General features: G+C 40.1%; 2 protein-coding genes and 1 long non-coding RNA gene across 6 annotated transcripts; 2 read left to right on the top strand and 1 right to left on the bottom strand.

Annotated features, from left to right (window-relative positions):
* Window positions 1-6,181: 6,181 nt before the first annotated feature.
* CCKAR (cholecystokinin A receptor) lies at window positions 6,182-12,437 on the top strand. The gene is made up of 5 exons (XM_063158059.1): window positions 6,182-6,322; window positions 7,067-7,318; window positions 9,316-9,577; window positions 11,172-11,299; window positions 11,911-12,437. Exons 1-5 carry the CDS (start codon window positions 6,199-6,201, stop codon window positions 12,435-12,437), a joined length of 1,293 nt encoding a protein of 430 aa, XP_063014129.1. The 5' UTR covers window positions 6,182-6,198.
* A 13,650-nt stretch (window positions 12,438-26,087) lies between these two features.
* On the bottom strand, window positions 26,088-85,800 carry RBPJ (recombination signal binding protein for immunoglobulin kappa J region). Of its 4 annotated transcripts, none has more exons than XM_063157750.1 (11): window positions 85,764-85,800; window positions 51,604-51,642; window positions 48,193-48,288; window positions 42,481-42,646; window positions 41,185-41,359; window positions 39,524-39,661; window positions 39,195-39,307; window positions 36,947-37,087; window positions 32,482-32,637; window positions 31,578-31,681; window positions 26,088-30,776 (listed from the first exon to the last, which is right to left on the bottom strand). In XM_063157750.1, the coding sequence occupies exons 1-11, from the start codon at window positions 85,781-85,783 to the stop codon at window positions 30,461-30,463; spliced, it is 1,464 nt and encodes a 487-aa protein (XP_063013820.1). In that variant the 5' UTR covers window positions 85,784-85,800; the 3' UTR covers window positions 26,088-30,460. The 4 variants fall into 4 exon arrangements, with proteins under 4 accessions (XP_063013820.1, XP_063013818.1, XP_063013819.1 ...); XM_063157748.1 differs by lacking the exon at window positions 85,764-85,800 and adding an exon at window positions 75,246-75,336; XM_063157749.1 differs by lacking the exon at window positions 85,764-85,800 and adding an exon at window positions 61,873-62,069.
* A 2,762-nt stretch (window positions 85,801-88,562) lies between these two features.
* On the top strand, window positions 88,563-91,895 carry LOC134419159 (uncharacterized). Its single transcript, XR_010027986.1, has 3 exons — window positions 88,563-88,585; window positions 90,201-90,235; window positions 91,831-91,895. It is a non-coding gene; the product is annotated as an uncharacterized LOC134419159 (long non-coding RNA).
* Window positions 91,896-120,025: the final 28,130 nt, after the last annotated feature.

Here is a 120,025-nt window from a genome sequence, read left to right as displayed (position 1 = left end):
TCCATTGAACTGAAAAAACTGGCCTGGAGATTATCACAGTAAGAGAACAAGAGTCAAACAATAAAATACTTAATTGTGTACAGCAGAACACAGGCCATGAGCCTAATTTAAAATCTTACTTTCATTATATGAGTCCATAAATTGAAGGGGACAACCTGTCATCTTGCTGTCCATCTACCCTTCCATGCAAAATCATGACAATGGGAAACCAGCAAAATTCCAGACATCCCACAGTCTTTTGCTTGTCTGTTTATTAGATCAAAATCCTACTTTTGTTAGATACTTTCAAGGAGTGTTGTTTCCCTGTGGGCTCTGCTGACAGGGTTTAATAGAGTACAGTTTCTGTCTATGTTGTACCAGTAGTAATGATAGATAGGTCTTCTAGTGGAGAGACATTTTGCAATATCTTCCAAAATTTTTGCTCTTTACCCTCATTTCATGGTTTGAATTTTTTCAAATGACTAAAATTCATACTCAGATATCAGTTGTTAAGAAGAGGTTTAGCCAGTTAGTTACTCTTTAAAATCTGAGGCTATGTGCCCCTCTTTGGTACTGAATAACAGAGAATTCATCGAAATATAATAAATTGTATGTTCTATTTCTTGTGCAGACTTGTACAAATTTATGTCAAATCACATGACTGCTCATAGGAAGTTTATGTTTCCTGTAAAAAAGTGAAACTTTAAAGAATTACTATTGCTGATTAAATTTCTTCATTTTATGTAAGTGTAATTTTCAGTATTTGTCTAATAAAGACAATACTTCTCTTGATTCCCATATCTTGGGTTCCCTTAAAACAAGGATTAGATTACTCTTGGGAACTCACATGTCAGTGAACAAAGCTCAGTAGTATTACCTTCAGGGAATTTATTATCAACAGACACTGATACTCCTCTAAAAATGTGATGTTGGACGAAATGCTATGGAACACAAAGTAATTTCTCTCTGTACATAGTAAGACACACAAACTGAAGCCCCGGCTTCAGACATGCTGGTACCAATTCACCCAATAATACATCAGCTGACCTTCTCCATTTCCTCCCTGCTAATTGCCCAGCCACTCTCTAAATTACTTACTTGGTGTTGTGAAACTAACATCTCTTTATCTAATTCTGTGGAAATGTGGAAATCCATTTGATCTTAACGTCATGAGGATAGAGTGGCTTCTTCTGAGGGCAAACTATCAGACAGCAGCAGTCTGAAAAGACTTCCTTGCTTTTTCCTTGCTTTTCCCAACTGTTCCACTCTCCAACTGAGTGGCCTGTGCCAAATCCTTGCTTTGTTTTTTCATCTTTAAATTGAAACTCATAGCAGCTGCAGTTAACATAACCAATTTCATTAATATACCTCTGTGAGATATGCTAATGAAAATCTCTTGTGGTAAAATAGTTGTGACTCTTTGTGATGTGCCTAACTGAAATATTAAAATTAAACACTACAGTTCTTAGTTGTGACAGGTGGGGTTTTATTTAGCAGCCTGTTGCTGTTTGGAGCTTTATTAGGGAGTTGAGTACTGTCAAGAGCAGTTGTACCATTTTGTTGCTGATGTTATAACCTATTGGGGTTGTTTCTGGTGGCAATCCCTGATCTTTTGTCTGTTTTTTACAAACCATGTCATGACTGTACCTCAGAGAAGTCTCAGATGACCAGTACCTTAGAACATGTGATGGATTTTGACTTTGACTGAGGTTGGCATAATATGCAAAGGTTTGCTCAAGGGAGAGCATTAATGGCACCAACATTTGATGGTGTTAATATAACCCAGAAAAAGTGGTCTCCTGGGCCATGGGTTGATGCAGTTTACTTGGTGTGGAGTTCTAGCACATAATATACCCACAGCATAAGGGTATGCAGGGCTATTCACTTGCATGCCTAGTTTAAATCCTGAACTGTGTTTTCCTAGCAAATTAACATTCACAGGGTGAAGGGACAAAAAGGTCTGTACAATATCATGTATAGCCTGCAAAAGAAACAAACACCTTTTAAAATATCTGTGTTCCTCTTTCATGGGTGTGCATTCATTCCTCAAAGCACTTATGAATCCATTGAGATAAGACACAAAAAGGAAAAGGATCAACTTCAGTTGTTCAGAGAGCACTTATGTAAGTTCTGCCCTCATTTTTAATAGTTAGAGGGCCAGATGTGAGGGGAGAGGAGATGCAGCTGAGCTGTGACAGTCTGAGAAGTGCCAACCTGAGTAGCAGCATGCAAGGTGAACGATTTGGGCAGAATGAGTGCACCATGACTCATCCCAGACATCAGTGATATCACAGGGAGTCAGAAGGATTGTTATGAGAACTTATGTTACACTGGACAAATGATTTACACATATTTCTTTGAAGCAGTTTCCCTAAATTGTATACAGAAATTGCATAGAAATTTCTGGAGCAGAAATCCGTTTCCAGAAACCCTGGAAGCCCATAGAAACTTTACCATGATTATGAAACTGGACCTGAGGATTTACAGAGACAGTGTGCTTTATTCATCCCGTTCCTCAGAGAGCTTTGGACACTGTACAGGACTCACAGCCATCACCTGGGAGGTCTCATTTCCTCTCTTCTGAGCAAGGTGGTAGCAGCTGGATGCCATGAATGCATCAGGACCAGCTGCAGTGCATCTCACAGGCAGGTCAGGTAGATGGTACTGCAAATATTCAGTAAGTTCAAACAGTATGACTTTGCACTTTCAAAACAATGAAAAGTGGTCACCCCCAAACAATTTAAAAGATACCTTGAGATGTGTCTTGATAATAACATGACCTAAATACAAGATTTTCATCATTGAAGACCTGTGGAGTCTTCCAGGATTAATTAAGCACCATGCCATGCAATTGTGACCTTTGCAGAAGCACTGCAGGGGCAGCAGGAGCACCTTGTTTGCCTTTGATCCCATCTATGGCTGGTGAATGGGGTTTCAGAAATCACTGATAGTGCAGCAAGGTGCTCAGAAGTAAATTTCATCCTTATATTATTTAGTTCAGATCAGTATGATCTGAACAGAACTAGACCATGACTTTCCATATATGTTTTTTCTAATTGATTTATTTAATTTCACTTGCTAGGACAAAAAAAGGCCTGGTAAGGTCTACCCTAAGATAAACCTAAACCTATTTGTAAATTTGACACCATGCTTTTCCAAAGTCATCATTTTACAAGTGGATTTTCTATTTAAGTTAAGTAAAAATCTTTGTCAAGTTAATGAAAGAATAGAACAGAATATTCTTCAGGAAAAAAGAATGAGGTAACTGTAAATTGATGTGGTTTAGTTTTGGATGTGAAAAGGTTCATATAGATAGCAGGAAATGGCAGAGCACACCAACTGTTTTGGCTGCAAGGGCAGTGTGTTCAGCATATGGCATTACAGGAGAGAAAAGAATTAAGACTAGAATTAGAAGAGGCAGATTCTTTTATTATCACAGCTTAGCAAGCCTCCTTCAAATACAGGGAAAAATATTTTGGTATACTTTTGTCCAAACTATCAACACAGTCACATTAAGATATCTAAATTATTTCTTAATTGAAAAACAATTTTATTAATAAATCAGTGTTTATTAATAAATCAGTGCTAATAAAACAACCAGCTCCAGAGAAGTTCTTGCCTAAAACTCTCAACATCCCAAATAATGCATGATTGAGTACAAGAGGACAAGCATTCGGGTTTTTGTTTCTCCTAAATGATGAAATTACATCTGCAATGAGCAAGCATTTTGTTAAAGCCTCCTTTTTTGTCTCTCCTGAAACGTGCAGGGAGACAATGAGATGATACTGATCTGCATGGAGAGTGATCTGTCAAGCAGTTAGCTAAATGTGGTGGAGAGAAATGATATTATAAAGGCAACTCAGAACTGTTCAAACATGAAGACTATTGGCTGTACATTCGAGTAAATCTATGCAAAATGAAAGCTTAGAAAAACAAAACTCTTTGATCTTGGTATGTTTCATACAGAAACCCACTCCAAAATGGGAGTCAAGAGTTCATAGCAAATTCTTCCTCATTTACTCTGGCAATTTAACTAGCAGATGCTGAATCGAGCTCAGCCCAGGACCAGATGGTATTCATCCAGAACTTCTAAAGGAAATAGTAAAATTATTAACTAGGATGTGCAATCTATTGTTTAGAACTACGTTGTTGCCAGGGAAAAAAAAATTGTGTAAATGTGGTGCCAATGTTTAAAAAGGACTCCAGGGGAACTAAACCCTTGGAATTGTGAGCCAGTCTGTAAGCCTGGTGTTCAAAGGAAAACTGATGAGGACTTTAATAACAGATAAAAATCTCTGGACAAATTTGTAGAGGAAAGCTGCACTTTATACATTCAAAGTCCTGAGCAAGTGAACAAGGGGATCCAGTTGGTTTTAAACACTAACTCCACAGCTGCTGGGATTTGCAGAGAATAGCATTCCCTCACACATTCTGCTCTTGCTTTTGTTGAAATCCATACCTTCTGGAGCTGGTCATGGCTCGGTGCTTACCCTCGGCCCTTCAAGCCTGTGCTGCCCCTGCTGTCTGCCAGCCTGGGACCCAGCCCTTGGCCGCCTGCCCTGCACACGGGGCGCGCTGTGCCCAGCGCAGCCGGGCTCCCTTTGCCTTTCTGCCGGCCCTGGGCAGCCTCCTGGCCTCATGGGCTTCACCGGCGCTTAGCAGGCACGTCTTGACCCTGAAGTGGGCCTGGGGCTCGGTGAGGGGCTCCTGCTGACCTGGGGGAGCTGCTCCTTCACCCTGTCCCACCCATCTTTGAGGCTGATAGGAGAGACCTGCAGTGGCTTTGCGGCGTTAATGCCAGCCCTGGCCAGGCTCTCCCAGCCTGACAGCAAGGGGGGCAGTGGGACCATGCTGTGCTGTGGGCCACTGATGGCCAGCTGCATCCAGGACTCCCAGAGGCACAAAGGATAATTGAGAAACCAGAACTTTCAATCTGACTTTTCAATCTAGTTTCCTACATACCTATTCCCATTACTTGTACTATAAAGCAAAGTTTTATGGCAAGACTGGAAGAGAAAGCCAGGCTTTCCAGTCCGTGTATATCAGCTTTGAGGGGTCAGGATTTATTGCAAAGAACCTATTATTGCTCTGCTTTTAAGTAAAAAGGATTTAAAATGTGAAATTAGTTTTTCATTCAGTTATAGTAGAGATTAATTTCTAATATTAATTTGCATTTCTATATAAACAAGCTATATACTGGAAAGTAAAAGCCCATGACTTTGTGAAAAAACCAGCGAGGATGATATTTATTAAAAAAGCAGAATTTCTAAGCCATAAAGATCTTTGTTTTCCACTGGTGTGTAACTAATGTGGCACAATTTATCAAGTTTATCAAGTTTGTCAAGTCATATACAAGTTCTTGCACAGAGGAAATGTATAGACTTCTGCTTATATTAACTAACAATTCTAATATACTTTCATAAGATTTGATCCACTAAGTGAAATTGGTGAGTTTTTCTATTGACTTGCTGGGGTTTGGATCAGGCACGTACAGCACTTTCACATGAAACTAGCACTTTGCCAATTGAGATAAATGCACCTGCTTTTATTTCTCTGAGTCTACCCTATCTTCAGTTTACTCTGAAAAATATGAAGACAAGAATCATTTCCATGTAAGGAATGCAAAATCTTCACTGTGTTTTTATCTTCTCTGCCCTTTTATTTAGCAACTCTTACCATTTTAAATGTTAGTTGAGAGACAGATTTATCACTCTCCTCACTCACTGGGTCTCATTTACAGGCTGTGACCTAAGAGGCTGCCTCTGAGAAATAACGCAGAGACATGAGTAGAAGCAATCTTGCAAGGGGTTAATGCTGTAATCTTTTTCTAGCCTGTTTATAATCCCAGCAATAGTGCAGTAACAGAAGAGGGTGGATCTAAGAAGTACCCAGGGGGATGTGTGTGTGTCTGTGTGTGTGTGTGTGTGTCTGTGTGTGTGTGAGTGTGTGCATACGTGTGAGTGTGTGCACACGTGTGTGTGTGCACACGCTTTGCTCTCCCGAGCGGCCGTGGTGCCTCTGGAATAAATCGTGTTCAGCCAGAGCAGGACTCTGTGTGCTGGGTGCTGCTGCTGGAGAGTCAGAACAGCTTCCTTGCACAGCTGCCTCCCTTGCATTTCTTCTGAAGACTTCATTCAGAAACCATTTGTTTACTGAAAGCATGGGCAAATAGTTACAAGCCCACCTTCTTCATCAGAGCTGACCTGTGGATACTGAAGAATGGAAATAGTTGATGCCAGTAGCTTCCTTGGGAATGGCACCAACATTACTGATTTCTTCTGCGATATCATCTTGGAAAATGACACTTTTTTCTGTGTGGATGATGCACCTTATCCTTCTAAAGGTATGTATGGAAAATTGATTTTTTCCAGGCAGTTTTAGTTCTAGCTGGATGCAGAGATACTATAGAAAGAAAGAGCTATGTAAGGCATTTTTTTTGAGAGTGCAAAATCAACTGCTTGCTTTTAAGTTAGTATGAGAAACAGGCAGCAAAAAATTTAGTATGGGCTGGTTTTCCGAGTTCAAAATTGAACTAGGAAAAAATTCGGATATAACCGAACACTAAAACAGTAACACTTTGGAGCACAAAATGCAAACATCTCTGCTAAGAACTTGGAGTAGTATGATTTTTATTCAATTCAATAACAATGGAGTGATCAGATCTGATACCATGTATGAAAGTGATTTAATATGAAATCATAGTACTCTGAAGCTGAAAAAAATCCATATATTAAAATGTCTTTTGATTGCTTGATCTTTTCTTACTTCTGCATAAAATAGGTTCTCCCATGGTGAGTAAATGGTGCACACTCAGCAGCATGAGAAGCACATGCTTTAAGAAGTTGTATTTGACTCTCCAAATGTACATTGTATTGCTTATATTGTAGATTAATGCTATGCAATTTAGGTAGATCAGAATGCATTTAAGAATTTCAGCAATTTCACTGATTTTGTGTTGGTATAATGACATAAGCCTTCATAAAACTGAATACAGAAAGGCTTTTACCTTGTGATTAAATGTTGAAATATATAATATTAATCTGAGTTGAATACTGTGTAACTGATCTTTTCTTGTGACAATTTTCAGATTTGCATCAGATAATAAGGATTCTGCTGTATTGCTTGATATTTCTGCTCAGCATTTTGGGGAACATTCTGGTGATTACAGTGCTGATAAGAAACAAGCGGATGCGAACAGTCACCAACACCTTCCTGCTGTCACTAGCAGTCAGTGACCTGATGCTCTGCCTTTTCTGCATGCCTTTCACCCTCATTCCCAACCTGCTAAAAGATTTTATTTTTGGAAGTGCTGTTTGCAAAACTGCCACTTATTTCATGGGTAAGTCTGGGAAGTTTATACTTATTTTGAAGACTGACTAATGAGACAGGTGAGAAGGTATTAAGATCTATGAGGGGCTGATTGCTTCCATCCACCATTGAAGTTACCAATATCATGAAGAAACAACTTTGTAGTGCAGATCTTCATGGTTCTGGTGTCCCTGGTCTGATCCAGCAAAACACAGAGGCACACACACACACTTAACTTTAATGACATACAGAAGTGTTTTGCTGGATGTGAAGATGTTGCACGATCAAACTTTAATGAGCAACCCAGCACTTGTTCAGCCATCACTGGCAAGATTCTTGCCAGTGTCCAGATCACCCACCAGCAATGATGGGCTTGTACACCCTCAGTAAGGGCAGATCCTACCCACAGATTTTTGGCAGCAGTGATACATAAACAAGAAAAGAGAAATAGGCCAAAGCAGGTGTAATTTGCAGAGCTGGAATTTGGAGCAAGTACTCTTTGCGCACAGACCAGGTGTGATCAGAGCTCCCCAGAAGACCATAAAACACAGATATAGATTTTAGAGGCTGACTTTAATAAACATCACTTTTGTGTGCCTTGCCATACTCTTCTTGGTTGTGGAGCCAGGATCTAGGAGTTTCAAAATGTCTGGGTTATGTATGTGTAAGTGATTTTTTGTCTCACTTTAATATTTCCTCTGCGTTTGCTTGTTTCTTAACCAAAAAAAACCCCAAATAAACAAAACAAAAGAAGAAAAAGAAGAAGAAAAAGAAAAAGGAAAAAGGAGAACATTATGTAAAGTTTTTGCTGCTTTGGGAGACTCTTAGTTGACTACTGAAACCTCAGGTCCCCTTTCAACCCATGCCCTTGAGAACTTTGATGTAATGTGAAAGTAAAGTGTACGAATGGGAAATCAACATCTTTTTGTAGATAAAACCAATAAAACTAAAGGCCATGTTTAAACAATTACAATGAATTGCTGGCAAAAATACCCTGAAACATTACTGAAGCATTGTCATCTTCCTCTTATTGCACACAGTGTAAATTACTTTATTTAAAAAATCCAGTGAAATAAACCAGCATAAAGTTTCTCATTATGAAGCTGTTTTAAGAGTCAGAAAGAGAAGATTTCCCACTAAATGTCCAGGTAACAGAGGCATCACCTGACAAACCATTGCATCAAATATGCTCAATTTTTCATTTTAAGATGCAGAAAGACAAATTTTCAATTACAGATGATTTCTTTAAAATAAACTGTAACGATACTGGCATTTATACTCTGACATATATTCATAAAGACAAATAAAAAATCATTCACTGAAAGAAAAATGTGTGGCCAAGTTAAGAAGAAATATTGATAATTTTACCATGGTGAACTTGGGCACCTCAATGACAGAAACACAGACAACAACAATATATTTTATAAAATATGAACAGAAGAAATTAAGGATACTCGAAGGACAAAGACTCTGCTTCATCACTTCATTTTTCCTTGTTTGTAAGTCCATTAGCATCTAATTAAAAAGTTGTAAAAGATTTAACTCTCTTGAATGAAAAAATCGGATCACAAGTCAAGCAGGACACTCATAAAAATTAAAACAATAAAAAAGGGACTGTGAACATCTGTGTTAAGAGAGTAATTAACTGATCTCAAATGCTTTGTTTGAATTTCAGTGCAACTAGTGAATAAACTGCAGTAGCAAAGAGAATAATTAAGAGTAAAATTGTCTTCATTCCCTGTTACCAGAATTTTATCATTTGACAGAGTGTGTATTTTTTCTTGCACTTTTGGAGTAAGAGAAGCACAGAGCAGGAATATCAGTCTGGAGCAGTCCTGAGACCCAGACCCACTGCCCACACATTCCTCACTGACTTCATCAGACTGCTGTTTAGAAATCCTTTTGCTTATAAATAGTTTGCTACATTTTTAATTTTTTGTATGCATACAGCAAGCTAGCAGGACCATTTGAACATAACATAACCTTTAAAATAAGAGGATAACCTTTTTCTTTATGTTACATGCATAGGTGTCTCTGTAAGTGTCTCTACCTTCAACCTGGTTGCCATATCTTTGGAGAGATACAGTGCCATTTGCAAACCACTGCAGTCCAGGGTCTGGCAGACAAAGTCTCATGCCCTGAGAGTGATTGCTGCGACCTGGTGTGTGTCCTTTGTGATCATGTCACCATACCCAATCTACAGCAAGCTGGTACCTTTCACCAAGTACAACAACACCACAGCCAATATGTGCCGGCTCCTCTGGCCAAGCGATGTCATTCAGCAGTCCTGGTAAGAACAGCTGGCTCTTAGCAAATGTGCAATTATCTGCTGGTAGCAATCAGCCTATGGAAAATCAAGTATTAACCTTCAGCAAATGTTTATGCTCTATCATTCTTATTTAAGATATAAGAAAACCCCAACATTTTTAAGCTGCTTACATTTTGACATTTGAATGACTCTTCCCTTGCCATGGGAAAGACTGCCCAACGTGGCAATGATTCTCACACCATGGTCTGCTAAGCCCCAGCTGTCACTGTCAGGAAATAGTCTGTCACTTGTAGCAAAAATACTGCTTTCACTCATTTACACATAAACTTCAACATTCTCAGAGAAACCCTTGATTAATTGTTGAGAAATGCAGACACACCCCTCTGTGTGCTGCCTGGCCTGTTAATTTGTTTGAAGGTTCTCCGTAGCAGAGAAGTAGAATATGAAGCTGCAAATGTCTTATTTGAGAATCCTTTTGGTTGCTTATGGAGAACAGGGGCAGAGAGAGATGGGGAGAGACAAGCTCCCAGTCCTACACATCCAGGCAGGGTAAACAGCAGCACTATCAAACAGCAGTAGTACTGAGACATGATGTTCTTGCACGTTGACTAAACACTGACTGGCACTGACAAAGTGTAAGATTTTTTTTTTACACTGAAGGTCAGCTGGAACTGGGGAAAAGATTAAAGTCTGCCCCATTTTGGTGTGGTATATCCACAAAGAGTAACTTTGTGTTAATACTTTCAGTAGTAATCTCAGGTATTCGGCAGCATGAGGAGGAAGGGTACAGAAAAAATTCTCTTCTCTGTGGTCTCCTTACAGATTCCCAGCTGTGTTACTGAGTTTGCACCAAGGCCACAGGGATCAGGAGGGGCATGGGCTCATGGATGCATTTAAACATCATTATTTCCCCAGCTTGTCACCACATCAGAGAGGCTGACTAGGAGAGTAGCCTATGTGAAACCACATAAAAGCTGCTTCCTTTATCAGAGAGATTGCCAGTCCTGGAATCCCTCCTCAGGAGCTCTTCATGGCTCCAGGGATGAGGACCCAGGTTGTGGCTGCTCTGGTTTTGCCCACATGCGCCAAGGCCCTCTGGAAGTCAGATCTCTCTGAAGCACAATAATAGAATAATTTGCATTGGAAAAGACCTCTAAGATCACTGAGTCCAACCATTAAAATATTTTTAATGTACCAAGAACCCCTTTAAGAATCAGCAGGTGCTCATTTAGCTTCTCCAAGGCAATTTTTGCATTGACCAAAACTACAGGGCATCCGATGCTCATCTGGTTACAGCAGGGAGTCCCACTCATGGGCAGAGAGAACTTCTGCCCCCTTTCACTACTGTGGGACTGCCCATCTCCTCTGGGCTGCATAGGTGGGATGAAAGATGATTTTTGGCCATTATAGTCTTTTTCCTTTCTGAGGGAAGCAGGAGAAGAAGTAGGAAGCTTCAAAATTCTGAGGTGTCAAAATGATACTTTGCATTGGCATGAAAAAAAATTCAAAAAATCTTGGAATCCTGTGTTCCCCAATTCTCAGTTGTATAAAAAGGACTTTTTCTGTTTTTTTGCCATTCCCTATTCTCTCTCCATATTATCTTTTGAATCCTTAGGTACACTTTCCTGCTCCTCACACTCTTTCTTATTCCTGGGATTATAATGATGATTGCGTATGGTCTAATTTCTCTGGAACTCTACAGAGGAATAAAATTTGATGCCAGCCAGAGAAAATCTTCACGAGGTAACAAAACAATGTGATTTGGGGTGGGGTTTTTAAAGTTACAGTTGAAGATACGAGCAGTCATTTTGAGGCTAGTAAAAGGAAAGCTTTCTACTTCCAAAAATGATCGTTATGGTCAGTTATGTCGTGAACTTGCCAGACACATTTCTTACAGTTAATCTGCAAATAAACCTTACCTATGGCTTGCTTGCAAAGATTCTGGGCAGAATACATTAAATTTCTAATTTGTTTGTTATAGAAATACCAAGCTTTTTTTCTGGCAATGGATGAGGACCATTTTTGCCAATAAATGTCACAATGAAAATTGTCAAATAAAGTAGAAACATATAACCTTGAAAACTATTTTCAGTCCATATAACAGACTAAGTAACATTCTTACAACTTTTGCATCAGTTTATATAGAGCTAAGATGTGAGAATATCGGGAGACAGTGGGTTCAGAGCAGCTGGTAGCATGACTGACTCAGAAGCAGGCCAGTGCTTTCTTTGCAACAGTTGCTCAGCTATGAGTTATGTTGTTTATTTAGATTTAGACTGCGTTCTTCATTTTTTATTTGGCTGACTGTTCAGAGGTATTTAGCCAACTATTTAAACAGCATTTTATATGTATAGAAAGAAGAATAAGTACCTGCAGCGCCAAATACGAGGATGGAGACGGATGTTACCTCAACAAAACCAAAAGGAAAAGGAAAATGCCATTGCAACAGCTCTCTGCTATGAGCCACAACAAAATCGAGAGAGTGAGAAGCAACAGCTCTTCTGCCAACTTAATGGCCAAGAAGCTTGTCATCCGTATGCTGATGGTGATAGTGGTTTTGTTTTTCATTTGCTGGACCCCCATCTTCAGCGTCAACGCCTGGCGCGCCTTCGACACGGCCTCCGCCGACCGGCGCCTCTCGGGGGCTCCCATCTCCTTCATCCACCTGCTGTCCTACACCTCTGCCTGCGTGAACCCCATCATCTACTGCTTCATGAACAAGCGCTTCCGCATGGCCTTCCTGGCCACCTTCGCCTGCTGCGCCCCGCAAGCGCCGCCCGCCGCGCGCGGAGAGGCTGCTGAGGAGGAGGAGGGCAAGACGACGAGGGCTTCCCTCTCCAAATGTTCCTACACACACATGGCTGCCTCTGCACCCCCCTGAGCTGCAGCGGGGAGGCGGCGAGTGGTGAAACGTCTGCTCTTGGAACGTGGCTGCGGCGTCAGCTGAACGCCGTTTAGTCCTGAGTTAATGAAACGCTTCAGCTGGCAGTAAACACAGCAAGAATTTTATGGGAAATTGATGCTATCACTGTATGAGTGTTAAATCACTTTCCCTTCAAAAGTACAAAGGAGGAAGAGAGCTCTGAAGATAAAGGACTTTATGAAAAGCCTTAGAAGTTGCTCTATTTGTAATAAATTCCACTGCAAAAATTGGTGTCCTCTACATCAACGGCTTTGCTCAGTTTTCAGATGCAGTCCTGAGTATCTCAAGATATTTCCAAGATGCAAATAGATTCTCTTCAAACGTAAATATATGTAATGCAGTCTTCACTTCACCAGCTATGTCTCATAAGCAAAAATCTTTCTGTTATATTTGTGGTACTTTTTCACATTATTTTAGCTGAGCTAATACATGTTGAGATAATTTTGGTGCCACTCTCATGGGAATTCTGGGGTGGTGAGAATGGGCTTGTCCATGTGAAATTAATGCTTTTAAATAAAGTAATTTCTTTTTAAAAAATAAAATGAAAGCAAATATCATCGGCTTTGTGAGTGGAATGCTTTCTTCACTCAGACAACAGCATAAATTAGCATAATTTAATGTATTTTTCACTTATATAAACTCCATAGAACAAGGACAAAGAAATGGCTTTCTTTGGTGCTGAAAGCACACACATATGCAAGTGGTGGGGTCTAAGATGAGCCACAAAGGCCCGTGTGGAAATTTCCACAGTGGGAAGCACAGGGATAAATGCTTGGAATAAAGTAAAGAGGTGTTTTACAGAAGAGGCAGGACTGGAGGCACAGGCTGGTGATCATGGCAGTCCCATTTCACAAATTCATTCACAGCCACTTCAGGGACGGCACTGCCAACTTGGAAATAAAGGCGTTGGTGCAGAATGGCAGAAAGGGCAGATACAACGAGCAAAGGCTGAAAGGCTTGGTCAGAAAACAGTTTTTCTAAACTTTGGAGCAGCTCTTTTCTCCAGCTACACACACTTATGTGTTTATTACATGTAAACAGATTCACCATGGAGTAGAGCAGCTTTGAATGAAGCAATTATTGGTGCTTTGTGGAGCAGGAATCCAGTCTCTTTCCTGTGCAGCACACAGGTGAGTGTGGGTGTTCAGGTCCTGTCCTTTGCTCTGTGGAACTCAGATGGAGAAGTTACATCCCTTATTTTGGTTTGTGAAAATATCCTGTTGGAGATGTTTCTATCTTCTCGCTGAATCAATATCATTATAAACCCTTGTTATTAGATAGAGATTAAATTTGAGCACAGTGTGGAATGTAGATGTGGATATTAAATATAAGCCCTCTCAAGGTTTTTAATCAGAAAAATCTGATCTCTTTACAGAATGATTTTAAATTAGAAATATACTGTGAGTTCCAGGACACAGATCCATGTCCTGCACTCAGTTATTGCCTGAAATGGTTTACCCTAAAAACTTAGGACACAACTTCGGCTATTATTTTTTTTTCCATCCAGGTTGTCCACACACAGGAAATTAAAAAAAAAATTCTAAACACTATTTATGCACAATCCATAGAAACAACGTTTTGCCTGCCTACTTAATAAAGCAGCACTGCTCCTGGAACAGTGCTGAGACCACTGACATCAATCTGAACTTTTCAAGTACCCAACAAATTAAATTATGGGATTTAATTCATAGCAATAAAATGAAAATTCTACCTCACTTACAGATACATGTTGAGACCCTCTACAAACCTGTCCTGTGCGCTGAAACTGAAGGAACAAACTTAGCTGCTTTGGAATTTATGTGGAGCAGTGACAGCAGCAAACATACTTTTGAAGTATTTTATACCATCTGAAAGCCTGGATCAATTATAGGCAATAGTTTAAAAATTGTTGTTTGAGCAAGAAAACCTTCCACATGTTAATAATATACTGGATGTGACTGTTGCTGCCTGTGTGATGTGTTGCAGGACAGCCCATAGCACAGCTCTGTGGGCTCTTTCAAGAGCAAATTCCTTTTTGTAAATGCAGCTTCTGCAGTAGCTGTGATGTTGTGATGTCACCTGAGTGACATAAGAGGACATGCACAGTTCACCTGCTCTCACTGATTGAGTCTGAGCATGGTGGTTTCAGATGAAAGCCAAAAGCTATTTTCAACAATGCCTTAATCAGATCTCAGCCCCCCACGGCCTCCAGTAGCTGCAGCTGAGGGGAGCAGAGGTTCTGATTGATTCCCTTCTCGAAGCTGTCAGGGAGCACAATTAGGAGGAGATGAAACGAGGAAGGCAGGGGAAGATCCTGATGGAGCGGTGGCCGGGAGACAATCAGGGAAGGGCTGAAATGTGCCATTTCTCCAAGGCCCATCTGTGTGTGCGTCACTCGTCCCCTCCATTGCCCCCTCTGCACCTATTTTCTTGTTATATCAACACAATATTTCTTTTGATCAAGCTCCCTAAGCCACAAGCCTTGTGCCAAATTCCGGCAAGAATTAGGAATTAAGCTTTTAAAATGCAATATAGCAACCCAGCCATTTTGTATTTTTCTGCCCTGGTCTCCTAGCACAGGAAATTTCAGCCCTTCTGCATCTCAATGCCATTTTTCCTGATCTGTGCATTGCAGAAGTCATTCCTGGGTCCAAATGTTTCCCTTTCATTGTTAACAGATCATTACATTCTCCCAGTACCTTTAATTCAGATGCTGATATCACTGAAAAGGTGTCTTCAGTAATGAATATGGCATACCAAAATAAAAACAGCCTATGAACTCTTCTCATTTTAGCAGTAGTTTACAGGGGTTGTGGAGAAAAATCCTATCCTACTACAAGCAGTATCCTGCTAAACGCAAACTGTTTTCCAGATGTAGCAGACAAATGGCAAAACCAATGAATTTCCAGGTGCATAACGTTCATAACTCTCGGAAGTTTTTATCTTCTTTTCCTTTCTCCCAACTCCCAGGGCTTTTCCCCCCTCTGTCTGTCTTTCTCTTATCTCTTTCAGCTGCATGACACCATCTGATTTTTCTCCTGCATGCTTCTCAGTCTCTAGGTTACTTTCCCAGCACCACCAATTGCTAGATGATTTTTTTCTCTTTGACAGGTTTATTTTCTATCCCAGATTTACTTTCCCAGAAAGCACTCTCATCTTCATTTCCCCTATCATCTCTGGCTGACAGACTCCTGGAGCACATTTCTCCAAGCAATACATCCTGCCCACAACAAAACAGCTCTGCAATCCCCCCTACACTCCTAAGGCTGGGCTCACACAGCAGCTCTTGAACACTGGCTCTCTGACCAGCAGGATGTGCTGGTTCAGAAAACAAAAGTGGAGCATTAATTACACCCAGACCCTCCTTTGATACTTTTGTCACTGTCACTTGAACCTCTGTTATTAGGGCATGCTTTAATACTGATGCCTCACAATACTGCTAAATACAGGACTTGGTGAGGGGCCAAAGGAAAGGTATTTCACTATTGCCAAGACAAAATACTTTAATGCTCTTAATGGAAAGCTGTGTGTGCATTTGGAACTCCAGCCACCAAAGGTTTACACCCCTTATACAAGTCATGGCCTCTTTTCCAATACCACCAATCCCTTCTTGGCAAATCTGTGATCCCACCTGCTCCTGCATCCCCTCCTGTTCCTCCTGCCTCTGAGCTCAAGGATGGAGCAACCCCAGCACAGCCACCATGGCTCATCAAAATGCAACCCCAGCACAGCCACCATGGCTCATCAAAATACAACCCAGCACAGCCACCATGGCTCATCAAAATACATCCCCAGCACAGCCACCATGGCTCATCACAGTGACCCCAGCACAGCCACCATGGCTCATCAAAATGCATCCCCAGCACAGCCACCATGGCTCATGGCAATGCAACCCCAGCACAACCACCATGGCTCATCAAAATACAACCCCAGCACAGCCACCATGGCTCATCAAAATGCATCCCCAGCACAGCCACCATGGCTCATGGCAATACAACCCCAGCACAGCCACCATGGCTCATCACAGTGACCCCAGCACAGCCACCACAGCCCATCACAACTCAACCCCAGCACAGCCACCATGGCTCATGACAGTGACCCCAGCACAGCCACCATGGCTCATCACAATGCTTTTCTGGCCTGGAATAGAGAACATCAGGATCAGTCAATACTGAAATGGATGTTGAGCTAAACTGAGGGTTTCTGGTGGTAAATGATGCCTATTACCAAAAGGAAAGTATAGAGAGATAAAACCTAATGGTTTTGAATTTGGGAAAGGATTATGTGAGAGCAGAGGCTGTAGCCTTTTTATTACAGCATCAGAGTGGTAGAGAGTATAAAATGAAGGTTTGGACTTTTGGTTGGGTTGTATTTGTCTGTAAAGTGTTTTGCTCTTCACTTCAAATATAACATAGACCAACCAAATACCACTTCACTCAGATGTGCATGTAGGTCAGCAGTTTGCTCACCCTCTGGTCACTGTTTTCCAGTCATTTTTTCTATATGCATTATTAACTTCAGTTAAACAGCATGAGCTTTTATGCACAATCCATCCAGCATGCACCCAGCTCATCTCCCAGTGCAGCACAGCCATGTGTGCCTTTAACATGCCAGAATTTCTCTCTCAAGTGTGTATAAAAACCTCAACGTCTAGAATTAGCCATTTTTATTTTTTCCTTCTGAAGTGGTTGTTAGGCTGCCTTGGGTACCTCCTAAAGAAAAAAATATAAAGGAAATATTCATGAATTTTAAAACTCCTGTTTTGCTGCCTAATAGCAATTCATCCCTGCTAGGAGCTATTTGTCTGCATCTTCACAGATAACTATTTCATGAAGAGTTTTCTTGGCTTCCACTCCAGTTGTGTCCAAAAAGCTGATTTTGAGGTAGCAAGATGTCAGTTGTTCCACTGTAAAGTGAGACAAGAACAAAGCATATTCATTAGCATCAGCTGGTAGTAAACATCAAGTAGGAATCATCCCCTATGGGGTAAACACGAGTTAATTGATGTCCTGCTATTTTGACAGTTATTAAAAATTTAAAAAATATTTCCTGATACAATGAAGAAATGCAACTTCTACACAAAGTCTGATTTAAAACAGTAGACAAAAATCACTGCATAGGTCCTGTGAAAGTCATACAAACACCAGAGTTACAAAACAGGCATGAGGAAAAGTCACGTGTACAGAACCTAAATTCTCAGGAAGGGAGATACTCATGCACTTTGCTTGCTGTCAGAGGCAATTCTTCAATTATTATTGAATGGACATTGACTCAGGGCCTTGTTCTGAGAATATTTAGCAACTGCTAAGAGGCCTCATCCCTGACCAAGTGAAGAATGACACACAGAGGTGAAACCAGAGGGGAAACTTTGCTAAACAGATAACAGTGCCCAAGAGAGAACTTTCCAGCCAGCTGGGAACTTTGCATTGACTCCTACAAACCTGCTATGGTCCTTCTAACACCTGAGATCCTCAGGATCCTCAGGAAGGTAGGTGTGGAGCAACCAGAGATGCTCCTTGCTCTGCAGCTGGCTCAAATCTCAGCCCATATCCCTGTGGGCACATCTGGCAGTGTTGCTGAGGCTGGCTTGCTGCTATTGGAAAGGAATATGGCAACATCATCCAAGACACTCTGTCTTGGGAGCTGCTTTTCCTGTAGGCATCCCAAAAGATGATCCTGCCACATGCAAAAAGGAAAAAGAACACTACAAGTATGGCACTGAAATTAATTCAGGAGTTGTTCCTCCACTCCTTGTCCAGCAGCCAACACAGAGCTCACCTCTGCTGCTGCTGCCATGGTGGGAGGCAGCTCCAGGAACATGACACTCCATCAGACAGAGCAGGAGGGACAAAGCCTTCACAAACCATAAAAACCAGTTGCAGTAAGTAGAGAAACAACTATCTAATGAAGCAAAGGATTAATAAAAAAAAAAACAAAACACAACCAAACCCCAAATGGTGGTGTTTGCATTTAACAGTTACCAGTAACTAACCAGCATTTCACTGGAAAGAAGCAGGTATTGCCTCTCCTGCCTCACCTGCAGCTCCCTTTTCTAAAGCTCTTTTTCACTACAGAGCTCCAGTGTCCTCATTTTGAGGACCGATAGCAGCAGTCTGTGGTGCATCTCGGTGCTACCACCTGGCTTTGCTAGATAATAATTGTCAAACCATGTGTCTGCTTAGGCTACAGTGCCTCGAGGGTTCAATTATTCTCCTAACTGTACCAAAAGTAACATTTCTAAATTAATATTAACTTACCAAAATGCAACTTTATAACTGATTCATGTTGTGTCTGTTCTTCCTCCAAATGTAGTTTGAATAATGTTTTCTAATCTACTAACACATAAAACAAACTGAAGACTTTGATATTATTTCCATGTGCTTGTGGGCTCAAACGTAGCCATCTGTGCAACTTCAGGCTCTCCTTGTGTGCCAGGAATTGTTATTTACTTACATTTGTCCTTGGTCCTCTCAGAGGAATGTTATTTGTGCAAGTGCTTTTGAGCACTTTGCTGTGTGTGTGAGAGTCTCCCCACCTGTGTGAGCAGCTATCGTGGGTATCAGGCGGGAGGCCTTTGAAGGAGGGACACTTGGGAACACCTGCTTTTTGCTTACAACATCGAGTACATTTACACCCACTTTTTTTTAATTTCCATTTTTAATACTGCAAATTTTCACATCTGGCTTGACGTCCTTCTACTTTGTTTCGCAGCTTTAAATGAATCTTCCCCTTTCACCTTCTACAACTGAGCTCCAATTCCAGCAATTCCCCTTTTCCTTGGGGAGTATCTCACACACAGGTCACCAACAAAACTACTGTTTTTTTGTATCCAGGAAATGAAAGCAATTTTTGATTGCTTCTCCTGATGCATTGTGTTCAGATTCATCAAATTTAAAAGGTTAATTTTATTAATATTCCAGGACTTCCATGTCTGCCCTGACAAATTACCGTTCACAATTGTTGGACCATCTTGCATTTTTGGTTTCTTGCATTTGGACCCTTCAGCTCTTTCTGTGGGGTGAAGTGAGATGTGATGACCAATAACCTGGTAGGAGCAGTCCACGGGAGACACTGAGAATAAGGGGAGACAGATACATTTTCCAGATTTCACTCTCTGCAATAAATTGCAAGGAAGGAGTGACAGCACATACTTACACATCATTAAGGAGGGTGAAGGTTTGGGCAGCAAGGCAAGAGGAGATTAAAATTTTTAAGACATGATGAAGCAGGAGGCCACTGAGTACATAGATTGCATCTGTGTTGGAGAGGAAATTAGCCTAAAATGCAGACATTTGAAGTCTTTGGTGTGGATGAGGTAGTTTATACCTGCAGCAGAAATGTTCAGAAAGGAACAGCTCTATCTTGCAAGAAATGGTGTAAATAAAGGTGCACATTACCTGAGGTGCTGATGATGATCTGGAAACCTTTTACACATTTATTAGCTACTTCTACTTCAAACTCAGACTAGGTCAGTGCCATGTAACCCTGCTTGTTCCCAAAGAGCAGCTCTGCAAACAATCTTGGGCTTACATTTGCAGATTCTATTGCAAGTGTAAACTACTACATCCATAAAGCACAACTCCCCTTTCCTCTGGGTGTCCAAGAAGAAATTGTGTATTTGTTTGCAAGTGTTTGTCCACACTAGTCACAAATACATCTGCCCAGAATCCTACTCTGGCTGTGTCCATCAGGATTTAATTCTGACCCCAAACACCCACCTGTGGTGAGGGTGGGACTGGAAGGCCACAGAGGCAGAGAGTCCATTGGATCAGTCAAAGTTTAGGCTTTTTCATTGTTATTTTTCACATCATTTTGAGGAGGCAGAATAGGTTTAGTGCTGTAGCAAGGCAGTGGAGCATTTATATCATTTACAAGGAAACAATTCTTTCACTTTTCTAATGAACTTTTAGCTCTGCCTCCAAGCTGAGATTCCTGCATGTCTCCATCCAAAAGCTCAGCTGATGACCAGACCTGATTTCGGTGCCTCACCACGCAGAAACCCAGCACAGCACTGGCATATTCCTCATCCAACAGTTCCCAGAGCAGGGCTTTTCCAGGCAGCAGCTACAGCTTGAAGCTCATCAGTCCCCATTTCCCCTTTCACACAAATACACTCTCGCATTTTTGCTTAAGGTCTGCCACGTCCAGATCCTTATTGAGGACTTGCAAATGCTAAAGGTAATGGTTCTTCAGCATCCTCAGTTAACATGACTTTTCATTTGTGCACACTAAATAATTCCTATTTCTCCATCTCAGGAATGTAATTAATTCCTTGAATAACTTCACAATTCAACTCCAGCTGGGAAACTGGGTGAAGTGAGAGTTCTTCAGGAGCTTTCCTATTAAACTACCCAATTGAAAGTTTTTTGATAGAGGTAAGCCAGTCAGAGTTAATATTTTTTTTTTGGCAGGAAGAAAGCTCTTATTGTCCAAGACAGAAATTCTGCTTTAAGGTGAGAGAGAATCAGATTTTAACCTCAGTGCACCCACCATGGTTCATCATTATTTTAGTCCTTTCTGCCTCAGAAAATGGATTTAAACCTCAGTTGGCTCCATTCCAGGCAAGTTGGACTCACTAAATGGTTAAGATGGAAGACAGACTTTACAGCCTCTCTGGTCTGATGCTTTATCAACATCTATGAACTATTCTTTATTGAAAGAACAAGAGAAACACAAATCCCTAGAGAAATTATTTCAGTAAGATGCAGCCCAGCTTTGCATCTGAAATAACTATCTTGACCAGACTTTTTTTTTTTTACCATTTCCCCCCTTTTTAAAAATTTTATTTTTAGACTTGTTCTCTCTGACCCTGGCAAAACACACCAAATTAGTTAAGATTAGGTAAATTCAAGATTATTTCAACTTGGATGGGGTACATGCCTGAGTTTTTTTAGTAGCTGTCCTGAATATGATTTGATATTTTATATCTGAGCCCTTGACAGTTTACCAAGGACAATGAATTGCTAGAGAATAATAATTTGGAACTTGGTTCTGGTACAGTCTAGCAGGACATTGAATTGTAATTATCATTAGTCTGTTATTTAATTTTTCCTATTTTATATCATCAGGTTTTAGAACAAAATGATTCCTAAGTTCTGGTCATCAAGGCTACATCTGGTACTCAACAGAGGGATTTCATGTGTGTTTTTGTAACAGCCCATCCTCTTGACCTTATGACTCACTCTCTCCCTAAACATGTCTATACAGTTGGAAAGTTTTCAGTCACATATACAGAATAAATTAAAAAACAAGATAAACATTTTTTAGTGTCCACTCTAATATGACCAGCCGCAAAGAATTTGTTTAAACAAGTAAATGCAAGTACAGGTGAGAGAAAGAAGTTAGATTGCAATATTTGGTAGATTGTGATGTGTATAATGTGCAACTGACTAATAAAGATTTTTCAGATTCCAGCAGATGAATGGCAAAGTTCTATCATATTTCATAGCTGTATCCCTCAAGGTGGCTGAAAAAACATGCTGCAGAGATCTTTGTATCATTTTAAAAAGCTACGGCTGCATGACATATTTCAATTTTCTCCTTGACTTGAAGACAACTCCATGCAGGTAGTAAGCCTAGTTTATTGTTTCACCAACCTAAAATCCAGTGAGAGGAGATGAAATTCTTTGTTTTCTAATTTAACACATTTATCTTGGTAGCCAGTATCTATTTTCTACAAGTTTACCTGTAAGCTGACAGTAAAAAGTTGCGCAAAAATAGAATTGTATAAAAATTTATTATTTTAAGCTCTAGATATGGAAGACATCCAGGGGATAAAGACACCCAGATCATAAGTTTAGGATGAAACTCACTTGGTTCATGACAGCCCAGGTATCTGAAGGCAGAAATATAGAACAACAATAAAAATCAGATTAGGCTTTTTTTTCTTTGAATAAATAGCACAAAATTATTATTAACCTGAAAAATGAACCACTTGGTCAAAAGTGGAGTTGTATTTGAAAGTCTAAACACTCACCACTTGCATTTATCCTGCCAAAGTAAAGAATTTTTCTTATCAACATTATTTCTAAATTAAATGAAGAATAAACGACTTTTTCAGACCTCAGTTTGATTTCCATATCTATTAAATCTCCAAGGTAAAGCTGTTTAACAAAAAATTGATTTAGAAGTCCAAAGCTTTCTGAACGTGTGAAACTGGGAAGATGACACGACATCAGTCTCATGCCTGAGGTTACCACATCAAGCACAGTCCAAAAGGCAGATGGATTCCTTAAGCCCAGGAATGCTACAAAAGGCAGCATGGAGCAGCAGCAGGACTCAAAAGGAAGATACAAAAGCCCAAAAAAGGATTAATACATGTCAGGTCCTTCAAGAAGTTTAATTTTCTCTGATCTCTCTTCTGAAATTTGTAGTAACTGGTGAGGAATCTCCACAGCAGAGCCACAAGACATTTTCACGTGGAACAAAATTAAACCGAACCCCTCCTTTGCTGAGAATGTTGTGCTGTCTATTTGGTCAATACAAGATTTAACACCTTTTCTGCTGATGGTTTCATATGGGATCCTGCTGTGCATTCCTGCAGACTGCCAGCCTGTGCCACCTCAGCAATCACAGCTCACCACAATGCTGGAAATGACCAGGCTGCAGCTCCTATGGAAGCAGGGTAAAGGAGCAACAGGACCATCACTCCCTCTCCTAAAAGCAGCAGGTGCTGTTAGAAACTGCACTGACACCAAGATGCAGCTCTGCAGTTGCTCTGTCTGTACACTGAAGCGCTTGTTTTCTCATTCTGGCAAACAAGGGATTGCCCAGAACTACGCTAAATAATGCAAGAAATTTAAAATTCTTTCTTTCAAAGGCAAAGCACAGAAACACTTTGCCTTAGGACTAAGATGAGGACACTAAAAATCAGACATGCTACTTCCCAACCTAATGATTTCTTTTGTGTTAAAATCTAAGTTGCTCACCTCTTTGGAAAAGTTCCAATTACATTTTTTAAGGCAGTAAATTCAATTACTATGAATCCTCCACTGCCCTTCCCAATTTCCACAATGAAAAACTTTGAAAGAACTAAAATGGAATTTGAAGCACACCTAAGAGAGAACAAACAGCAACAAAGTACAATAGGGCTAACAAGATACAAACCAACTATTTGTGTCTGGTTTTTTGTATGTGTGTGTATCTACATGGTGTTGCACAAGGCATGCTTATGCAGAAAAAGAAGTATTTATAATTACCCCTGAACTAAACTCTGCAATTACACTGCACATACAGAAGTATCACACAGATACTTGGACAGAGACCAATGAAGTAGGAAGGCACTGCTGTCACATCTTATAGGCATGACACCACCAACATGGATCTCAGGATCACACCCCATTTCACAGCAGATACCTTGGCTGGATTTTAACAGATCATGTACAATTTTATTAGAATTATCAAAATCAAGAAGAAACGCTAGAACAAACTGTCTCATTTAAAAAAAAAGTCTCCTAAACTCACTTGGAGATTTTAAGAACTAAGCTTTTGTTTGTCACTAGCTAGCTATTAATACAGGTATTTTCCTGACAGAAAACAGTATGTATAAATCTGTGCTTCTATTTTTTATCTAAGTGGTGAGATTATTCTCCAAACAGAACTATGAAGCTCTTGGAAGGATTCTGTTCATATGGTCTGCAGCTTCTGTATCAAAATCCTTATTTTGATCGCCAACAGATGGCAATTTACTAAATGTTGTAATGTACTGGCATAGCAGTGATCATACGAATGCAGCTGCTGTTAGTTGGAAATGCCAAAGGCTTCCAGGTCAAGTCACTCAGGAGAAGCTGAAGCAGAAAGATGAGATGGAGGTTGGGCACAGAAGTAGCTGCCATAGCACAGGGCCCCAGCTTGCCTGTGAATACACCCACTGGGATTCACAGGAGTGGAAATAAACTTTTACCAGTGAACAGATCTGCAAATAGAACAACAGAGAAGATTGAAGGTTTAAGTGAACATAGATGAGGGGGCAACATGACAGAAAATACAATTAAAAGATAAATAAAAAGCAAAGGGTTTCTAAATTAAAAGAATTTACAACTTTATATGGTGCTAAACTGTGCCCCCCTCAACTAAAAACCTGTAGATCTTTAGGGCCAGGTCTGTAGTTCCTTCCTCTCCATCTACAAGCAGCTTAAAAAACAAAGATTTCTTTCTCCCCACCCCACAGTCCAGCAGTAGAAACAGCACCAAGAGATGGCAGCATGCAGTCTCAAAAGTTGGGAGTTCATATTACTTAAAACCAACTCCTCTCCTAAATTATGCAGCAAAATCTACACATTCTGAGAAAAACTGAAACATAATTAAGAACGTGGAAAAGTACACAGGAAAAATAAGGGAGCTGAGGCTAGAATACATAGGCACTAGCACACAGAACAGACAATATCCAACTTTTAACCATCCCTCTCCAATACAGGAAATGCAGAACCCGAAAGATGTCAAATTCAAAAGATTTAATCAGATCTTTGTCAATTTCTCTCACTTTAGCATAGCCATTAAAGTCTATATTCAAAACAGAAGTATTTTTAAGTAATATGGGCTATAACTCCTCATGCTTCTATCTAACACTGAGCTTGTACTACTGGATATCAGAAATAAATATCCTTTACAGACACACTCAGTTTTTTCCACCCTGCTCAGGAGCATGCAACTCCAATCTTAACTGTGCACCATGAAAAGCCAACTACTCGACCAAGTTCAGTAGTTCTGAATGTTCTGAAATATTACATGCAAACACTAAATGAATCATTTCCTCTAGCCCTCACACCACTCTCCTTTTAATCTTCTCTGAATCCTACTACAATCTATTACTGAGATTACCTATTTAGCTAATTGCCAAGGCTTAGCTGAAAAGATTTTTTTCTATCCATAGCTGTTCATCTAAGACCAGCACCATCCCATGCAGTTTCTCCCAATGACACCAACATTAAAGTCTAGAAAGTGACCATTGCCTTTGCAAAAACCTCAGATCTAATTTCTACTCTGTTCCAGAAGAATCAATTTACCATTTCAAAAAAAGACTGAACGGTCTTGGAAATAATTTTGAGACCATAATTTTGAGAATAGTGTCCATTATGTCTGTTTCAAAAAACAGAAGTTCTGCAACTGTTGAGTCTCTGACTATTTTATGCATCTTAATGGCAAACACGTTGCAGATGTCTCAATAAAAGTATCTGTAATCCTTCTTTAAAGCCAGTGATATTTTTTTTTGTTGTTGTTGTTTTTGTTGTTGTTCTTGGCTCTCCTATTTAAGAACCACTTTTAACCCCTTCTCACTCTTACAGGTAAACTTGTAGTTCTCCATTCAGTTTAATACAACACTAGTTAGTACTGGCAGGCTGCTCCTATTCTATATTCTCTCTCTGCCATGTCCACTTCCCATCTAAAAAACTTTCTTGAAGTGACTGTGTCACTTGTGCTTGCAAACTGAGAGTGCATCATTTCTAGCTGTGCCTGACAGCCCTACTATCCTGTCAAAACAAGAAATAAGTTAATTTGCTGAAATTTTGGCTCTAGCTATCAACCAACTGAATGAAATGTCACACATTGTGCAACTAAGAATAAGATCAAAAGGAGTCAAGTGCACTAGTTGCAAAAATGAAGTTGCTAAAGTTAAACAATTAAACACAGTTCATTTTTTCTTATTTAATAAATTATATAAAAAAGTGAAACTTTTTTTTACACATTATTAAAAAACAGTTTCTTATCTAACTTCAGCAATAATACAAGCAAAAATGAAACCGATTTAGATTTTTGGGTGGACATTCTATATCCCATTTAAGTGGAGTCCAGTGCGCACAGCCTCACAAGTACTGATGACTTCTCACTCTCAGGGTTGGTCTTCTTTTGTGCTGTTCTGGTTCCACAGATGGCCTCACTGTTCATTTGGGGGAAAAAAAAAAAAAAACCAAAACAAACAAAACAAACAAAAAACAAACCCATATTGCTTGGTCAACATAGAAAAAAAACCAACAAAATGTGGCAAGTTGCAACACCTGTTCAAACCATAAGTACTTTTGTATCATCATACAGATGTTCAGTTATGTTTGTCACAGCAACAGTAACATGGCATTTTATCATTAGCCTTGTAGAAAAAATGAAACCCGACAGTTTATGCACATACACACACAGAGTACACTTGACAAGAACACTTTTATGTGGTTTACATTTCACTTTTATTTAATCCTCAAAACTGCCCATATTGCAGGGATTTTCTTGATGAAATATGGAACTGAGCAATTAATTCTACAAAATTATGGTAAAAACTTGCTCGTTTTTCTACCTTTATTGCTAAGAAACTTTACAGGTGCACAGTTTGTAAAAATAACCCTTTTAAGACTGAATGCATACACATGCTACAGGATTCTAAAAAATGACATTAGCATAGCACCTCCAGATGGGGCAAATGCAGTGCTGAACACAGACAGAATGTTTACAAAGTTAGAACTGCTCATTTATTTTACAGCTTCGAAAGGGAAGAAATTGTTCAGTCCTAAAAGGGTTAAGTAGAAACCCTAATATACTTCTTTTTCTAACAAAGCTGCCACTCAATCCCACAGTACAGTGCTTGAAAACAAAGTCAAAAGTCTGGCACAGGAAAGTATACACATTTGTTCAGTACTCATAAACACAGCTGCTTTTGAAAGAAAGTAAATAATATGGTTAATAATTGAAGAGCATCTTAGTTTCAAGATGGACATCTCTATGGAGTCATTTAATCCACAAGTGGGTAGCTTACTTCCAATAGATAATTTAACTCACTAGGCATTAATATTTTCTATATGGGGAATTCATCAATTTATGTCTTAACGTCTTTTCAGGTAACCATTCTGATTTTTTAAGTCTGTGCAATGAAAACAAGTACAGAATACCATTATTAACATAGTTGTGGGATGCCCTTGGGGCAAATAATTAGGGAAAACATCAGCAGCAGATTATTAAGGACTACGCTAGTGTTGAATTCTGAAACGCAGTTCCAAGCAACAGAAAACAAGAAAAGGCATAGCTAAATTAGAGCACTCACTTTGCTTCTTCTTCCTATAGTTGGAACTATAACAACATTCTGAACACAGACTCAATTTCTATGTATACAGAATTAACAGCAGACTTAACAGCTAGACTTGAACAGTTATAAGAGTTTCATAGTGAAACATTTTATAAGTAGTTTTATCAAAATCTTGAGATATTGTTAATATCATGAAAACTGTTAACAGCTCACAAGGCCAATATATGTAACAATATCACCCCACAGAAAAAAAGTTCAGGAAGATAATATATCTGAACAACTGGATGTATTAACAACAGTAAGGACCTGGAAGACCATTTCTGTACTACAGAATAACTACTGGCAACAAGAGAGCCACAAGCCAAATGAAAAAATGTGGTTTAAAATGGTATTGTAAGCAGAATAGGCTCTTTTTTCACCCACTTGGCTGTAGTGTGTAGAACAGCAGATATTAGGATAAATCTTTACAAGTCAAGGGATATTATATCTATTGGGCAAAATCACCGCATGTAAAGAAACGGAATATAAAAAGTATTGCATTTAGATGTAAAAAAATTTAAAATAATGAGTATAAAAGCACGTGTCAAGTTCTGAAAAGCTATTTTAAATAGTCTTTGAAGGTTAAAAGGCTTGTTATGGTTTGCCTGCTGTGTGTCTATCATGGTTTCTTGAATACCCTCTAAATCTGATATATGTGTCTTGCTTATTTTAATTCTCAGTCTAATTAGTGATGAAATTCTGTGGCTCTTGAACTAAGCTGTACTGTAAGATATTTATGTGCTTCTAACAAAAACACTGTGAAATGATTCCCGCCACAACACAATAACCCAAAATTTTGCACCCACAAAGGTAAACAGATTTGCAAGTAAATGCCAGTAAACAGTTTAAAACAGAGATAAGGCCACAATGAATCCTGCCCTTGGTCACTGAAATGGAGATGAGGTGAGGCAGCATTCACTAGTGCTAGGAACCAGCACTGCGACTACGTCACGGGAACACGTTCTGCAATACAGAGTCACGAGTATGAAGGCCTGTGGTAGAATACAAGCACATTTCAGGAGGACAGTGGCACTGATTTTACTAGTTGCTAAATATGCTTTATAACCAATTTCTTCCTTTAACACATTGTTTTCACACACACAACAGAGCACTAAAGCAAACAGGTAGAATGGAGCGTCAGAGTACACAAACATGGTGCAGAGACAATGCCTTAAAATGGTGGTGGGTGTTGAAACTGGAATCAGTGGTCAGAAATAAAAACCCTATGAAAATGGTCAACAGGTAAGCTTGTAAGCAATGCACTGTAGGAAACCACAGGTTCACATTTACACAGCAGTTGTGACTTTTGCTTCAGGGTACAGAAAAGGCTGAACACATAATGAAATTTTGGCTTTTAAAGAGGAAGATCACACTGTCAGAACTTGTCCTACAAGTTTATGCCTAGCTCTGTGACTACAAATGAACTACTGGCGTACATTCAAATACAAATGAAGCAAGCAGGTCTACAAGGAGGGACAAAACATGGTAAAGTCAAAATGAAAAACAAATGCAATAACCAACAAAGTCAAAGTGCAAATGAGCCTTGAATTTATGCTGGAGAGAAGACTTGAATGTTGCACAAGCTGTTGGCAGGGAAAGGGAAACCCACAGGAAACAAGGATGGGAGGAGTTGACATCTTCATAGTGCTTTTATGATTTTCTATCTGCCCATTTCTAAGTAATAAAATTTACTTCTAGTTATTACTGTATGATCACTTCACAATGAAAGCACGTTCTCTATACAAGTGTTACACAAAAGTCTGGCCTAATTTACTGAAGAGTATGAAGAAAAACATGCTTGTTGTGATTCTCAAGTGATGAAGGGCATCACCTACCAATCCCATTTGTAGCACATACTTCTCATGGTACTTTAGTTTCATGCCAACAAGACAGAAGACATGCTGCCAAATGAAGTTATTGGGAACATTCCACTTTTGAAATAAAACATTTAACTTACACTTAATACAAATTATGTACAAGGTTAGAAAAACCTGAACAGATCCTGAAACATTTTCAGATGTAATATGACTGAGCAAGGAAGAGGGGGAGTAACCCAGTAACAACCCTTCAAAAACACCAACATTTGCCTGTGACAAGAACAATCATTAATATGACTGCTTGAGATGCCACTTTTAGGAAAAAAAACTCATGTAATGTTAGAACCTCATGAATTATCACTATAAATACATATTTAAAAAAGAAAAACAGAAATAACTATTAACAATGACTGAAAACAGAGCACTAAAGTTAACATACATTGCATGTATTGCAGGCAAGGCAGAGGCATTTTTTAAAGCTTTTGCACAGACTTCATATAATCTTAAAAAAAATATGCTGGCCTTTACAAGGTTCTACTTGCTGAAATAAAAACAATTTCAGTTCATAAAAAGTCACAAGACTTCAGTTTAAAAAAAGGAACAGTTCCAGCCACAGACCAAAAATATATATTTTTTTTTTAAAACTGGAAGAGTATGGTAATTAGATTATACAAGCATGGTCAGGCTTGGAACCTGAATATACTTCAGAGCAAAAGCTCAGAGGAAAAAAAAATATAAACTATTTGGTAACAAAAGTGTACTATATGTTGTGATACAAAAAAGGTATGGTGAAAATGTACCTTTTATACTAAAGCTTATACAAGTTCCTTGGTCCATAAAAACTATGTTGTGTTCATGTTTTCTAGTTTGCTCAACATGTATCCCAGCCACATTTTTGTTTCTTGCCCACTAAAAAAAACCACAGCTGAAAAATAGATTTTCAATAAAGTTCTTATGTTTCGGATGTTGGTTTTTTCTTTTTTTATTGTGGCTTCTGTTTTTAAGATCAGCACTTGCAGGTAACAAGGTTGAAATCATATCACCTAAAATGGAAAAGTGTTTTCCCATGAAACCACAAAAATTGTTCAGTTCTCTTGAATGTAGCACGAAAAGTCAATGAAAGTCCAGACAAACAACAGTAGTTAGGAAACTACGGTTGCCGTAGATGACGTGACATTGGTGGGGTTTGTGCTGACGCTTGTGTAACTTCCCTCACTGTTTGTGTTTGTTTCACTGGAGGCCATGAGGCTTGAGTTGGCTCTGAGGATTGCTCCAGCAGCACTGCAGTGTGGCCGTGGCCCTGGCTCCGGTGTGTATGTGAAGGTAAGGCTGGTGGAGTAAATGATGCCATCGTTACGGACCAAAGTTACTGGAACCTGCACTGGCTGTCGGACCCACCGCCAGCCCTCTCGAAACGCAGAAATGTCTGGAACAACACAAAGCATGCTCTCTGCACATCTGAAAAACAGGAGAGTCAACTGAGTACAAGGTCCTTAACTTGAAAGCATTCAATAGAACAGCTCTGTTGGAAGGGGACCTACAATATTCGACTAGTGCACACCGACCACTTCAGGGCTGACCAAAAGTTACAATCATATTATTAAAGCCCAATTTCCTTTATTTGGTTAAACACAGAGAGGCTTGGGGCATCAACTGTCTTTCTAGGAAGCCTATTCTAGTGTCTGACTACCTTCTCAGTAAAGAAATGCTGCCCAATGTCCAGTCTAAATCTTCCCTGGGGCAGCTTTAAACCATTCCTAGGCATCCTGGCACATGATAGCAGGAAGCAGAGCTCAGCAGCTCCCTACTTCCCCTCCTCAGGGAGCTGCAGAGAGCAATGAGGTCATCTCTCAGCCTCCTTTTCTCTAAACCAGACGAGCCAAAAGTCCTCAGGTGCAACTCCTTGGGCTTTCCAGCCCTTCACCATCTTTGCCACCCTTCTCTGGACATGTTCTGGTACCTGAACATCCTCCTCAATGGGGAGCCCTGAACTGCAGGCAGTGCTGGTGGTGAGGCTGCACCAATGCTGACTGCAGTGGCACAGACACATCTTCTGACCAGCTGGAGGCAGTTTGGTCTCCATGCTGCTAGGGCACATTGCTAACTCATGCTGAGCCTCTGCCAACCAGCCCTCCCAGACCCCTTTCTGCCGTGCAGAAAAGTGTACACTTGACTGTGTACAAAAGTATACACTTCAAAGTGTACATATCAACAGCCAGTAACACATAAATGCCACAGAAGCAATAGAAAATACTGTACCTGTACATGGTTTCAGCTTCCACATCCCCAAACCAGACACGTAAATTTGGAGTGAAGTTCTGTCCTGTAAGTTCCAACATTGCTACATCCCCACCACCATTCAACTGGAAACGGAGCAAACAGAAAAAGAACAAGAAAACCCCCCCAAATATGTATTATTAAAAATATACACTCTCCCCTCAGAAAAAACCCAACAAACAAAAAACTCCACCAACCAAAAAAAACCTCACAAACAAAACCTTCACATGCAGATAAGCACTTTAAACAGTGCTGTTTTTATCAGCTGGACAAAACCAAAACACAAACACAAGCTACACAACTGAAGTATAAAGTAGTAAAACCTCTAAAAGATACTGTCAATTAATTTGATACTATGAAGGAATTTCCAAGTTTTGATAATAGCTGCTTAGAACAGATGTCAACAAGGCTTTAAAAACAGAACAAAATCTTTCAGAGAAGCTGTCAGGGGAGCTTTAAGTTTTTCCTCTGACAAATGCTGTGGCTTTTTTTTAGTAAGGTTCTCTTTGATCTATAATTGGCAAGAGTCAAAACCAATTTCTAAATAATCAAACAGAAGTTCTAAGGATATCATTACCATGGTAGTTTCAGAAATTAAATTCTACAATACAATATTAAATTACAACAATACAATTATTGTAATTAATTGTATTAATACAATATAAAAATTCTAAAATACAATATTAGTATTATTCCTATGATGGATAGGCTCATGTATTCTGAAATTTAAGAAAGAAAAATTATAACAACAAAGTAATTTTATTATTTATAAAGCTATTAAAACTGTTTTCCTACACTATTTCACAAGGGTACCATGAAGGTTACATGAGTAAGACAAAAATAATCTCACAGAAAATCAGTATATTAAAACAAACTACTAACTTACTTGAAGACTTTCCACAACAGGCACAGGTGTCACTGGAGCATGGACTGGACCCATCCCCTCATAAAATGTGTATTCTGCTTTGTCTGTGCTAATGATTGTCCAAGAAGCTCCATCATTAATCATTTCTTTATTTGGTTCTTTTGGGCATGGAGTGGCCTTAGAGAGAAAGAAAAGTTTAAAATCTGATCTGCAGAGATATTTGTCAAGTCACAGACCTAAAAACCAACTCAGCCAGTAACAATGCCTGTTATTTCAAAAACACGTTTCCTTATGTTTTCCTCTAAAAATGACCTAGAGAAACACTCTCCACATTTCAGAAAAACTACTAGAAAAGTAGTAATTGTGAGGACACTATAACTCTCACCTCTCCAACCTTATGTTTGAGTTTTATTTTAGTTCAACTTTCAAAGTTTTAATGTTATTCAATAGGCATTAACAAAAAAACCTACAGCAACTGGAAGCAGCTGCTTTAAAACAGATATCTTATAAAGGCAAAATGTCTAAAACAGCTACAGAGTGAAGTGGAATACTTTTCATTAGTTATGATTTTCATCTGCTCAAGAAATTTTTTTCTTTTTAGAGTTCTTCACCCTCCACAAAATGACAGAAAACACAAACCTGTATTGCAGCATTTGTGCAAAGACACAAGAGAAAAGCTGAAGTGACAGCCTTACAAATTAGAATAATGGAATCACAGAATGGCTTGCACTGGAAGGGACCTCAAAGGTCATCTAGTATCTCCCTCTAAATACTACTAAAGTAGTATACTTAGACAGGTAGATACACAGAAAATACACAAACAATTTTTTTATGGCAACAGAAGCCTCTCTGAACAATTTGACCACCTAGCAACGCATAAGAAAATTGTGTATAGGTTAAACACAGAAAAAAATGGGACAAAAAATTCTAATAACTAGATCATATTTCCCTCCATTAAGCTTTAAGGGTATATTGGTAGGTAGGTAACCATAACCTTCACTCTTCAAACTGGCAGATAAACTTCAATTAGCATGAGTCCATATTAGATGTTAAAAAACAAAGCTGCATTTTCATGTGGACTCTTCATTCTGGTATGATCATGTAAAAAGCACTGAAAACAGCTGGCAAGGGAAGTGTGTGACACGGGTAGTAACTACAGATCTCTCCGAACTCAAGATGCCCAAATTAAACTTCCATCAGAAACATTTACAGCTTCTAAATTATTATTAGCCCAACTTCAAAAGGTTCCAATTCTCCAACAGTTCCCATTCTATAGGAACTGTTGTATTCTATTTTGAAGCATGACACCATTCCTATGGGCTGACTGCAATTCTTGTTGGCATGGAATGATATACTTTGAATCATGACAAATAAAACCATGGATGTGAAAAAATGAACAACCCTGTAAATAGATCCCTGACTGACTTCTTTCACATTTCCTAAGTCCATGATGTGGAAGGCAAATGCCACAGAATTTGCTCTCAAAATCCTGTTACATCAAGAATCATTTCAGTAACACATTACTCTGTCTGTTACAGAAATCTTTAACAGGTTTCAATTCCTCTTAGAGAAGCACTTGTCACTTCCAAATAGGGCTCCAAGGACATTTCTCACCCTTTTTTTCCTTTTTTAACTAAATTTTCTCAACAGGTGGCACTGGAAGATTAAAATACCTTAACATCATGGTTAGTACTCATGTACTGTCTGGCTTCAACTGGAGACAGAAGTTACAACCTGGGATCCTAGGGCTGCCACTGACAATCGTCTGAAAGCACCACCTTGATGTGCAGTGGCAGCTGTGAGTGATGACACAATGCTGGACACCATCAGAAAACAGGGCTGGGAACAACTATCTGGTATTATTTTGCCAGTGTGAATCCTTTGCTAATTCTGTAATACTGGGTGCAGTTCTGGTCTCCCTATCTCAAAAAAGTTGTGGAGGAAAAACAAGAGAAGCGACAGAAAGGGCAACTAAAATCACCAAGGAGTGCTGAACTTATGAGAAGAAATGGAGAAGACTGTGCTTTTCCAATTAGGAGAGAAGAAATTAAGATGTCAATGGCTAAGTGAATGCAGAACTGTTGCTCATTAAATACTGCAAAACTGGACTAGGAATCACTCACAGAAATTGTTACATCATTCAAAACAAATCCAGCAAACATTTACTACACAGGGAGCAGGACCTCTTGAACTTTCTGCCACAGGTTACTGAAGAAAAGAACATTTGCACATTCTGAGGTTATCAAACCAATGAACACATCTACAAAATGTCACTAAAAGACAAGAATGCAGCCTTCAACAACACTTGGTACAAGTGCTGGCAGAGTACAATCACATTGGACTGTGAAACACAACCAGATCCACCTGCTTCCTGCAAGCACCAACCCCTGCTGCTGCTGCCAGCCTGGGCACAGACAGGGATGTGCTCTGATCCAGTAAGGCATTCATATCCTCTCTCCATGCCCCAGAGCACATGCATGTCCTGAAAGAGAGATCTGGCTGGTGCTTCAGCACCTGAATTTCAAGTTTCATACTCACCTGCAGACTTTTTACAGCCTCTTTGCTTTAAGCTTCCATGGTCTCTCTATAGGGCTATTTCCATTTACCCAAAAGAGACTTGTCATCCATAAGTTTCAGGATTTTGGGGGGTTGCTGTTATTGTTGTTTTGGTTATTTTGCGGTTTTTTTGTTTTTTGTTTTTTTTTTTTTGGTTTTTGTTTTTCTTAGTTTATTTTTCAAAGAATGATCACAGTTTGTCTAGATTCCTACTACAAGAACAGTATACACATGCTGTTTCCCTGGTCTTTGTCTTCTGATCCAAAATAAAAAACCCAGATAAAACAGGATTTCTCTCCTGGCATTGGAAGAAAGAGTTTATCTTTCACTGTGATTCACCTACCAAAGCATGGTAGCAGTCTGACATGCAAGTAACCAAACTTTATACAAGTATAAGCAGCAGGTTCCTACTCCACTAGGAGAATTCAGGATAGGGAGTGTCCTTTTATCTAACTCCTACCCATGCAGAAAGTTCAGAGCTCTTATCAGACTGGGCTCCACGAGTGCTGCTGAAATTGAAGAGTGGTAGGACATCCTGACAGACCCACAGGCAATTCCAGGATGCTGAACTAAGGCAGCTGTCAGAGAAGCAGGAGCTGTTTCTTCATTCAGCACTTCCCATACAGTACTCTAAGAATGATTAAATAGCAGGCTGATCCTGAGTTATTGTAGTTCACATTTCACAGCTTTCTCTTCTTAATGACAGTCCATCTCCTTTACAAGAATATATATTGACAGATACATATTTCTGCTGTGTGCTGTGGGTAGAAACAATAGATCTGGTCCCTTCTGAACCACAGGTCATGAATGTTTACTGAAATAAGAACAAAGCTTCTCATATTCTCTTTCCATTGTGCCAATTCAGGACAGAATTGAAATTACTGTTTACCAAGCCTTCCTGTCTCTTCCCTTAAATTAAGGGACATTCTCAATGTTAGCTTCTAATTTCCTACCTCTATTTTTCCTACCCAAAAAGGTACAGCTGTTCTAAAGAAGTCCTGAATCTCTGCCACGCATGGTCATCTTCCTGGAGCACAGCATTATCCCTCAACACACTTTGTTATTTGAGCTGACCCCAAAATATTTAAAGAAAATTGCAATACTTAGCTAGTCCTGAACTCAGCCAAAGTCTTCAGAGTCACAGAATATTCTGAGTAAGAAGTGACCCACAAGGGTCATAAATCCAACTCAAGTAAAGACTAAGCATGTTCAGGGACTGAACCCACCACCTTGTTGTTTTCAGCACCATGCTCTGACCAGCTGAGCCAATCTCAGGGTCCTTGGTCTAGTAGGAATTACCATGTGAAAGTGCTACAAGCATACTAACCTACAAGAGACTAAAACTCTAAGCTTTTCTCCACCTGCTGGAGAAAAAAATATTTCAGAGATAGTTCTATTCTTTACAGACAAATCAAATTTCTGTGGCTTTTCAAGTTACTGTGGGCAACTGCCACAGCTGTCCATGTTTACTCTCTTAGCCAAGAGCAACACATGGCAGCTCTGCTGAGTTCATCATGAAACAAGACTATTATCAACTAGTATCATTTGCTATTTGCTGTAACCTAGAAAGGGACACACAAATAAGTGGGGCAGCTCCACTGGCACATGTAAGCCACAGTATCATGACCACATGCACAAGTTTCTACTGTGTTTCCTATCTCTCCACTGGAGAAACCAGAATTCATTTTCCAGACAGACATTTTATGAGGAAAGATTATGAGGAAGAAGAGGAAGAAGATTATGAGGAAAGAAAAACAGATTTGGAAAAGCACAGATAACAATTTGTTGCTTTCCATCTTCCCTTTTCAAAACAAAATATTAGCCTTGCATTCAAAACCTACTGCAAAAATGGCGTTCATACATATTTTGGGGATACTTGAGAAAACTTTGCAACTACATATATCTATTGAAATAGTTTTGAACAACTTACTTGAAATTGGATTATTCTCTCCTGTGAAAGGCACAAATACATTCTCTCAGTGTCTTTAAGGTAAAATGCACATTTATGGAGCTGTGATACTGGATCATCTGCATCCAATAATGCCGTTTGTTTATCTACTTTTCGAATTATCTGTGAATGAAAATTGTACATATATACTTAGAACAATTTCTACACTTTATTACATATATACAGTCAGTAAAGGAAGTGAACAGTAATTTTTATAAGATTCCCATGCCTCTCATTTTGGTATCAACACTAGATTCACAATTCTTAATGCTTTTGAAACAAGAACACAACATGGAAGTGATACTCAGTACTACTTCAATGTGCTGCAGGCATATATATTTTATCTATTTTTGCTGAAGGAGTGGGGAAAAAATTGAAGCTTCAGCAAAATCTACTTTTGTTTCATTTGCTGGTGTAAAAGAGCAATTTTTAATTATATTGTCATCTTCATTTATTATTAATGACTATTTTTAGTAATTAATATGTTTCTACAGGATCTTTCACCATTGATAGGACTGACAACACTCTGTGGCAAACTGGTTGCTGAAGGAGAAGAATTAAAACAAGAATTTACTAAAGGTGTTGAGATGTCCTTAAATACAGTTTTGGAAACAACAATCATAACATATCTTAGCAGTAGTTGGTCATTAAATATTACTTAAAGACAACTGCAAAGAACAACTGTTCCTTACATTTGGCAGTGCAGTGAAAAAATATCTGCTGACTCAATTCAGACCTCTTTTGCCAAATTATTTCTAAAATCAAGAGCTATTACCTTAGTGAAAATCTGTAGCTCGTAATTTTAACTCAACTCCTAGAAAGAAGTTTAATGCTTTATGCAACACTCCCAGATGCAACAGCCAAAGTGCTTGAATATTTCTAAGCTGACAATCAGAAACCCAATTGTCCTCTGCAATATCTAATTATAACAGAGAGTATTATTAGCAAAATAAATTTAAAGGTAATTTTTTTCTTCTAAATTCTTTGCATTTGCTTATAAAATACCTGCAAGTTACCTTTTAATTGCATCACCTTCCATCAGTCCTGGAAGCAGTATGACAAATGTTCCCCATGGCAAACAAAACAGGAACTTTTAGCCTAATTTGTTTTAATCTGTTTCTACTTACAAATAAGGTTTCTGGAATAATAAAGGATGGCATCTCATTTCATCAATAAAAAAGTATTAACATGAAGCCCACAAAAAGGTGACATCCTCTTAGTGAATTTCCTGTGCTTAAACCATATCTGTAGTGTAACCAGTGTAACTGCTTTTATTGTCAAACAAAATTTTCATTTTGTACCATTTACAGTGAGCAGGCTATTATCTTTTTTGTTTAGCTAAGTTTGGTATTGGGAGAGAAATTCACATTACATTCCCAACAAAATTAGTCTGGAAAGGGGAACAACAGCCTGACAGCAGGAAGTCTGTTTTTGCATTGGTGCTTTCTAAAGATTACTTCTACCTAAATTGGATTTGGCAGAGCTTAGTACAAAACTCACAATGAGCTCACAAACCACAATTTCACAGAAGATCCCATATGAAGCACTATTGATTATTAATCACATAAAATTCCACTTAGGCTGGCATTAAGTGCATAAAACAGGGAAAAAACCTATAATTCTACTTAACTTTGTTTACAAAACCCAGTATTGTGTATCCAGAAGTAATATTTTATTTTGTTCACAAACCTTAACTGGTTATTCCAAAGGCCATTCCCATGTTTCAGATTTAAAACAGACAGTATTAATAAATATGAAAAAATGGTTTTTGCAAGCTGTTACTGGTATAATATATCCTCAGGAGTACACAGAAGTGCTTTTATATTCAAATCAGTCAAGGATTTTTAAAGCTATGCTGGAATTCAACACATGGAAGAGTCCTACTGGTTGAAAATATTTTATTCATCTATTCAAGATCAATATTTGAAGCATTTTGGAACAGAGAAATCTACAATACTGTTTTTAAAACAGACATATTAACCTGTTTTGGCAGGCTTAAATTCTGAAAAAATCCCTATCTTATTTTACAAGTTGTTCTTTGTTTAGAGAAATAATCTGCAGACACAAAAATATGCTTTAATTAAAATAAATGTCATTTGCCATAAAAAACATGTATTACCCAAAGGCAACACACAAGACCAAAACCTGTGAACACTGCAAACCCAACTATGGAATTGCACTAAACTGCCATCTATAAATGAATTACAGCATTGGAGAAATGAAACTGTACCAGTCTCGGGAGTGCCATGCCAGTAACTGAGCATACAAGTTTGACAGTCTGCCCATAATGAATGTAGCCATCTCTCACTGTGAATTCTTCTCCTTCTGATTCATCATCATCCACTGCATGAAACAGGAATTTTCAGAATTACTTGTTTTAATCACCGTTTTTCTTGATACGAGAAACATTTAACATCACATTGTTACATCAAAGATACACTCAGTAACAAAACAAGTGTGCACATGGGCAATTAATATGGAGGAAAAAATGCAGGATGCTTTTTTGTGAGGATGAAGGAAAGAAAGTGAAGAAAAATATACAGATTTGCTTTTACTTACACAGGTGAATGTAAAATGCTCCCCACTGTTGTGAACTGGCATGGAAATTACCACCTTCTACGTGCAAATATCTGGTGCTAACTGTTTGGGATCGAAGTCTATTAAATAGTGCCACTTTTGTCCCTGATGCAATACATACTGCAAGGAACACATACAGACTTGAGATTATAAAATTACTTCATTATTAAAAAGAAAAGTATCAAAAAGTCACAAATAACATAAAATAAACTGAAGAATACTTGAAGTCAAGACATAATTATAAAATATTGGCGAATTTAGAAAATATTTATATTTGTGACAGACCAAAAATAGACATAAAATTATGAGTGCAATAACATATATAGTGGCTGTTCTCCAAAGGCATGCTAGCTCACAGAATTCTGCCACTTAGCCAAATGGGCTAGAGCTTGCCAGCTGAACACTCCTTCTGTTCATAGTTCTCCAGCAGCTGATTTAAGCAGAAGCTTTAGCTTGCCCTTGTGAAGTACTTAAGACAACTTTCAGCAATCATTTGAAGAATATTTGAAATATAAAGACACAGTATTCTTACAAATCACAAGCAATTGAAAGGAAGACAGATGTAACTATGTCAAATTATAACCATGCAACTTGTAAGGTTCTCAGATTTCAACTTATTTATCATTCAAAAGACAGAAATGTAAAGTTTGCTCCCCTAAACAAAAAAAACCAGCAACTAAAATTTTGCCATCAGAACGGGCATGTTGCTCCACTTGGTTCGTATTTACTATTGAAGAATGCTTGGTTCATATTCACTGTCCATCAAAACTATCTGTCTGAACACAAATTCAACAGTGCATACTCTGAGCCCCCGGGCGTGAACTGCACAGCAACAGATTGCCTTTAGTCATGTGCCAAGCTAGCGGCCCCGAGATCCACATTCCATAGGTGAATGGGTTCCAGCCCAACACAGATGGAAGAGCCTTTTAAAGCACTAGTGAAGAGAGAGAGAAAAACAAACAAAAAATAGGGTATCTCTTGAGGTGCTCCAGTGGTACGCAGGCAAAAAAAGGTGGAGGAAAAGCAAAAACGTTCCCAATTCTACATTAGCACCAGAGATACCGTTAGTTGAAAAACATGGTAAGCAAATAAATCTGGGTGAAATATCACCATACAGATTTCTTAAATGACTACTTAAAAGGAACCATGCAAAACAAAAATAAGAACAACATGAAAATGGTATGAGACAGCAAGAAGGTGGCTGTGATGTGACAAAGTGCAGTCTGGATAACATGCTGCTACTCATTTATCACAATCTGAAAGCAATCCCTTTGATACTGATCAAAACATTCTAAGCACCAGATCATGGCAATTAAAGAGATCCAAAACTTAGAAAGTTGAGGTAGAACATCCTTTATACACTTGTCTACATGAATTCATTCCTTTGAACACATGGGGGTTTGGGTGGGCCTATTATATTTACTAATTAATTAACCATGACTGCATAGAACTAAACAGGGTAACCTATCTATATTGGAATATTTTAAGATACACTGAAGTGTACAGTTCTAAAATACAGCAAAAAAACTGGAGTTGAAAACTTCAATGTATTTCTCTTGTAGTCAGACCTTAAAAAACATAACAAAAAAGTAGTATGAAACAAAATTAATTACTAAGTAAAGAAAAAACAGAGAAATACTTACAGTCTGCATTTTTCAGTGACTGTTTCTTTTTAGAGGGTTTGGAGATGACTTTGATTCGTTTACTGAGGAACACACCGATGTCATCACTATTGCCATAGAACATTTTTACTGATAACATGAAGTGCTTTCTCTTGTCTGAGTCTGATATGTATAATGTTTTGGCAGTGCAATAATTCTGTAGATGAAAATATACTGTGGTTTATTCTTTGAAGCCAACCCAGTTCAAGAAACTAGGCATATTTAACTATGAATAAAATAGGAAAATTGATGCAATAGTTTCTAAAACGGATGAGGATCTGTTTTTTCCACTTCTTCCCTATGCATTTCTTTTATGACTGTTTAGCTTTGTGAAGTGCTGCACCCAACCTCATTATTCTATCATCATTCCAAAGACCCTTACCAGGACTAGAAGAGACGACTGGAGACCATAACTGTGTCAAAGCCACCTGTGAAGGGTCAAGAGCACTACTAAAAATTACATTTGATTAGGGCTGTGCAGACCCTGCACTGGGCATCCACAAGGGCCCACCTGTGCAGAAGATGTGTTGAGCTGAACTTTTCTTGAAAGAATGGGAAATGATTGGGTTTTGAAACACAAGGAAGTTATCTTTGGCTAAGTGTTTATGCTAGTTAAAAAATCTCATCAAGAACTTCAATTATTCTTTATTCTTTTCCTATTTTGAATATATGAAGCATTTCTGGTAGACTGTGCTGGAAATACCAGGTAGCTATAAAATACTGCTTAATAAAACAACCAGGTAAAATGAACACTTTTGCTGCTACCTCTGTTCCAACTGCTTAAGTCATCACAAACACCTTAAAAAAACTTTTAAGCAATTTATACCCCTGTAAAAATAACCTACTAGATTTTTAAGATGCTACTTCAATTGCATTTTTAGGCAAAGGGACTTGAAGACTACTTCTAGTAGCAGATGTTTAGATATTTCCTTGATAAGATTATCCATCCACTCATGCAAGCCAAGGAGCAGGACAGAGAATTTGGGCCACAAACCGTATTTTAGTTAGCCATTGATGCCAACCAAATAACCTAACAGTTTACTGAGTCTGCATCAACAACCTACAAATTAAATGTTAGTACCTTGCTATGACCCTAGGAGCCAAAACCAACTATTCAATTGTCCTAAATATCTTGAGGGATTTTTTTTCAAACCACTATGCAATACCTAGAAAGAAAATGATCCAAAAATAAGAAAGGGCATTCTTTGACATATACATCGTGCAGCTATAATATCCTTTGCAGTCAGTTATCTTAGTGGTTTATTATAGTTTTTCTACCTTTCCTTCCAAGTTCAGCTGCTGCATTTCTTGGTCACTGTTTCCTATCCCAATAAAGGCGCAAGGTTGTGACTCCTGCTCAGTGCAACCATCCCGCTCCATTTGCTCTTTTTTTTTCTTCCATCCACTGCCCATGAGATACACACATGGAGGAGGACAAAAAAACCTGAAAACAAAGAACATTATGGAATCACACACAGTTTTCCAGATAAACAAACTGATGTGTACCCAATGCTTCCACATTCACACTTTGCACTTGAGTTTATACAGGCACACCCTTCATTTGTCTTGAAGGTTTTCTAAAAGGCAAATTAGGAAAAAAAAAAAGGCAAGGAAAATCAGCAGTAGATGTACTGTCACTGAGAATCTTTCCAGTTCAATATATTCCAGGTAACAGTCTGCATCTCTATAAAATACCTTACAAAGAAATTCTGAAAGAAAGGAAAAAAGGCCTCAATAGTCTTTTGCAGGTGCTTAACATGATGGAGCAATTAATACACACAGAACAGTTTCACAAACTAATTTAATGGACAACTGCTGACAACAATACCTAAATGTTGAGAGTTTTGTCATAAGCAAGAAGGGAGTTTATTCTGTCCACACATAAATCCCATAAACCTCTCCCCAGTTTTTAAATGGAATTGATAATTTTATATCTTCATTAGTATGTGTAAAAAATAAGGCCTAGTTTTCAGCAGCACTGTCTCTTATCAGTCTAGATGCTATTTATAGCAATATGTTCAAAATTAAATTCAGCATTATAATACAATGCATTGGTCTTGAAGTTTCTGCAAATTGTTAAAGCCCAAATCATGAAAAGGTTTGGTTGTAGTTAGCAAACAAGCTTTGTGTTTTTACCATAATTACACTATGGTCAAAGATAAAGTGGAATGAATATAACCAGTTGTGAGGTAGCAAAGGAGGCATGTAAGGGAGGGGAACATGAAAAAGTTTCTCATTATTTTATTTACTTCAGTATGGAGAGTAGTGTTAAAACTCTGCACTTCTGCAACTTCTGCAACCCAACCATGACTCCTACCTTACAGGTGAGGGTTTTCTGGCCTTTTCTTTCTTTTTTTTTTTTCTTCTTCTGTTTTTTTAAATTGGGCTTGGGACATCTGAATTCCAGGCAGGGGGAGCAGGCTCCACGCTGGGGCAGCAGCCAGTTGTGCTGGTGGGCAGATGTCAGGGCAGGGGAGTAAACTGAACTGTGGGCTCCAAGTCATGGAAAATGACCAGAGGACACAATTATTCAGTTTCTGAAGTGTCTGTGGGAGTCCTGGGCAAGAGAGGTCAGTGCCAGGTAACTGGTTGGACTTGATAATCTGAAAGGTCTTTTTCATCCTAAATGATTCTTATTTCTATTAAACACCATTTAATCCTAGTTTTAGTATGAAAATCTAGTGTAAAACTCCTATATATCTCAGCTATTCGGCATTATTTTTTCCAGCATGATCACATGTATTTAACAGATATAAATTGGTTTTTTAAGTTACAGAATTCTTAATAGATTAACCAAAGTGCTATTAATAGTACCATAAAATTAAATACACATATTAAGAATACATATAAATAAATCCAAGTACTTGTAGTATTTTTGGTTAATGGACACAAATAATGTGTATTTTCTGTCAGAGATGCAAAACACCAAATTTTAAGTCTTACTGCTGTTTAGAAAGCCTTAGTGGTTATGAAAATGAATAAAAATTTACCTGTCTGCAGGCAAAAAACTCCTCAAACTTTCTTTCTTGACTATAAATCTGTAGTCAAAATTTTTCCCTTGCATTTGTTCTATTTACAACACAGCAAAGCAGGTGTTATACTAATAGGTATACAGCTGAAAGATCTATGAACTTCTTTCAAAAGTATTGTGGTCATAATCTGTAAGCTATTCTTGATGAAGTAGTTATGCATGGATTAAAAATTAGTGTCAACCTTTATTAACAGAGCAATGCTCTGGTAAAATAAAACCAAAACAAAAATCCAACGAATCCCTTCTATTCCAAATACTACACCATAAAGAACAAGACATATTTACCCTTTTTCTTTATGTACTCTTTTGTATTTATCTTACTGGTTAGAACACAAGAGAAGAAAATCTCTACTTTTTTTCATACCCTTTCTCATTTCAGCTTTATTCTAAACCAAGTCCTTTGAATAACTACAGCCACTAGATGGCCATAAAGACCTGTAAGAAACAAGGTGTAACCCACTGATGAAAACAAACCACAACAAAAAGCACTCTTAAAATTAGAACGCAGAGAAACATCTTTGAAAACTTACTGAACTAAGAAACTTTTAAAGCTGATAAAATTTTAAGTTTGGTTGAAACTACAAACATGTAGAAAGAGTCTGGACACTCACAATTTGAGTGGGTTTTCCTTCTTATATATCTACCTCTTTCTCAGCTTTCAGGCAGAGACAGCTACAGTCTTGGGTCTTTTTAACTTCGTATTTACCGTTCCACGAACTCACATACAGAAGAAATTAGCTATGAATATTCTGTCCAATACAGAAATGTGAACCAGGTTTGAACTTTGAAAACACTGTATTACATCAGGTAAACATCAAAGGAGAGAACAGTATTCCTTCAGTCAATTCAAGCCAATCAATACAGAGAAAATGTGGTACTTCAAGCAGAGCAGCCACTCCAACTGACCTTGCTAGGAAGCAAGGGCTTAAAGGGAAATAAGAGCCGCTCGTGTAATTTCCACCTAATTCTGATGGACTCAATGCTCTCCTGAAGCCACAGGCTTCTGTCACAAAGATTTGCTGTTTCAAATCATCCAAATCATCTCTGTGTTCATCTTATAGAAGTCTGTGTCTTCAGGAGAATTCAGATGCTTCTACTAGCTAGTTATTTTATACCAAGAGTGACTTTGGAAGGGAAGTTTCTCCTTTGTATCTGTTGGTGAATTCTAAGTGTTTGTCAATTACCCACCTTGTTCTGAGTATGAAACTGCTCAGCAATCTTTCTTCATAGGAGGTTAAAGAACTAACAACATCCACTAAAGAACTCAATGTGACAACAAACAAATGAAAAACCCTTAGGTACTACAGTGCTAAGGACAAAGCAGTGGAGCCATGGGGTAAGCCCTGCAAAAAGCTAGGCTCTCAATAACAAAATTTTATCCAGAGGACAGGCACACTCAGTTCAGAGAAAGGAAGTACTTGATTAGAAATTACAGGAGCTCCTTCACTAACAGCTGTAAAACAAGATGCAGCTACAGCATTCTCATGCTAATCAGCAATGATCATGTTTAACTGCAAACAGCACAATCAAAATCCCTATCTGGCTTGCAGTCTTTAGATAAACTATGCCTTGGAATCCAAAACACTTCAGTCCTTTAAACTGCTGAATGTTCACACTGCTCACTGCTCAGACTTTGAAGAGACAACACTCAGTCAATGGTAAATATGGAAAACATTACAAGAAGTGCAAACCAAATACCCACAACTCATCAAGACTAAACAGCACCTGAGTCTCTATCAGCTGAATGCCTCTGAAAGGTGACAATCATGCAACCGCAAATATCAGGCACAAAGTCTTAAATTCAACTAAAGCCCAACCTGAGCTTCTTACCTCCTGGCTTCTTTGCTAAGCTAAAAACCATTGACTTTGTGAAGTGCAAGGCTCATAGGAAGGGTCGACTCAAAAAAGTCAACTCCCTTCATTCCTGTTCCTTAGAAGTACCAAAACCTCTCAAATGAACCTAGGAAGTCTGCATCCATGCACCTGGAATAGTGTTATTGTGATGCATATTTAAAAGCATATTTAAAACAGGCCAAGCTACATGACATCTGCACCATCTACAGTAAGCACTTAACAGAGTATTTCACCACCTAGTAACCCTCATCAAAACACTGAAAAGTAGTTGTTGTGCTAACCTTTTAATTATGATGTCCTAAGTTTGCTAATGGCAAGCATTTTCCATGACTTCGCAGCAAGTAAGACTTAAATAAAGACAGGAACAAGAGGTGGAAATTTGTCCAGGTTTAAGTTCTATATTTACTTGAAAGAGATAGCAAATTAAAGAAATAATTCCTTTTGTAACTTGAATTCCTCATTACAAAAGTAATGCAAAGTAAGTTATTCTTTAAGGTCCAAAAATTAACCAGATGATATCAATGCCACAATGAAATCCCACGGAAAACAGGAAATTTGTCTACAAAAATGGGTATAAAATAAGTTTCTTTCTAAGATGTATGCAAACCAACTCACTTCAGAAATGGTGAATGTAAAAATGATAAAAACTTGGCTGTTGAGTTGCATAAAGCAGCTTTAAAACTTTACTAATTTTGCTTACTCCAGAAATATGAAGAAACAAAGGCCACAGTTTGCAATAAATAAAGCAGAAACAATTTAAAAACTCAAGAGAAAAACAAAAGAAGAAACAGGAATATAATACTTCATCATTCAGTTTTACTGTGTACCTTAGGGCACACATGGATCCAAGGATTTAATAACTGGCAGTTTCCTTTATGCTGATAACAAGAGGACATCATTACTGATGCTGACAGTCTGGGAACTCACAGAACAGTATTAGAGACAGTCTACATGGCATGTTACAGCTTAAGAACAACTAAAATATTTAAACTGAAAAAATGAAACCTTAGTATGTATAGGACAAGAGGGAACAGGCAGAAACTGAAGCACTGAAGTTCCACTTGAACACAAGGATGAACTTTTTTACTGTGCAGGTGACTGCACATGAACAGGTTGCTCAGAGAGGTTCTGGAGTCTCCCTCACTGGACACGCTCAAGAACCATCTGGATACAATCCTGTGTCACGTGCTCTAGGTTGGAGCACATGTCCCCACATGGTCCCTTCCAACCTGATTGATTTGGTGACTGATTCCACACCTTCATTTCATACCCATAGCACAAGAGCAATCATTTCAGCACCATATTATATGATAATCATCAACCAACTATTTTCATTCCTGATCTCCTTTTATAAAGCTCTCAAGTTTTCTACACTCATTTGACATGCTTCCATTCTTAAACAGATGAATCAGAGATAACCTGCATGAATAAATGCAACTGTTAGGTCAATAAACCCACATATAAAGGAGCATCCTATTTGCTTCTGCTAGTCATGCAAGAAAATCATCACACAGTGAAGACAGCAAGAGAAGACTGCAGGAAAAGCACCTTTGCCTAAAAGGCATTCACTCTCACGTATTCCTGCAGATTCTGTCCCTTAGAAAAGTACCTATAATTGTAACATGTACTGTATTGATTTTTGCAAGGAAATGTTTATCATAAATACAGTCATGATTGGCCTATCATTCTTGTTAAACTTAGTGCAGATGTGATTCAGAAACTTATCTTACTAAGGCTACCAGTTTCCATTTCATATTAATGTGAAATTATTCAGAAAAAAACTCCTCTACAAGTATTCACTGCTGATCACCTCATTTACTCCAACATTACAATGGAAGGTTTAAAATGATAACAACTTTAAGTAATGGAAGAAAAGTTTAGCCCATAGATAGGGAACCTCTTGGTAGAAACTGGCATCACTCCATTGAATGCTATAGGTTTGCAGTACCAGTTACACAATTAAATGATTTAGGAGGAAGCATTTTATGTTTCTGCAGACTACAGTGCAAACTGAGCAATTCTGCAAAGCACTGTGCACCCAAATACTCAGCGTAGTTTCCTTGGCTGCCAGCTGCAGACAGACTCAGCACAGCATAAAATGTTACCTTTTTTCATTTCCATATGATTTCTGCGCAACTTTCGCATGGAGTATTAGCACTGTTTGGTCACCTCGCTCCTTCAGGTAATTTCGCATTGCTTCCCTAAAAATCAAAACACAATATAAGCTTTCAAAGTTCTTTTGGCTTTGTTTACAACAAAATGAAGACAACTTTGGGGAAAAAACTTCAGGACCTGCAATTCCAAAAAGGCCATCGTTACCAGGGTCAAGATGTGTTTGCTCACTGTTTAAGACAATTACACAGGAAAAAGAAGTGACTATCCCAGACAATATGGGGTCTGTGATCATTTACAATTACTGTATTTCCAGGAAAAAAATTCTTCTGATGTAAAATCATACCAATGCCAGTAATTACACCATGTTTAAAGTCCTATTTCATTAAGCAACATGCCAGAAATTAGAACACATTTTATTAGTTAAATATTTTCTTCATGACCTATTTAGTATCTCATGATAAGGACAAATTGTCTAAGCTTTTAACCAACTCAGTGCAATATTTCTATACAAGTTTTCTTTTGGTTTTGAAGATACTAAGAAAAACTCAAATTCTTCAGCATATTGTTTCACTTAGTTTTCTAGAGAAAAGATCTACTTTCTGCATACAATCAGGTAAAAAAAAATTAAAAATGCTTTATTGTTCATCATCACTGTAATTACAGATGTTACATAAATGCTGTAATTACCTCAAACACACCAACAACAATTCCTTGAGAGAAGCAAGAGAACAATAACAGCCAGTCACTCTTCTGTATAATAATCTAACTGTTCATTAAGCAGCATGCCAAATTCAACGCCCTAGGGATCAGCTGTGCCGGAGTGCTGGCAGGAACACCAGCTCCTGAAGGAGCTTTTGTGGGTTGAATGCCCACCAATGCACTCATCTTCAAAGTCATCTACCAGAGAAATAAATTATGGATTTATCAGGAATTTATATGAAAAGACAAAACCCTACACAAGAAGGTTTTTTCGTTTGGTTGTTTGGATTTTTGTCTTTTTATCTGTGAACTGCGCCAACTATAGAATTCCCTTAGGACAGATCTGGAAACCCAAACATTTCTAGTGAAAAAATCATGGAAGATAGAAAGCAGTATTTTATTGACCAGACCTTTTCCAAAAGAAATCCCCAGAAAGGCAAGTAGATTGAGCCAGGGCTGGGTTGGACAATGACAACTCAGCTTTGCTAATGATGTTTTGCAAATTCTTGTGTTTGTCACGCCTGCATAGGACATGATTAATGTCTAGTGATCAGTGAGCCGATTTTCTGTGTAAATACCAGGATATAAGAACAGAGAATAGACTTGAACTGCTGTTTTAAATTTGGAATAACTTCATCATTTACATTTGACATTGGTAAAACTGATGTTTATCCATGAAATACAGCTGGATGAACTGTTTCAAAGCTCACAGACTTACTAATTTACAGACATTTTTAAAGAGTATATTTTAAACTCCAAAACATAATTCACTGTGAAATTATTATTATACACTTCATTATGATATATATTAGCTGCATTTAAGTTGTTTAAAAACTTTTAATGTAACAATTTGAAATATTCTGTTAAGAGTACTATCATACTAAATTAAGAACATCTGTTGTATTAAAAACTTTGACATGACTATTATTACACTTGACTATCAAACCCAGCAACTCACACAGAAAACTGCTCAATGCTATCTAATCTTTATTTAGCATTGTATGAGGAAGAAAATTTGTGTTTTCTATTTGTCTGTTCATACAGTGGATTTGTACAATCCAAGCTCCTGTGAGAATAAGTGATGTTCCCCCTCTGACCTCTCCCACTGATATCTTATGTGACATTTTCCATTATTCAATGCTAAAACTCTTCATGAAGGTAGTATTAGTACAGTTTACATCTAAAACTAACTGGCATTGTATGAACAGAGTAGGGTTGTTCTGCTGGAGATTATTAGTCAAACCAGACAACCTTTAAACAAAAAACCCATAGCATTTTTCCAATAATTGAACTAAATGCTTTTAAGGGTTTACAGACACATTTTCAGCATTGCATAAACAAGTCAATCTTAAAAATATGGGTGACAGTTGTTCTGTTTCAGCAGTTTACTCTTCAGAGGAAAGTTAGGTTGTTTGTTTCCAACCTCTATCATCACAGGAAAGGTTTTCAAACTGCAGTTTTGAAGGATGGCTGGCACTTCTCAAATACTCATCCCGTATTCAGGAAAAAGCAATGAGCATACCTAGTAGCTAAAATCCTGCACATGAAATTCAGAGTGACTATAGTAAATAGAAAACTTATTTAAAAGCTCTCATTGCATAGTAATTTCTTTTTTTGTTGCTCTTTTTGAAACATAGAAGATACATTCTGTTTTTGTTCACTATTTTAATGAAGGAAGATAAATTCTATTAATAACTTCAGGGTTATAGTATAGATGCTACTACCCAAGATGGAAAGCAGCTCATTATTAAAACATAGTATCTTCAAATATCCCTGAAGACTCCCAGGCCAACAAGAAACTGCCACGTTTGTTCAAACGCTTGTTAAGTCAGTATGGGTCAATTTTGCACTGAAATGAAGTTTAATGATGACAAGCTAACCTAAAATGTATCCAGAAATGCAGTGAGACAGATATTCACAACACAAAAAGTAAATATTCCCCCCCATCATGTGCTAACATAAGGTATCATTTCATTCAAAACACAGGCTGTCAGGGTGACAAGAGGCTTCCTCTATCACCACACAAAATTATAACAACAAATGGCACATCCTTTTTTGCTTTCAAGCAAATAGTGGATTTTATAAGCCAGAAGTTAATTATAATTGGCCCAGTTGGTGGCACAGAATAATAAATATTTACATAGACTGTATTAAAGCAGTTCAAAAAAGGAAGGTGACTTCTTAACAGTTTGTGGTGTAAATACATCCCAGGCAGGCCAGGAGCAATCAAGCACTGTACTCCAGTCACCCTAAACTCCTTCCAGAATGGATTGACTTGATAGTTCTGTTGGACACTCTCTGATTCCTCAGGGTTCATCAAAAATTGGTTCAGATCACTCATTGACAACACCGTGTTCAATTCTGGCAGCAAAAAGTGTTGCATGATCTCACTTTGACTCAAGAAACAAATCAGCTCATTCCTGAGGATTTAAAAACAAGCAGATCCATATCCTACAATATAATCTACAATAACTGATACATGAAGTCAACACCATTTCTCAAAATGCCTTTTGAGTTTCACATTAAAAATAAGCCAGCGTGTTAAAAATTGTACTTCTGGCTGCTGACTGCATATACAACTGAAAAGCTTTGATATTTAAAATTCTAGTGTCAGCAACCCACACATTTTTAACCTAATTTTTCTGAGAATGCAAGGGGTAACTTCAGAAAATTTTTAAATACTGAGTTTCTTGAACGCTTACCTTGTGAGCCGTTTCGGTTGAGGTCGCTCTCCAAATTTCCTGAAAAAAAGAAGTAGTTGCTAATTTAAAACAAAACAGTTTAGACATAATCTTACAGTAAGATACTATCCCAATTTCAGAATTCTTGAAATTGTATTAGAATTTTATGTCTTTTCTTTGTAATTTCCTAGATAAGATCACTATTAAAGTATTAACCACCTCCTTGCAGCAGCTTTTCCCACAACAGCAGAGGCTTTTTTAAATTTGAACACTGAGTAACTTTCTTTGTTGAGGTCATATTTGCTCTCAGAATCACTTCTGGAAAGTTCAGACATCACAAGAATGTAAAGAAGCAGAAGATCTTTGCCATAGAATTGACCAGCAGTGCCATCAACAAGCAGTTACTGTAAACATACAGAAATTAACACACATATCTGTGTTGACAAATAAGTGAATGCTTTCCACCAGGACAAATTCTCAAAAATCTGTTTTTCCTTCTTAACTTCTTACAAAAAGGATGACAACATTTTCATACATGCCAGTACAGAATTACAGGAAAAATCTCTCCTATGGAATGCAGCCAAGCTTGATCCATAAATAGCCTGCAATACACTCAAGGTTTTTTCACCATAAAGTGTTTTGAGACAGCTGTACTTCTTTCAGTGCTTCAACACCATCCTTGAGAGGAAGAACACTCTTTACACTAGGCTAAAACTTTCCACGAAAGTCTTTATTTACATAAGACACCAAATTAACACATGGCACATACATTTTCATTACCAAAACCACCCTCAGATTAGAACTAAATGGTCAGGTAAAAGATCTGAAAAAAGGAAGGCTGCACCCAGCAATGTACATCTGCTAATCCTGGTGAGGAAGTGCAACCACAAGCTAAAATGATAACAAAGACAGGGGGAAAAAACCCCCAAGAAACCCACAATGCAAAACCAACCCAGCAAAAAGACAGGTTTAGTTTAACACCTTTTTGCCTAAAAATAAACAGAGACATAAAAGACTTTTGTCTCTGCTTTTACTGCCAGTGTTCATAAATATCTCTATGGCATGCCAAGTTCATTCTATAGGTGGGCATAGCTTTCCCCTTTATGTTTCCTGGATAGGGAAAAGAACCCTTTCCTACTATTGTCCTACAAGAGTGTTGGAGGCTCCCTAGGACAAGAATTTGATCATTAAGTGATGTGACAAGAAATTCCCCTGTTCGTGCAATGGATCTGTCCTGGACTCTTACTGATGGTGGAATGATTTCATACATTCCAATTTAATTTCCGTAACCCCAGAAATGTACAAATATGTAACTATTATCATTGATATAGCTGAGCTAAATAGCACTCTCCTGATAGGGCAGTGACAACATTCAGCCAATTTAAAAGTTATTTTTCAAGACTTGAGAAATATGTCTTCTAAAATACTGGCAGTCTACACAGAGGAACTGAATAAATGACATGAAGCCAGATTTTCTTTCCAGCTTAAACAATGAAATAAAAATTTATTTTTCCAACCAAACACAAATTCCCTTCATGTTTTACTTTGTTGTTAGTATACAGTTCACTTCTCTGGCTTGCTTTTAATTTTAAATGAAACAATGAAACCAGAATTCTTGCTGTGAGATTTGTTTTTATTCATTTTAAATTTTGAGGTCTACTGGACACAAACTTAATTTATATTTTTCTCTGTGGTATGCATCACTGCATAGACATATCTGTAATGCAGAAAAGGTAACTAGAAAACCCAAACAGCTTTGCAGTTTGGCAGAGGGAAAGTTTCATCCAAAGCCTTTCTGCTTCTAACAACTATGTTTTCAGGATCTGCCTAGCTACCTCCTGAGCACCCCCTGTGCCTCTGATTTTCCCTGGATAACAGTGTGAGCAGGTGTATATCCCAGCTCCCCTGTGTCTGTGTAGCTGCTCTTCTCCCCTGAAGACTCAGGATCATCCCATTTGGCAGAGGGTCTGTGACTCTCTGAGCAGAGAACAGATTGCCTTAAAGCAATATTCTACAAACAACATCCCTATAGATTAGCTCCCTGCTTTTGAGCAGAACTACTGTCTTTGTTTCAATCCCTCTGCACATTTCAATTCACCACAAAAAAATGAAGAGGTGCTTATCTTGGAGCAAAGAAGGCATTATGCACACCACACTTACCACTTGTCCTGTGGCCAATAGATCCAAAACAAGATGAGGACCTCAGTACACCAGAAACTGCATCAACACAAAAACCCCTTACAGACAAAACCTCACACTGCCCTAAGGTATCATACACCCTTGCAGATCTGGAGTGCAGCACATACATTCCACTTGCACATACACTTAATTACTAAAAAGAGTCTTATTAACAAGAGAGCTACACAACACAGCTGCAATTCCTGAAAGAAATAAATTCCATCTTTTCCCTTAGTCAAATCCTGAACATACAACACAGGAGAAAAGTACCAAAATCCCCACTCTTCAAAAACAGAATCAGTCACTCTGGAGATACACAGGGCAAACTGATCTGATGCTCAGTGCAGCACCTCCCTAACGCATACACCAGCTTTCCCCAGCCTCCTCCACACAAAATGAAGTTATTTATGTCACTGTAACACTTGGGAACCCATATAAGTGCTACCCTTAGCAATATGAGCCTTTCAAAGAGATGATGTAAACTGGGTAAACCTTTTATTATTCTTTCAATATACACTATAGAGAGGTAGAATTGGAGGAAATTGCACCTTGATATTTACTTTAAGTCTCATGTTAACTCTTTCTAAATTAAATTCAGTGACTTTTCCTCAATAATGTTGTCTTGACAGATGACTGATGGCTATGTACCATAGCCACAGTGTCAAAGAACAGCCTTTTCCTGCATCAGTACAAAATCATTTCAAATATCCCATAAATATTCACCTCCCTAGCTCAACAGCAACAGTTGAAGAAGTTAGAATTCATAAATGATTAAGAATGAAATAGGAAAGGGAAACATCATCATGCCGTGGCATTATTCTGCCACACCCTCACAACTCTGAAAACTTGCAGCAGTGGAAAAAAGTTATCTCAGAGTAATAAAAGTTAGCATGAAAGTCAGTCTGAATAATCAATAGTTTTTGTATCCAACTGGCTAAAACTTCAGCCTTCAGTGAGAGTATGAGAGAAAAGTGACAAACAGATGCAAAGATCTGATAAAAGGTCTAGGAGACTGATAAAAGATATGCAAAATGTGGAAGGGATATACTTATTCTCTGCTGTCTCACAAATACAGGAATTGGGAAATATATCCAGCACCAAAAATTTAATTAAAATCTTTTTTTTCCTTGCTCTACAAACAAAAAACTAAGCTGTAAAACATAGTGCTAGAGAATATTGTGGAGGCTGAAAGCAGAAGTAAGCTCAAAAGACTAAACAGAAGCCTGATACAGAATTCAATTAAATTCTATTCAGTGTAATGACCTGTTTTTTACAGCCTTGTCCTCAGGAAAAGCTTAAGTATGTTCTACCAGCAGCAAAGAAAATAGTGTAAGTTTAAAAAAACCCAAACCAGTCTACATTTACCCTGTCTTTTACATGCTCTCCTTACTCATCCATTACTGATGACTAGCAGGCATGGATCAGTATATATACTCCTATGAACAGATAATTCCAAAGCAGCAAATGCATTCAGGATGTCAGATTTGCAGTCACACTACAAAACTCAAATATACAAACAAGACACAACTGTTTTTTTTAAAAAGTATCACATGTATTTTGTGTAATGGTGCATCTGGTTTACTTTTTCCATATGTTTGCAAACTGAAGTAGAGATGTGTAGTGACAATTCAACCTGAAGGACAGAAACCATCAGCAATTTCTACACAGAAGACAAAGAATCTTTTTAAGTTCTCTGATGTTAAGACAGATGAAAATGAAACACATTCTATCTATGGTTTTATACTAAATGACATCCACTGCACAAGCTATGACTGTTGATGTTTCAAACTTTCATATTTGACTGGCATGCCGAAAAATGAGCCAGTTCAGTCATTCCAAGGTTACCTGTCAGACATGACAGAGACTGCAACACTTTTCTTGTGTACATTTTCACTGGATTTCACTGTTCTGGAATTTCTTTATCTATTCAGCATTTCTATTTCTCTTTTTTTCATCTTGAAAATATGCAGATTGATGAATAACAAAAAGGTACAGGAGAGGAAATGAAAAATGTATCATAATTATATTCTTGCAGAGGTTATTAGACAAGAAAAATATATGTAATTTGAAGTCCTAATTACAGGCTATGTATCATTATATTTGAATGCTCACCAAGTTCCTTTAATTTGCTGGGTTTTTAAATTTTACTATCAAGGCTAAGTGCTCTTTCAGGTGTTCTGTATTGGATTCTAGACATACAGACATACAGTCAAGTTGCTGTTTCATTCACATCAGGTCAAGCTGTATTTATTAGTATAGCCCAACACACTGTGCTGGAAACATGAGTGAGAGCATTAGTCACACCATAACCACTTGCTACTGGAGCAAGTTATACTTGCCCTAATAATTCTTTTCCCAGTCCTGTTTTTTTTCCAACCACCCGTTAGCATTCTACTATTTCCTGTATTTTGTTTTCTGAGGCTTTGCATAAATTTTATCACTTCCATACTTTGCACTGTAGGCATAACTCTTCAATATCATGTCCCAAATGATTCTTTTCATTAAGAAAGTCCCAGTTTGCCATTTAAAATGCCTTTCCCCATTCAGAGAAATGTAAGGAAACATAGTCTTTCTCCTTTTATATTTTACTGCCCTTCAACTAAGTTTGCAAGTTAAGAAGTAAAGTAACACTAATCTTGTCAGTACAGTGGATAGCTTTATTCAAACTTTTAAAATTCTCAGGTTAGGTAAACACATAGCACAATATACAAAATAAGTTTCAAATGTCTTCAGGCAATACAGAAAGTGAAATTCTATTTGGAATTCCTAGCTCAGATACAATATGCACTGCAATTTTCTACAGCTGCAGGAATATGAATTTTCACTGTTTTCAGCATCTATCAGTAGTTGTATGCCTTTACTAAACTTGCCAAAATTCTTTTGTTATAAAGTCTTATTTTCTGGACATAAATGATCTGGCTCTTTTTTTTTTTTAATTCAATGGTGCTATGTGTCAAGTGAACTTTGGAGGGAAAAATAAATGAAAATTACCAAAACAGTTCTGCCATTCACAAGAAAAAGAATTATGAAAAAAATCTCTACAAAAATCACATGCTATCCTATCTTCAACTCTGACTGAAGATCTATGGTCACTGAACAGCTCTAGCATCCTCCTGCCTGGAATATGAACTGCAAATTTTTCCAGTACTGGTCTTCAGCCAAGAACATCATTTTAACAGTCCCTGAGAAAGACCATTCACCTTCATGTGCTGAGCACAGAAGCCTTAAAAAAATATTTCCACAACATACAAATACAGACAAGCTTCAGCAATTAGGTATTGTATCTTCACTTGGCCTATGGATTGACACAATTTTTGGCATCTAGTCAGAATAGCATGGATCTTTCTGAAAATGGTCTCCAGAGAAGCAAAATGCAAAAGGGAGTTGTCAAATTCAACTACAGCAGAAACAACAGCTGAGCAGAAAGCAAGTGTGTTGGAGAGGCCAACATGGGGGAGCAGCAGAAATAGTGTGGACTAGGAATGGGAAGACAAGAGCTGCAAACTAACACTTGCTAAATGAAAAAGATGGACCTGAGACCACTATGGGAAATGGGGCACCAGAAAAATCTGTGGCAAGGCAAAACATTTGAATTTAACAGAATATACAAAGTGTAGTAAAAATACACTACAGTTACTGTTTTCTGTGTCGATTTTTTTTTTGTGACAGAAGTTTCCCTGGTGTCTTAAAAATTTCAACACTGAAAATAAAAGTAAATACTTTCCTTACCCTGAAGAATCCAAAAGCATTGTATCCAAAACCAGAAAGCTGCCCAGAAAGCTGCCAGATGCCCCATCCTTGGAAACATTCACTGGACAGGGTTTCTGAGCAACCTGATCTGACTGAAGACATCCCTGCTTGTTGCAGGGTATTTGGACTCCATGACCTTTAGAGGTTCCTTTCAAAACAAATATCCATGTGTTGAGATCTCTATCTCCTTTCTGCCTTACGCAAGTATAAAGAGATCATGAGGTGCTTTGTTGCTCACAGGTCACTAAATGATCCAGGTGTGTATTTCCCCCTCACCATCAGATGGGTGAAGAGAAAAACATGAATAAAGAGCAAGAAAACTTAGGTATTGACATCATATAATTGTTTAACATAGAAAGCAGAAGTGGAAGTAGAGAAAAACAAAGTGAAACAGGCCACTCACCACCACCCATGATCGATACCAAGTCACTTCCTAAGCCAAAGCTGGGTAACCTCTCTAAATCCCACAGCCCTCCAATTTATTGCTGAGCATGCCATTACATGGCACGGAATATCTCTTCAGCTTCTCTGGGACACCTGCCTGGCTGTATGCCTCCCCGTACCTTGTACCCCCCTCAGGCACTGTGGGGGATCACACAGCAGGCAGAGGGAAAAAGAGAGAAGGCCTTGATGCTGTGCCAACACTGTTCAGAAAGAGCTGAAATATCAGGGTGTTATCAACACTGTTCTGATCACCAAGAACATGGCACCGTAACAGCTGCGAGGAAGAAAATTAACTCTGTCCCAGCCAGACCAAGTACAATGAGAAAATAAAATTCCACATTTTCTGCATGGGAAACAAATGCCAGATTTTAAAAAGGCACAGAGTGCTTGTTCATTGGAAAAGTTTCACCCCCAAATACCTGACTGCAAGATCATTTCCAGCTGGACCTACTCACTTGCTGGTGCTGTTGACTGATGTAGCAAAGGCCTAACATCATTCCTGACCACTAAACTCAATTTTTTCTTTCTTAGTCCTATTATATCACAGTACATGACACAGTATTTGGTGTAGAACATGTTAGAAGAACTCTTTAATAGGCTGCAAGAGATGACTATAATACCTCAGTATGGACTTTGGAAAAAATCCCCAAACAAATGTCACAAAGAAACTGGCGTGGATGGAACTTACCTCACACTTTTCAGTTCAGTGGTTTCAGTTCCATCTCCCAGAGCACAAATGTCTCAACATTGTGATAAGTAAGATATGGCAATCACTAATTTAAGACAGTAAAAGACCCAGAGTATTAAACACAGAAATTAAATACAGAATAGAGTGATCAAGGAAAGGTTTTACTTCCTTAGAGGAGATCCAAGGGAAACAATGCTTGAAACAGGAGGAGTCTAATAAAAGAACTCCAGATTTTTATATAGTCTTTGGCAATGTCTCAGACTACACTATGAATTCAAAAATAAAGAAAGTAAGAAAATCCACCCTCTGCTCTCCAATGATATGAAGTGACAAAGAAGTCTGGTGAGAGGCTCAAGTTAAGTCCCAACACTTCTAATACCTATCAAACAGCTGGTATCCCACAAACCATTATGTGTGAGAGGATTGGGGAAGAAAAAAATGCTGCAATTTCAACTACTCTCAAGTGCATTTCAGCCAGGAGTGCAGCAAAAGAAATTCCTGTGCTTCACTTAACTCCAGTTCTAAAAACAGTGTCAATGTCAGCAACCTTTTCCTAAACCTCTTACAATGTAACTTGTACAACAAGTTTATGACTTGAAAGTCAGACAAAAGCCTTTTAAGGAAATAAATTAAAATAAGAGAAGTAATTTACAGGTATTTTTTTTATCATTCTCCCTCAGCTTTAAAATAACTGCTATCTATCTGGAAAGCTAGAAAGTTTGTCAAGTGTTTGTTCAGCTCTTAGCACCAGATATACAGACCCTCGTGGTAACAGACTCTATTACTTTCTACCATGAGAAATGAAAATACTTTTCAAAGAGTTAATTTCAAGTTACTTTGCAATCTGTTACTACAAACTCACTACACTACAAGCTCACCAGTATGGGATCTCAAGGGTTTTCTTGGCCTACTGAGGTTATCTAAGATCCAGGAAAGTGAAGTACTCAGGTTTCCATTCAAAGTTTGAGGATCAATATAAAAGTATTCCTTTTCAGCCACTAACACAGACATCATCTGAGAAAAGCTGAAAGATGGATTTAAGTAGCATGCTGGGACTTTATTTTCTCTTTCTTTTAATTGTCTATCCTCTGCCTATTTCCAGCTTCAATATGCTTACCACGGACAAATCAGTGAATAACTGAAGAAGCACTGAGGGAAGTTCATATTTATGGACTTTTAAAATGCATGAAATTATCAAAGCTAACATATGCCACAGTGCCCATGCACAGGGCACACTGTGATCCCTTAATCTGGGATTTGCTACAAACACTACCTTTGCACTGAACAGCATAGTACAACTTATATGGGAAGACTCAGCCACTCCACATCAGATTTGTTTTGGTTTTGCAGATTTCTACATTTAGGATAACATGTTACATCAACTGCAAAAGCAGGTGTACATTTTAAAACACAGGATATTCTGTCAATATAGGTATACTTTTCTGTGCACAGATTTTGGTGAAGACAAAATGTAAATGCTGAAAATATTTCTGTGCACTCACCTACACAGCCATAGTCTGTTAGAAACATTTTAGAACACAACTCAAGAGGGAAATGATCATGTGTAACTAGAAAACATTTTCCCATCTGGTGGTTTCAAAGACCCAGAGAGGAATTCCTATGTACTGGAAAAAAGGGCCATTTATGATCCAGCATGAGCTGGCATATAAAGACTACCACATTTCTCACAGTGGTTGGATCCACAGCACTTTAACATGTTTCCTCTAAGAGATAACTGCTGGATTTGATTTCTGTAAGTGCATCTTATTCCACACTGAAATCCTTTATTTTTACATGAATCTGAAAATAGCACACTGATAAGATATATCAATGCTAAAAATGCAGAGCTCAAAAAAGTGATGATCTACAGGTTTTACACAGGATTAAAAGGCCAAAACAACTCAAGGACACAATTTCTAAGAGATTAATGCAAAACACATATAATTTTATGTAAGAATTCAGTTAACATGGAAGCAAACACAAACAATCACCTATGCTCAAACTGAAGATTTCACACTGATCTTCTCCATGGATGAAGATATTAAATAAATGAACCATACCAGTGGCTAAAAAAAGCCATCAGAAGGAAAATTTTATCTTCTCCAAAGCAAAATGGGTTCAATATACACAAGTCTGATTATGTGAAACAAACAGTTGTATTACCAGTAACATCCAGCACTAAACAACCTCCACACTGGAAACAAACTAAAGAACTAAAATAAACTAGCTAATATTGTCAAAAGAAAGGACAGATGATAAGGAAGTAATTCTTACCCACTCTATACTCCACAGTCCACAGTTCTACACAACCTTCATTCTTCACAACACTTCTCAGGCAACTCCCCCTCCATGTCCCACAAGCTTTTTGGGGTTTTGCCCTCCACTGATTTTTGTAGGCTGCTGTAGCTTAATGCCATACAGTCTGATGTGCCCCAGCATACCCCATATTCCTAACTATCTGCGTAGCATCATAGGGTAAGGAGTCTTTAAATCCTTAGACTACTCACACCCTAAATACTCCACTGTCTTGTTCTAAAATATCACACAGCTGAGGTACAGAAACTGCTGAAGCAATGCCACCTATTTCCCTCCCCCTGCTGCTCCCTCTAGACACAACTATGTCCATCAGTGTGATCCTCCCAAGGCTGATGAAGCCAACAGACTGACAGACAGCTTCCAGCTCACCCATCCCAGGCTGGTTCATCCTTCAGGATGAACACACACACTCCAACAGAGTCACACGCAGTCATCAGCTCACTCTCACTTTTGCCTGCCAGCAGCACTTTGGCCCTGATTCTTATTAGGGTGTCTCCTGTAATAAATATTGCTATAAAGACTATGTCCTGAAGGTTAAGAGTTGAATTCAAAGCTAACCCATTTTTAAAAATAAATACAGTTTTCATATTCACATACAAGGAACCAATCTCTGCCAACTTGCTTTGAAACACTATTGACACAAGTTACCCTCTTTCTTATCCATCCCACAAAAGGAGATAAAATTAATTAAAACCACACCAATCAAGAACGTCCAACAGACAAGAACAATAGATTTCTACTACTCCTGAAGTCCCTTTCTCCTCTGTAAAGAGTCAATGATGGGTGGTCCAACTGCACCGTGACTCTCTGGAAGCAGGGGGCACAGCAGCCCCTGAAATCACAAAAACAGAAGGTTTTTTTTATCAATACACAAAACATTCCCCCTCTTCAACAACAACAAAAAAAAGACCCACCTGCTCCAGGGTGAATGCCACCAACCGAGCACTATCACATCTTTGTACTGCATGATTCTGTCCTGCCCCTGACTATACCTAAAGAATTTAAGTCCCCCAAGACAGGGAGCATGTTATGTGTTTGAAACAAGTCTTCTACTCTACAGCACTGTACACACTTTTGGCACTGTATCAAATAATACTGACAAAAATACAACAGCAAAAGCTCTGCTTCACTTAGTCACGCCCTCTCACTGCAAGTCACTGGTTCAATTAGAAACTCCCTCTCCCTTTTCTGACCTGCTTTCATCCTCCCACACTGCTCTCATTATTGTCTTCTCTTTTCCAATCCTCATAAAATCACAGAACCACAGCTGCAATTTAAATAAAAGCTTGCACTGTATCAGTAAGCAGGCTCACTTTTTAACAACTTAGAGAAAGTAAACAAATTCATTTCTTTATAGCAGTCTACCTAGATATGGAAAAAAGCTCTATGCAGTAATCATTACACTTGTATATGACTCTAAAAGTCAAAGGTCTTGTCCAAACAGGACATAATTTTAATCAAGACAGCATTTACACAACTTGGCCGCACTAAGTGAGGTAAGGAAGTCAGTAATGATAGCTTGTTTAATGAGGAAGTGCCAAAACATACCCCTGGAGATGTGATTTCCCCGATTTTGCTTTGAGCTGTCGGTACCTACAGCAAGGAGCTAGCAATCCAAAGGTCTCAGGTATACTAAAGAACTTGGATACTATCAACCTAAAGGATAAAGCCACTAAAATGTTGGAGTGGTGTAGAATGTAAGAAACATAGTAAAACATTAGTCAATTTATTATGATTCCTTTATATTCACATGCTATTATTTCTTTTTTATTAATTGCTTAATAACATTGGCTCAAATATTTAGTGGAAACTGCAGACCTGAACACATACCTTAGCAACTGACTGAGTTATTAGCTTGAAAAATGAGCATGCCAACAGAATCCCAGTCCCTAAAACACAGTATAATCTGGCTCAACTACTGTAACTGCATAGCAAATGTGCTCATTAGTTTTATCTTCATCCATTCAAACCAAAAGAGAGTGGATACTTGGAAAAGGGAAAACACCTGCACATTCAGTTCACAAAACAGACTATTAAAGTAATGCATAAAATCAGCCTGGAGCATGATTCTACACAAAACATCCCACAGTCACAGCTTTCAATGACAATAACTTTGCCCAGCTTATGATTACTAGAACTCTTCCTGTCCATCAGACACAGCAAATTTTCCTTGGGATCTCACTTTGCACATCACCTTTGAATACACACTTCACAAGCAATCTTGACTCTTATTTCCGAAGAAAGTGATTTTATATCCCTTACCAGACCATCATTTAAGTATCAGCAAGTCCTTAAAAACAAGCAGTTACCCATTAAAAAATTAAATTTCTAAATATGGCAAGAACAGAGCTCTTGAGTACCAAATCAGTGCTTTTTAGAGTTACTACAGGCCCATAACTGCACATAAGATTTAGTCTGAAGAAATTTTTTTAGAAGCATGAGGGAAAAACTACTAAGTGTACTGATTATTATCTCTGTTGCCTGATTATTTGAAAAAAAGGCCACAAATTAGAAATAAGAGGAGAATTTTTCAACCACTTTACTGCCAATATAGGAACCCAGCACTATAGTATAGTACCTAAGGATTTGTTCAACCTTCATTTCAGTGACTGAATGTCTGCAGTGTTCAAAGAACAGTTTCTCCTCTGTAAATATAATTTCCATCCTTAACTAGAAGATAAGCAGATATTCTGTGCAGAAGATAACTTTAAAGAAAGTGAATAAAAAGAAGGAAAAAAGTTAAGGTTCATTGTTTTCTCTGAACCACCACCATTCACTGCAACACCAAAAATATGTAAGAGGAGAAGTTGGGAATGATTTTATAAGGAAGTGGTAAGGAACCATATTAAATTTGAAAGGCAGAAGATTCTCAAAAAGCCAGACTAACCTCACTAACCATGAAGGCAAATAGGAAGTCTCTGGAAAACCTCTTTAGGAGATAACAGGTTCTTGATTGGTGCAGTCATTGGTCAGCTTCAAAGCCTCTAACCACCACTCTATTAGAGTAATAGGATAATCACTCTTCCATGTCCTTTTCCTTACCCTATACCCTCATAAACAAAGGAGCTTTATTGCCACAGCAACTATGAGCAGAAAAACAAGGAGAATGGCCTAAGCTGTCTCTAAGGGGCTTACTGTCCCTGCTCCAAGCTCCTCAACTCACTTGCCCTGCACCACCTGTGGTGCTCAGACCTTCAAAAGGAGCTAACTCAGTCCATCAGTCTGGCTACACTAACACACTAAACACCACTAACACATGGGCAAGCAGGAGAGAAGCAGGAGACAGGGAAACCAGTCATGTATTACCGCGCCTGAGTGGGTCGCAGCTGGTGAGAGAGAGACGGTGAATCTTGTATCTTGAATCAGAAGGCTGAATTTATTAAGTTATGATATATAATACATTATTACTATACTAATATAATATAGAGAGAGGCTTGCAGAGCAGCTAGGCTAGGCTAAGAATAGATAGAAAGAATCTATAACAAAGTTGTGTTCAAGGACTCAGTCCCCTGGCTTGCACTGGTGATTGGCCCTTAAGTATAAACATAGAACATGAACCAAACACCAATCAAAATAGGTGCCCCTGTTGCATTCCCCAGCAGCTGATAATAATTGTTTATGTTCTCTTCTGAGGCCTCAGCCTTCCAGAAGACACAGAAAGCTGAAAGAAAGGATTTCTGTGAAAAAATGTTTGCGACAGTCATGTTGGTTGCAGAAAGCTGTTTGGTCACCTCAGCAAACTCAACTTCAACAGAAGCAAAAAAGATTACAGGAGCAGCTAAGCAAGCCTGTAACTCTCATGGGAAAGAACTATAACACAAGAGAACACACGGAGGAATCCATTATGGAAAATGACTTGCAAAATGCAAGAACTTAAGCAAAAAAAGATCTCACCGAGAGACTAACATTCTTAGTCAAAGTTTAGCTTGGGATACGTGTAAGACTCTCAGCCCAAGCACAGTCAGAACTTAATGCAAAATGACAGCTAAGCAAACTGGCATCTCTAAGGTTTAAGGAGAGGAACTGTGACAAGTCTTGCTGACAGTTTAAGTCACCACTGTCTCAAATGCCTTTCCCACCTCCCTGCTAGGTCAGGGCAAGCAAACGTGCCTGTATCCCAGCTGCTCCAGTTCACAGCTGGACTGTGCCTTCAGAGGCAGCTGAGATGATCTGTCACTGCCAAATGGGTCTTGCCTGCCAGCTTCCCCCAGCTGCACTGACCTACCCTCAAACACCAAATTCCAGCACTTGTCAGACCTTTCCAAAGATAATTCAAATCAGTAATCCAGAAAATAATCTATATTTCTGGGGAGGCCAGAGATGGAAAGGGGAAAGGCTTCACTGATTCAGTCACAAAGCCAGTGAATGCCAGCACCACCCACAGGCACACTCAGGAGAACATGAGCACCTTCTTTGGTAGCAGGGCACTGTTAGAAACCTGGTACACCCCACCTCCAATTTAGATCCATTTAATATTATTGTAAATACTGTAAATAATGTTAATAATAATAACAATAATAGCAAAAGGCCAACAAAAACCAGTTCATATATTCCCTCTACTGGTCTTGTTTTAGGAACTGTAAGCTCTGACAGCAGTGCCTAGCCCTCCAAAGCAATTTCAAGAGCCATTTTTAAGTATCTTTACTGTATTCTCACACTTCTAAAACACACCTCTAAGAAATGGGGACAATTCCCTATCATCTCCCTCCTCTGGCAACTCAGTCATTTTCAGTCAACTTTTTTATGCAATATAATTTCTTTTTTTAAACACAGTGTCATTACAGTATGTACCCTCTCCTTTCATTCCCTTTCTTCCTCCTCTGAGCCTTCAAAATGCAATATGGAAGCAGCTCCTTATAGTCAATAAAAGTACACTGCTAGAGTTCTATAAGCTTATTTCTCTGAACTATGTCTCACCCATTGATTCTAGATTTGTAAAACAATTCAAAAATTGTATCAGTATGCAAGCAGAGAATAGATTATCAGCACCTAAGTAGGCTGCCATGCCAACAGTAATTTCCAAACTGGTAAATAAAATGTATCTCCTCAGTAGATTAAAATGACACAAAACCGGTGCATACATAAACCTTTTAACAAAGCTGTGTTTGGCACCAACCTGTGTTACAAAATTATAGGGTTTCCTAGATATCAGATGCTTTCTTGCATCACCCAGGAATTACATGGTTACACTAACATTAACTGGGTGCAGCTGTAAAATGAGCTGTCAGTATCCTAGAATTAATCAATCTCAAGTGTATTGTTTCGTAATTAAGTTTATGAATACATCATCCCATGAATATAAAAACAGCAGCAATAAACACATCTCAGAAAAGAATGAGAATTAGAAGGCTCTTTTCTAACTTTCTAAGACAACTAAATCAGTTGGAGGCCTTCTCCACTGTTGGCCTTTTCCCTGGCACTGTGCTGAAGGTCTCTAACTGGGAAGCATTTAATATAAGCAAATTATTCTTAAACCTTTAAACTGACATAACTTGCACAGACAGCAAAATTTGGTAATATTCCATCACAGTTTACAAACTTGTGTTTTAAGAAGAACAGTTGTTTTAAAAGATTCAAAAGCTTTGGACTTTTTGTCACTGTTGTTGAATTAATTTACAGTTAAATTCCAAGTTTCTAAGATAGTAAGTTATACTACAGCTACAGTCCCAGCAATAATTAATAGAGCATTCCAATACAGTAAAGACAGAAATTCATCCTGCCATTTAAAAAATGCTTGAAGGAGAGGGGCAAAAATAGGTAAGTACAACAAAAACTATATTTCTGTTTAAATTTTATAAGCTAGAAGCTCCTTCTACTTATTGCTAGTTCTAACTGTAAAACTAAAATATTTGGAAACAAATTGCAAAGAGAAATATAATCTCCACAATGCCTACCATCAAACATGATAATACTTTTAACAACTGTTATGGTAACTGGGTCAATGATCCCTGTACAAGATAATTAAACAGACACTGCAATAATAAACTTTTACTCCTCCTTATCACAGTACATTTACAATAACCATATGAAAAGATTAGATTACATGGCTGGAATGTCAGCAAGCTAACACCTTATCATCCTTTTTTCTGGTATTACAGGTCTCTTACATAGTCACACATGCTCCTATTGTGCCCTAACAGCTTTTATGCAGCATTTTTCATAAGAAAAAAAATCTCAAGAACACAAATGCAAAGCAGTTATTATTGTCCATTTTTTAAAATGGAAATTGTGTGAATCATACCTAATTCAAGGAGGCTTGCTTTTCGGGTTTGTCAAGTTTAAACTCCACACAGATGCAAATTACTGGTAAAACTTCTCCCTGCATCCTAATGAGGTACACTATAAACCATGAAGCCAATCTGAAAACAAGAATGCTGTCCTGAGACAAACTTTACTCAATGTAGGTATTCTAAATATTTAAGAAACCAGTAGTTTTTTACAAAAATCTACCCCCCAGCACTTAACTTCTGCATGATGTTGAACCTGTGACTGCTACAACTCGAGTTTCCCAGAATAACGCCTGTGCTGGCACAATTTTTTTGCAAGGATTTTACAGCATGAAAAGTGTGCCTAAGCACTCTCGTGAAGGCTCCCAACTGCTGAGCTCTGAACCCAACCTCTTTTCAAAACATTGTCTCATCCTCCCAAGAACATTCAGACCAGAAGGGAATGTAAATTGTCAGAAATGTCTTGAAGCACTAAACAACCAAATCTGTCATTTCAGTTAGCAGCTACCAACCCTGCCAAGTGTAAACCAACACAGGACTACCAAGTATGCAGTGTGTGAAACATGCCAGTCCATAGAGAGATCTCCTTCCTGAAATTCTGCCCACTGCTGCTTCAACAGGGCAGTCTGAACTCTCCAAAGCAGAAGAAAAAATTGACAAATGCAATCATTAAAGTTCGACAGTCAGAGAGATAACCTGAACTATAGAATGAAAATATGCAGATAGCCACGCAGCCCAGATAAATGAAAAAAAAAGAAAAAAATCCCATCAGAAAAAAATCAAGGGATAACCTATATTAGAAGTTAACACTTAGGCTTCACCATTTTAGAGAAATGGTATCTTTTCTTCACTGCATGAACTCTGAAAAATATGGCACACTCTGTCCACAGAGCAGGCTTAGTACTGTATTATTACAATTAATAAATTGATTAGCCACCCTCGCAATACCTTAGGAGCCCATAAATCTGTTTTAACTAAGTTTCAAAAGAAGAAATGAGCTTTAAAAGAAAATTAAGTTAAGTTGCTATGAGTTTTATGAAAACTGGAAGCTGGACAGACATTGCCAATGTCACCAAAAAAGACAAAGCAGAATTTGGAAATTACTGTTTCACAGCTGATTCCTTTGCATATGCCATTTGATATATCAGCACTACACTTTGTCCATTAGGGATGAAGGAGTTTGTGGTACTGTTCCATAAACCTCCCTCACCATACAAGGCACAAGTGTACAGGATACAGAAGTTCTTTAGTCCTACCATTCATAGAACAACTTAAGAGGCTAAAAACCCACAAACCTGTCACATGACAAGAGAACATACACAAAATGCAGTCTAAACAAATGAAGGAAATTCAGAATACAAGTTTGAAAGTGCTTAAATTATCTTACATAGTTGTGGGAAAGATCAAATACTGTGAAGACAGCATTCATATTGAATACAATATGTTATCTACATACTGCTCACCTAGGCATAAGAAATAGAGAAACCATTTGCTCTGTAGTCAGATTGTAAACAGGGCATCTCCAGAACTTCTAGTGACAGTAACGCATTGATGAAATGCAACTTAACTGTCGAGTTACAAAAAATTTTAGGGCCCCTGCCCTAAGTGGACTTTTGAACAAAAAAATCCCATGAGTTGCATACCAAATTTATTTATAACTGTAAACCTCTTGGAACAGGTATCAAAGTTATGTTATATTTACTAGCCTGAAAAAGCCTAATAAAATGTTCTGGCAAGTTAAAGATAAACCCCAGAGAAGTGAAGCACCGTGTAAACTTTTTAATTTCCCTGGTGGTTCACAGGTTGCTGTAATAATTTGGTGTGCCACGTTAGCTATCACATTTGCTATGCCAGTGTGTAGCTCTCCACACAGAGGGCATTGCTGTGGGTAGGGGAAGGACTGCTGGACTGCCTGTGTGACAAGAAAGGTGGTGGGAGAAGTGAAATGTGAGCCTCAGGTTTGGAAGCCTGAGGTATTTTTCGCTTCTGTTTTTTATTTTTCCATACACACAGGAAACTCCCTTGGGGGGAGGAGAAAGAACAACTTCCCTACAGCTAAATAAAAGAACACATGTAAAACAGAGAAGCCACTCAATGTTTCTGTACCCCAATAAATAAAAACATAAATAATCAGATAAAAACTTTAACACTGAGATAGCAAAACCTACTTTTCCTAACTCCAAAATTTCTTCAATGTCTTTGCAGCAGTAGAAAATTCAAGAGATGATTGTCTCCACACAGAGATACATACATCATTATCTACCCTCAGAGTTCATTCTGTTCCCCAGCCCCAGATCAGCATCCATCCATTTCTCCCCATTCCCTTTTGCTGTTACAAAGTGAGGCAAAGATGAGGAAGAAGGACAGAGTGAAGACAACCCACTGAGGTGTGCAAGGCCTTCTGCTCCCACTGCTAGGGGATGCACAGGTTATTCTCATTCAGGCCAAGGCTCCAGCAATCCACTTCTCCCTTTCCAGCAGCAGGATTAAGGGACAGCTGAAGAAGAGTAAGAACCATACAAGCCTAAATGTTACCTCACCTCAAGCTTCTCCTGTCTGTGACTCTCTTCAGTTCAGGGCAAGGAAATCCCAAGGCAACTTCACATCATCAATATGATCAGCCTCAAAGAGTCATCCCACCCCAGAATCAAAATTCAGTTTTAACAGAGCAGTAAATGCAGGTTCATACAGGAGTGACACTGGAAGAGCCTGCAAATCACCCAGCTCAGCAGCCACAGCTGCTCACCACTGACCAAAGTGCTGGGACAGAATGCCACTGCTATCTGAAGGTACACACAGAAACCAGCTGGCAAGTGTGGCATGATAACACAAATGCTTATTAATAAAATTAGCCACAAACTTTAGAGGAAAACATAACAAATCTCTATTGGTAATTTTTCTGGGAGGAGGGGAGGGCAGCAAAGGAATGGTACTGCTGAGTTTTCTGGATCAAGTTAGTTTCTTGGGCTTTTTTAAAAATGAAAGGATTTTCCAGTTTTCCCCAAGAGACTGGCAACTGCAAAGCACAACGCCCTTTAGGAAATAAATCTTCATTAACTACATGATCAGTGCCATGACAGGCACTGTTTTTCAACCCAACAGCTTTTCAGCTATCATCCTTTTACTAATTGTAAGATCTGGTTGGCTATGCCAGCACACCTTGGGACAAACCTAAAGTATACCCAACATTTAGCACACCATTCCCAAAACACAAGGAGTACAGAGAGCTGGTTTTATGAAGAAAACCAGAGTTCACCCTTTAAGGCATACTAGAGCCCTGTTTAAAGGCCCCCCTGGACCTGCATGCCACCCAACAGCTTGCAAGCAGCTTTTGTGACAGGTGAATACAGGTTAACTTACAGGACACTGTGCCAAGACCTAGGGCACTTGGAACTTAGAGTCCTCAAGGTGTTTCTAACAGCCACAATTAACTACAACACTGCAGGAAACAGAGAGAATAAGCAATCAGAAGGACTGAGACAAGTCAAAAGCAAGTGGACAATGTAATAAACAGCCTCAGGCAGAAAAAAATGTAGTGGATTCCATTACAGATTATTTGGCAAAGGAGAAGCTGATAAATGACTCAACTCTTAGGAAAACTGCATGAAGCTACTTTTGGCTTCCAAGAAAGAAATTAAGAAAGCAGCTGAAAAGAAGGAAGACGCCACAGACTGAAAGAGCAATGGTGATCTGGGACAATGCTTAAAGTGTTTGCTTCCTGTTTCTCCAACTATGGACCAGTGCTGCAAGTCTGAGTTTGAAGATTTCTTTTACCAAATGAAAAAATCTTTAACCAAAGGAGCAAGGCTGCACACATTAGCCTTGCTGGCTGGAACAATTATTCAATTCTGATATCCAAAGGATATGCCTGTTTGACTTTCTAAATTTTGTTCCAAAATGAAGTGGTGAAAATGCTTTAGACAAAGGCCTACGTGAGCTGTTTAATCAGCAAAAGTAAACTGAGGCTCACTGTTGGAAGAAAAAGTGCACCATTGTTACACATCTACTTCCAGAATATCTGTATAGTAATCTTTCAAATATTTTTTTTTTTTAAGCAAGATCAGACAACATCAGGATGTGTATCACTAATAAAAATGCCTTCTATTATGAGAACCACAAGTGTAAGAAAACTATCCTGATCAAACTGGTAATTTTTAACCTATATTAAGACACCCTGGTATGATAACATTTCTGTAGGGTTCTGAAAAGGTACTAAGAAAAGCAAATCAAATGCTTGCATTCAACCACTGAACCAGACAAAAAGAAAAGTTACTATTTTATGCAGAGTGTCACACATGCTCTTTTGACCCATCTTATGTTAGAAGAAACTGTATAGTAAATATAAATCCAAGTTGTGTACTAAAGTTACCTAACAAACACTTTCAAGTGTATCTATATACACAGACACGCACCCACCACTTTTCGGGCAATGCTTACTTACAGAATTTAACCTGGTCCCAGCTTCACTTTGTTTGCTTTCACCACTTCCAAAACAATCCTTTCTCCCTGTTCTGTTGCTTTAGAAATATACCATGTGAGTAAGAACAAACTGTCCTGCTTCTTCACAGCTTTCAATATACACCCTCCAAAGCCACCAGCAACACACTACAGTCTGTATTCACTCCAAGTTCTATTTTATCCATTCTCTTTGGAGTGGCAAAAGGATAAAAAAATAGCAGTAGCTTCCAATACGTGAAGAGGATTGAAACATTTCAAAAGAAAGAAGCAAAACCCAAAACTCCTCCAAAATAAAATAATCCTTCACTATGCCTTCTTCCCCCTCCCAAAATATATTTCCTGCCTTCACAACAGCAACACTGGATCCTTCTCTGGCTTTACCAGTATAACTTAAATTTTAGTTATAGTAAATAGTATAGTAACACTGGATCCTTCTCTGGCTTTACCAGTATAACTTAAATTTTAGTTATAGTAAATAGTATAGTAACACTGGATCCTTCTATGTCTTTACCAGTATAACTTAAATTTTAAGCTTCTCCCTCTGTATCAATGTTTTGTCTTTTGTTATATGAGATATCTCAGGTTCTTGAATTCTTTAGATTTTATTTTCTCTCCACTCCTCATCAGTTGTTAAGGGGGGAGACAAGGTGCATACAAGTACTTATTAGACATCCCCTCTCATGATCCAAGACAGTGACAAAGTGAAGTTTCAAGTTCCCAAAAGTAAGGAATAGGGTTCGGATTTGATTTAAAACACACAGCTGTTAGATTATCACACTAGCTGAGTAGCAACAGTGACTGCTCTGTAGATAATGGTTGTGGTGATGCTCTAAGTACACCACAAGCCTTAGGGCTAGTAACAGCAAAATATAGGGGAAAAAAGCAACAACACTGTTGGGCAGCAGTCTGAAAGTACTGCTCTGGACAAACCTAAGTGAGCATGGATTGCCCAGGAACAAAGACAATGGGGCTTACACAGAAACTTCACAGAAAAAAAAAAAAACAAACAACCCAGGGAAAGTATTCTGGTGTGCTACTCCATTAAAAATAATTAAAGAGAGGAAAAAAAAAAAAGGAAATCCAGAAGCAAAACTAATTGAGGGCTGCCCACAAAATTCAGGAGAGGGCACAACTGAAAATGACTAAGCAAAATACAATACTCTCTGTTATTTCAATATGTTTTATATATGTAACAAGAGGAAGCAGAATTGACCAGATATAAAACTGAATCAGAGAAAAGGAATGTAAAGCTGTAGCTATACATCTTTTTCAACTAATGTCAAACCAAAAAAATAAAATATTAGCTAGGAATGCAATTTGTGTAATGGCAGAATAGTATTTTTCTTCTTAAAAATCTAATTTCATTACTGAAAAAACTGTTCTACAATCAGGGCCATTAAGCAGGAGAATACTGAACACAACAAAGAAAATATCTCAAGTGTCACCAGCAAAATCTGCTGAGTACTTCCAACAACAATATCCACAATTTGAATCCTAATGACAGAGGGAAACTTTCAGTAAGTGAAGAAGTCTCTTATCTCTACAGATATAATATTCATCACTGCCTAATACCTTCTGGCAAACATAGGTCTGTCGCTTATGGTTCAGGTTTTTTTAGAGAACTGGTCAAACTGAGAAAGATAAACTTTTAAATTTAACCTGATGCAATGCTACTTTCATGACTATGCAAACTGACAAGTCTAACCAGTCTACTGCTAACTCGAAGTGCCATCCAGCAATATGGTGAGACATTAAGGCAGGAAGGTCAGTTCAGTTTTTTGATTATTTACTAAGTATTTAACAAACAAAACAAGTCAAGATTTTTTTCCACAAAAACCACGGAATCCAGAAACATTAGAAAAAGAAGGGATATGCCTAGAGCTTTTCTTCTTCTATATTTTATTTCCATGTGGAAATTCAGGCTACATTCAAGGACTGGCTTCATACTCCATCCTGAGAGGTACCCTGAGCACATCTTCTGAGGTCACCCTCTGTTTGCTGCAGCCTCAAAAGCCACAGGCAGATGCAGCAAGCCAAAAAGAATGACAGCTGCCCTTAGAGCACAAGGGGGCCAGTAACAAAAGCTGCCCTACACTTTCGAGGAGTCTTCAGCAATCACAGCTGACTGTAAAGGCCTGCTCTGCTTTTCCTTTGCTACATCTCAAGTACGATTTATCACTTCAACAAGCTGACTGGGAGTAAAACTCAGTACAACCTTTTTAAACGTTGTTTCATAACGACTGTTTTGTTTTGCCTGCTAACTGTTGTGAAATACAGGTATTTTGCCCATTGCAAAAAAAAAAGGGCAAAAAAAGCAGTAAGTTCTGATGTTTGTTTTGGCATAGTTTTCACGTTTGTTTTAACACAGTTCTTGGTATTTTGAGAGTGCTGCTATCTAAACGTAAGCACTGGGAACACTAATCTTATTTACTGTATTATCAAAACTGAACATGAGCCCAGCCAACATCTATATTATTAATTAAAACAGATTATCAGAATAGGTTTTCATGCCTTTCCTCCTTTAGGTGACTCTTGGAGCAAGAAATTTGCTTTAGCCCTAGAGAACTGCCTGATTTTTTCTCTCTGTTTAACACATTCTTCTATCACTCTTACAAACTAAGAGACACCTTACCTCCATAATCAACAGCAAAACAATTAACAGAGGAAGGCACTCTTGTAACTTTAGTACTTACACAAAGATCCCTTGAGCTTCTATCTTGTGATCAGAATTCCATCTCAGTATCATCTGTGCTGACTAAAACAATTTGTCACAATACATCAGGAGTGTTACAAGCCTCTCACAAAGAGGAAGCCTTATCCCAAATACTTATTTTGGTTAACTGCTCTCTGTGACTTAGTGAGAAAATTGTAACGCGCACATAAACAAACAAAAAGCAACACCAACCACACAATAGCAAATAAAAAAAAACTGGAATGCAAAAGTAAATTTTAAAAAATAAACAAAAACCCCACACACAAACAAAAACAACACAAACAAAACCCCAACCAACCAACCACAAAACCAAACAAACCCCCAACAAACTACACCAAACCAACAACACCCGAGGACTCAATGCTGACAAAGAAGTACTGAACAGCAGAATAAAAGAATTTGGCCAAAAAAATACTTGGACAAAAGGACATGTCCAAAATAGTTTTGATATATCTCCACAACTTCTGGAAGATATTACATTACTGAGGATTTTACTAGTCGTCATATTTATCTACTACAAAACTAAGCATGAAAAGAAGCACACACATGCAGAATTACTGCAGTCTCTCACCAAAGCCTTTTCTTTCCTGAATTCTGACACTCACCACTGAAACCAGAGCTGATTTGGAAAGTAGTGAAATATTTTCAATTTTGAAAATAAGTACCTATGCAGAGCAATTTCTCCTGCAGTATAAAGACATGGCAACAGCACAGCGCAGCACCAGCTCATTTTATTACGTGGCACATTTATCTAGTGGTCGAGCCCTAACCACAGTGTTTGTCTCAACTGTGTAAGAGCAGCACCTCTCCAGTGCCCACTCTATTATCACCCACTCTAGCCAGAACACATTAATGATGCATACAGTCACTCAAGTCTGATTTACCATACCTTTCTGTTATGCAGATGAAAAACCTAAGGAAGTCTGATTTCTCCTGACCAGCTTTCACGGCCGCAGTTGGGAGAGACAACATGATGTCACCTGTCAAAACCCAGCAGACAGCCCATAACTACACCAAGTACAAGAACAGAGGCAGGAGATAGTAATTCTGTTTCCACTTCTCCACAGAATCTGTCTGACCTTGGCAAGTCACTGGGGTTTTGTGCTTGTTTTTTCACGTTCAGGACATGAGGAGCTTTTACGCAGACGGCTGGAACAACAATAACTGAGTAAGGCTAATTGTTATTTATTCTGCCCGGCCTTAGAACTCTTCCACAATGGCATAATCTCAGAGTGTGCACAAGCACCTCCAAGACTCTAGACCTTCATTTTGAAGCTCCCTTTATATAAGATCACACTGAAAGCACTAACATCCCTTACCAAGACAACCTCCCCTGTAATCCATAACTGAGAAAAGCTTAGTTTCACAAATTCTTCTGCTAAACAAACAACTTTAACCTTATTTTCTACACTGGTAGCTCCTAATCCACAATTTGCAACTTGCAAACACTGTCTGCAAGACCCTCTGCCACTGCTCCCAGACAAAATTACATTACAGAGTAAAAATAAGAGCTGCCAGGAAAAGGAAGCAGGATATTTTCTGAAGAGTATCTTTTATTCCGTGCAGTTTCTATGGTTCGGCAAAAATCAGGAACCAGTATTCTGCACAATTCAATTCCCTCTTTAGGCTTGGAAAATTCTGAATTTCACAGCAGCCTGATCAAGTTTCATTTCGATACCAACTTTTCCTGGTAATCTCCCAAAACACCACACACTAAAATATGCCACAAGTATGGCTTTGAAAAAAACAAAGTGCAGATGAAACTTCCTACAGACCAAGCAATGTTACCAAGAATAAAAGCAGAAGGACATTTTTTATGGCACATTCAGAAAAATGTCTATATTTGTCTGTACTCATAAAGGAAAAAATTTAGGTATTCATTCCTCCACTCAAATAACTATAAGAAATTACATTAATAACCAAAATGCCAACTAGGATCCATTGCAGTATATATCTTTAACCTAGGAGAAGTAGAAAAATTAAATGAAGAACCAGGTATGATCTCACACAGAGCCACTAAAAATTATTAGTTGCCAACAGAGCTTGTTGCCTATTTGAGAAAGTGTTGTGGATTTTCAATGCACTGATGAAATACCACGGCATACAAACTAGTCATGCAGGACAACAAAATGGAGATAAACTCTTGCTCCTGAATAAGAAACAAATGAAGAAAAGTTATAACCACAACCACTGTAAGGTCTTCATGTTTTCCAAGTGAAGCATGTAAACAACTTTAGAGTCATAGAACACCCTAAGCTGGAAGGGATCCACCAGGATCATCAAGCCCAGTTCCCAGCCCTGTGCAGGACTCCCCCAGATACACACCGTGTGCTGTCCAGATGCTCCTTGAGCTCTGTCAGGCTTGGTGCTGTGACCACTTCCCTGGGGAGCCTCTTCCTAATGTCCAACCCAAACCTCTCCTGACATAAACACAGGCCATTTCCTTTTGTCCTGTCAGTGGTCACCAGAGAAGAGATCAGTGCCTGCCCCTCTGCTTCCTCCTGTGAGAAAGCTCTAGGCTGTGATGAGGTCTCCTCCTGGTCTCCTCCAGACTAAGACAGCTGATCTCAGTCTTTCCTCAAATGACTTCTCCTCCAGACCCTTCAGCACCTTCACAGTGCTCCTCTGGATGCTCTCTAAAGCTCTCCATCTCTCTTACACTGTGGTGCCCAGAACTGCCCCAGCCCTGGAGGTGAGGCTGTCCCAGCGCAGAGCAGAGCAGGACAATCCCTCCCTTGCCCAGCTGGCCCTGCTGTGCCTGCTGCCCCCCAGGACAGGGCTGGCCCTCCTGGCTGCCAGGGCACTGCTGGCTCAGGATCAACGCTCTGCCAGCCAGGACCCCCAGGTCCCTTTCCAGCCCCATCCCAGGCTATGCACATCCACAGCTGCCCCATCCCTGGCACTCACCCTTGTTAAATTTCACACCTGGTGATTGCCCAGCCCCCTAACCAGCCAAGATCACTCTGCAGGTGATCACTCTCAGTTTAAATAACAATGGAAATACATACTTCAATTCAGCACAAATGTTTCAAGACTTTTCAACATAAAAAGACATCCTCAAAACAGCCTCACAAGCTTCCTGAAGACACGTGCTGTCGACTGAAGTGTACAGGCTGCTTTAGAGAGAACAAATCATGTCCCAGCAGCATGTCATTCACTAAAAAATCTTATTAATTAAACAGTAAAACATGATAGCAATTTTATATTAAAATAAAATTTTACAGATCAGTCAAGCTTTAAAAAAAAATTTTAAAAATCAGTGTTTATCTTAATCTCTCTTTATTTTACATTTTATATAGAATTGTAATAAATACATAATATTAGAATCTATTACACATATAAAATAATAGTCTGTCTGTTGTAAGGATTGAAATCTGCAAGCACAATCAAGAGACTTCTCACATGGTACATACTGAAACTCTTGCATTCTTTTCTTTCTTGGTAAAAAATTTGCCACCACAAATATGTAGTTTATACATTTACAAGCATAAGAGCAAGAAGATACATGGCCATATGCCACCCTCTGGATAACTAAAGTGCAGTTGAAGAGCATGAAGCATTTTTTGGAAAATGAAATTATTTTAACAGTGTAAACAGGCTCTGAAAAATGGCTGTGATGTGACACAGCAAAGGTGACAAAAGTGTTTCCACAGTTTGGAAAGGTTACTTCATTCTTTTTGTAAAAGGTAGCAACCACAAAATACATACACAAAATATAAGTAAAGAACACCACATAAGTAGAACCCCAGGAAATGAGAAACTCTAAGTTTAGCCCTTACTTTTCCAAGACTCAGTAAGAATACAGAGATATGGAAACTGCTTATATTAACAATTCCTTCTTCAATGAAATGTATTGGCTGTTTCCTTTTCTGAATTTTTACATTATAAAAGATAACCATAATTCTATATTATTTCCTCACCATATATCATCTTAATTGTTAATTAATACAATTATTTCAAGGTAAGGATGAAGTGTATGACATTATAATGCTTTAAGCATTTCCACATAAAAATAATGGAAGTTCACTGAGATCAAGAATATAATTTATACTTATAAAACTGCCTTGAAATACCATACACTTAAAAGGCATATCCACTTTTGTCAACAGAATTAAGATTTCACCTGACAATACAGCTAGTGACATTTATTTTTTTCTCTTTTTCACCTGTACATAAAGAAGAAAATAAGTAATTCTATAAAAGCCAGCATACACAATTGTTCAATGTTTAGAAACATTGAAATAATAAATTAAAAAAACCCCAACACTTAAAATACACCTTCCCTGTGAAATGCTCTTTCAAGCAATATTTCAGCACATTATTGCCATATAGTTCAGTTAATAATTTGCTTGCAATTACCATCCAAAGAATTTAGGAAGAATTTGCAAGTATTATGAACACAGAAAATTGATGTCCTGAAACTTCAGAATTCTGCCAGCATTATTTGGTCTCCAAATGTCAAACCAATACTGTGCATAAACTACATTCTTCATCCCAGAGATTCTAACAAACTGCATAAGAGAATACTTGTTTGTATTAAATATGCATTTTAAAAATTCAAATGACAACCTATCTTTTCAAGTTTATCTAAAACCAAACACAGCACAGAACAGGCATGCACTGCACCATAACTGTAATCTTCACCAACAATGAATTAGCAACTATAAAACCTTTCCTCAAAATCTTTGCCTCTGAAGGCACCACAAGTCTTTTAGAAAGACTTTATACACACCTACAGGCTACTTGCTCTTCTTTTCACAGTTTTTTTAAACACAGAAAGTGGAGTTCAAAATAATGAAAAATAGTCCTAAAATAAGTTACTACTGCAAAACAGAAATTAGCAAATCAGAGGGAAAAAACTCACTCTCATTCACAAACCCATGATCACTATGCAATTCATAGTACAGAACAATACTTTAAAGAGAACTATTTTTGCAAAGAGATATCAGCAAAGGATATTGCCTTTTAATTGGCTGTAGCAAGCACACACATACTATGCCAAATACAACAGTCTACAGATTATTTCTGGAGAAATCAAGCTATAGAAAGATTATTTTCAAACTTTCTTTGTGCTCTGTATCAACCAGAATAAGTCAAACAACAAAGAGCTACTTAACACAGTGAATACACAGCAAAAGCAAATAAAATCCAAATTAAGACTTCAACTCCATAAAATCGCTTCTACTGAAAGCAGAAGGTTAAAAGGTTAAAAAGAGTATTTGCCAGCATTTCAGAAGACTCCTCCAAGAATATATTGCTCACAAGGATTTCCCAATAGTCTGACTTGACTGCTCTTGCTCCTTGATAACAATTTAAATGTTAGTCACACAAAGCCATCTACTCATTTGATTGTGAACAAGTTTTTCCCAATCTTTAACACTCATCAGGTGCACATGCACAACACAATAGCTGTAGTTATACTACTACTCAAATCTTAATGAGCACTGTTAAAACCTTCAGTGACAGTAAAAACTGTAGCCTGAAGAACTCATCCATGAACTCTAGTCCTATAGTCTACATCATCCTGTTTCCACTCCTTAAACCTCACTGAAAGCATTCTAACACCTCCTGCAGCCTAACTCTATGATGACCAGAATCAACACGTATTTGTTCTCTTCCTTGGCCTGTCAATCACCCAGACTACCAGCAATGTTTCTTTTCCAGAAATAACTCTCCCTCATTCCCTTGGCATTGCTGCTCTCATGACTCATCCCTTACCACTCTGTTCCTTCAGTGCATCCTCCTGAAGGAGCCTCCTCATTCACCTGTATTATTTTATTAATCACTTCCTAGGCTCTGCTCTTGCATCCCTTTCCAATTGTCTTCACTCAGTCCAGGGCCAGGATTCAGATTCAACCATGAATCAGAAATATTTTTCCTACTCCCTCTCTCCTGTGCTTGTCCAAGTCAACACCCCAGCCTGAGTCTCTTTCCCCACACTGCTGCCTCACAATCAGCTCAGTCTCAGCACAAACACACAGGTCACATTCATTCCACCACTGCCTCAGTCTCCTTCCCACTACTGCAAGTCCTGAACTTAACTAAGCATTAGCTCTCCAACCTGGCTTGTCCTCTAGAGGTCCTAGAAATAACCTGCTGTTGGGATCCTAGCAATGCCAACACATCACTAAGATTTCCCTCTAGTAGCTGAAATTCTATCATGTGACCACAGAAGTTCGCAGGTGAAATAGTGAGGAAATCTTCCTCATCTTTCAAGATCCAGGATTGATCCTTATGAACATTCCTCTCTCCACACTTTTAGCCTACAGCCAGACCACACAAGTCCTTCCCCATCTCACTTCCTGAGCAGCATCCACTTCACTCTCTATTTCAAGACCCTCACTGGTCAAGGTCCTCATTCTAAAATTACTAATCAGGATGTAGATGAGGTTAAAATTCTGGTGAACTGTTCTATTTTCACCTCTGAACTTCTTTTCTCTTGCCCTTGGGGTTGGGAGAGCTCCATGAAGCAGCACCCTCTTTCAAAAACCTCCTCCAAGTTTTTTTCATATTTCTCATTAAAAACAAAGAAACAAAATGACCAGATGGCTGTCACATCTACACTACTGCCCTAAAATTCACAGCACTCATGCCAAACATTCTCCTGTGCCACCACAGATCTCATGAGTCTTCCCTCACCCTTAAATCATTGAGCATTCTGGGTCAGGACACCCCTCATAACCACTGAACTCCAGGATGACTAATTCAGACATGGAACTTGAATAGCTTGTTACTTAGAAATGTGACTAAAACAATTTTCTACTGTGCAATGCCTATGGAAAACCAGGATCATACCAGCAAGAAGCCTACTCAAAGTATTTTTGTCTTTTCCAAGGCTTCTCAACATGTTAGAAAAATAATCCAAATGCTATATTGCATACTGCTATTACAGAGGTTTTAACTGGTAATCAAGTACTTAAGACAATGCTTGCTATTTATGATTTCCATCTGTTATTTCTGAGTTGGATTCTAGTATTTTAAAGATCAGGTTGTCCCAGGCTCCTAAGAAGACACCACTGCATACTTTATGTCACTGTAAAATTACAAAATTAAGTTCATGGCACCAGAGATTTTCTCTGTCATATAGCTTTATTAGACCTAGCAGGGCAATTTTCAAGCTAATGGATGCCTACAGGTATTTTTGCAGTATAACAATTATTTAGAAACAAGTGGTTTGCACTCAAAATATAATTAAAGAAGCATTTTCATTAATTTTGTAATCTTAAAAAGATATTTCCCTACATTGTTCCCAACCAAAACCAAAAATACTCCACAAAACCCCAAAAATACTATCCTATAATCCCAGCCATAAATTATCCACTTTGAAACAGTAGTTGTGAATAGTAACTCCTCCCAAGTTACTTGTCTGATGTTGCTGCTCACTTTCTCCCTGTATCTGGCTCTGACACTGCCCAGTTCAGCCTGTCACACTGCCCAGCCTGTCACCCTGCACAGCCCAGCCTGTCACCCTGCCCAGTCCAGCCTGTCACCCTGCACAGCCCAGCCTGTCACCCTGCCCAGCTCAGCCTGTCACCCTGCACAGCCCAGCCTGTCACCCTGCACAGCCCAGCCTGTCACCCTGTCACCCTGCACAGCCCAGCCTGTGACACTGCCCAGCTCACCCTGTCACCCTGCACAGCCCAGCCTGTCACCCTGCCCAGTCCAGCCTGTCACACTGCACAGCCCAGCCTGTGACACTGCCCAGCCCAGCCTGTCACCCTGCCCAGTCCAGCCTGTGACACTGCCCAGCCCAGCCTGTCACACTGCACAGCCCAGCCTGTCACCCTGCCCAGTCCAGCCTGTCACACTGCCCAGCCTGTCACCCTGCACAGCCCAGCCTGTGACACTGCCCAGCCCAGCCTGTCACCCTGCACAGCCCAGCCTGTCACCCTGCACAGCTCACCCTGTCACACTGCCCAGCTCACCCTGTCACCCTGCACAGCCCAGCCTGTGACACTGCCCAGCTCACCCTGTCACCCTGCACAGCCCAGCCTGTCACACTGCACAGCCCAGCCTGTCACCCTGCACAGCCCAGCCTGTCACCCTGCACAGCCCAGCCTGTGACACTGCCCAGCTCACCCTGTCACACTGCCCAGCTCACCCTGTCACCCTGCACAGCCCAGCCTGTCACCCTGCACAGCCCAGCCTGTCACCCTGCACAGCCCAGCCTGTCACCCTGCACAGTCCAGCCTGTCACACTGCACAGCCCAGCCTGTCACACTGCCCAGCTCACCCTGTCACCCTGCACAGCCCAGCCTGTCACCCTGTCACCCTGCACAGCCCAGCCTGTGACACTGCCCAGCTCACCCTGTCACACTGCACAGCCCAGCGTGTCCCCCTGCACAGCCCAGCCTGTCACACTGCCCAGCTCACCCTGTCACCCTGCACAGCCCAGCCTGTCACACTGCCCAGCCCAGCCTGTCACACTGCCCAGTTCAGCCTGTCACCCTGCACAGCTCACCCTGTCACCCTGCCCAGCCCAGCCTGTCACCCTGTCACCCTGCACAGCCCCAGCCTGTCACACTGCACAGCTCACCCTGTCACCCTGCACAGCCCAGCCTGTCACACTGCCCAGCCCAGCCTGTCACCCTGCCCAGCCCAGCCTGTCACCCTGCACAGCCCAGCCTGTCACCCTGCCCAGCCCAGCCTGTCACCCTGCACAGCCCAGCCTGTCACCCTGCACAGCCCAGCCTGTCACCCTGTCACCCTGCACAGCCCAGCCTGTCACACTGCACAGCCCAGCCTGTCACACTGCACAGCTCACCCTGTCACCCTGTCACCCTGCCCAGCCCAGCCTGTCACCCTGCCCAGCCCAGCCTGTCACCCTGCACAGCCCAGCCTGTCACCCTGCACAGCCCAGCCTGTCACCCTGTCACCCTGCACGAGTTCAATGCAAACGCTCCTTGTGAGGCAGCAGCACGAGGGTGCCACATGCTGCCAACAACAAAGCACAACAAACTCTGCCTGCCCCCCAAAACTGCTGCAGGAAATTCCTACTATTCCATTCCAACACTGCATAAACTTGTGTACCAAAACTTAAGCTCAGGCATACAGTTTTCACAGGAAAAAAAAAATAACCACCCTTCTCATTCAGGTAACACTGACTGCAAAAGAGCCTTAAGCTTTACCTCAAAGTTTGAGTGCCCATGTGATGCCCATTCAAACACAATGCAGGATTTGCATATTACATTCTTCAGCTACTGCTTTTTAATTTCAAACACTTTTTTTCCCCCTGTCCACGTAAGTTTTTCCCAAAAGAAAACTCCTTATTCTAACCATCTGGAAAAAAAAAATCAATCAGCTACTGGAGAACCATCAATTTTTGATCCTAATACACAAAGACAACTCAGCATCAGAGTCATACTCCAAAAACAGGTCATTTAATAAAAAAATAAAAAATTAGGCTCCTTAATGCAATATATCTACAACATTAACAAAAGTTAGCATATTTCATTTCACCTACACTGGAAGTATTTAACAGTAAGAAAACAATTTTTTTTCCCAGAGAATTATTTGACTTATAGGTTTAAACAATAAATGTAGCATAAAATTCTAAACTACAAACAACCATTTCACTCTCATTAAAATGGTATTTTTTCTACTGCTCTGATTATTTGATTACTGTTGTAAAAATAATCCACAGTTGTTTTGTCAACATTTTAACAGACATCTGAAAAGGATAAAACTAATGTCACAAACATGACAACACTTCTGACAATCCTGTAATAATCAATAAACAAAAGGAAATGGAACCCAAATATTCAGATGAGTAAACTAATAGAAATGTGGAAAAACTTAATTGCCAACTGGAGCACAGGCTAACTTTGTAACAAACTTTAAAAGCATTTCTTCCCTTCTTTCAAGCCCAACCTCTAAACTAGTACACTCCAGGAATCATAACAAACAAGATTAGCTTCCCTAAAGAACATTTAATTGGGAAATTGTATATCAGCCACAAGATACCTTCATCAGGACTGAAATCAAGCAAAAGCCTCAATTTAGTTTTTCACAAACAAGAGTGAGGAGTTGGAAACACTATTGCAGCTAATCAAAACAACAAAATACCATAATGCTACCTTCTCCACGAGAACAAAAGCATCAACCACCAACCCCACCCCACCCCCAAGCAGGCTGTTGCTCTCTAACCACAGAGCCAATGCTGTAGACAATGTAATCCCACAGGGAAGACAGAAGGTCACAGACACACTGTGAAACCTTAAAATAAGGTCCACGTTTTAGAAAGAGCCAGAAGTACTTTAACAAGACAAAATTTCATTTGGAACAAACAGGTGGAGTACAGAAACAGCCTGTTCTTCTCCTGACTGTCTCTTCCCTCAACACATAGAGGGAGGTCACACTTGCTCCACGTAGTCCAAAATTAAGGATCCGGCACTCGAAACAAGCAGCAGCAATCGAGATGTGGCAAGGATGGCAACGTGCAATGTGACACTGCAGGTGTGATTGCGTACTGTACACCAGCAGTGGGTCTGCTATTATTCATCAGCTGTAGGTGGCTAAGAGGGTGTCACTTATTACAGTGACACATGCTGCAGCTGGCTAGCCATGATTAAGTATTACCCAGTGTGGTCGAAAGGGATGGAGACTACCATTCATTATGATCCAGCGTGGCTTAGTGGCGCAGGGAGGCTGCTACCCTTCCCTGCACCGCAGCATTTGAAGGAAGGCAGCTAAAACTCAACAAAGCGCTGGGAATGGTGCGCAGAGGAAGGGAAGCCCGGCGGCGCAGGCTGCCGGAGCGGGTGTCCTGCTCGCAGGGGCGGAGAGCCGCCCGCGCCCGGGAGCGCCCCGCCGCCAGTGACAGCGCCGGGCCGGGCCCGCCGTGCGAGGGGCGCTGGGGGCCCGCGCTCAACTTCCAGCCACGGCAGCAAAAGCCTTTGTCCGAGCGCTCCCCGTCCGCAGCCGGGGGAGCCTGGAGGACCCCCGCCTACTGCGGGACGACCGAGAAGGGAGAGCAGCCCGTGGCAGCCCCAGGTCCCCTCCCAGCTGGGCTCCGCCGCTCCCCTGGGAGCCCTCCGAGCGGGACCCGCTCCGAAGCGGCCGGGATGAGCACTGACCCCGCACGGAGTCCCGACCGGCGTGTCCGTGCCGGAGAGAGGGAAAGCAAAGTGAGCGCCCGGACGCGCCGGGGCTCCCGCGCCGCGGGGCGGCCGGAGAGCGCGGCCGCTGCCGGGCCGGCACCCGGGGCGCCTCCTCCGTGCGCCCACCCGGCGGGACCCCAGCCCCACGAGGTTTGCGCCGCAGGGCCCGCCCGCGGGCCGTCCGGAGGGCAGTCCCCCGTGCCCTCGAGCGGCGGCCGAGGAGCGAGCGGGCGGGCGCGGCGCGGCCTCGCCCAGGCAGCCCCGGGCGGCGGCGGCTCCGGCGGGCGCCGCGAACGCCCCGCACTCACCCTGTCACAACAGGCGCCATCTTCCACAAACTCTCGCCAAAACTCCTACTCTCGCGAGAGCGCCCCCCTCCCCGCGGCCCGGAGCGCGCGTGCGCGGACCCGCGAGACACGCGCGGGGCGGGGGGGGGCGGTGCGCCCCGCCCACTCAGCGCCCGGGCTTCTCCTCTCAGACACAACAGCCCGGGCGTGGGAACCGCGCCGCTCTCGCGAGAGCCCGGCGCCTGCCGGCATGCGGAGAGCGGCGCAAGTCTCGCGAGAGCGAAGCGCGCTCAGGGGAAGCCGAGGGATTCCCTCTGCCCGCTCGCGCGTCCCGCCCCCGCCGGCGCGAGGAGGGGCAGAGGGGGAGGAGCCATTCGGGGCTCGGAGGGAGGGGCGGGGCGGGGCCGCCGCTGGCGCGCGGGGATCGCCCACGGCCGGCACCGCCTCCGCCCCGCACCCCCGCGGGGAGCGTGCGTGGGGCCGCCCGCCTCGTGCTGCCCGCGGGCCCGGCACGTGCGCGGCCCGAGACCCCGCGGCGGCGCCATCGGGGCTGAGGCGCCATCGGGGCTGAGGCGCCATCGGGGCTGAGGCGCCATCGGGGCTGAGGCGCCATCGGGGCTGAGGCGCCATCGGGGCTGAGGCGCCATCGGGGCTGAGGCGCCATCGGGGCTGAGGCGCCATCGGGGCTGAGGCGCCATCGGGGCTGAGGCGCCATCGGGGCTGAGGCGCCATCGGGGCTGAGGCGCCATCGGGGCTGAGGCGCCATCGGGGCTGAGGCGCCATCGGGGCTGAGGCGCCATCGGGGCTGAGGCGCCATCGGGGCTGAGGCGCCATCGGGGCTGAGGCGCCATCGGGGCTGAGGAACCAGGACAGGGCGGAGGGAACTGTGTCAAACGTGAATGAAAAGAGCAGGAGGCCGGGATGTGGAGGGACAGCGTTTAGGAAGACCTCTTGGGTTCCTTACGTGGAATTGTTAACAGAATTTTTTTTTAGAAGTGGGTTTTACATTAAAAGCCCTGTTTCATAATTTTGTTTTCATGTGCAGCTGAAGTGCGTAAGATGCGTTTGTTTAGCAAACAGAAGCCGGGGAGTCTGGCAGGGTCCCAGCAGCCGAGCGGGCCCTGTGGCCGCAGGCGGCCGCGTGTGGGCACGGCCACAGGCGGTGTCTCCACACCGAGCTGCCGCCGTGCGCTCCGGCGTTTTGGCACGGCACAAAAAGAAGACCCCAATTTTGGATTCATTTGACAACATTACCCCTTCAGGGTGCGGGTCTCTTTGTCCATTAGGAGACCCAAATTTGAAAACTAATCCTTTTACATCAAGACTTCTGTTTCAGCTTCCTCTGTGTTTAGTATAGCACGTCAGGCTAACTTGGGGACAAATGCTACATTTATTTAAAGATTGCTGAGATTCCAAAGCCCACATCTTTTTTATTACGTTAGCTCTGTACCTCTGCTGTCTTCGAAATTACGGGGAAAAAATAACATTTCAGTAATCCCATGAATAAGATTTCAGATTTCTCGCCCACATACACACTTCACTGCTTATGCTAATTCAGTGAATAATGTCTCAGATAAGTAAAATCACGTTTGGAGAGATTCCTTGGTGACAGTTTTCTGTACGTGTCACTGTACAAACAGCTATTGTCTCCTGTCATTAAGGGACTTTCCCCATCATGATTTCCCCCTCCTCATTAGACACAGGAGGACTTTGATTGGCTCCCTTGTACGCACAGTTCTCGGCAAAAGCACAATGCATACTGGAAATCCTCTGTATTGTTTGCAAAGAGCAACTCGTAATCCCTTTGGAAATCTCTTCCTAAAAACATCTCTCTCTCTTTTTTTTTTTTTTTTTCTCCCAAGGCTAAAGAATGATCTCAGCTCATGCTAACTCCATTCCATTAAGAATAGTTTCTGAATGTTTGCCATGGACTGTCTCTAGATGGTTATTTTATGGGGCCCCTCTTTTAGTGTGTTTTGAATCAAACTGGAAAATCTAAAAATATAGCACACAATAATCTGCAGTGTCTGGCCTCCTTTAATAATTTATAATTAAGGCACTTTGATTAATAACCAGATTAACTGGATACTGGAGCAGGTATATTATTTTGAAGAATTAATAATCATAGAAACTATTGTAGTCCTTTCCATCACTGACAGCAGTACATTATAAAACAAATAACCATTGATTTTGTTTTCTTAAATTATAAATTATCTGCAGTTCAAAAGGCCAGGAATACTATTCAAATCAAAAACAATAGCTTGAACCTCATATGAGTAGCTGATGGAAGAAAAGATAGTAAGCCTAAAGGTTTTTTTAATATAGTTTATGCATTGAATTTTCTTCTTGCTGCTAAAAGTTTGTATTTCACATAGAGTGTGAACAATTTCTGCTGACTTTATTGGAAACTGAAAGCATCCACTGCCTCAGGGAACTAGACCTCACCTTCTGGCCTGTAACAAATATAAGCACTTCCGGAGCTGAGGTAGAAAAATTTAAATACCAGGTTTGCACCATTTAAATTTTTGTGTTTGCTATGCAAATCAGTAGTTTGACTTTTTTATTTAAGCTCAGCTGAGGCTGTCAAAAGGGCTCTGAATCAGGCCTGTCACTTCAGAGACAATTTGGAGAATCACAGCTGGAGGCAGCTTTGAAGGATGTGATTTCCACAGGTGTTGGGCCTCACCCGTGTTCCAAGCAGATGCCCTGCCAGGTGACTCCAGCTGGGTGCTCAGAATCATTGGTGACCTCTGAAAATGGAAGGCTGATGATGAAGGAAATCCAGTTTGCTCTCACCTGTCAGCTGGGGGACAGGACCACCTGGAACTTGGATTCACCAGCAGGTGTGTATGTGGACAGAGCCACTTGGCAGTGCTCAGTGGATCTCAGCAGCTTCATCTTGGGAATCCATAGGATTCTCCTCTCAGTCTTGCCTTGTGTGGAAAGAGGAGGAAAGAAAGGAGCCTAGCATCAGCCCATGGAATTGTTAGGCCTTCTGTGTGGGGGAGGAGGAGGTCTTTTGGCCTGGAGTGTCCCACCAGTGGTACTGCAGCCAGGAGCTGCTGGCCAGCAGTGCTCAAGCAGGCCAGCTTTGGAGGAGGAGGGCGGGCATGAGCAGGGAGCAGGAGATGCAAGCTGTGATAACCATGCCAAAGATTTCAACAGCTTGTTTGACCAGTCCAGACCAAACTTTCTCCAGCTCAGCCTTGGCTCTGGGTTTCCCCTAAGCTCATTCCTTTGGGCACAGCACTAGCTAATTAATATGGCTGTCATTTGGCAACTGCTTCCCACCTCACTGATTTGGAGAAAGATAAGAAAACAAAAATTACTTCTATACTTTCGTGTAGAAGTAATCCCAAGTTTCTTATGTGCTTAGCGCAAACACATGAGAGAGAGGCAATGGGACAAGAGTCTCCGTCTCAAATCAGCCTGTCTTACAAAAAAAAAAAACATCTCACAGTGTGTCCTGTAAAATCCCAGCTATTTTAAAACTCAGTGACCTTAAAAAGCATTGTAGGTAGTGAGAACCACAGTTAACTGGATCTTCATTATAAGGAGCAGGTTTATCTTGAGATGTTGCAGTTTGTAGGTGGTGTAAATCACACATTCTAGTGGTAGGTACTGTGAGACAGCCCTGCTGGGATTTCATAAGCACAGGATGCACAGTGTGGTTCAATCGCATGTCTAGGAAAGCAAATCAACAGGCAGCTGCCCACAGAACATCTCTTATATCTGAACTGTGGTGTAGGTGCCAACAAAAGTTATCACTTAAGCTGTTAGCCAGCCTGCTCGGTGTCAGAAGTGTCTGCTCCTTGAAATGGATGCTGATGTTCAACACAGCTCAGAGAATGTGCAACATTGTCTTAAGGATGATGAGAAAGAATAGGCTAATTAGCAGTGTTAGCAGTCTGCAGCAGGAGCATTGTTAAATAGTTTTTGCTTGTGTGTCATAGTCTGAAAGAGGATGGTAGAGCAAAGAAAAAATCTGAATCTGTGCCGTAGTGTGGGCTCAGGTGTAAGTACACCTTGATGTGGGAGTCCCCAGAGGCTACGGTCAAGCTTGGCCCTTGCTATGGTGTTGCCTTGAAAGCAAGTACAGTCCCTTCCCAGAGTGTTCTTTTAATGTAAAGACAAGAAGCAAGGAGTATAGGAAACATTAGAAAGGAAGAGAGGGAGGGAAGATGAGGTTAACAGTAATAACATCATATGGTTATATAGGTTAACAGTGTGAACAGCTTGATGACTGACTCCTATAACCTCTGATTTTTAAATAGTTTTCTAGAATAGCCTAGCTAAGACACTTTGAGTTGTATTAAAATTTGATCCTCACCCCACCCTAGAATAGTATCTTCATTTATTTTCCATTGGCTGAAATGTTTTGTCAGTTTGCATGTAAACTACCCTATATCCCTCCTTAGTTTTACTGGGCTCTTCAAAGAGTGCTCCTCTCCCACACAGCATTCCTGCCCTCGTGCACCATGCCTGTCCACCAGGTAAGTGTGGCACCAGTTATTCCCTGAGCCCTGCCTCCCATACACAGCCCTCTGCAGTGCTGGCTGGCACAGTGCCTCACCCTCAGGGTGCCCCTGCAGGGACCACCAGACCTCAGTGAATCATCCATCCCAGGAGGCTGAAATGTCCTGGGGGCTGGCAGAGCCTGCCCGCCACACACCGGGTACTGCCAGCCCCTGCACCCAGCATTGACAGGCAGGGCAGTGCCAGCCCCAGCACCCAGCATTGACAGGCAGGGCAGTGCCAGCCCCAGCACCCCAGCATTGACAGGCAGGGCAGTGCCAGCCCCTGCACCAGCATTCACAGGCAGGGAGGGCAGTGCCAGCCCCAGCACCCAGCATTCACAGTGAGGGCAGTGCCAGCCCCAGCAACCAGCACTGACAGGCAGGGCAGTGCCAGCCCCAGCACCCAGCATTGACAGGGCAGTGCCAGCCCCTGCACCCAGCATTCACAGGCAGGGCAGTGCCAGCCCCAGCACCCAGCATTCACAGGCAGGGCAGTGCCAGCCCCAGCACCCAGCATTCACAGGCAGGGCAGTGCCAGCCCCTGCACCCAGCATTCACAGGCAGGGCAGTGCCAGCCCCAGCACCCAGCATTCACAGGCAGGGCAGTGCCAGCCCCAGCACCCAGCATTGACAGGCAGGGCAGTGCCGGCCCCAGCACCCAGCATTCACAGGCAGGGCAGTGCCAGCCCCAGCACCCAGCATTGACAGGCAGGGCAGTGCCAGCCCCTGCACCAGCATTCACAGTGAGGGCAGTGCCAGCCCCTGCACCCAGCACTGACAGGCAGGGCAGTGCCAGCCCCAGCACCCCAGCATTGACAGGGCAGTGCCAGCCCCAGCACCCAGCATTCACAGGCAGGGCAGTGCCAGCCCCAGCACCCAGCATTGACAGGCAGGGAGGGCAGTGCCAGCCCCTGCACCCAGCATTCACAGGCAGGGCAGTGCCAGCCCCTGCACCCAGCATTCACAGGCAGGGCAGTGCCAGCCCCAGCACCCAGCATTCACAGACAGGGCAGTGCCAGCCCCAGTACCCAGCATTCACAGGCAGGGCAGTGCCAGCCCCTGCACCCATCATTCACAGTGAGGGCAGTGCCAGCCCATGCACCCATCATTCACAGGCAGGGCAGTGCCAGCCCCTGCATTCACAGGCAGGGCAGTGCCAGCCCCTGCACCCAGCATTGACAGGCAGGGCAGTGCCAGCCCCTGCACCCCAGCATTCACAGGCAGGGCAGTGCCAGCCCCTGCACCCAGCATTCACAGACAGGGCAGTGCCAGCCCCAGCACCCAGCATTCACAGGCAGGGCAGTGCCAGCCCCTGCACCCCAGCATTCACAGACAGGGCAGTGCCAGCCCCTGCATTCACAGGCAGCAGCAGAGCAGGGGTTCCCTGGGCACTGCCTTGGTGCTGCCAGCAGCTGGGTGCTGTGCTGCCCTGACCTTCTGCCATGGCTAATGTGTGCACGCACCAAAACAGCTCTGAGATTAAACCACAGGATGCAGGATTACAAAGTCATTCATTACAAGGAGTACAGCAGGATAAACTGTAAAAATTTCCATGTTTCCAAAACGTACAGGAGAAGATACAGCTTCTTTTCAGTCTGTCTGATCTGTGTAGGACTGACTGTGAGCTGAAGACACCTAAGGAAGTTATTTGCATCCTCTTGAAATCAAGAAAATGAGGAAGATTGAACTAGTTGATTTGACTGTGAATTATCACAAATAATTAACAAAATAAAAGGAAGATCTAAAGATTATATGACTCCAGATGTTTTATTGATTTTATTCATATATAAATAGAAATAGATTTTGCAATATTCTGAATTGGTGTGAATACAGATGTTTTTTGCAGGAAAACATTTTGATCAGAGGTGCTGTTGCAGTTCTGTTGTTTTCCTGATGTGTATCAATTCACATCTACACTCAACCCCAAGTCTGTAATTTAGTGACTGAGTTAGAGCTGATTTTTTCAGCTAGTCTGGTCTCCCATTCATTATGTTCTTTGAGAAAATATATGCTGACAGACTTCACCCCTATCTGTAAGTAAAATGTGTTTTTAAAGAAACAAAGAATGAAAACTCATTTGATTCTACAAAACACAAGAGAATTACACACTCTTAATTATACACATTTTTCTTACAGGGAATATGTAACAGAACAATGCTTAAGGAAATTTCAGAGTAACTATAACAAGGTGCAAAAAAAGAACTCATCAGCCTACTATAAAAGAAAGCCACAAACTGCACATGACCTCTTGATAAAACTATTACTAAAAACCCATTTGCCATTGTAAACCATCCCATTTCACTATGTATTAGGAAAGCCCTTGTCCCAGTGACACACACTGTGTCAGAGGAGGAAATATGGACAGAAATCCTTAACCTGTAATTCTACATGCAAATATGTGCACACAGGAATTCTTTCTATAGAGAGAGGAGTTATGAAATTAATTGATTCACAGGTGTAAAGCTGGATACCATATAAATGCTCTCTGGAGAATTCAGTGACAGGTAAACCTCATTCTTGTCCTACATAGAGAAGTTAAACTGATTTTGTGTTTAGTAGCTTACAGACTGTCCATGGCTGTGGTCTATAAAGACAATACTTATTTGGGGGCTGTTTATTTAAATTATTTAGGAAGTTAAACAGTCTTGAAACAGAAGATAGTCTAAAGGCATCACCAAAGAACATGTAATCCTAAAAAATATTTAACTTGTAATACTGCCATGTTGATTTCTATTTGGGTTACAAAAGTTCTAGTTGTTGTGGACTTAGTCTAGCTTTCATTCTGCTCTCATTTTGCGGTTCCATAGACCATTTTCCATAATCCTCCTGAAAAGAGACAGACTATCTTTGGTTGGAACTAGTGAAAATAAATTCCATAAAAATTGCCTGAGAATAGTGCTCAGATCCAGAGTGGCTGACACCTTTTGAATTTTTTCCTCTTACAGAATTACACATGACCTTTTAATGCTAAAGTTCATTAGTGCTTGGATATCATATTGATGAATTTCAAATAAATGAATGCATGAACAGATAAGCCACAACTAAGGTGATGATCTTATAATTGTTATGGAGGTAACTGAAGACATGTCATGGATGATAATTACTTAAATAATTTCTCTATCATTTTATTTACTGTCATTCTTGGTTCAGGATACACTCTCTCTTCTTTAACCTTAACAAGTGGTGTTTCATTTTTAATGTTCCAGACAGCCATATCTTTTCTAGAAATGCAGATATCCAGACATTCTTATTACTCACGGTTTCATTATCAGTTTGTTTTTCCCCTCATTACTGGCACTGACCTTGCCAAGAACTAAGCACATGCATAATTTGACTAGTGTGATTAGTCTCATTAAAGCTAATGGGATTAGTCAAGAAAGTAAACCTACTTCTGTTCAAGTGTTTGTTGTTTGAGGTAGTGCTGCTAGAATCAAGATGAGGAAAGTCTGGAAGGAATTCAGACTGAACAATAATTTTCATTAAATGTCATACAAAGAGAAATTCAAAGATTTTTCTCTTCACCCAACCCTGATGTGTGGTCAACCCAAGGTGGTTTTACACTGGGAGCAGGGATTTCCTAACATTGCTTTTTCTTCAAAAGATGGGGGCTTGTCAAGAATTAAGCTGGTCTCAGCAAACTTTACAAGGTCGTTTCTCAAGCCTAGGACGAAATATTTAAATTAAAGATAATGAGACATCTCAGCTACCAGCCCAGCAAGAGAGGCTGTGTAACCTGATAGCAGTGTTGTGATGCTGTGCCCTGGGAGACTCTGGTTCCCCCAGGAATATTTCAGTAATGTGGGGATATTCAGAGAGGCAAACCCAGAACCGGTCTCCTCATTCTGCATTTAAATAGGGAGATAGCACTGAATTAAACAACATTTCCTCTTTCAGAGGAATGGTCTCACAGTTAGAACATGGGCTTATAGCTTGGGGGTCTTGTGTATAAAATCCTCAAAAGATGTTTATGCCAGTATAAAGTGGGGAAAAAGTCTAAAGGATTTCCTTGCTATTACTCCTACCCTACCTTTGTTCCTCATTTTGAGTGCTGCAAGTCTGCTGGTTTTTGACCTGCCAGCTGAAAGCCTCCCAGAAGCATTATAGCAGCCAGAAATACAATGTTTAGAGTGCACCTGGTTTTCAGCCCTTTCTTTGAGAGCCATCTCTGCTAGGGCTGAGAGGGGAGGAGCATGGAGCAGTTGCTCCATCCATCCCAGGGAACTTCCCTTCTGGACTGTCAGGACAATTTTATGGGGACTGGTAGCACAGGCCAGACATAGAATGGGTGATTATTAACTCCATCATGCTATAATTTGTCATTTCTGACCTCTGATGAGCTGCCTCATGTACAGCGAGTTATAAAAAATCTGGCCTCTTACAGAATCAAATTAAAACTGCTCTGATATCATTTCAAAGCAGTAAATCTCCCATGGCCTTGGAGAAAACATCACTTGTGGGCTTTCACCCGTTTTATACCTTCCTTTCAAAACAAACACTTATTTTAGTCTCTGATAAATACAAATGACAAGTAAAATTTATTTAGGCTGCAGACAGGCTATTTGTAGTCTAAAAGTTAAAATTATTAGTTAATACTGACTCCTGTACCCTGTCTTTTTCTGTGCAGAGGTAAAAATCCAGCAAGTCCATCACTGCAAAGTCTAATTTCAGGGATGGTAGGTATATTTAATATTGCTCACTTTTCTCTACGAAAGCAATTGATCTATGCCCCAGTGCTCACAATTTTATTAACATTGGAAAGAGCCATGTGGTGTTCATATAGTGTTTAAGCTCCATGCAGTGTCAGGGCCCAAGGTTTTGTGATTACTGTCGGAGGAGGAGGGCTGGAGTGACAGTTAGGGGTGCGCCAGTCCCTACTGTATATACAGCTGTTGCTGCGCAGGGGAGGGAAATGCAGGGTCTGGCTGTCTGTTCCAAACAAAAAGAAATGGCACATGCTATTACTTCCAGATCATTGCAGTCCCTGCACCACCATCTGCTGGGGGTCAGAGCAGTTGTCCGGGTCGGCGTCAGTCATGCACAAACTCAATGCCTTCCACGGAGCTGCGCCCAGCAGTACATATTTACAAGAACAATAAAGCAAACCTGCTCCCTGGACACAGGCACCACAATGCTCCATCACATTGGGAACAAAGGGGCACAACGAAAGTTGATATGCATTACAAAGGAGGTTCTCGGGGATCACAGCTTTGTGATTTCAGGCCGTAACACAAATTGAAGGGAAGAAAAACTGTCACCAATAAGCCCAGGCCTAGTGATCATTGTATTTGTAATTGACGCAGCATTGCTGAAAGGGTGCCTGAGTCTCTGTGCTTCCCCTCTTCCTATTGTTAAAGTCTTCTGTAGAAAACAGTTACATGGGAAAAGCTTTGATGGTAAATATTGAAAACTTGGATATGTTATTCTGTAACAGCAGCAAGATAATCTCTGCCACTTACCCCAGCTTGTCCATGCAGGTCTCTTTTTCTGGGGCTTATGCCATGTGCTGGAGCGAGATGTGGAGAGCCCTGACTGACGTAAACTGAACAGTTCCTGGAAACCGGATGAGTACAACTGTGTCACTGTGATGTTGAAACCAAATGAGCAGTTTTAGCATCTCTTCGGCCTCCCAACAGCTAGTGAGTAATTCATTTCTCCTGCTAAAAACGGCTGCTCCACCAGCACTGGGGTGACACATCAGGAGTTACTGTCGGGCTGCAAACCTTTCACTTAGCACTGCCCTGCACCCTTGGCTGAGCGTACACGTACAGGCGTGACACCCTTGGGGCCTAGAGCTTGAGGTGCCTTAGCTGGCAGTACATTAAGGCATACAGATAAAAAGTCCAGGCTTTCTTTTAGGTCTGGGCTAGCTTGCTGCAGAGCTACATCCAGTGTTTTGGTGCCGCATCAAAACGGAATGCTCGGTGCAGAGGCATCTGCATTTAGTGAGTTTATTAGTTTGGTCTCAGCATCAGCACTGTTAAAACAGGCAGCAGTGCCAGCATGGGGTGAGAGAAATAGGCAGCAGTTCTGGAAAGCTATGAAAAGGGCAGGTGGAGCTGCACCCAGAACATTTTTCAAGTGAGGCTCATTGCCAAATAACTAGAAACTATGCTGTGCTAGCAAAAGCACACGAAGGACTGCTGTAGTTCCTGCCTCACATAGCTACAGCGTCTGTCACAGCACTACCACATACATAATCTTTGACATTTCATCTGATAATTAGTGGTTTTGGCACAAGTAAACACACTTTTGTTAGGTTCTGTCCTCAGTTGCTTTTTTACTAAGCATCACTCGTCATTTTTGCATAAAACCTCTCCAGTCCATGTACTGTTTGACAGCCTTCTTGGATGATTTGCCTGAAACATGATATGGAAGAGGAGACCTCCAGGTAGCTGCACACACATGTCTTCCAGACTCCACCTTCCTGGCCTCACTGGCACCAGGACACCCCAGCTGCCGGAGCCGCAGAGCTGGTTCTGGAGCCTGCGAGGGCATGCACAGCAGCCTTTGCTTGCTTCCTTGGAGAACCTCACCAGCTCAGTTACATATCTGTACTTGGAGGACACTTGCCCTGAGCCATTCCACACAGAGCTGAACTCCACAAGTTTGCACTGCAGCTAGGCAGGCTTTCAGCAGTGGGCCAGAACTGAAAGAAATAATTTTGTTTACCATCTGGTCCTGTAAAAGTTGCCCAAGAGCAGTCAATGTATAGCTTGGATGCATTTACATAATAAAATGTACACAAAGTGTAAATGATTTTGTATCTCTAATTTTGGGGAGGAAAAGGCAGAGGATGGGAAGCTGGCAGAGTGGCTCTTTGGATATTATATTTATTAATAAAATGAAAGGACAGAAAGCCTTCAACCTGTAGGTAATTGATGTAATTAATTACTGAAAGTTATTTCCATTAATAGTCAAATGTAAGTGATTGTCCTGTATGCCTACTCCACCATAGAGAGGCACTACATTGTGGAAGTCATCTTGTTTCAGTGCCTGCTTGTACCCCTGCTGGAGGCTTTGTTCTACCAGCCAGGGACTAGATTAGTGTAGGGAACAGTCTGGGTTTCCCAGCCATCCTTCTGGACACAGTCCAGACATGGAGGAACTTGTGGTAGTAGAAGGTGCCCCTGCCCAAAACAACTAGATGGTCTTTAAGGTCCCTTTTAACCCAAACCATTCTAGGATACTGTGATATTTTTTATATAATGCCTGGGAAATTTAGAACTGGTCTCATGTATCCTGCAGATAAATAAGGGGCTTCAGTATTCAGGAGGCACTTTACAGGTCTTGTGGTCACTAGCAAATGTAAACCACAAGAATAGATACATTCTGACTAAAAAAATAAGTTTTCTGATAGAAATAAAGCTTTTACAGAATGAACAATCAACTCCTCGGTACTCAAGCATACCAATCAACAGTACAACTGTGTTGGTACTCTTGTTCTGTGACATGTTACCTGTAAACCATGCTGTCATTGGTGGAATATTCCACCCTTTTCAATCATATGTGTCATACTTAAATGCTGCCCTGGATAAACCATAGTCTTAACTTCATGTTGTAAGTCTATCATTTCAGGAAAAAAAGATTTCAGTTTATTTTTCTTAATTGCCTAGATGAAATAAATCTATACCATGTCCAGCCCAGTGGGTATCCAGTTATGCATAAACCGTAGGAGTCTAATGTTGAAACCCTGCAGCATCCAGGGGCTGAGTGGAAGCTTCTGTGTTTGGATACTTAAGTGGGAGATGAGCTGTTGGGAAAATCTAGACCAGAATAATATTTTAACTTTTAATATTGACTCTTTTATTTCATTAACATTATCTTTTATCTCTGAGGTTGTAGATATGTTTTTGTGAAGAGTAATTCTGCAAATTACTGCATCTCTGGGCAGCATAAATTCAGCCCACATCAGGCACAGCATGTTGAGTCACACAGCACACAGAATATGTGCACATCATGGCTGTTCTTGCCAGCTTCATTCTTTATGCTGCATCAATGACAACTGTTGAAGAAGTGATGTTTGATCAAACTCCGATTGCACAGAGGGAAGGTATGGCCTTTTTGAACAAATTTAATCTTTCACCTTCAGCTGTGCCAACTGAATACGTTGCATCAAGGGACAGTGACATTTTTGATCTGGGATTAACTGTTGTAACTTTGGATTTACTGCCTGGTGGAGTCTTGGCCTGATTTTTACCCCCAGGCCACTTATATGCTGTTTCTTAACATACCTTCCTTGAACTCATTTTCAAATCTACTGACCTCTCTTCTTCCTACCTGTTCTCTGAATTCTGTCTGCAGTTAACTATATATGGTTAACATGGACTTTTGTTGCTTTTGTACTGCATCCCTTCTCACTGCTTACTCTGCCTACTTACAGATTGTATTTTAGCCCCTTGAATTTGCCTAATTGAAGAAGTCTTTGCAGTTGTATTTCCTAAGTATCATGTAGGAGGTTCCTCAAACATATTGGAGAGGCTTAAAACTTCATGAGGGAGAAAAAGCTTTTAATATTTAAATATGTTCCCATTGTCTGTGGTGTTTTGTTTTTGTTTTTTTTTTGTTTGTTTGTTTTTTGTTATAGAAATCTTCTAAAAGGACTATTCAAAGGGTTGTCTTGCCTTAATAAACTTAGGAAACTTTTGACTTGTCCCTTATGTTGATTACAAATGCAGCTGTTATTACTCTGTTTTTACTTGCACATTTTGGGCCATTGCATTGTGTTAGTGATTGAGCAGCACTTCACTGAGCAATAGAACTGTGCTTGCTCAGCTTAAATACTGCAAAAATAAATTAAATGCTGCAAAAAGTAGCACAAGAGAAAAATGTCTTTAAGGTTCTACAGAAACTCTGCCTAAACTGTAGTAGTGGACTGGAAAGAGATGTGGCAGAGAGAGAGAAATCACAGAAGTTAAGGAAAAATTGGTAGAAAGGCAAAGGGAGAGACTGTTGCTTTGGGAAACAGAGAGAGGGGTGGCTGAGCAGACAGTGTCAAATTGCTCCCCATCTCTGTTCTGGCACTTGCAGATCTATTGAAAACAGGCCAGAAGGACATGCTGAATTTGTTACTCCCGTGTGCCAGCCTTTTCTGCAGCAGCAAGAGAAACCAATCAGTGCTGCTTCAAAAGCAGCTGGAAACTGAGAAATCCCTGGTCCCCCGCTGCCTGGCAAGCAGCCGCACAGGGTCTTCTCAGTTTCCAGCCACTACAGAGGCTCCATTGACAAAATGTGTGCGGCATTTGAAGGAGCACAATGTGACAATGAAAGAACCTGAGGGAAACAAAACAAGGAAGGGGGAGAAAGGAAGAAAGGGGGGAGAATTAAATGGGAATGAGGGAGCAACTGAAGACAGGAGGACAAAAATCAAAAGAAAAATATGCTAATCACTGCAAAAGGGGCAATAAAAATAAATCATCCTTGTCATATTTGACACCCTTTCACTGCTTTATCAAGCAGTATAGTTGTGATAGGAAGACTAGAGAAAAAGAGGTAAACTTTACTAATGTTTGCTTTCATTGCCTCTCTGAGATACAGGCATGCTTAATTTAGTCCCCTACTTTCACAAATACTGTTGTGAAGTACTGAGTGACTGGAAGATACCACACAGGGGTCCACATGGCATTGTGAATGGGACAGCTCCTACCCTCATCCTCTGTTTCTGAGAGAAGCAGAAAGATTTAAAGAGCCCTGTTAGTCAGGAGAATGGTGCCCTACTGTTGCTCAAAACAACCCAGAGAGAAAACAAAATGCTGCCCAAAATAAAGCACGGCAGCTGGCTTGCTTTCTTCTTCCCCTTGTACTTCATTGCTCTGGCTATGAGAATGTGTAGCAGAGTGGAACCAGAGTATCACCAAGAGCTCAGAGCCAAGCAGCATAGCTGGGTTTTATTTCTTTTCCTCTGTCTGACTGGTCATAAGGTAGAACATCCAAGAGGGGTAGCCACAGCTCAGGGGATATACCTGTGGCACATTAATGTCCCAGCTGTTCCCACTTATGCTGCCTGTTCAGGATGAAGGGAGATCTGGGAGTGCCAGAACCAAAGCTAGTTACAAAGCAATTATACTGGAAGGGACTTCCCAAATGTCCTCACATGACTCAGGGAGTTTTTAGTTCATGGGTCCAGCTCGAGCTCCTTCAAATTAAAATCCCCTGAAACATATACTGGGTGAACACAGTGTCTTCAGCACCAACTTTTTCACTCCAGATAGCTGCTCTTACTTGGAATAACTTGGTACAGTAACATGCAAAAAGGAATAGTGCTTGGGAGAGAGCACTGGCATCTACAGATTTTCTGGGAATTCTTCATAATTTCTGAAAGGTCAGAGAAGTGCTCCATAAAAACTGAGACAAGAAAAGGACTGTTGCTGTTAGTTTCAATAGGGAATATCAGCCAGGAATCCAGAAAGGGGGTAGATTTTGTATTGCCCAAGTTGAAAGTGACTAAACTCAATTTATATGCATTTGCCTTTGAGCACTGCACTGTCATCATCGTACATGAGCTTATCTTTTTAAGCAAAGGAAGACTTCTGTCCTGGTGACAAGAGTTTTGCAATTAATAAAGCCTTCTTAAAATTCTCATTTATCTTAGGGGTTTGAAATAAAATGCTTCCATTTGCTCTCTTAGCTCTTATTTTCAGTCATGAGTAATAATTCCTGTGAAGTAGAAACTGCTTAGGTTAAAAAAAAAAATCTGTTTCTCCAAAGCAAACTTAATTTGAGCATGAGCCATGGCCTCTACACAATCCACAGTATTTAGATCAGTGATCAATTTGTCTTTCTCTGTAGGAGTAGTAGACAGTGTAGAACTGATTTTTTGTGATATTTTTATTAATGAGTTCTTGGGTGTTATAATTTTGAAAGAACCTACAGATAATTAAGTAGTTGCAAAATGAGACACCATCATGTCTGTCTGATCAGGAATCACCCATTGTGTAGTAGGTTAAGAATGAGATGTTTTCTTTTTTTATTTCATTTGTTCAGTTCATGTATAGTAGATCAAAATTGGTACTGTATTTTCAAATTTACCATTTCAGAATTTTTTTCATCTAAATTAAAGTACAAGTATCTTGCTTCATCTCTAAAATCTTTGCTGTATTTTTTATGTCATAGGAGGAGATACTAGCAAGAGTAGAGCAACCACCAGCATGATAAATAAACACATAGAGATAACTCTCAAAATACTGGGCAAAAACCTATCTAATACTTTTTGAAATTTTTTCCCTTTTATGTTTGTCTCATGGACTGGTTCTGATTACATTAATGAGTAACTCATCATAACAGAAACAGATCACCATATTGAAGTAGTTAGTGCTGAGAATCAGTGTGTTTGTTATAAACATTACAGGGATTTGAACTTCAGGCTACCTTTAACTTGATCCATTGGATTGGCCCTTCTCCCCATGCAGGCTGCCCAAAAGCTGCCCAAAGGCCACTGCTTGGTTTGGACTCATGACATCCTCTCTGGAGTGCACTTCATGTGCACTGAGCAGAGCTTCTGGTTAGTTCCCTGCAAAGGGAATTCAGGGCTTCTGTGCACCAAAACTGCTCTGGGAGCTGAGCCAGCACGCAGCAAATGGGAACAGTCAGGGGCTGGGATTTGTTGCAAAACTGCATTGCTGCTCTGAACCAAAATGGTAAATATATAGGCAATCATTTGTATTTTTGTGCCTTTGGGAAGGCACTGCATATTTTTCTCTCGTGTGCAAACCAAGCAATTTTGCATGATAAAACTCAAATGTGTATTTGTATACTTTTCTGACCAGCAACCTCTGGTAAGTTCTGTGTGTTTATGATGCAAAGAGAAGGCAAGCTGCACTGAATCATTATGTAAGCAGAGAAATCCTTACATGTGTGCTTTACATGCAACTCAGAAGAGTAGATTTTATTTTATCAAGTGATTAAAAATTGTGGCTTTCACATAAAAATTATGAAAAACCAGTCTCCTAGATTCAATTCTCTGAAAAAGAGAAAGCGATGGGTTTGCCAAATCAGGAAAACAGACTAATTTTCTATGATCAAAGAAGACCCTGCACTACATAGGGTTTCATGAGAATACATAAAGAGTGAAGAAAGTCCAAAATCATGTAGTCTTAAAGCAATGTGCTTGATATCATATAGCACATTAAGGTATTGATGATGAAATTAGAACTCAGAACTTGTGCATGCTAATTTTGACTTTGTCAGTGAATTCAGCTTTTGTCAATTCATTACTATGCAGTTTCTCACCACAGCAAAGGATTGTTAATGTTTCAAAGAGCAAAATAAAAGTTCAATACTTAACAGTTTACCTATCTGATTTCCAGTTTATTTATTTGAGTGAATCATTATTTTGCTCTTAAAAGGCTGCTGAATTCCATTTATTGCTGGCTAAATGTTTGCACTAAATGTTTTAATTTTCATTACTCACATTCATCTGTGTAATTTCAGTTCCTTGGCTGGATTGCTAGAGCTCAGACAAGGTTCTTCTGCAGCTGCTGGTGTAAGTACAAAATCTAATTCCAGTTAATTCTTGCATATCTGTTTTTTGCATTTGTTCTCAACAAATGATCAGGCACATTTTAAGTGAATGCATATTTCCAGAATCAATAGAAAGGAATGTAAAGTGAGTGCTAAAAAGCATTTGATTGCAAAAAAAGGAGAATTCCTACAGTAGCGTACTCCAGTGATTTTGTGCTAATGCTCTTGAATTTCTTCCACTGGGGTCTGATCCATAAAGGGATTTGGTTATTTAAAATAGCAGTTATGTCCTAAAGTTCTTTGTATGTGCTATTAGAGCTTCATCTCAGCGTCTGTTTAAGCTTAATAGAGTGCACCCATGTTCACACCACAGATTATACCCACGGTCTGCCTTTGAAGCTGCTTTGCTACCTGCCCGAGGGAATGGTGGCACCTGAAATGAGACACTGCAGCAAATTCAAGCAAATGTGCTGTACTGCCACCAGTATGCCTGAGCTCACCAGGAGCCTCCTTATTCTGACCTGGGGGCTCTTTAGCCACCTGTGATTGTGCATTTGCTCGTATGCAGAGGTGTGTCTGTCAATTTGCAGGTTACTGCTGTAAAGACCAGACAGACCAACTCTGATGCAGCAATGCTGGGGCTCTCCAAAGGGCTTTGTTTGGTGTGAGCTCAGGAGCAGGAAAGATTTGTCCTTGTAAAAGGCTGCTACCCACTTTCATGCAATGTGCAGTTTGATCCATATTCTTGCCAATTATATTTTGAGGGTAGTGTCCCAAACTGTACTTTCCCTGTCCCCAGGCTGAGTTTGCCCAGGGAGTTGGAAGATGCTGCTTCCTGGGGAGCTGTCAGTCAGCTGTGGCTCCAAACTCCTGGTATGTCACTCCCTAATTAAAACCAGCTTCTAGAATGTCTTTTTCACTCATGCCTTGAGATATCATTCTCGTTTAGGAAGCTTTCAGCCACAGCCATGCTCAGCTCCTTTCTGAGTCTGGGAGAACACAAACCTTCTGTTTGTGTTCTGGACATCCTTCTGGACATCCTGAACACAATCCTTCTGGACATCCTCTGCCTCTGGGCATGTTGTCTTCCTTTGTAGTCCTAGAACAGCACAAGGTTGTATCTTCTCATAAGAAGATACTTTAGTAAAGTTTTCCACTTCAGTTTTGCAAAACCAAACTTTTGTGATGGTCTACAGATAGCTTGAGATCTGGTTTTTAATCTTAACTGGAGGCTCTCCACAAGAATGTTTAGAGATAAGGTCTCAGTTCAGTTTGGTGATGAACACCAGGAGTTTAATCTTCAAGTTGTTTCTGATTTTCTTCTTTTAATGAAACACAAAAATGTAAATTATCTCCCCTTCCACCCCAGGTTTACAGCAAGAGCTGTAGAAATTATTACAACTGCATCTCTGAAACAGAGGGTTTTTTTTAAAGTTTAGCACACTTTTAAAATTTCAGTTTGGTTATCCTTTTAAAATTTCATCCCCAGAAGAAGGCTTGCAGAAATCCCTAGTAATTATTAATGGATCATCTGGTTTATCATGTAGGTCAATACTTCCTACCCTCAACCAAGTGAGAATGCAGAGTAAGCTCAGGCTTTTACTTTGGCACAATCCATACAGATTAATTAAAAAACAGGCCCAGTACAAATTATACCAAAAGAAAAAAGTCCAAAGCATGAAAATAAGCCAAAAAAAGAATTACATAATTTCCTTGTATCTTCCCTAAGGATAAGGAATTGGAGAGTATGAGTCAGTCTCAAGAAATGAAATAAAAACAGCCCAGCTTTTAGTGACTTATTCTTACCTTCTGGACCAGAGCAGGCCATCAAGTACAAGCGGCAGAAATCTGACTGCCTGACAGGTTTTAAAACAGGAGTGAAGGTGCACTTGTGAGTAGTTTGGCTTTCTGGTTTGTGACAAGGTGCAGTAACCAAGAAAAGTGCACCTGAATATGGAGGAGCACAGTGTTGTGGATATCCCATCTCCTGCTGCTACAGTCAAGTCACACCAAAAAAGTTGGTGTGCTCTGCAGCTATTGTGGGTGAAGTATTTTCAGAGCTCTCTCTAGTGAGGAGAACACACATAACACATGTCCTTTTGGATGCCCAAGCCTCTTTTTTATACCTCTCCTTTCCAGTCTGGAACACAGAAGTGCTGTGAGGAGCAAGCAATGGATGACTTATAACTACTTTCTTGGCACAGGGACAGCACATTTTGTCTGTGAATTATCACTTTGGCATATCATTTTGCCATGGACTTGCCTTGCTCTCTGTCCAACATCACAGTTTCAACTATTCCAGCAAATTACTTTTAACACTGAAACGTATTTTCCTCCTTAATAGTTCAGTGATAATTATCTGGAATATTAATAAGCTTTCTGCTGTGCCTAAATGGTGTTGTTCATTTCTACTTAAATAAAGCTCAGGGTTACAAAGGATCACCTGTTTCAGTCAGGGGTTCATTTAAAATCATCATTGACATTTCCTTCAAAATCAAGAGTGTTCACAAGGTCAGTGTCTCTAAGGATACTTTGAAAGACATAATTCTGTGTTGTTTACATTGGTGAAGAAAACACAAAAGGGCAACACAACATATTTTTTGGTCACACTCTCCAGTGCCAGTGAAGTATTTCAGTGATCAAACCAGGTAAGTTTCAGAGCTGCCCTGGAGCGTCCCATGTCTGAGTTTACAAGGCAAAAAGTTTAGTTACCCAGCTCAAGTTTCATTGTACCCCTGTTCCTTAAATTTCATTTCAGAAGGAGAAGATTTGGGGTGCGCTTCCATCCATTTTTTTTTTTTTTTTTGTTTTCACCAGTAATTTCAGATGTCTTCTGTCTTTTTATGTCAACATTTAAAGGGCTTCACCCAAGTTAAAAATGTGTGTAGAACTGATGGAAGACTTAAGATGAGAAAGTGGGAAAGGCTTACCTGGAAGCATACAAATCTTTTTTAAAAATATTTTTGATTCCCCCCTCCCCACCTTGCCTTGGGATTCATTAGACTGTATCACAATCCCAGTTTTCATGTAAAAATAACTCCCTCTGAAAAGATACTGATGCCTGCATTTACAGTGTGAAACAATACCTGTGAGCAATGCTGATGTGCATCATAAAGTCCAACAGTGTTCAGTAGATTCAGGGCTCCCTGACAACTTTATCAAATGACCCCATGTACTAGGATGAGAAAAATATGAAGACCTTATTAAACCCTCCAAAACCTTGGCTTTTGCAATAATGATCTCTTTGCCTCTGTCAGCCTATGAGGGGCAAATGGGATTGAACCATGGGATGATCATGAGAAGCCAGGACCATGCAATTTTCGTGTCACGCTGTGCCTTGGGCAGAAGCTTCCAGTCATCTGACCCTGTCCTCAGCATCTGTTTCCCCGAATTGCAAATAGTTCCATTACCATCATGCTGTTTTATGTCCCGCAAACGCAAATTTGCCCTATGACAGAGCGAGTCCTATGCCTGATGGAGATTTCGCCATCCCGTATTGTGTGTGTGCAGGTCCTGCGTAAGTCTAAGAGAAACCTTCTGATGTGTACTACTGATTGTTTACACATGTTATCAGAGGGGAAAAAAACAGGAAAGAAAAGCTGGCAGCTTACACTGCCAAGAGACCTGGCAGTGGCTATAATCACATTTAGATAATTTCCAGTCAATAGACTTTGTTTTCATTTTTAAAACTAAACCCCTTCCTAGAAAGTTGCTGCACTCTTCTTTTTACTCGGCTACAGCCAGTCCAGAGGAATACCTAAATGGCTTCTGTCTTTACAACCAAAGTAGGCAACATCAGGAGATGTTTTCAGAGAGAAAGTGGAAGGTGTGGTAAGAGAATGTGCTTTATACCAGTTCAAAATGTGTAACACTGCTTGCAGCTGTGATTATGGTTCAGTATGACAAAAATCTTTTAATGATAGGGAAGTCAGGGACTTATAATGCAAATAGAAATGGATACCAGGAGATAAAGTTTGGAACCTGGGCATATTTCTCATCTTTGGGTAAAGCTCCATATTTCTCATCTTTGGGTAAAGCTCCATATTTCTCATCTTTGGGTAAAGCTCCATATTGGGACTAAAAACTATGAGCACTGGAGGACTGGGACTCCAGTGTCTAGGAATTGCCTGTAGCAAAGAGAATGGTTCCTTTGGCCTGCTAAGCCAGAAGAGCTTGTTACTTCTCTGAAACAAAATACCAGAGGCAATAGGAACCAAAGCAAGTTTAATTAACATCTAACTAAGTTAGTGTGTTTAAATCTGACTTCTTTCAACTATTCTGCACCCATTCACATGTACACGTGATAATAGAGACTTTTTTAGGGTGAAATAGAAGTCACAAACTTACATCAGCATCTCAAGTACTACAGTTCCTGTAGTCATTATAGCACAAAGGTTCTTGTTGTCATTACATTGCAAGGGCTCCATATTGCCAGAGTTTTGTAGCTCCTTGATATTTCTCATAGTCAGCTCCTCTAGCACTGCCTCATCCTTGTCCTCACAGCAGTCACTGACTCCAGTTCCCCCCAGCCAACCAACCCACTCTTTTATAACACTCTGCTAATTGGCTACAGCTGTGGCCTGGTAAAGTCAGGCCTGCTCCTAATCTTTAATAATTGGCTCAGCTGCAACTCTTTAGGGGGTAAGATTACTTTCTGTACTCCCTTCATTTACTTATGTTCTATCCCCCTACAGGTTCCAGCTAGTCCAGAGCCAAGCCTTGGGAATCCTATACTATTTATACAAAACTGTTCTCATAGGGTTCAGTATTTGGGGACTGAAGACTATAGTTTTTGAAAATGCTGACTCATTTTACAATAGCAGTCCTATATTGTCTCTGCCCAAAAACATACAACCTGAGCAAAACCAAAATGTAAACGTCAATATCAGCATAAATATTAGCCATTCATATTAGCATTATCCAGAGTGAAAAAAAAAGGATATTCAAATGCAAGCAGTCACAGAGATAAGGAGCTCTAGTACAAAGTCCATGTGAGAAGATGCAGTGTTATTGGCATCAGCATTTCTTCTGACATCTTAGTCATCAGAAGCACAAAGTTGGCAATGAATGCTCCAGAGGAAGCAGGGCAGTGATACAATCACTTCACATCTAGCATCTGATTCCAGGTGTGAAACCAAACCAGAAGGATTATTGTTGTATGCATGTAGAAAAGTGACAAAAGCTATCTGCTTTTGACATCTAAATGAGATACACTGAAGACTGAAGTTAGCACCCTAGTTTCACTATGTGTTACTTTTCCTTCCCTAGAGAAGGGAAGACCAAACAGCACCTATCAGATGCTGATGTAGCTTACAGGTTACAGCACACACTCCTTCCCTCTGCCCTCCACTTGGAAATCATAGGTCATAGGATCATGTCAGAGGTTCTGGCTCATAGGTCACATATTCCAATACAAAAATGCAAGGCATAAGAAGTTGTCAATGATACAAGGAAAAAACCCAATACTTTTCAGCTGAGATATCAAAGGAAAACCACAGCTGAAAAGGAAAACCAAAGATTCTGTGCAGTCAGAACTTGGTGGAAGCTATCATCTTCTGCTGTGTTTTCCTTGTGAGAGGGAAAAGGATGCTATTTCCTAAAGCCTGGCAATGGTAGGGCATTGGTGTGCAAAACTTTTGTACTCCAGACCAACAGAAGTGGAAAAGAAAACAAGCTTGAAATAAATGGACTTTCCTGTCCAAATCTCCATCCAAAAGACCTAATCCTGGTATGAGCTGCTTCAGAGCAGCAGTCATTGGTGCCAGACTCCCAAACATTCCCCTGTCTGTGAACTTTTTACAGGTTTGGGAGTAGGGTGGAAGGCTGGATGAGTTAATCCTGTTTGAGGTTACCCTGATTCCCCAAGGTAGTCTGACTTGGGACATTTTTGAGTTCAGCTCTTTTGAAAGAGCTGTCTGCCTTCTTTCCAGGAGAAGAGTGAAAGTGCACCAACACTGTTTTTACAGAAAAACCTTCATCCACCTTGTCTTCACACTCATGACTCCTGCAAATATCAGCTAGACTGTGGCTCAGAGCCAGCACGTGGCAGTGGCAGCAACAACTTCTTTCCACTGGTTTCTTTAATTGACCATTTCCCTTACAGATCTGAAAAGAGATGAATCAAAACTAATTGCTTGCTTAAGAAGTAATACTGACTTATTTGTTGTGGCACTGGGCACAGGCACCTGAATGGTCTGGAAAATATGAAAAGAATTGGCTGGGAAACAAAAACAGAGCTGATATGTGGTAATGGCAGAAACAGAAGTAGAAGCCATATAATAAAGGCAAATTCCTATTGAATGCCTCTCTGTCTTGCTTTAAAGAAATACAGAGAAGCGCTCAAGATGTGCAGATAACTAATCAGTGTTTCTCACTGCAGAGTTTAGGAAAGAAGGAAGCGCTTCAAGGGTTAGTTCCTGGCTATATGGAATATTGCTGGACTGAAGGCAGTCAGCTGGAGTTCATCCTGATAGTCCCCCAAACCACTTTATCACAAAAATGTACTGTAATCAGTAAGAGGCAGTCACAGTATCTTCCCACCACTTTCCTGCTTTATAGGCAGATGGGGGAAGCGGGAGAGTGTGGGGTTCATGATGCATGTGAATGATGAGCTTAGTCCACATTTTAAAGAAAGTGTCTTGTGGAAAGAGAGAAAAAAACAAACTATGGTAGCATCTGAACTTCAGCTTTCCTCCTGCCTATTGATTATTTGTTCTATTTGTTAGGGCAAGGTTGCTTGCATAGTTGTTCATATGTTGCATCAAAGGAATAGATGAATCACTAAACAGAGGGTGCTATGTTCTGTAATGTCTTTGCATCTGCTTCCACTGCTACATAACCAGCTGCAGAGAGACTTTGGAAGCATTAGTCCTCCTTCACAGGCTGACCACTGGATTGATGAAGACAGAATTTACAGAGGTAGGAAATTAGAAGCAGTGGGTATTATACCTTCAGAGAAACTTACACTGGCTACTTTCAGAGATAAGGGTATTATTGCCTTGGCCTTCAAGCAATATCCAAAAGAATGCAGTTTTAATGTCTGCTCTTTTTTTCCACCAATCTGGGTCTGAAATTGAATCACTGTGTTTCAGTGTGATGTTTTGTAATGTTTTTGATACACATATTTTATTGTGTCAGTGTACAGATACAACTGTATCATCTTAAAAAACTAGACACTTTGTGCTTCAACTTACTTTGCAGTTTAGTTTCAGGAGTACAAGCGTTCTCAGTTTGTGTTCAGTTCCCACGATGGACTGCTTTACTTGGGTCCTTTGAACAGTGACATGGAAAAATAATTAAATATAGTTGTAGTAAAGTCAAAGGCAAAATGACCCATTAAGGTTTCTGGTTAAGGCAAGTTCTTGCACTGTTGTCCTTCTATTAGTGCACTTCCAACTGACACATGATGTATAAATAGTTGTTCATGTGTGATTAGAAAAAAAATCTCAGTCTTGGCCATAGCAAGGTAACTGAGTAGGAAGAGTTTTTATCTTATTTTGTAGCAGTAAAAGTCATAGGATTGATGGCATCTCAGAAAATTACTTTTCTGGAATCTTAGAGACATTTAGTAGCTCTGTGAAATTATGTTACAGTCTGAAGCATTTATATTTTTCTTTTACATAATGCATCCCTATGGCCAGGATGGAAGAATTCATTCAGAGATCATCTAGTCAATTTTTGTAAAAAAAGGAAGTTAGAAAACTTTTCTATAAATGTTTGTACTCTGCTCTTGTGAAACCTGGTCTGGAGTACTGCATCCAGCTCTGGGACCCCAACACAAGGACATGGTCCCGTTGGAGCAAGGCCAGAGGAGGCCATGACAATAATCAGAGGTGTGGAGCACCTCTCCTAGGAAAACACACTGAGAGAGCTGGGGTTGTTCAGGCTGGAGAAGAGAAGGCTCTGGAGACACCTCATAGCACCTTCCAGTAACTGAAGAGGACTTACAAGAAATCTGGGGAGGGACTCCCTGCAAGGGCATGTAGTGGTAGGTCAAGGGTAATGCCTTTACACTGAAAGAGGTAGGTTTGGATTAGATATCAGGAAGAAATTTGATACCATGAGAGTGGTGAGTGAGCACTGGACCAGGTTTCCCAGAGAAGCTGTGGATGCTCGATCCCTGGAAGTGTTCAAGGCCAGGTTGGATGGGGCTTGGAGCAACCCTGGTGTAGGGGAAGGTGTCCATGCCAATGGCAGCGGGGTTGGAATTTGATGATCTTTAAGGTCCCTTCCAACTCAAACCATTCTGTGATTCTGTGAAATCTGCAGACCTGAAGTGCTTTTTCCTGGTCTTGGTGGGCTGCAGAGGCCTGGCTCTGAGGGCTCTGTCTAGGAGCCTGTGGTCCTAGAGCCTACAGTTCCAAAACAGCCCACTGCTCAAGCTATCCTTGGGGCCAGGATCCTTTGTGATCCTACTCCAGCCAAGAGCAAGGAAGCCTTGAAAGCTCTGACTTTTAACTTTCTTTTGACCTCCATCTTTATAGCAGTCAGCTTGCAACCCCAGCTGAAGCCAAAATTTGCCTGTCTGCCAGGTGTCCTACCAAAGAAGGGGCTGCACTGCTACTTCAGATTGACCTGGGCTGAGGGTACCAGGGTTTCCAGGCTCCCAGTCCATGGAGCTTTAAGGATTACACCACCATTTAAAGATACACCTCTATGCAGTTTTAGAAGGCCCCAAAGCTGACATTTGCCTGAGCATCTAGCATCATCTTGGTTTCAGTGCTGGTTTATCTACCTTCTGCGGTGCTATGGTTACCAAACAAAGAAGTCCCTCAGCCATTGTGCTGGTCATATGAGTAGGAAAGATAAGCACAGCATCACTGCTACCATATCTCTCTGCAGGGCTTCTGAAAAGAATTAAAAATAGCTTTCTGCTTTACCAGGAAACTTCCTGTTATTTATACAGTCTTCTCTGTCACCTAAGGCAAGGTGTGAAATGAAATGTATTTAAATGAAAAAAAAATGTGTCAAGTATTATACCTCCATGAAGTTGAACAAATTCTCATTTCTATTGCTTTTTTCTCATGGGTACTAAGAGTGGCATGAACAGAAAAGCAAAATGAGGAAGTTTTTGGATTACTGTTTTCTGCTAGAAATTCTTGTTCCTATGTTAAAATGAATTTTGGAGCAGCAGAAGGGGGAGAGTCTCTTTTGTAGTGTACCTTCATCATACTTCATGTGCTTTCAGCTGTCTATTTTGCCTCCAGCCAAATACCCAGGAATAGGGCCTTCAACCTTCCAGCTATATGAAGCTTCAAGGCTTTAAAAAAAGAAGTGGTAGAGTATTATTTTATTATTGCTTCTGCTTGTTAAGGTAGAAAGAGCAGTGTGGTATGGCAGAATGGTATTTGGCACTGTGAGACAGTGGGGCTGAAAATTAGGGGACTGTGTTATTCTTTACTGTTTTAGTTTTCTTGGCAAGTGTGTCCATCCCTGTATGGTAAGTAGGATAAAGGCTATTAGAGAGTGTTTGGAGTAGCAGGACAGAAAGTTCAGTGTAGGTTCTACTGCTGCAAACAATTTTTCCTGGTGCCAACTGCATCTGAATGTGCAAAGGTACAAGCATGGGAATAGGAAATCTGGCTCCGCAGTCAAACTGTTATTTTACTATTGCAGATCCAATAGAAAACTGCAATTAGCAGGTATCTGTGCTGTGGCTTTTATTTGGGGAGCAAAAGTATGAACACGAACCAAGATATTTTTCTTGGTCAGTGTTACCACCATAAGAGATTTGCTCATTCAAAACAGCTGTGTACAAGTTCCTATAATTTAAGTGATAAACAAGAAGAGTACCAAAGTCTTGCACAAGTGTGTGTTTCCTGCTAAACTGTGTCCTTTCTTCTCTTCCTTGGCAGAAATTGATGGAACAAATCTTTCCAACTTGCTGAGGTGCAGTAGGCTTTTCTGCTGAACGTTTTTGTTGCCCCTCCCTGACTGTTTTGGCTTTTGAGGTAAAAGGGGTTTCATTTTTCAGATCTGCTAGGATTTGGCTTGCATGTTTTGTTTTCCTTTTCCTGTGTTATTCCAGAGTGTTCCCTTCTTGCTTACTTATTGATTGGTAGCCAGATAATGACACTCAATAAGACTTTTTTGCTGTGTTTTTTTTTAGGAATGTTTTTTCCATGGTAGAAAAACCAAAGGCAGTGAAATTGAGTTTAAAATTTAGCATTCACAAGCATTGGTTTTGTTCAGAATAACTTTCAATTTTCTCGCTTCAAAATACAAACAGCCAGAACTGTTTTAACAACAATGGTGTCATAGCCAGTCAGAGATTTTTTTCATTGATGTCCAGCCTGCTTTTAATTGTCTGAGTGTTATAAAAGTAAATTCAAAAGTTTTGAATTAGCAGTGTTTAAAAATCTGTGCAAATCTGGAACTCATAAAGCTTGTACTGAATGTTTGTTCTAGAAAGTTAAGGCCATGTCAAACTACATTCATTTGTGGCTATTGCAGCCTTGATTTTGGCCTGAACTGACTTTGTGCAGAACTGAAGAAATGTATGTTACCATGTATGATGGTAAGAGAGAAACCAAGCCCAGAACTCAAGAGGATGGACAATGCTAGATGTGATGAGGGAAATAGAGGTGCTTGATAATATAAGAGCAGTGAGGAAACTGTAACCATATTGCTATGAAACAACACATAAACAAAGGCACCAAATGGATGGGGTTGGTGTACTTTTGAGAATTGTGCATGAAGAAAGTATTGCTCATTTGGCTTACACAAGGGCTAGAAAAAACCTCATATGAATTTGTGCAGCCACCTGCCTAAAGTCAAGTGAAAGTTATTGTGCAGCCAGACAGACAGAAAGGAAGATTACTGAAAGCATTAAAATGAAGCAATTCAGCTTTCCTATTACAACTACAGATATAAGGCATAAAGTGAAAGAATAATCCGGGAGAATTTGAACCTAGTAATCATTAGATCAATAAAAAGGAATTTGTTTAGGACAACTGGGAACTTAAGAATGTTAAAGCAAGCACAAAAGTGATGTTTTGGACAGGAATGTCTGGAAAGGGAAAATAATTTTTTTTCTAATGTCAGCAGAAAACCTTGTCTAAATGTCAGCAGCAAGAAGAAAATGTGAAATCATCAGCAAAAAGAAACATTTATCATTCCTGAACTTCTATGTCACCTATGGCAACTTCTGGGAACAAGTTTTTCTGCAGAGAATAGTTTGAATATTTACTGGCAATTAATTCATTTCAAATATTTTAAAATTTCTCCCTCAAAACAAAATATATCCTTGGATGTCCACTCCAGAATGGTCTTCTGTATCTGAGAGAAGAAGAAGTGTGAACAACAACACCTTCTTCAAAGCACAATCCAGAAAGATTTTCAAAAAAAGCAATGATGGAGGAGGGTGGGGTTTTCTGATTTTGCTGTGTGGAAAAAGCTGAACCTAAATGTTGAAAAAATTAAACCAATGTAGTCTTGTAAGTCACAGTGACAATCCTCACAGTGAAATATTTATGTAGGGTTCAGTGATGAAAAGTGAATCAAGAACAGGTAGACAAACTCATAGCAGGCTATTAGCAGATAAACATGAACTTCCTCCCCTGTGGGTGTAGTGATGCTCTGGTATGTACCCAGTGCAGCACTGCTTCCCATGGCTCATAGCACCTTGCATCTGTGAGGGCTGGAAAATGACAGCAGCAGCTCATCTCCTTCAAGCAGCCCAAACTTTCAGATGAGGCCCCTGCAGTGCAAGGCACTCAGTGTGCAGGGCAGCTCAGGCAGCCACAGCAGAAGGCTGATTGTCCCCACCAGCCCATCCGACTGTAGGGGCCCCTCCTGCTGTGGAATCCCCTTCTGACCAGTCCAGAGTGGGAGCCTGTGCACCTCTCTGTCCCCTCCCCTCTGAAAGCTTGGTGCTGCTGCTGTATCCAAGGTGCTGCTCAGGGCTCTTCATGGTACTGCACCCTACTCCTTATTTGTAGGATCAGGTGGAGCTCTGGGTTGAGGTTGATAGAAAGCTCCTGTGATGTTGGGCAGAGGTCTGGCTCTGCTGGCAGGATGGAGGAAAGGATCTTATCTTTGCTTCTCTAAACCCAAAACAAGTTACTCCTAATAAAGAAAAGATTATTGGCCTGCAGGTAAAGATTAGGGGTAAGTAGGTATTTTTCTGCTTACCAGGGTCTGAGTGGAATGCTCATTTTGGAGATACACAAAAATAGTTAGCTTGACAAAAGTGTTTCTTTGAGAAAATGTTTGAAATATTTTGTAAATTGTGACATTAGCTGTCTGAAATGTATGTCCTGCCACAGAGTCTGTGCTGGAATTGTGATAAAACCCAAAACCATGACCACAAGAAGGCACAACGTCTGGAAGAACTAGGCCTATCTTTCTCAGAGTGTTCATCAATAAATAGCATGAATTAATATTTTTTTCTGCATAGAAGAAGACCTGAAGGACTCTCAGAATACCTAAAAAAGGCAATAGCCTTTTTGTATTTTTGTACCAAATTCACACTCTCTAATAAGCTGAATTTTTAATCTTACAGCCTGATTACCAGATACTGGATTACATCCACCATGATCTTTTCTAGGGAGACAAAAAAAATGCCTGAGTGAAACTACTGCAATTTGCATCAGTTTTGTCATGACCAGAGCCATGCCTGTTTACAAAACCAGGAGTTTTAAGTTTTAGGAAGAAATTTAAGTAAGAAAATGGCACCAAAGGAGGTTTAAGCCACAGCTCTCGGTTGTGCCACAAGATAAAGTATGTGGAGGCACAAAGAGGAGCTGCTAAAGCGCTTTACAGACTGTCTTGGGCCACTGAAATGGTAAAAGTGGGGAGATGGCAGCACTAGCTCCACCCAGTGCAATGAACAACCAGAATTCTTAGCAAATAGCCACATGTGGTGTTTTTTGGGAGTTAACACTGGAAAATATAATCAGCTCCAACCACTTCACCCTCAAGCTAGGAAACCAAAAATCCTAAAGGAAAAAGTAAAGCAGCAGCCTCAGAATATCATATAAGCCTGTTAAAAATCAGCCTACACTATGTCTCCAAGAATTTAAAGACTGTGAAAATCAACAAATTTGACTATGCAATATCTAAGCAAGAGGCTTCACCATTACCTAATGGCCAGCCAAAGCTAGATAGTAGTATGCTGTAATATTTAAATAACAACTTGACAGTGCTATTAGAAGACAGATTATTACTGAAAACTTTGAAATATGGAGGCGTCATTTCCTGAGGTTACTGAAGTTTAGTTGAAAACTTGGCTTTTTGCTCTATGGCCTACCTGTCTATTATCTAAAGATCTTATAAAATCTCACAAAATAAAGCCCAGATTCTGGAATATAACCCTTTACTGGAATTGTTAAAATCTTTTCTTAAGAGAAATAAACATTTGCATTTCCTGTTCTGGGTTTATGCAGTTCTGGACATATTATTACCATGGAAAATTCAGGAATATTTGACAGGTTTTGTTAAAGAAACATCTTAAGGAAAAGGTTAAAAAAATCCCATGCCTATGCAATATTTTAATGTATTTTTAATTATAAAACCCACATTCATGGAATTCTGAGCCCAGCGCAATTTTTATTTTGATGGACTGGAAGACCAGACATTTTACCAACAAACAGGAGAACTTCCAAATTTCTTTTAATCATACTGAATAATTATTTTTCCAAAGTCTCAAACTAAATTTCAGTGATGCAGAAAAATTCAAAGTACCATTTCTTAGTATAATATTTGTAAAATGCCTTTTTGTGTGTATATATATATCACACACATATGCACATGTGCATACACTCACGTTCTCTTTGCTGTCATTTCACCATTAAGTTCTATATAAAAACTGCAGAGGTTCTTTGGATAGTTTCTGATGGCTCAAAATACCCACTGAGACTGAAAGCAAGCCAGACTTTCTGGAAACCTAAATCCTCTCATTTTAATAGTTTTGCAAATCCTTGGCATTTTGCTTTGAACTTTAACCAAGAAAAGTTATATCTTATAAACAATGGCATTTGTTGATTGGATGAAGGACTAGATCAATATTGATTTTGGCAACTTGGTTTGGCTGGGTTTGCATGAAAAAATATGCTGGTTGTGGTGTTAAAAAGTTATGTCAGTTCCTCAACATGTGCCTCTTTTTCTTGGAGCACTGCCTGAAAAATAGTTTCCAAAGTTACTTCCAGAAGTTAACCTAGAGGCTATCTATTATTGTGAGTAACAACAGCCTTCTGCTGAGCTATCAGCATGTATGAAATAAAACTATTCAAGAAGGCAGATTAAAGACAGATTAAAAAATTGTATTTCTGTTTCACAGAAGTGCTAAAGCATAGAACCCCATTTTTATTTCCAATGAATCTGATCTGCATTGTTCTTGCAATTTAAAAGGAGCTCTAAAGTAAAAACCTAGAGTAATAGCAAGAAGATTTTAGGCACTCTGAGAATTACCCAGTTGACACACAGCAAAGTAAGAGCCATAGGATGCACATGAATCAGTTCTGATTCAAGGGTAGCACCAGGAATGAACAAAAATGTACCTATTAGAGAAAATGGGCCATTTTCATTTCAAAGTTTCCACTGAGACAGAATCCACAGCTAACTGATCAATTATCATCACAGCTAAAATTTTCATCTGGTTTTGAATTCAGTTTTTCTAGTTTCAGCTTCCAGCTCTTTGAGCCTCTGATACAAGTGCTACAGGAAAGAGTCACCCTGAAAGTGACTATCTATTTATATATCTATCCATCTACCTACCCATCTTCCATTTCCTGTAGATGCTGTTAGTTCACATATCTTTCTCCTCTCGTGGTGCTCAGCCCTCTGATGTATTTCCAAAAAGCAATCACATCACATCCCAGGCCTTTTTTTCCCTATGATAAACAAGACAAGCTCCTTCATGCCTGCTCTACCAGAGCAGTTTTCTTTCATCCAGGTGCCTGCTTTACTCATGAACAAGTTTGAATTCTCAAACATGAGGGAACAGATTTTCCAGATAGTATCTTACTAATACTCTTGACAAATAGCACTAATATTTTCCCAATTTTAAGGAAAAACTTTCTTCACCTGATTCTTCCTGAGATTACTTGTCCCTTTTTGCACTCAGGTTGCCTTGTTCCTCTGACTGCATCCTGTGGCTGACTAGCCTTTTCATTTGTGGGGATTTTTACTGTGCCCTTGTGAGGAATGCCACTTTACAACAGAAATTTATGTTCTTTGACCCAGAGGATGGAGTTCAGCTCCTCTGTCTTTAGGGACTTTTGGAAAATTATTTAGTCTGTCCTGAGAGGAGTCCAAGACAGGTGGGATAAATGAGCAGCAAAAAGCTCCTATTTCTATGTGTTGAATACAAATGCCTTAAGAACTGCTATACTTTGTAGTATTTCATCAACAGATTATGTGAATACAGTATTGCATTCCCCACCCCCTAAAAAAGAACAAACCACTTACTAGACATTTCTAGGTTTTCTGAATTATTTCCTTATTTCTCATTTTTATTTAACAAAGACTAAATACATTGTCTGTGGTTCTTTCTGGTCATTAGTTTTGGCCCTTGATGTTATATATATTTAAAATTATAATTTATGTATCTGTATTGTCTGGGAATCATCCCTCACTTCTGCCTCCCCAGAACCAAGGATTTTTTCCTTAATTTTTAACATCCAAATTAAGTTTTTCTTAAGGTAATACAAAAGACACAAAACTTTACTCTGTATTGACATACATTAGGATAAGCAGAGTAAAATGATGCATCTCTAGAACTGCTGTTATTGAGTTCCCTTAAGGATTTTGTGATAGCATTTTCCTGTAAGTTCCTTCATTATTCCAGAAATCATTTATAGCCTACAATCAATTAAATGTATCTTATGCATTGCCAATTCTAATAATTTCAAGAAAAGGAGAGAAAATGTTCAAGTAAGTGGCTGGGTTTTTTTCACTTTACAAGAAAAATGTCAGTCATTTCAGACTTTTATACATCCAGATATTGCTAAAGTAGTTCAGAGTATGCTGTGTAAAGTTTGATCAATGCTAGTTTTGATGGCAGGATCTGTTATCAGTTTGAAGTGGCATGTGATAGGAGGTTCTTCAGCATTTATTCTAAGTTTGGCCAGAGAGATGAAATTTTCTAACCATTTTTACCTGAAACTGTGTTTCTAAATTATGATGAGAACAGAAATAATCTCCTTATTGCTCCAGAATTTGTCAGACACCTGTTGGAACGAGCTGCACCATGGGATTTCTGTGTCTCTGACTCTAGGTTGCCAAGTTCAACTATCAGAGTACCCAAAAGTGGAAAGTAAAAACAAGTTCTTTCTCCAAAGGCAAAAATTAAATGTTTCCCTTTTCAGACCTCACTTCTTTAGCCCGTTTGCTCAATCCTGATGCATATTAAAAAAACCTTATTTCCCAGCCCCAGTCCATGACACTAAAATCAATCCAGACTTCTTAAGAACCCCCCAGGAATTCACAGGTGACTTGTCAGCTGTGTAGAATCTTGTCTGGCTTCTTCTCTAATGCACAGTGCATTTGATGCAATCCTTGCCACCGAGGCATGAGCAGGGCTTTGGCAGAGCCCATCTTGCTGGAGGCAGTGCCTGAACTGCATTCAGCAGAAGTTCCTTCCACAATCTCAGCTGGACCAAAGTGATGGGGGAAATTTTCTTTTCTGTTGGACTTTTAGGGGAGGCCTCAGATCACATCTAGGTCTTGTACTTGTGTCTATTGGGTTACAAAGCCTTTTATCATCAAATTCTTTCTTCTTCAATGAGCACAACTTGCAGACTCTCTCCTAACTTTATTACATGCCTAATACATAGGTTGAGATCCTTTGAGTCTTTGTATATCCTCCAGGTCTTCAACCATTGCTTTGGATCCTCTTTGAGTTCCCTCCAATTTTTTTGAGATCAGTCTTGAAAGGTAAAAACAAGAACTGTCCTGTTGTAGAAGCTGTTGAAGCAATGCCAGCTACAGAAACTCCCAGCCAATTCAATTACTTGTCTTCTCAGGTTGGTGTTTTACATACTGAATTCCACCACTGAGCTCCATCCTCCTGCTAAAAGGCCAAAATAACCAATGAGATTACCGTTCAACCCCAAGATCTTCATCAAAGGCTCACAAATATGAGGCATTGTTTCCCCAGCCATGCTAAAGACATGTCAACCAGCACACACACATGCCAGGTCACAGTTCAGAGACGTTCAGGGGCTCACTGTCTCCACACCCAGCTCCTTGGAGAGAGTCGTGGGCAGGTGGGAGCCAACACACACTTCAGCCACGTGCTTGAAGTGAAGAGCTAGAAAACAGCTATCTTGAGTTGTTTCTCAACAAGTACCTCGTGTACAATGTAAACAT

Source organism: Melospiza melodia, chromosome 5, assembly GCF_035770615.1.
Source record: "Melospiza melodia melodia isolate bMelMel2 chromosome 5, bMelMel2.pri, whole genome shotgun sequence".
Lineage (NCBI taxonomy): Eukaryota > Metazoa > Chordata > Aves > Passeriformes > Passerellidae > Melospiza > Melospiza melodia.
Note: the sequence above shows the minus strand (reverse complement) of the source record. Positions and strands in the feature narration are given on the sequence as shown.

Coding starts and splice junctions, on each gene's coding strand:
- CCKAR (XM_063158059.1), top strand. CDS start 6,199: ATGGAAATAGTTGATGCCAGTAGCTTCCTTGGGAATGGCACCAACATT. Junction 6,323..7,066: donor TGCACCTTATCCTTCTAAAG/GTATGTATGGAA, acceptor GACAATTTTCAG/ATTTGCATCAGATAATAAGG. Junction 11,300..11,910: donor CCAGAGAAAATCTTCACGAG/GTAACAAAACAA, acceptor TTATATGTATAG/AAAGAAGAATAAGTACCTGC.
- RBPJ (XM_063157748.1), bottom strand. CDS start 75,328: ATGTTGTCTCTCCCAACTGCGGCCGTGAAAGCTGGTCAGGAGAAATCA. Junction 42,647..48,192: donor TCATATGGAAATGAAAAAAG/GTAACATTTTAT, acceptor CTTTGTTTTCAG/GTTTTTTTGTCCTCCTCCAT. Junction 31,682..32,481: donor CTGTTGTGGAAAGTCTTCAA/GTAAGTTAGTAG, acceptor CTCCGTTTCCAG/TTGAATGGTGGTGGGGATGT.